The sequence below is a fragment of the Leptosomus discolor genome, chromosome Z (genome assembly GCF_034619465.1).
Source record: "Leptosomus discolor isolate bLepDis1 chromosome Z, bLepDis1.hap2, whole genome shotgun sequence".
NCBI classification, from domain to species: Eukaryota; Metazoa; Chordata; class Aves; order Leptosomiformes; family Leptosomidae; genus Leptosomus; species Leptosomus discolor.
This window is the reverse complement of record NC_141419.1, coordinates 18,713,041-18,854,230: the sequence shown is the minus strand read 5'-3', so window position 1 is coordinate 18,854,230 and position 141,190 is coordinate 18,713,041. Positions and strand designations below refer to the sequence as shown.

General features: G+C 46.4%; 6 protein-coding genes across 8 annotated transcripts in view; 2 read left to right on the top strand and 4 right to left on the bottom strand.

The window, feature by feature from the left end:
• Positions 1–11, bottom strand: part of CORO2A (coronin 2A) — a 19,182-nt gene extending 19,171 nt beyond the window's left edge. The window contains exon 1 of the mRNA XM_009953967.1: positions 1–11. This exon is cut by the window's left edge and continues 190 nt beyond it. Within this exon, the coding sequence (XP_009952269.1) occupies positions 1–11 (11 nt within the window).
• A 46,689-nt stretch (positions 12–46,700) lies between these two features.
• On the bottom strand, positions 46,701–62,905 carry TBC1D2 (TBC1 domain family member 2). Its single transcript, XM_086479294.1, has 13 exons — positions 62,498–62,905; positions 61,704–61,836; positions 60,637–60,778; positions 58,381–58,517; positions 57,565–57,752; positions 56,028–56,414; positions 55,077–55,187; positions 53,258–53,445; positions 51,592–52,062; positions 50,496–50,616; positions 48,367–48,552; positions 47,615–47,736; positions 46,701–46,902 (listed from the first exon to the last, which is right to left on the bottom strand). Exons 1-13 carry the CDS (start codon positions 62,903–62,905, stop codon positions 46,701–46,703), a joined length of 2,796 nt encoding a protein of 931 aa, XP_086335420.1.
• A 4,380-nt stretch (positions 62,906–67,285) lies between these two features.
• On the top strand, positions 67,286–101,835 carry ELP1 (elongator acetyltransferase complex subunit 1). The gene is made up of 36 exons (XM_086480394.1): positions 67,286–67,426; positions 68,641–68,793; positions 70,508–70,589; positions 73,010–73,090; positions 73,434–73,519; positions 74,755–74,854; positions 75,730–75,820; positions 76,303–76,426; positions 77,108–77,198; positions 77,660–77,890; positions 78,158–78,328; positions 78,989–79,088; positions 79,746–79,925; positions 80,694–80,800; positions 81,308–81,411; positions 82,242–82,295; positions 82,397–82,502; positions 83,166–83,281; positions 83,861–83,934; positions 84,571–84,649; positions 84,917–84,996; positions 85,928–86,068; positions 87,179–87,264; positions 87,842–87,990; positions 88,828–88,951; positions 89,411–89,508; positions 93,749–93,950; positions 95,312–95,373; positions 95,879–95,941; positions 96,059–96,119; positions 96,931–97,044; positions 97,725–97,836; positions 98,950–99,077; positions 99,478–99,632; positions 100,664–100,742; positions 101,702–101,835. The coding sequence occupies exons 1-36, from the start codon at positions 67,286–67,288 to the stop codon at positions 101,767–101,769; spliced, it is 3,993 nt and encodes a 1,330-aa protein (XP_086336520.1). The 3' UTR covers positions 101,770–101,835.
• A 4,403-nt stretch (positions 101,836–106,238) lies between these two features.
• APTX (aprataxin) lies at positions 106,239–116,399 on the bottom strand. Its single transcript, XM_009956160.2, has 8 exons — positions 116,377–116,399; positions 115,865–116,001; positions 114,879–114,925; positions 112,186–112,515; positions 110,667–110,726; positions 107,662–107,888; positions 106,742–106,845; positions 106,239–106,450 (listed from the first exon to the last, which is right to left on the bottom strand). Exons 2-8 carry the CDS (start codon positions 115,992–115,994, stop codon positions 106,296–106,298), a joined length of 1,053 nt encoding a protein of 350 aa, XP_009954462.2. The 5' UTR covers positions 115,995–116,001; positions 116,377–116,399; the 3' UTR covers positions 106,239–106,295.
• Positions 116,400–117,587: 1,188 nt separating this feature from the next.
• Positions 117,588–126,044, top strand: DNAJA1 (DnaJ heat shock protein family (Hsp40) member A1). Of its 3 annotated transcripts, XM_086478953.1 has the most exons (8): positions 117,588–117,809; positions 118,018–118,195; positions 119,308–119,412; positions 119,513–119,740; positions 121,190–121,304; positions 123,254–123,369; positions 123,931–124,031; positions 124,752–126,044. In XM_086478953.1, exons 1-8 carry the CDS (start codon positions 117,678–117,680, stop codon positions 124,968–124,970), a joined length of 1,194 nt encoding a protein of 397 aa, XP_086335079.1. In that variant the 5' UTR covers positions 117,588–117,677; the 3' UTR covers positions 124,971–126,044. The 3 variants fall into 3 exon arrangements, with proteins under 3 accessions (XP_086335079.1, XP_086335080.1, XP_086335081.1); XM_086478954.1 differs by lacking the exons at positions 121,190–121,304; positions 123,254–123,369 and having other exon boundaries at positions 119,513–119,745; positions 123,936–124,031; XM_086478955.1 differs by lacking the exons at positions 119,308–119,412; positions 119,513–119,740; positions 121,190–121,304; positions 123,254–123,369.
• A 3,388-nt stretch (positions 126,045–129,432) lies between these two features.
• SMU1 (SMU1 DNA replication regulator and spliceosomal factor) overlaps positions 129,433–141,190 on the bottom strand; it is a 12,464-nt gene continuing 706 nt past the window's right edge. The window contains exons 3-12 of the mRNA XM_086478929.1: positions 141,012–141,164; positions 140,359–140,469; positions 139,363–139,491; positions 137,744–137,863; positions 137,217–137,333; positions 136,876–137,003; positions 134,324–134,450; positions 132,841–133,008; positions 132,397–132,549; positions 129,433–131,724 (exon numbers count right to left, since the gene is read on the bottom strand). Coding sequence (XP_086335055.1) covers positions 131,626–131,724; positions 132,397–132,549; positions 132,841–133,008; positions 134,324–134,450; positions 136,876–137,003; positions 137,217–137,333; positions 137,744–137,863; positions 139,363–139,491; positions 140,359–140,469; positions 141,012–141,164 — 1,305 coding nt within the window. The 3' untranslated portion in view covers positions 129,433–131,625. The remainder of the gene's footprint in view (positions 131,725–132,396; positions 132,550–132,840; positions 133,009–134,323; positions 134,451–136,875; positions 137,004–137,216; positions 137,334–137,743; positions 137,864–139,362; positions 139,492–140,358; positions 140,470–141,011; positions 141,165–141,190) is intronic.

Sequence of the window (141,190 nt, the reverse complement as noted above, 5' to 3'; positions counted from 1 at the left end):
TGCCACGACATCTGCAAGTGGAGAAGCACAACGCCCCATGACATAAGGACCAGACATTCCAGCAAGGCTTGCAGACCCCCACTCCCCTCTCCCCAGCACAGATGCACCCTCCCCATTTGGGCTTCTCACACCAACGCTCGGCCAGTGAGCAGTAGCCGTGTTTTTCTCTGCTCGTCTTCACCCCTTTGGCATGACCTGTCTCTGCACTCACTGCACATCCCTGAGAGGAGAATGCAGGGAAGAAGATAGTTCTCTCCACCACCAGCCACATATGCTGCGCATGCACCACCAGTCCCTATCACTGGGGCAGGGCCACATGTCAGCAAGTTTAAGAGAAGATGAATCCTGGTAGCACAGAGCTCAGGAATCATGAAAGATAAAACATCTCAGATGAGGAAAGCCTGAAAGATGGCAAGTGAACGAGCCAGTCTGGATGCATGCTTTGTTTAGCCCTCAGATGGTTTAGGACCAAAGACAAGTCTAAATTTTGCTTACATGAAGGAAAAAAAAAAGTTGACAGATCATGTCAAACATGACTGAACATGAGCCAACACTGTGTGCCTGCAGCCCAGAAAGCCAACCGTATTGTGGGCTGCATCAAGAGAAGTGTGGCCAGCAGGTCGAAGGGGGTGATTCTGCCCCTCTGCCCTTGTGAGACCCCACCTGGAGTACTGCATCCATGCACCCAGCTCTGGAGCCCCCAACACAAGAAAGACATGGAGCTGTTGGAGACACTCCAGAGGAGGGCTACCAAGATGGTCAGAGGCTTCTTAGGACAGGCTGAGAGAGTTGGGCTTGTTCAGCCTGGAAAAGAGAAGGCTCCAGCAAGACCTTCCAGCGACCTTCCAGTACCTGAAGGGGGCCTACAAGAAGGCTGGGGAGGGACTTTTTACAAGGGCCTGCAGTGACAGGATGAGGGATAATGGTTGGAAGCTGGGAGAGAGCAGGTTTAGACTAGATACAAGGAAAAAGTTCTTCACCCTGAGGGTAGTGAGACACTGGCACAGGTTGCCTAAGGAAGTTGTGGATGCTCCATCCCTGGCAGTGTTCAAGACCAGGCTGGATGGAGCCTTGAGCAACCTGGTCTGGTGGGAGGTGTCCCTGCCATGGCAGGGGGGTTGGAACTAGGTTATCTTTGAGGTCCCTTCCAATTCAAACCATTCTATGATTCTATGATCATAGGAATAGCTACAGTCACCTCTTGGTTTTTTTTTCCCACTGACAACGATATTCTGCATGACTGCACCACAGTCCTTTGACAGACAGCATTTTAAATGGTGTTTAAATGAGACACACAAAGCATGCTAAATACAAGAATCCCTTCCCACAGAGAGCAGTGAAGCTTAACGGAAGTGATGCAACTGATTTCAAATAGGAAACCAGCAGTGTTGGGTAGAAAAGACAATTCAGACTTTTAACTCGTATTTCCACAAGACCTGGACAGTAAAAGGCACAGGGCAGGTATGGTAAGAAGATCCTACTGGCCAAAGGAAAAGAAATGCAGACCAGGCAAGAAGGTTACGGGTAAAAGAGAGCCTCACACAATCAGCTGTGAATATGGGCAAAGACTGGGAGAGGGCTTGGTTTTGCCTCATATCCATCTGTTTAACATGCATTTGGACGCTGGATAAATGGGACTCCAGCTTGATGGGGGAACCCAGCCAAGCAGGTTTTGAGAAAGACTTAGACTGCTCACTCATATGGGTGTTTGAAATCGAGTATGCACTCAATGGCAGGAAGCCAAGTGCATCATCACCTGACAAGCAGGGTTCTAAGCAATTCTAAACCAAAATGTCCTTGTTGCTGGCATGGTCTTGAGTCCTCCTGGGATGACTATTAAATACTAGGAATCTGTATTGTTTGACCCTGGGCAGTTGAACTGGAGCTTTACAAGTATCCATCAACACAAAGATCCACAAAGCTCACATCCCACGTCACACTGGAAGATCTGGGCTGTGAACAGTGCCAGGACACAAGTCCTGTCCTATTCCCTGTCTCCTCCCAATCAACTGGAACAGCTCAGAGCCAACCCCACCATGGACAAATACACATGTCTGAAAAAATCAGGCTGGGCAGAGCGCCACTTGCTTTCACAGTCATTTTTGTTGCTCACTTATACTTTGGCATGTTTTACTTATGTTAACCCTGCATTTGTTCTTATTCTTAGCCGATTAAATTTCTTGTGCAAAAACATTAGGTACAAAGGATCTCTGATACAGTGAAGGCTACCTATCCCAAACGAAAACAAAGAAATGCAAGTTATTTTAAACATTAAAGCAGTGATCCTGGGAAGCTAGTCTTGGAAGAAGGGATGTTCACAGGCAGAAAGAAAGCTGGCTAGCTCCCCAAACAGCCCCAGAGGTGCAGCATACTCAAACACAATCTTCACGCTCATTACAGCTTTAGTGGTCAGGTTTACTCACACTGGGGGAAAAAAAGTCACTGTTTTGTATGGATACAGCAGTTCCTTCTTACAACAGGAACATTATCTTTCCAAAAGAAAATTAATTGCCTGCCTCCAAGGAACTTCCAGCTAAACTGCTCTTGAGGCGGGAGAGAATGTGTGGTCTGGACGTTCAAGGCTCCTCTGCAGAAAGGACTTGCCAGGTACACGGGAGATATTAATTATTAGGATACCATTTCTACAAAGAGCAAGAATGCACACCAAGATACGGACATCCCATGCAGACTACCCATTAACAGAGAATAAGGAATAGAGGAAATAAAAGGAATTAAACACCTAAGTTTGGATGGTGCTAAGGAAAGACAGCTTTCTCCTATTTCAGTTTGTAACGTTCAGCTGCCACAAGAATGCACTTAAAAGCACCTACAATTTGAACAGCAGGGCAAGATATGACTGTGAATATCATAAAATTGGCAAAGACAATCCCAGTGGAACAATGTCTCTCTTGACATGACTGCAGCCACAGCAGAAAGCATAATATTAAAAGAAAAAACTCTTGGATTAAATATGGCAAAAAGCAGCCTGAATAGGTGCAGCATCAGCAGACTGCATCTGGTATAGTGGGAGACATTGATCACAAATAAAGCAGACACATGGACATTGGGAAAAACTCGTTTGGAAGGAGTCTGGAGGATTCTTCTGCACAAGAGGTTGCTCGAGTGGTGACAGGTCTCCATCCCTGGAAATCCTTTCACTACTTGATTAGAGCCATATCTTCCTTGATCTAATGTTCATAATAGTCCTGCTCTGAACAGGAGGCTGAGCTGGAGAAAACCAAGGGCACGGTGTCACCGAACAATACTGAACCTTGACAATCTACAACTGAAAAAGCTCACATCTTCACTAAGTAAAATGAGCCCCTGTGTGTACAGCTTGTCTGCTACAAGCTGTGCAGTAGACAAGATGTGGTTCCTCAGCAAGAGATGATCTTCCAGCTGGCCGTTAATGAGAACAGCATGGCCAGGGCTCTGACAGATGTCAGCTATTAGACAGTGCAAGATATGGCACCTGTAAGAAGATACTTGCAGAGGAAAGATCTCCATCAGAGCTCTCAACACACCAAATGCTGTGTTATGTATAAATGCAGGCCAAATATCGAATGCATAGGTACTAAAAGGACTACAGAAACATATATCCCCCCAGGCAGGTCCCCAGTGCAGTCTGCCTTCACGCAGCTTGCCCAGATCTGCCCTTCCACTGGTGTCAGGACAATGTAAGAACCAGACACAGGCCACTGGGTAGCTCTTTTCCATCAGCAGTCCTGGCCCAGCATCTTTGCTCAGCTCCTGTGCTTGCATGACAGGACAGAAGGGGCCTAGGTCTACAGCTACAAGTCTCTTCCTTGTAAAGCAGCAGGTTTTCAAGCCACTTCTCCACCTCCTCCATCCACGTTCCTGGAAGGAAAGGGTTGGCTTATTCACTCCTCATCTGGTACTTCAACCATCTCCACTCTTCATTCTACTAGACACAATGCCATATTTGTTCCTGAGAGAGACAATCTGAGTGCTATGTCCACTCTCCAGGGCCGAAGGTGGAGCAGGGGGACCAAGGAGAGGAGAAAGCACCGCAATGAAGGCAGAGCTCATGGTCAGACAAGGGGAGGAAACATGGTTTTCATAGCATTTTGCATCCAGGGTTTAGATACCTTGTTCTGGCGCAGCTGGCAAAAAGCTAGACTTGCCTCCTTTCACAGGTGTCGGAGAAGGCAGCTCTGCGAATTCTGTGTAGGAGACAAGGGTCTCCTCAGCTTACAAGTGCAAGAAGATGCCAGTTTCTGACAAATCTCCTGTTCCCAGAAGGAGCTGCAGTGTGGCCCAAAGTGCCATGACACGTCTGCAATACAAAAGTGCCAGATGCCACCTCTAAACACAGCTGCAGTGAGATACACAGAAAGCCAAGCAGCAGCCCAGACAAAGAAGCTGGGAAGAGCTGGGCTGGGCAAAACACTTCTCTACAGGGTTATACTTGAGCAGCTTCCGAGTGCTTGTTTTGGAAGAATAGCATGTTATCTGCTTCACTCCTGTACCAGGCAGAGATAACTGGTCTTTCCTTTTTTATTCTCCACCCCTGCAAGATTGTCAGCTACTCAAAACAGATTCCTTGCAGAATGGTAACAGTTTGCTGGCAGTGAGCAGAGACAGCTGCTTGGGCCACTGACAGCTTTTCCCACCATTCACTGTGCGAGGCAAGCCCACCTTGAATCTTCTCCCATCTTGGGTGAGTCCTGCAGCACAGCAGCCCCTGCCTTCTCCGTAAGGGCCTTTGAGCTCCCAGATGACGCCCACACTCCACTTCATCTAATTTAACATCAAATTAGTCCGCCCAAGCCATGCCACACTGACACATTTCCATGTTCATCTCATCCTTTCCATGCCCTACCCTTGCCTACCCCCCTGACACTAGAAGGCAGGTCCTCTCACTGCTGGGGGCAGCGGGCAGCAGAGGGCTGCAGCATCATCAGAGCTGACTCCATGGGCCACAGGAAGCTACCTGCAAAATCCTCCCTAGATAGGAGGCAGAGGCACCTCCACGAGATCACCCTCTCCCCCATCTTTCTGTGGCAAGCAGGAGAATCTGATGTATGAGTAACTTTTCTCAGTTCTTCCAAAGCTGCTGAGTCTCTGGCTGCACTTTCCACCTACCTCCATCCGTTCAAGGCCCCACCACACTGCAAGACCTTCTCACCAGCTTCTTCCTGGCTCTGGTCACACAGGCTCCCACTTCCAGAGGAAAACGGAGCTGGATGAGGAGATCCTGACAGCAGCAGGGCGACATGTGCTCCCCCTCTGCTCACAGTGCCAGGCAGAGCTCTGGGCATCTGCTACCTTCCAGGGGCCCATCCTAGGGTGGTGGGATCTGCCAGGGGGCTCTGCTCAGTGTTCCCTGCAGGGTCTTTCTTTCCCATTTTTAAACAGTGACTTCTGTCTTCTCTGGTTTTAGGTTTTGCCAGTCACAATTACTTGATTTCCATCCAGGTTTCCTCTCCTTTACTGCCATCCCTACTGCAGAACAGACAGGGACACCAGGCAAAAGGTGACCACTGTCAAAAGATGCAGGGCTGGGCTTAGGAAAGCAAAAGCTCACCTGGAGTTGAATCTGACAAGGGATGTGAAGGGCAACAAGAAAGGTTCCTACAGGTACATAGCAGTAAAAGGACAACTAGGGAAAACATGGGCCTGCTGAGGAATGGGGCAGAAGCCCTCATGACAAAGGACACAGAAAAAGCTGAGGCATTGAATGCCTTTTTTACCTCAGCCTTTACTGCTGTATTGGGTTTGCACAGTAAAGTTTGATGGTGGAGGAACTACAGGGGTGGCTTCTGTGAGAAGCTGCTAGAAGCTGCCCCCATGTCTGACAGAGCAAGCCAATGCCAGCTGGCTCCAAGATGGACCCTCTGCTAGCCAAGGATGAGCCCATCAGCAACAGTGGTAGCACCTCTGGGATAGCATATTTGAGAAGGGGAACAGTTGCTGTGCAAGAGCAATTGCAGCCAGAAAGAGGAGTGAGAATATGTGAGAGAAGCATTTCTGCAGACACCAAGGTCAGTGCAGAAGGAGGGGGAGGAGGTGCACCGGGGGCTGGAGCAGCAATTCCCCTGCGGGCCGTGGCGAAGACCATGGTGAGGCAGGTTGTCCCCCTGCAGCCCATGGAGGTCCACGGTGCAGCAGATATCCACCTGCAGCCTGAGGAGGACCCCATGCCAGAGCAGGTCGATGCCCAAAGGAAGCTGTGACCCCATGGGAAGCCCATGCTGGAGCAGGCTCCTGGCAGGACTTGTGGACCTGTGGAGAGAAAATCCCACACTGGAGCAGATTTACTGGCAGGACTTGTGACCCCGCAAGGTACCCATGCTGGAGCAGTCTGTTCCTGAAAGACTGCACCCCATGGAAGAGACCCACACTGGAGCAGTTCATGAAGAACTGCAGCCTGTGGGAAGGACTCACATTGGAGAAGTTCTTGGAGGACTGTCTCCCATGGGAGGGACCCCACACTGGAGCAGGGAAGAGTGTGAGGAGTCCTTCCCCTGAGAAGGAAGGAGCAGCGGAAAACAAGTGTGATAAACTGACTGCAACCCCCATTCCCTGTCCCCCTGTGCTGCTGGCGGGGGGAGGAGGTAGAGAAATTGGGAATAAAGTTGAGCCAAGGAAAAGGGGAAGGGCGGGGGGGAAGGTGTTTTTTAAGATTTGGGTTTATTTCTCATTATCCTACTCTGATCTGATTAGTTATAAGTTAAATTAATTTTCCCTAAGTCAAGTCTGTGTCGCCCATGACGGTAATTGGTGAGTGATCTCCCTGTCATTATCTTGACCCACAAGCTTTTTATTATATATATTCTCCCCTGCCCAGCTGAGGAGGGGAGTGACAGAGTGGCTTTGGTGAGCACCTGGTGTCCCAGCCAGGATCAACCCACCATAACTGCTAAGATGGTCTTTAAGGTATCTGGGGTCCCTGAGACCTATGGAAAGTCTAAGCCACAGAAGACCTGGATGTAGCTAATCTGAACATTAGCAAGGCTTTTGACACTGTCTCCCATAACAGCCTCATAGACAAAAGGATGAAGTACAAACTAGATAAGGAGACAATGACGTAGACTGTAAATTGGCTGAATTCCTGGGCCTCAGAGCCTCGTGATCAGCAGCACGAAGTCCAGCTGGAGGCCAGTCTCCAGCGGTGTGCCCCAGGACTGGATACTGGGGTCAATGCTGCTTAACATTTTCATTAATGATCTGGATGATGGGGCAGAGTGTACCCTCAGCAAGTCTGCAGATGACACAAAACATGAAGGAGAGGCTGACACACCAGAAGGTTGTATTGCCAACCAGAGGGACCTTGACAGGCTGGAGAAATGGGCCCACAGGAACCTCATGAACTCCAACAAGGGAAAGAGCCAAGTCTTATACCTACGGAGGAAAAACTCCAGGCACCAGTACCTGCTGGTTGCCAACTGTCTGGAAAGCACCTTTGCAGAAAAAAACCTGTGGGTCCAGGTGGACAACAAGCTGACCTCAAGCCGCCAGCAACATGCCCTTGGAGCAAAGAAAGCCAATGGCCTCCTCGACTGCATTAGGGCTGGTGCCAGCAGGTTGAGGGAGGTGATCCTCCCCTTCTGCTTGGTACTGGTTAGACTTACCTGAGTGCTAGGTCCATTTCTGGGCTCCCCAGTACAACAGAGACATGAATATACTGGTTCAGTCAAGGTGCATGAAGATGATGAAGGGACTGGGAGTATCTCTCATGTGAAAAGAGGTTGAGAGAGCTGGGACTGTTCACCTCAAGAAGAGCAGGCTCAGAAGGATCTCATCCATACGTACAAATACCTCAGGAGGGGGAGTAAAGAAGACAGGGCCAGAATCCCCTCAGTGGTGCCCAGCAACAGGACAAGAAGCAATGGGCACAAACTGAAATACAGAAAACTTCATTTAAACACACGGAAACACTTTTTTCCTGTGAGGGTAGTCAAACACTGACACAGGTTGTACAAAGAGTTTGTGGAGTCTCCATCCTTGAAGATACTTAAAACCTGACGAGACATGGTCCTGGGCAAACTTCTGTATTTGACCCTGCTTTGAGCAGGAGGGTTAGACTAGATGATCTCAAGGGATCACTTCCAACCTGAACTATCCTGTGATTCTGTGATTTTGTGATTTTAGGGCCTCTGTATCTCGGCCACGTGTATTTTTACTGCCCTAAAAATGCCACTGGCAACATATCAAGATGCACACTCATATGATGTGGACTTTCAACCAATAAACCTGAAGTTTGTCTTGCAGGCTCAGCTCTCCCATCTGTTCCTCTGACAGGAAGTGATGACAATGCATTTCTTCCCCATTCCATGAAAACTGCTCTTTGGAGGGGCAATAATTTTCAAAACTGTGCAAATAGCAACTGGTATAAGGGATGGGGGGTGAGAAAGTGAGGGAAAATACGTCAACATTTTGTCAACAAGACAGAACTGCTTTTTCATTGCAAAAAAACTTGCACCATCACCTCCAAAAACAAAAAAAAAAGGCATATTTGTGCATTTTATAGAGCCCCAAAATCAAATCATTTGCACAGTCCCTTAACAATATGCTTTCCCTGGATGTTTTCTAGGACTAATGGTGTTTGCTTTCTCCCTGCACTGGAGGGCTGGCCTCAGTGTACAGAGGGTCTCTCCTTGAACAGCCTTGTCTGAGCAGGGTGAGCCAGCATGAGCGGAGCCCAAGGTCCTGAAAATCCTAGGTGTGCAGCACTGGGTAAGGCCTGAAGCCACAGCTCAGCAATCCCCAGCTCACCTCACCTGCTTGTGGGGCAGCAAGGAGCCAGGGTGCTCACAGCAGGGCCGTGCATACCATCCCCGCACACTGGGCAGTGCCCATGGGAGGCATATGCCCATCCTGAGAGGTGGCTGGAGCTAAGGTCCTCTCATACGGTCAAGGAAGCAGAAGATTCCCCCTCACTTGCTGCTCAGGGCTCTGGTTCCACAACCCCAGCACAGAGAGTGATCCTGAACTGACAAAAGGATGAAATGGATTGATGAAGGGACCATCAAGCCCTCTGCCAGCATGGCACAAAGCCCTTTGCATCCTGGAGAAAGAAGGAAGGCAGCATAGTCTTTGCACTCCAAGAATCAGCCTCCTGCCTTCCCTCCCCATCATCCTGACCTAATTCCCAGTATCACCAGCCTCTCTTGGCAGGACTGGGAACAGAGGTGGAGGGAGACACTGCAGATTGTGCCAGTGGTCATATGTTTCTAACCACACAGCTGATGCAAAGAATATGTTTAGCGCTATCCTCTTCTCACCCAGCTCTCAAAGACCAAGTCCTGGGACCTTGTGGTTAACCCTTCCACTTCTTCCAACAAAGAACATTAAGGAGATTTTTTTCTGATGCTGCCAATGGGTCCTGGAGCAGGATACAAAGATCCCTGCAAGCACTCCTCAGATCTCTGCTTACCTGGTTGCAGCAGGCAATCCACAAAAGGTTTTTCAGGCTGGACAGCTTCTGCCCATTGAAATGTGCAACCCTAGCACTGGGAGCACTATCTCATGAAAGAATATGCAGTGCTTTATATGAAATAGAGTAAAATGCATCGATTTGTTTCATAGTTCCTCACTGCTGGCATAAACAGAGGAAGCAGCTCTTCTGCCTCTCTAAGCAGAATAATGCAACTGCAAGAGAGATCGCAAGGGCATATAGATAGTTTTAAATGACTCCCTGAACCCTCTCACAACAGGCATTTCTGGGTGCTTGGCTCTGAGCTGAAAGAAGGACACAACATGGACCATCCCAAGAGACAGATCTGATCATGCAGAGAGCTCAGCTGCAGAGCAGCGGAACCTTCATGCAAGCTGGTCTCAAAATGTAAAAAGATCCTCACATTTTGTCCAAGGTCCAGAATACTGCAGGAGCAGAGAAAGTAAGGTCATGGCTGCAACTTCTACTGCCTGCTAAGAACAGGGGTCTTGCTAGAATCTAAGCCCTCTGACTGTGAATACTCTGTCTGGTCCAGGCCCTCGCAAGCAGTAGGGATTTGGCCCAGTGTAATGGAGCCCTGCGGGTAAGCAGAGAAACCTCTGGAGATGTCTTCAATGCACAGCAGAGAGTGCAAGCTTCACTGAAAAATGGGCCTGCAACTAGCCCTACTGTTTCCCTGTACATACAGGTTAAGTCACAGAGGCAGCAAGCAGAGTCAGCAACAGCTCATGCATGGAAGACCAGAAGGGAATCGACCTAGAATTGATCTGTAAGTCTGCTGCTTGCAAGACCTTTTGTTCTTTTTTTTTTTTAATACAGAGTCATATTGTCCTTGGCTCAGCAGTTGTGTCTGATATTGTAAGATAAAACAGCAAAGCTATAGCAATTCTTAGCCCAGTGCTCAGAACTGGTGGGACTCCTCTTCCTGGCACCTGAAAAGGTGCCCAGAAAACCTCTGGGGTACTTTGATACCCCCAAGCACAGGCTACTCAGCCCTTTCATGCTTACCAGACACGAACGTGGAAATGCTTATGTGACCTCTAAAGAAGACGGAGAACTCCAGTCCACCACTTGTCTTCAGAAAAACGATGCAGCAGTGCTGAAGGGACTTTGCTCCACTTTATCTCTGACTCTTTTATGAGGTTGTTTATGAAAAGTTAGCTTTTCATGACTTATCTGTGAAATCCGACTGCAAAGGTCCTAGCTCCTTGCCAAAGGTGTGAGCTCCTAAAGGGTTTGTGAAGTCTACGGATATTACCAGCATTCAGAAGCAGTCTTGGGAGAGCTATGCTGTGGCATATTTACTACTCTCCGGGAAATGTCAGACAAAACAAACAGGCATATGCATGTCCAGCTGACTGGAGATGTACTTCACCATAGGCCAGCAGGCTTCTGCTTGCCCTATTGCACCATACTTACCCTAGGATTACAGATCTGCCTGCACTGTGCACGAAATTTGTGAATTCTGCATGAATTTCTCTTGCTCCTGGACAAAATAATGACTTGGAAAAAGCTAAATATGTTTGAGGAAACCCAGACCTAGGCTAGCCTAATCCAGACCCAACTGAAACCACCTTCTCTGGTGCACAGTATTTTGTGAAAGAGTCATAGCAGCCAGGTCAGCCCTAAGAGTCTAGAAACTCAAAACATTGGCAGCACTTCATTCTGCTTTTTACGTCTTTGATATCCTTGGCACCGATACTGCCAGATGCTGGAGGGCGTACAGACCAGGAAGTTATTCTCCTTATACCCTGAGGAAGGCCTGAAAGAAGATTGATGGGCACCTTATCTCCTGGAAATACCAGCTCTGGGGTGTGGCTCCACACAGTTAACATCTGACCTCTCTAGCACACACTCCCGGCCTGTTTGTGTTGGGCACTTTCAGTCCCATCCATGAGCCACTTTATCTTGGTCAAAGAGCAGAAAATTAACCCGGGGGGGGGCGCAGAGAATTAAAAACAAACAAAAAACCCAAACAAAATAATAAGGCAGTTGAGCAGAATCAGATCATAACAACTATCTGATGTGGGTCAGAGCACAAATGTATGGAGGTCACATCACAGTTGGAAGCAGAGGGAGTTGGAGTGTCTTTGGCAGCGATGAGATCCCCTCAGCTCACCCAAGGAACCACAGCCAGGTGGTGTGACAGTGTCACTCCAGGAACAGAGCAGTAGCTAGGAACCAGATCTTGCCTCATTCCCCTGTGAGTAGGCATGCACATCTCCAGCAATGGCTAGATGCACATCACCAGCTGTGCTGCACCCATTTGCAGCAGGGAGGAATTTAGACTACATCAAGGTCTACCCAAGGGAGATGGGTTTGTGGTGAATAAGTTTGGGGGCAGAAAATCCCACTTAGCACACCCACATCCTGCACACTGAAGAGTGCGTGCCAGCCTTCTGGTCTTTCCCAGTTCCCAGGGACTAGCAAACTCCAAAGCATGGACCATCTGCCACCCAGCATCTCCTATCATGTCACACACTCAAAATGTAACAGCAGATGCCCACTGTGGGAGGGGAGAGGTGACACCAGAAGATGCGGCAGCCAGGACCTCCATGCATCCCACTGCCAGCTGCCAGGAAGGGCACTTATTTTCTAATTCCCAGATGCACAGAGCAGAACTATTAACTACCAGGCCCCCACCCACAAAATGGATGCCAAGGGCTAAACACGCATGACTCTTTCTGGAGCCAAGAGTGTCCACTGCCATCCATCCCAATTCAGCAACTGGCTTAGTGGCAGTGACAATTTTCCAGTAACTTTATGCAAGAGGAAAGGCTGAGCAATCCTGTCATTTACCAACCTCGACGTTCTATGTTCTTTTCTTCCAGGCATATTCCCTGCTCTGAAAATACAAGCAAGGAATGAGGTAGACTGGCTCTATGCTGAAATACTTAATTGTGGCATGAGCTGTCTATTTCCAGGACAGAAAAGCTACACAAGTGTGAGAGAGAACAACACTGGACTGTGTGATCCTGCCCCATTCCACATGCTTGCACTGGGATTTCAGTTCAGTTCCCATCATCAGCAACACGAACACCAGACAAAAGACTTCAGCTCAGGGCACTGCTCTTAGGAAAGGCACCAGGCAGTTAGAGAAGAACTTAGTGGAGAGTGGTATGGACCAGAGATCAAAGGTGTGTGACCTGCTAAGAAATCCTAAAAGCTCCAGGGTGGAGATGATGGAGGGAAGCCATGACAGTAGGCTTCAAACACGGAAAAAGTTGCTACAAAGAGGATATAAATCATCTCCTTTCAAAGTCTAGGGAAGATAGAGTCAAAACACATGTGTTTTAACCGCATCAGAGAAGTCTCCAATTAGGCAGAAGTAAAACTTTCTAACAGTCACATAAGTGGGAGAGAGAAAGGCATGAATCTCCATCAGTGGCATTTCCCAGGCAGACTCAATAAAAGCCTAGCAATAACAACAAGAGCTACTGCTGACCCTGATTCGGACACCAGACAGACTCACAGAGCTGGAACAGAGAAATCACATAATATTGTATTTCATGTGCAGTAAGCCTGCTGTGTTCAGAATGTGGCAGGGCTACACCCGCTCATATTGGCTGCACTAACCCCCTCAGCAGGGCACCCAGTATCTCCATATAAAGCAATTTTCAGTTGCAATACTTAATGTCAGAATTGCTATTCTTAACCTCCAGGGAGAAACAGCTGAATGAGATATAGCTACTGCAGAATAATCTGTTTCTTCATGGTACCAAGAGCCATGCTGCAAGGCAAGCTGTTTAGCAACGGCCATCATTCCTGCCATTAACCGGTCAGAGTAGCTCTTTTCAAATTTATCACTGTTCAGGGTCACTATTAAAAGTGGTATAATGGTAGATGAAAGCCAAAAGTTAATTTGAGTTAATTTGAGCTGAAAACTTCTCTACTGCCCTCATGAAAACAGGGAGGCCCTATTTCCCTGAGATTAACCTCAACAACTGTATGGGACTTCAAAAAGGATGAGGAGACAGAAAAGAGCATCCCATCCAGATGCAGAGCTGAAGATGATGGTGAGAAAAAAGGGAGGGACCTTCAGAAGCTGAGATCACACAACATCACAGAAAAGGAAGGAAACTGAGGTACAAAAGTGCTTGAAGCAGCACAAAGCGGCATCTGGAGAACTTATAGGAGTTGAACAAGCCCAATGGGTACAAGAAACTTCTCTTGGCTACACCACCTAGAGCTCCTTCAGGGAAGGTGTCTGAGGTCCCTGGCTACAGAAAGTTTTCAAGGTAACCAGACTGGAAACCACCTCCCTGTTTGCAGAGAACTGACTCTCTGCGCCCAGAACTGCCCCCAGGCCATCCCAGTGCCTGGCTCCTGTGGGACCAGGCTCCAGACACAAACTAAGCCCTTCCACCTTCATGCACAGTGCATGAAGGGGCCTGGCAGCACCTAGCATACATCCACCCAAAATGCATCCATTGAGAACCAAGCACTTGGCCCTTTCTGTCCCCACACCAAGACATACTAACATTTGACTGACTCAAGGTTGTAGAGGGAGGAGGCTTGCTGCTGACTCCAGGGATACAAACAAGCACCCTACTCCACCAACTATAAGATCACCTTTATTCAAATCCTTTTTAACAAGTTACATCCAAACTAAGCCTGCGCAAATACAAGATCACTGCCTGACAGCATCACATTAGATGAGGGGTCACTCTGTATTACAATCCTGGAATGGAAGCAGGGCACATAAAGGCTGCATAGATGGCAGAAGCAGCACTCAGTTCAGCCAATTGAGAATGTCTAGCCTGAATATCAGTTTGTAAGCTCTAACAATAAGCTCTCCAGCTCTGCCTGTCTTCAGGTAAGCAAAAGGAGAACAGACTGCCTGTCTCTGCCTCTGATCGCAGGACTATTGCAGTGATCAAAGGACAGCCAGAGCTTCCTGGAGACCAGAATCTGGCACAGCATCTCCTGAAGGGACAGACTTGCATCCTCTCCCCATCCAAACACACAATGAGATGCCTACAGTCCTCAGAAGACCCTATGCCTGGGCTGAGAGCCTCCATTTCATCATGGGCAATGTGGATGGTGCATGCACCTCACCAAACTGTTTTCTGTTTTCTTGTGCTGCTCACCTCTAAGCAGGGTAAAAATACATGCCAATGAATTAATAATAATTATGTTTGCTTCATGCTCCCCCAGTTTCACACAAGAAGCCTCCCAGCTCCTCAAGACCTGTGCTCCATGTGGCCTGTGTTGCACTCCTGTGTGAAAGCTGCCCTGGAATCAGGAGACATGGGCTGAAAACCCAGCCACACCTCTGGAAACCTCACCTCAGTGCACTCCTGGGGAAAGCACATAATATGACAATCTTCCAAAACACTTTTAAGTACTGTTTTCTATTATTCATAGGCAGGTTTCCAAACTCTGCCTATACCCCACCTGCCACTCTGAAAAGCACTTCAGATGTTCAGGTGATCCAGCCTGGCAAGCTGGACTTTCTTCCTCGCCTGTCCTTACTGAGAGGGAATCGAGTGAATTTACAGTTGTGAGGTCCCAATCTCTTGAAAGTTAGCAATAATTTGAAAAGCAGATGAACCAAAGAAAAATTCCTCATTCCTTCTCTTGCATGCAGGGTCAAAAAGAAATAACAAGGGGAGAAATGAAGGAAAGCAAATGCTAAATAAGGGGGATTTTGAAAGTTACAATGAACATTTCAATCTGAAATGCCATGAAAACTTCTAATTGCCCTTTTCATTTTCTCTTTTGGAATGCTAAATTTGCTTTGCCTAGGTAATGCCTTTTCCCTTTCAGCCTCATCATTTTAGGTGATGTTTCTACGGCCAAAAAACCCATAAGGCAGACTTGCTAGTCTGTTGAGACCACTGTTTGCAAGTACCCAAGGAGAGCACAACAAGAGTTTCAAACTTCCAACTCCATGAAAATAAGCAGACTGAAACTGGCACAAGGACACACCACTAAAAGGCTCTGGAGAACACACACATCCTCTTCTCAGTCCTGTATCAGCATTCCATGAACTAAAATCTTCATATGCACTCAGCTCAAAGTAATAAAATCAAACAAAAGCAAGAATCACTGGCCTTCCTGAAGGCCATTTTCTCTGGCCCCTTCTTTCCTACTGTCTTCAACTCAGTTTCATTCATCTTATCCTTCTCCACTCCTGCTAAATCCTTTCTCCTTCCCTCCCCCTCCTTTTCTTCTACATAGCTGATCCTCTCAAAATTTGCTCCCCCCCATCCAAAAATTAATAATATAACTTGCTGCCAAAAGACAAGAAGAGTCATTTGGGGAGACTCAAAAAGCCCTTTCAGCTGTCTTGTCTCTGCCAGTGGCAACTGGATAATGCTCAGAGCCAGATGATGACAGCAAGATGTACATGAAGTAAGCTTTAACACTGCTCTACACTGAACACCAAGCTGTGCATGGGAAATAGAGGAGACATTCCCATTCCCAGTACCGCAAGACTTGTAGAAAGGGAGCAGTTAAATACATGCTTTTAAATAAGGTAATTAATATATCATGAAATACTGCTGGTTTTCTGCCTGAGAGCCAGCTACATCCACTGTAAATTTCATGACATGACTCCACACAGAGCAGACCGTACAAGAGAGCTCCATAAAAAGTACTTCCCCTCTCCTCAGTCTGCTGCCCCCAGGAGAGTTCAAGCAGGAAGGCACCAGCTATCTGCTCCCAAACCAGGCTTGTGCAATCTTCACACAGGCACAAGGTCTCGGTTTCAGTGTCTCCGCTTTAAAGAGACTGTTGGCCCCTCTTCTGATTAGAGAAAGGTGTGCTTCTTGCTCCTTCTTGCTGAATCTCAGCAGAGGAACAGCTGCAGAGTGGGCTGCTCCAAAACTTTCTGCTCTTACCTAGCCAGCACCAGGGCCCAGCTGGGGAGCAGTGCAGTACACACATCAGGTCCGCAAGGTGAATATTTCTTACACGTCCTGCAGAAAATATCTGTCACCTGGATGCCGTACATTAGCAAGACCCATGCACAAGCACCTTCACTGGGAAACAGCTGCCCTTAGCAGCTGACTAACCAAGCAAGCTAGCTGAGTCCCAGGTCCACCCAGCTAGACTGGGACAGTTTTGGCAAAGACAAATACATCACATCATTCTGTTTACTCTGAATAACGCTACTCATGCTTCTCGCACAGGGCAAAGATCTCTCTCCCTGAGACCTGGTACTGCAGGCCACATGCTCCAATACACCCTGCCCCTGTGGTTGAAAGAAGAACATTCTAAGTGACAGGCTTTGAAAAAACAGTGTGCAGAGGAACTCCTCACTTCCAGATGGCTTTAAAACTTTCAACTTCACACTGCTCCACATGCATTTCTCACCTTTTCTTCTTGCCTATAAGCAGAGAAAAGATTGTTGGCTGCAACCCTGATAGGAGCAGAGTGATCACAAAACAAGCAAGCAGCAAGAAAGGTGTCTGCTCGTTGTGCTATTCTGCAGGTGTCACTTTCTAGCTACAAGCAACCGGTGCTGGGTTTCAATTTCCCATCCCATGTGCCCTTGTTTGCCACTAGCTTTCATGGCAATGAAAAGGGCTTAGTTAGAAACAGCAGAGTGGGCAAACATCTCCCTCTTGGTAAATCAAGTATTGTAATAAGATAGTTTTCTGCAAGTAGCACACATTCATCCCAGAAGGGTTTTGAAAGACGGGACAGACTCTCTCATGCTAACACAGACCAGATTCGGGCATGAGCAGTGAGTCCATTGGAACACAGTCTGGTCCAACCATCATTTGTTCTGCCTCAGGCAACCACTATTCGCAGGTGATTTCACGAGAGCAATCAGCTCTTCACACCTCACCCTGTCCCCACTCTCCTCTTTCCCCTTTCATCAGAAGCAGCAGTAAGGAACAGTTTTGTCACAGATGTTAGTGAACAATCCTCTGGCTCAGAGCAAAGCCACCCCCAGCGACACATCAGTATGGCTGCAGCTTTCTCCAGCTGTGCCCTGCAAACCCCCAGGAGGGAGACTCTCTCACTCTCCTAGTGTCCTGCACCACAAGAACCAGCAGAGCAGGGAGTACTTTCAGAGACACCCACCTCCTGCCCTGACAGCGGACTCACCAGCAGCCTGGGGGATGTCTGCAGGGTTATGTTTCTAAGTCTCTTAATGACAGGGTCACTAATGATACGGGTGTACTCCTAAACACCAAGTCCTATGCACCACTAGACAGGTGAAGTAGTCCCTGTTTTGTAGCCTGCAAAGAAACCAGAGGACATCCCTCAAAACACCATGGGAATTACTGTGCTGTCGAACTGTTGCAAGAACAGATGGAGGCTTTGCCAGGATACCCTTTTGCTCCATTAGTTTGGGACCACCATCCTCATCTCATCCTGTGAGCAGCTCTTGCTTCCCCACAATGAAGGTCTCTGTCACAAAGGCAAATGCTCCTCTATCCTGTCCTCTCTTGCTCAGTGACGCCTCATTTATAACAAACTTTTTTCCAAGTGAATATATATCAATAAATCAAAGCCAAACCCTCATACAGTCAGCAAAACCTTGTGTTGAAAGGATCATGCTGTCCTTTCTCATTGTAAGTATTCCTTGTCTTGAGTTGTGAAAGGTTTGGGTAAGGCTGTGTGAAATACAATTCTGTGACTATGGAGGAAATATTGCTAAGAACTGATCATGGAGCTGAACATCTAACAGGTTATCTTGTCCCCAACAAGTGCCAAGAGCAGGCAGTGGTAGTGCATGGGTGATCTTCCTAGGAGGCTGCTCGCTGGTGCACCAGGAAGATGCAGGTGTCGTAACAGATCTCCAGCATTTCATCCCTTTCTTAAAGGAAATGTAAACCTTTTCTTAGGCCCAGAGAAGGCAGAAAGTAGTTCTAAGCACAAATGAGGAAGCTTGTTGCAAAGAAGCGATAGAAGCAGCAGCTAGTTAAGCCCTTGCAGGTGGCATAGAAATATTCAAGAGCACTATACTGGGAGCAAGAAAGGTTAAAGTTGCAGACAAATGAAAACAGAAAGCCAAAACAAAAAGGGGCTCATAAGTTTAGGCAGATGTAATATTAAAAAGTGCAACTAATGGGATGAAGAACAACTTCTAAAAGGCCCAACAGCTAAATTCTTTCTCAAGCACAACTCCAGCAGGATTTTCAAGGTTCACCTTCTCCAAGTTAATAATGGTCCATCCCAAAGCGCAAGAAAACAAGCAAAGGCAGCATGAGACCTGCATGGATGAACCAGCACATCAAAACTCAGCCATACAAAGGACATACACAGGAGCTGGAAGCAGGGCCAAATGTCCTGGGAAGAATATAGAGACGCTGTCCAAAGATGCAGGGCTGGGCTTAGGAAAGCTAAAGCCCACCTGGAGTTGAATCTGGTGAGGGTAACAAGAAAGGTTTCTACCGGTACATAATCTGCAAAAGGACAACTAGGGAAAATGTGGGTTGGCTGAGGAATGGGAATGGGGACTTGGTGAGAAAGGACACGAGAAAGTCTGAGGCATTGAATGCCTTCTTCACCTCAGTCTTTACTGCTAAGACCAGCCTGCAGGTATCCTGGGCCCTGAGACCTGTGGAAAGTCCAAGGCAAGGAAGACTTACTCTTGGTGGAGGAAGATCGGGTTAGGGAACATTTAAATTGACTGGACATGCACAAGGGCCTGATGGGATGCACCCACAGGACCTGAGAAAGCCAGCCCATGTTGTTGCAAGGTCATTCTTGGTTTTCTCTGAAAGGTCATGGCAATCAGGGGATGTCCCTGAGGACTGAAAGAAAGCAAGTGTCACCCTTACCTTCAAAAAGGGCAAGACAGAGGATCTGGGGAACCACAGGCCCTTCAGTCTGAATTTTATCAGGCACTTAAACCTAAGAAGAAGAGTTTTTACTGTGAGGGTGGTCAAACACTGGCACAGGTTGCTGAGGGAGACTGTGGAGTCTCCAACCTTACAAATACTGAAAACTCAACCAGACAATGCCTGGAGCAACCTGCTGTAGGTGAACCTGCTTTGAGCTGGCAGTTGGACTAGCTGATGTCCAGAGGTGCTTCCACCCTCAGCCATGCTATGACCCTGTGAAATCTCTACAGTGATCTCTAGGGAGAGCATCCTGAGCAGATATGGTGAAAGCAGACCAGAACTTCCTGCGTGTGTTCAGCGCAAAGGAGATGGGAGAAGTTCCTGTTACACAACACTGCCTGCCAGGGACTCATCAGACAGGCCATGCTCAGGTGAAGGAAAACGAGCAGCAACTCAACCTCCTGACTTAAAGCAACAAAAATAGCTGGACTACAGTGTACACTCTCTCATTTAAATCCAACCATATGGGAAAGCAAGAAAGCAATTTTGGAAGGTTTTCAGGGGAGGCTGGGGAAAGGAAAATGACATCAAAGAAGTAAAAACCAGAACCAAGTTAGCAGATACACAGATAAAAAGGAGATAGATGAAGAGTCAGCTTTTGTAAACCATTGCCAGGCCTCACAAGCCAAACTGCACTAACAAAAGCAAAAATGTCTGTGACACAATGTCCTCAGTTTCCAACACTAGCATGGTTCCTCACCACAGTGATAAGGCAGCATGAGGTTAGCAAGAAGGTCCTCAAATGGGTAAGTGGTTTGTGAAAAATGGGGAATATGTACTTTTTGAGTGCTGCAGGCTTAAGCTCAAAATAGACCCTCACCACCCTATTTATACACCTACAAGTCTCTCCCAGGAAGGATAAATTCATGGAACAGAGGCTGATCATCACAGGTCTTGGGAGTCCATCTTTTTTCCTATTCTTCTCATTCACTTCTCTACATCCTTCCCTAAGGATCTTTTCCTAAAATTCTCCAGTAATGGACAGATCATTGTCTTCCTGCGAAACTTATCCCAGCAGTCAGCTGCCTTCACAATTACAAAGCTTTTCCCTGCTTTCAAAATTAGATCTCCTTTTGTGCAACCAATGTCCCTTGCTTCTTACCTTATTTAGCCAAATCACAGGAAAAATATTATTCCCTTCTTCCTGAAGCAAGCTCTCCTCCGCAGCTGATACACAGCTTTCCAATCTTTTCCAGTTTCTACCTCATTCTCCTTCTGTCACCCACGTTTTCTCAACAGCTGATGAATTTTTCCTACTCACTTCCACTGCCTTTGGGTGATCTATACTTTTCCAGAGCAGTTGTACCTAAAACTGGCATACATCTCTTTTACTAACATGGACAAACAGATGCTTCCTTTATAATTCACCAGATACTCTCCCGTTCATATTTAGCATTTTCTTGCTACAGTATGTCACTGGGTCATGCTCAGCCTGGAATGCACTGTAGCCCCTGAAAACTTTTATGCAGAACTGCACTGGGACTGATGGTACCGTGTCACCTGAAGACCTGAACTTCTCACTACTGAACTGCATCCTGATTTTCCTATGCCATTTCTTCAGCTCATCAAGGCAATTTCAAACCAGAGCCCTGTCCTCCTGCAGGCTTCCTGCTCCTCCTCATTTCCTGTTTATTATTTTTTCCTTTGTGCTAATTACTAACAAAAATACCAAACAGCATCAGATGACAGGAAGAACCCTGCAAAACTCTTCTCAATAAATCCTCACATTTTGATAATTAACTGTCGCATAAGATTTACATGTACCTTACCATAGACAGGTGTATCTAGTGCATATTCCCTTATCTTAATTGTATAGGACAGCACTGAACGTTTTCCTAAAGTTAAGATAAATGACATCCCCTGCTCCTCCACATCCACTGGGCTCACCACCTTTTGGAAGAGGAAATCAGAGGGTGTTGACATGATTGGTTTTGCCATGTTCATTCTGCCTCTTTCATCTCATTATTTCTCCCACACGTTCTGCTTTTTCTTGTTGTTCTGATATTCTGCTTATGGAGAGGCTCTGTCTAGAGCTCAGGAATCTCCTCCACCCTCTGCCAAGTCCTCAAAAACAACCTGCTAGTTGCTCTGAGTTAATTTTGAACACTTCTTCAGTCCTGCAGCCCACACTGACTGAAGTCCCCACACATCTGCCATGAGCACTGCCTAACCTCACCTGCCGTACTGTAAGCCAAATTACCACTCATCTCTTCTTGCTGTTGCAGAGGAATTTAAGCAGGTTTGGGAAGGGCTCTGCATTTGTCCCTCCAAGAAGCCAGTATGGTTGGAAGCTGTGAGCCCTGCCAGCCAGCACTGCGCTGCTGGGGTGATCATAGGGCATGCCAAGCCTACTAGGTGGCAACTCACTGGCTAAGCAATCAGTACCCCAGTACCCACTAGCGTCCAGGGACTGGAATGCATGTAGGACAGAAAACTGCTTGTTGTTCATAACAGTGTACTCAGTTCTTTGGGATCTACACACTGTTGCTCTCATGGGGCTTCAGAAACAGGTTTTTCCAATACACAAGACAGCTCCAAGTCCAGCTGACCAAGCATTGTCAGCAGGTCACTCACAGAAAGTCTTACCTGCAGCAGGAGAAGAGCTCCCTTCTCACCCGTGACTGGAGATCTGGAGCAACCCTGGAGTCCAAATTCAAAATCTCCTGTCACAGCACACCTTCTCAGGCTGCACAAAATCTTGCTGCTCCTACTGTGGAAAGTCAGGCCCGCAGTGCTGTATATCCTGGCAGCTCTCTGCAGGACAGGCTGTCTCACACTCCCGCAAAACTGCATTGCGTTTTGCTCAGCACACCAACGAACGCCCCTACGCAGACATGCTCATCTACAGACAAGATGAAGAGCATCTCCACCTTTTCCCCCGTGAGAAGTACCCATTTTGGATTAGTTTCTGTATGCCAAGGTGGACCAGCAACACTGGTGTAATTGTATTAATAGAATTAGAGGCTGCGGCTTTTACCGAAAACGTGTTCCCACGTAAAGAGGCCTGGAAAGCCCAGTGGTAGTAACAGGGTAAGAAAAAGTGCCTGTGCAGTACGTGGAAAGCAACAGCCCTACAAATCCAGAGAGCAATCATAGCTCGCACTTTACAGCTCAGCAGATAACACTATCAATCCCATTTTCTTTTCTTCTTCCTTTTATTCCAGCCATAGCTCTTTAATTTCAAAACAGAAATTGTCTTTTCCTGCACAGGAAAGGGGTAGGGATAGCTCCGAGAGAACACTTTCTTCAGAAAATTTATGCATTCCTGCCAATTCGCGTGCTTTTGTAATGTATCATCCACCTCTTAGGTCCAGCATGTCTGACTGTTGCCTTTTGCCAGTCATTTCCCTGCACCCAGCAGCGTAGTCAGAGCACAGCATATGCACACAGCAGCTATGCCATATGGCCCTGCTGGTCTACACTAGGCTTTTCATTTGCCCTAGTAAGTGGATGTACAGCAGCCATGTTACAGGCTGGCATGCTGGCTCTGATCCTCATCCAGGCAACATTTTCACTACTTCTGAGACTCTAGAGGCTCTCAGCCACTACTGAGGCTCTCAGGTTTACATTTTTTTAAAAAAATCAACCCACATGCTTCCATCCTCAGAGTTTCAAAATACGAGATGAGTACGTGCTCAAAAAGGTAACCCAGAAGGCAAACAGAGGAAGGTTAGTGTTTGTAAGACACACACATATGAAAGTGTCCTCTGCCTTTTACAGAGGTTTTATAACGGTTTGTGTTCAGCTACTACTTCAAGACAAAATTGGAGCCCTCAGAACTTCAACACTAGCCATCAGCCTCCTGGGTTGGGTGCCAAATAAGCACAGGCCATTTCGTTTCTGGTCCAGCTTCTCTCGAACCTGCCACATCTAATGGCTTGTGAGCCTCAGCAGTCAAGCAGGACTTCCCTCCAGGCCGTGGACACTCTCCTAGGCACATCTGCACCCCTCAACACACCTCGCCATCCAAATTCCACTTCTGCTATGTAATAACACTATCAAGGAGAAATTATCAGTAATAAATTCCTTTAGATCCAAAGTTGACCAGACAACATGACTATGCAGCAACCCAGAGCTTTAAATACCATCTGTACATGTCATCTCAAACAATACTACAAGCTCAGAGGCTACAGATTTATCGTTACAAGAGTAATAAATGGTACAGATATGGTGGTTTTTACCTCTTGGTTCACAGCTTGGTTCCACCAAACGCAGGGCAAACAGAAGCAGTTGCCTCTTCTACAACTGTAGGCTGAGAAGCAAAATCCTGCCTATAAGGATGTTGCCTTGGAGGTGAGGTTTGTCAGTTCAGAGTCCCCACATGGACAATGCGACCACTGGACCGTGGCCTTAACCATGTCACTTGACAGCCAGTTGCTAAAAGACAGCGAAGGGAGCTACAGAAAGAGACGTGTTCCCAGGCTGGCTTTTTTGCATTCGGCCCACAGACCAGCGCAACTGCAGTCAGCGGCCACAACTGGGAAACAAAAGTCTGCCTTGCTGAGCCCAGCAAGGTCTTCTCCCCACCAGATATGGTGCAAGCAGGAAAATAATTTCCCATTGGGGTTTGCCATCTAATTTAAAGCTATTTCTACAAGAAGCACACACTGCTGGCTGCCAGCAGCTCAGAAGGGGATCTCTGGGGGCTCAGACAGTCCAGGCACAAGCATTCATGCTGCAGTTGTGCCTCTTCCCACAAAAAGAGGGCCCTGTATCTCAGACCATGGCACCCTGAATGCTGTGTGAGGTCCCCCCACTGCAGCCAGCATGCACAAACACAGGAGCTGTCTCCCTGCTGCTGGTGGTGGGCACCCCAGCATCTACGTTCAGCAGCAGGAACCTTCATGGATAAGACTACTGTGTAAGCACTAATAGAGACTCCAACGTGGGGCACTCTTACTACATACACTCAGCTTAGTTTTCAAACAGCATGTTGGCATGAACACCGCACCTCAGACACTTCAGCCCCACCAGGGAAGCAGTTTAAGTTGGCGCCACAAGAGAACTGAGTTACTGGTGAAGTCTCAGAAACAGGACCAGTCTAGCAAGCAGTTTTGTATGAATAATGTATTCAAAAAAGAAAAAAAAAAAAAGCTGGGAATAGTTTGTAAACAAGAAAGGAGGTGGAGAGCCATTAGCTAAGTGATCTCGCATTCCTTTATTTCTTTATCCTCCTTTTTTTTATTGCTTTATCAATCTCAGTATTCAGGAAAAAAAAAGCTTAAGAGCAGTTCAGGCTTTCCAGTGAATCAACAAAACCACACAAAGGACTGTACCACTTCTCACAGCCTCCAGGCTGTGCATTAGCTTTTAGCAAAGGTATCTACCACATGAATAATGCAGCACATCTTCCAGAGCATCTGTACTCCAATCAATCCACAGTAGCAAATAAAAACCTTTCAGCTCGCCTTTCTATCAGGCAGCGGGGCCTTTTTACAGCTGCTCAGAGGCATATCCTTGAAAAAACAACCCTATCTGCTACCAGAGCTGGAAGCCTTTTAAATCGGCCAGCTGGGAACCAGACTTTTAAATCAGCCATCCTGCGATGGGCCTTGATTTTATCAATTGCCTTTCTTTGTCTTTTGTTCCTAAGGGATCCACACCCACCATTACGGGGCTCATATTAAGGAAGCTCAGACTAAGGTTTCAGTCCACTTTTGGAAAGAGACATGTGCCACCCCTCAAAAGCAGCAGATCACAGACTGCAGCCTGCCCAGGTGCCCGCCCACTCCTTCCAGAGAAGGAGAAGGTAGCCCCACCAGCCACACAGCACACACACAGCAGCATCCCTCGCCTGCACTGTAAAGCAGCCTCGAAGTCAAAGAGGGTGGGAGTACAGGCAAAGAGCCTTCACTAAACCAAGCCTCAGTCATAAGCTCAAAAAAAATGTGTAGGACAAAATGACAACAGCAAGCAAGGTCTCAAGGGAGACCATATTCTAGAGATGTGTTATCTTTCATCAGAAAATCCAGCTCTAAATAATACTCAAAAATATCTGCAGTTCTCCAGCATGGCAAAGATACTTAAACATAGTGCCCTGGAAAGCTAGTTGTGAAAAAACACCTCTGCCTGTAGTATAAACATTGCACAAACACAGGGGGTGAAGGGGTCACCCAAGATGGAAATGTGTTGATTTCCTTATCCACAAAACAATGAGGCCCAAACCTTTCTCTGAGCAGGCACAGAAGCCCCTCTTCCCTCTTGTTTTCTACGCATACTGGCCAGGCCGGGACGTGAACTCTCACACATGTCCCTAGGAGGAGGCATGTCAGACCATCCCCCCTGCTAGCTGTAGGTCAAAGCTTATGGAGAGGGTACCAGGTGGACACAGCCCCAGTAGAGGTGAGACAGTGGGTCCTCCACTGGAACAGGCATCATTTGCTTGGACCACAAGCAGAAGGAGGTTCCAGAACTTTTGCCTCCCCCTGAGGAGGCAAATATTGCATAGAGACCTCACCTGTACTGAACAGCAAGACTCCAGCAGCCCACTGCAGCCCTGCACCCTGCAAACATCATCATCTGCTGGTACCACGTCGTCTTAGAGCACCTTTCTAGTTAGGGACCCCAAAGCAGCCCACCAAGGGCCAAGGACGTATCAAATCTCCAGACTTGGCAAAACTCGTGTCATGCAAATTTTGTTCATGTTAGAAGATACAGCAAGTGTTGAGAACCTCAAAGTAATTTTAAGCACATGTGTCCAGGGGCAGGCTAGGGCTGCCAGGAGTGAAACAAGACCACTCTCCACAAAGAAAGTTTGAGACAGCAAAAATCCAGTGGCCATCCCGGATGAGCCTTCTGACTGCATTTGTATTTAGTCAAAGTTGAAACCACAATGCACTCCCCGAGGCAGGTAGCAATGCCCAACGGGGTCCAGCATAAAAAGTCCCTGATGGTAACACCTGCTTATGGTACTGCTGTGTCCCCGCCACGTGGCATTACTCCATTACTCCATCACACTGGCACAGCAGGGAAATGGACAAGGGAGTATACGTGCCTCACAAAAATAGCTCAGCCAGGTTATTTTTAACTGGGTCATCCCAGCACAGCCAGCGGCAACAGCAAGGAGCAGGGAAGAAAGCAAAGAGAAAGACTGCCAGAGACCACAGCCTCAGGCAGCTCCCAATAGGCTCAGACTCTCCTATCACCTGACCTGACGAGGAGCCCCAGACTCTATTTTGGGCAGGATCCCCAGAACATTGTAAAGTGAAGCCACATCATGAAGTACTGGCTGAATTTTCACCTGTTCTTTATTTTACTGCTGGGGTCACTTCCAAGCCTGACACTGAATATGTACTTGAGACTCCTCTGGGACAAGTGGGAGAAGCAAAAAGAAATTACAACAATAAAGCATACAGAATCACAGAAAAAAATTAGGCCAGAAGGCACTTCTGGAGGTCCCGAGTCCTATCTTCAGCCTGCAGCAAAGCTCACTACAAAGGCAGGTCATGTTGCTTGGACTGTCCAGCTGAGTTTGGAAGACCAACAAGGATGGAGATCCCTTACCTCCTTGGGAAACCTGTCTGCCTATAGTCTCATGGAGAAACCCAGGCTGCAATTGGCCTGCAGGGCTTGAGAAGTTACCCAGATGACTCTGGTCAAACTTGCTGCTCTCCAGGACCCTCATGGCCTTCATTGAAGAGCTGCTGTCTTGCCAGTTGGACCTAGCCTGCACCACTGCAAGGAGCTGCTGCAAATCAGGGGCAGAAGTTGACATTTATCTTTACTGAAGTTCATGAGGGGCTGTTCTTCTGCTCACAAGAGGCATAAACAGGCTAGGAGTCTGCAGGTTGCTTAGGAAGCACCCATGGAGGGTCTGTTGCCAGACCTTGGACTTCCTTGCAGCGGCCTGACAAGCTGCTCTTCCCATGAGCAACCGAAGTGATTTACCCTGGAGCAAGGGAACCTGAAGTCCCTGCGGCACCATCACCACACTCTGCTGCCAATGGTGCCTGGAGCTCCAGTTACTGAAGGTTCACACCTCTCGCTCAGGCACAGGGAATGAAACACCACCTCGCTGCACACAAATTCCCCCAGGCTGCAGAAGTTGCTTCATGAATATTTTTAAGCCAACGTCAGCTAGAAATCAAGCTGAAGAGCACATCCCACCCTCCAACAAGCATGAAGAAACTTGTGCTTGGTCAATGCAAAGTCAGTTTGTGTGTCCCAGGGGGGACAGGGGAATCCTCCAGGGATGATCCCACACTCAGTGGCAACACCACTTTCTGGCAGTTCAACCTCCCTTTTCACCCCGTATACCGTATCTGCTTCATGTGGTGCCCCTGCTCTCCAAGCTCAGACAGAAAGAAAGATGACACATTGAGGACACAAATGGCTTCAGTCAACATGGCATTTAAGAAACACACAGTAGTGGGTTGGGGGATTGTGAAAGGCTGGCAAAACCCAAAATTACCCCGAAACTGATTAGACTTATCAGAGCTCCCAGGAAGGGCAGAAGGCAGTATGACTGAAGCAGAGGATGAGGCCACCCCAGCCTCTTTGGAGAGTGAGCCCCTCCTTCCCCTGGTTCACCTCCAGCTTTCCAAGATAGCCTGTGTACTCCGGCAGAAAGATAAAGCTGATTTGCCTGCATTCTCCAGAGACAATACCCTCTTTCACTCTGCTGGTTACCTGGGCAGCAAAGAAAATATTATTGCTTATCAACTTCCTTGTGAGTACTAATGTGCTTCTGAATTCAATGAGAGGGCAAATTCCACCTTACAGAGCTTTCCTACCCTGGCAAGATCCTGCTCTGTTACGACAGAAAAGCAAATACAACAATCCCATTTCAAAGAACAATAAAAACTGGAAACCTCTCCCCCCCCCTCAACCTCCTGCAAAAATTCATTATAGAAAGGAAGTGGTGAAACTTTAGGAGACATTGCCACATTTCTTGTCAGAAAGGCAGCCTTGAAAAACTCATCATCTGACCCTCTGCCAGCTCAGCAGTTTCTCCTGAAACCAGAACACCATGCTTACACTCTCCTATTTCACAGGAAGAAGCTTCCTGCTATTCAAGGCCAAGCCAGCTTCTGAGTTTCAGGAACCAAGGTTCAGCTCCCCATTGAAAATATGCAGCTGGGACTCAGTAGCCTGCCATGTTGGGAGGCTTGGTCCCACTACTCTTTATTGTGAGATCTAAGCACACCTGCAGACACCTAAGCATGCCTGCAGATGGGGTATCTCTGCTAAAGGCTACCACACAGAAGATTTTCCTTGCAGCAAAGCTGAGCATCACTGGTTTTGTGGGCTTGGCCATCTTCAGGGAATCCCAAGACCTTGGTTAGTTACCCACAGCAGCCCAAGTGGCGTCCACTGGGCTAGCCAGAGTTCTTCCCAAACCTCTTCTGCCTAGCTGAGAAGTTGTGGCTGCCACCAGGATGCAGGTATGTTAGGAAATCTGAAGTAGCCTGCAGGACGGCAAGGCAGTGGAAACAGACCAAGTGCAGATGTGTCTCCTGAGTTCTATGAAGGTTTGGAGGCTACACAACTCACTTGAATGTCTGAAGATACATCCCTTACATCTAACATGACCTAATGCAACCACATTCCCCCATGACTGGAGGTTTATGCACTAACCAGCCCACAGTCTAGAATGGTTGCAGGATGCAGGACGTGACAAGATGCTGGCCAGCAAGACCAAGCCTGGCCTTAGAATCTCATCTCCGAAGCTACCTGGGAAAACTGAGAGTCTGACCAACCAGATGAAAATGGAAACTGCTGCAGAGCTGGGGCACTAACCAGGCTCTGACTGTCTGGGCAGGAAAGCACAAGCACAGGTGCAAGCACACAATCTAGGGGACCTTGCCTCTCGTGGTCTCCAGTCCAGCTGCACAGTGAACCTGCCCATAGCTCTAAATCAGGGCAGATACAGAGGCTTCAAAACCCCCAAGGATGAAGGCCTCCACCTGCCCTCCTGGGGATGCAGCTTTCTCACATGTCTGACCTACTTCCCTCCAGCTGCAGCTTGTGTCCTTTTCTCCTTGTTACACTATCTGTCGCTGCCAAGAAGAGTCTGGCTCTGTAACCATCCTTCCAGGAGTTGTATCCCACTGTTAGTAAATCTGTTTGGCAGCAAAAGACACAGTACTTACTACCACGGACTAGAGAAGAACCAGCTGTGGGCTTCCCAGTCATAACCCAGGAGCAAAGGGAAATGGTCCCTGTCCTTCTGGGAGCAATGACAGCAATCTTGTTTGAAAGGTGGTGGGCAGCATCAGAGGTCTTCTCTGAAGCCCATAGTTGCAGACTTCTTCCACCTCACTTGCAACATTGTCTGCATGCAAAAAACATTTAGGGTTCCCAAAGAAAAGAGCAGTGTGGGGAGCTCTTCCACACCCATGCAGCACCTGTGGAATTGCTTTATGATTCCAATTGAGGCTTTTCTCTTTGGCTGACTGATTAAATCAGAATTGACATCCCTCTGTCTCCAAAAAACTCCTAACGCACTTTTGAGCTCTCTAATAGCAGGCCCATTTATCTGATGCATGACAAGCCAGGGAAGTGTGGCAGAGGCAGGTGTTACAAGACACAACAGCCCATGATTTCCTTTGCCGCATCACAAGTTTTAAAATTGATTCACCATTTGGAGAAGAGATAGCAGGTTAAATTTTGCTCTTTTTGGTTCTCAGTCTGGCTTTGACTGATGCTGACTACGTGGGAGGACTACCCATGCTTTCTCTGCCAGGGAAATGAGATTCTGTCCCATTCATTCACCTGCCGGCCTTGGCAAATGCACAGTCTCTGGGAAAACAGTGGCACCACTCTGAATCGAATCCATCAGTGCAAGTGCAGAAGTAGTGCTTGGTTCACACTGGGAGCATGCTTTTGAAGAAAATCTTCTTGCTGCCATTTACTGCACTCCAGTTTGCATTGCAAAGTCATCCTGGAGCAGGCAGGCAGGATTCCCTCCAGATGAAATTAAAATCATTCCAGTATACTCCATCTGTTAATGAGACAAATTAAAACCTCCAAAATGCCTATGGATATGAAGTCCTGGTATCACCTCTCTCAATCCATAGGTCTACTCCTCTTGCATTGTAGATGTGGCTGCAGTTAACAGAGAGGTGAGATCTGTCACTGCACAGTCACTTTTCCATAGACATCCCTCTCTGTTTGACCTTCAGCCTTGCCTATCTTCAGATAGACTATTTTCTTTACCTCCTCTCCTCCAAGTATTTCTCCCTTATACTGGTTTGGGTGTTCCTCCATCTCTGATCATTTCATTCAGCATCACTGCTCTCCTCTGTGACCAGTCTCACTCTTCACACCCCCCATCTGTCAGTGATGACAATCAGCCTCTCCTCCCATATAGTAGTTTATTTCCTACATACTTTGTTCCTGCCAGCCCCTTTGCATGTCTCCTCCAGCATAAGTTTAGATCATCTTCCAGCCTGTCCCTCTGCACCACCCCTCTCTCCAACCCTTCCAGCTGGAAAGCACCCCTGGCAGAACCTCCATGTCGCAGCTGAGCTGCCCACTACAGGCTCACTCTCTACCACTGCTACTTTCCATGCCAGCCTATTTCTCCAGCATAGCTGATATCCACACCGACAAGCTGATCTTTTCTCTGCCTTTGAGTCAGCTCTGGGCATCTGTGCTTCAGGGACTTTTGAAGCCAAAGGCTTATCAGTCTGTTTAGCCAGCTCTAATGGATTTTCCGCCTGCAGATTCATCTAATGGCTTTTCTTGAACCACATCCCCAACATCCTGTGTCAATGAGTTCTACTGTTTATCTGTATCCTGTAGTTCCTGAGCGGTGATAAACAGAGGAACAATCACTCCCTATCTGAACTCTCCATCCCATCATCCGACCATATGTCAAAGGACATATGTCATATCCCTTTTCAGGCATACCTTTTCCAAGCTAAACAGTTGTCCCCCTCTGCTTTCTCTTCTGCACTACCAGGTCCTCAATGAGCTGCAGAAAGCTAGCATCGCATGAGGCAGTCAAGACACAGCTGCACTGTAGATGTATCCAGACAGTATTTGATCTTTTCACAGTGTCAGTGGAAAGAGAAAAAAAAAAAAAAAAGAAAAAAAAAAAAAGGAAAGGTAGCACAGCCCTTGAAGTCTGGCTATGAATTAAAGCAGCATTTGAACTCCTGACATAATGCAGGCCAGGCAGCTTGGGACGCAATTTCCATGCTTTAGGCAGTAAAAAACAAAGACTGTCTGTGAGAAGAAGAGTGAGAAGAAAAGCACTGGGTAGGACACACTGGGCCACACTGCACCTGACTGAATATGCAGCTTTCTCTGGATAGCTTATATGTGTTCATGAAATTACATCTGCATCTAAGGCTTTTCAGTACCAGAGAAAGTCTTCAGGCTCCAGGAAACTTCTGCAGACTGCTCAGAGCCAGAGGAGAGTCAGCACCACGCTCCCAGCTCTTGCTCAGCCAGACATGACAGCAAGTGGGAACAGTCCCACAGTGGGGTCCCCGAGCAGGCTTGAGGGCTGCAGGTGAGGGCCATTGCTGCCCCGTGTGACACCCTGGGCACCCCACAATGCCAGGGAACTCCAGGCACAGGAAGGGCAGCAGACAATGACACAGGCAGATATGGAAGTAAAGAACGAGAAAGGTTTTTAGAAACAGCTCAAAATAAAGATCTTCATTTCCTGGGGAAGACTTGCCTTTCTGCAGGAGTTCAAGACACTTGCAGATTTCCAGAGTTACAGATGAAGACATCGTGCAATCATCTGCCTGTACTGCTGGTGGCCAGTGGCACCAGTGGCAGCAGAACCCTCAACAGTGAAAGGTGCATAAAACCCTTCTAGTGCCACATATAGTGTCTGTGCCATTAACCTTCCAAACACCCACAACTGAGCTTGACTGCAAGACAGGCAGAAACAAGAGTATAAAGACTGCTATACTTTTTTAATATGTAAGACATAAGCTGGTACGAAGCCACAGAAAAGTTCATGTTGCAAGTCATGCTGTCAGGGAAGGAAAAATAGGTAAGACACTGGAAAACTTCTGAAATACACAAAACCGTACCCAAGATAATGACTGTTTCACTGGTTCCTCAAAATTGAAAGGGAAGGTATAGAAATTGCCACATAAGTTCCCTCTTTACATATCAAACGGATCTACTCTCGAAAAAGCTTAAGAAGTCCTGTTCCATCAACAGCCCACAAAAGGCGGGACACCAAAACTGAGCTCTCAATAGTAAGAGATTTCCGAAGCTAATAGCAAGGTAACCTTTATCAAAATGGTTTTTGAAACCACAAGCATGACCACAATATACTCAAGGACATCCTTGATACTTTGCCTCCATCCAGTGGATGGACCCATGAAGCAGATACGTGTGTTGCAGCAGAAAGTTAGTGATTCTCACCACTCATCCGAGTTCAACAGTCAGCATGAGCATTGGGAAAGAAGCATGGGAGATAGGGACCAAGGTAGACTTTCCAGGTGGACTTTAGCTGTGGGTTTCCTTGGTTTAACTCCTTGGAACTTTGGTTCCTAATATAATTACCAGGTTTTCACTTCTACTGTCATCACAGAATCACAGGCAAATTTAGGCTGGAATGGGCCTCTGAGGGTCTGTAGCCCAAACTTCTGGTCAAAGCAGGGTCAGCATTTAAGTCAGGCCAGGTTTCTCAGGGCCTTGTCCACATGAATTCTGAAAATCTCCAAAGGTGGAGGTACTATAGCAAGCAAACCATTCTGCTAAGCCCCTGTCTGACTAGTAACTATGACCTCAGCCAGTCAATACCAGCCACAGAGGCAGGTACCGGTCCTACACAGTGCTCTGCCTCCATGAGGATGCCACCTACCCCTCCCTCTCCAGATCTCCAGCCAGCAGTCAGTGAAGTCCATTTCCACTTACAGTCCATGTCCAAAGCGGCTCAGAGGACTCCTGCCTTCAAATTGTCATCTGTTCAGTGACCATAAAACAAAACTCAGGAGAGAAAGTTAGCTGCTGTGTTGGGGAACAAGATTACCACCTTGGGGCCCTAAGGCAAAGCCCAGCAGAACATGCTGAGAGCCTGGAGAAAGAAGCATATACTTTCCACCTGTGAGACAGGACGCTTTGGGGGTGACAAGCCAGGGAAAGAAGTCTCTGCAGGATGCCAGGTAGCTGCTGTTCAGCTAATGGCAGGCTGAGAGATGTCACCTACTTCCAGAGAACACTCCTGTCTGCACTGAGTGACATTATTTAGAAGATCATCCTGTTCAAGTTTCTAGCAATATATCATCTCGGGAAGCTCTTCCCACGATTCCTCCTCTTTGCTGCTAAAAACACAACTGCCTTACTATTTTGCCAAATTGTAACTTCTGCTTCCAGCTACTGGTTCTCATTCTGGCTCGTCAGCCAGACTGAAGAATCCATTATCCATAAAGGTACAAGCGGCTTCTGATCTTTTCAACTCCACAGAAACCAAGAGTTCACCAAAACACAATCTGGATGCCAAGAAAAATGAAAGTGTCAAGTTTTCTCTTGAGTTTTTACTTATAAAATCTCAGCAAGGGGTTGGGTTTTTCTGCTCCAAGACTTGGTTTGCCTGGCAGGGTGCATCACACCCATAGCTATTGCACAGGACTTAATGTATGGGGGGATAGGAGCCTCAAATAGATGCAGGAGGCCGTAAAGTCAAGCCCTTCAATTCCTATTAAGCCTCTAAATGAGTGCCATGATTTTTAAAACTGTGAGACATTGAACTCCTATTGATTTCTATGGAAGCTGTCAGATGCCAGGCTATCATTAGCAAAATCAGTCGTTTCAATTAAGACTTCAGGCATCAGTTACTGACATCAAGACCTTTGGAAATTCAAAGAGAAACATGAGCCACAGCCACGACCACGGGCAGGAGGGGTCAGAAGAGAGACTCTGATCCTCCCTGACTATAAAGAAGAGAGCCTCTATATGTAGGAGGAGCTAAGTATTATGAGAGCAGGAACTTGGAGCAATGCTATTCTGATTTTGTTTTTGTTCCTCTGTGTGTATATTTTGGTATTCAAATTAAATTAGAGAAAATGGCAGAGAAAAATAATGTGAACTAATTACATTTAAGTAGATGTTAGGAAGACAATCTTTGACTATTTCTATTTGTCTACTGCAATTAAAGAACTGTCTGGGTTCTCTGTGCCTATTACCCTGCAATGTTGTTGCCAGTACAGGCTCCTTTCAGGGGCCAGATAGAATGGAAGAAACCAGAGGATGACAAGGAAGATTGGTCCTTCCTGGCATCGTTCATGTTACCAGACACCATTCCCAATAACATCAATGTAAGGTTCCTTGGAAAGGAGCACCGCAACTGTGCCAGCAGTTCAGGCAAAATGGTAGCTACACTTTTGTAAGGCAGTATGGTTTATATTTTTCGAGACTTGTGTGTTCTTCCTCAGGGCAAACACTGTGAAACACTGGTTTAAATAGCTGTTTGTAAATAACGTCACACGTAACCATGTGGAAGGTGGCTGAGACCTGAACGGCACTGGCAGGGCCAAGCTTTCCGTAGCCTGGAAAGCCAAACTCCACAGATACCCGATGGGAGAAGAGCTGCTACGCCACATCCAGCTTTAGCTTGTTGCCGAATGCAGCACAGATTGCCAGTGTGACAATGACACAGGGTGGCGTTCAGGGGAAGCACCACTTCAAGTGTCCTTTTGGCAGACAGGCAAACATGCTGCATGCAAATACTCCCTGGCTAAACAAGACCCAGGCAAAGCTGGAGTAGGACAGGCAGCTTCAGAAGAGACCCGCTCCTCCCAGTCCTGTGCTGGCTTAGGGAGAGATCTGCTGCATCAGTCCATATCCCAGCCCAGGGAGAGGGCAACGTTCTGGGAAAAAGGCACTTGTCTACCAAACACTACACATGCACCCTGCCTGCGGTTCCCAGAAAACCTGGGATGGGATACAGAGCTTTTTGGTTCTCCCAAGGAGGATTTCAGCCCTCTGCACAGTCATCCTGCGGGTAGAGTTTAAATCATGGTATCTGTAGAGCAAGCACTGCTTAATTTCTGCTGTCGGAAGCAGGCCCAGTACTCGCCTTGGCTCCTGCCTGCACCTTTTTTCTGACTGTCCTGCTCTACTCTGTGTACAAGCTGGAGCCATAAGGTTCACATTCACTTTACTAGTGTAACCTTCACCTGGAGAGCCTTGCTCAGCCATGTTTTCCTGGGAGGAGCTCTCCCCCAGTCTTGTCTCCTCTCCTGTTTAAGCTCAGCTCACAGAGCTGCAGGACGAAGAACAAGATGGAGTTTGGCCTCTCCTGCTTTCCTGGAAGCTATCTAATCAGTTTCCATGGACTTTGTCTCAATCTCAGTGATAAAAATACCACAAATGCTGGGAGTTTCTGCTGCTTTGTCTTCCTTATCTTTTTCCTCAGTAACTTTGTCCCACAGAGGGAGAAAGGCAGTACAGAGTCATCGGTGCAGAAGACCTCGTTTCTACAGGTAGGAATGTCTATGTTTCCTGTCTCAGAGATAAAGAGCACAGCAACTCACCAGACTGGAAAGAAACCCTTGCACAAACCAGAGCCCAGAAGGATGCTCAGAAGAGAGAGGGAGAGAAAGGCCAAACTTTGGGCACTGCTCTGGAAAATGTGAAACAGCGTGGAATAAAGCAGGGAGGAGGTCAACAGGGGAAGAAAGAACAGGACTTTGAACTGCACACTATCATTGGTCCTACCATGGGCAGCGGCATGTCTCCAAGCTTTAGAAAGGGCTTTGCTTGGCTGAGGGTCAGAAAGTCCTATTCTTGAATTTCAAAGTGCTTTGGAAATAGCAAGCATCAGCATTACCCTAACAGAGCCCTGCAGGGTGTATTTTCAAAATGGAGAATTGCTGGCAAGCCTGTAATACCGCAGAGGGGAAATCCCTGGAAATACTAGGCCAGTCTGGCTTCTACTTGCAAGCCAGTATAACCCTGTGAGTGTCAAACCTCCTCAGCCCGTACAGCCTCCTGGATGATCTAAAGGTCTTTCCGGTTTCTCCTGCAGAGAGGCAGAAGGCGCGTCAGCGTAATTGCTATGTGCTGCAGGCTGCTTGCCTCAGTCAGCTCTCTGCAACCAGAGCAGCTTAAAGTGCACTTAGAGGAAGCCAGGTAATGGCTGTGTGTGAAACATCTCACCGCATTATCACTCCGGTGTCTTCTTGCCATGGGAGCAAGAGACCAGACCGTCTGTGGCCCGGTTGTGCACCAAGAGGCAGCCAGACCCAGCTGTTTCAAGGAGCAGCCACTGTCCAGCCTCAGCAGGGATGCATCTACAGGTCCCCTTGGGTCTGAGCAGGAGGTTTACCAGCAAATTCCTCAGCAGCCACCCAGACATCAGCCCACTGGCCAACTGTAATACTGGCTACCATTTCATTGCCAAAAATACTGCTTCTGTTTATAGCTGGCACATGGGAACACTCAGATAAGGTGCTGGGTTGGTTTTTTTTTTTTTTGGTTGAAGTAAACACTTCAAGCAACCTTTCTTGGAGAAGGTTTATTTATGAGAGTGGAGGACAGGATCTGGCCATTAAGCATCAGGATTCTGCTGAGGTCTCCTTGGACCAACCAGGAGCGGATGGTGGGGAACTGATCTGGGACAGTCTCCCTCCACCCTGTTTCTTCACAGAAGGTCTCTGTCATACCCTGTCACAACCCACCCTCCAATAATTTCTGCATCGAATTCCCTGCTGTGGAAATGAGAGCCCACCAGGGTGGGGTGAAGACTGTGCAGCCACTGTGTGTTGAGGAATACAAAAACATCAGAGGCAGCAAACTGACCACAACATATGAGGAGCCTGCAAGGTCTTGCACAATATCTACCTTAGCTTGCCCCTGAGGCAGCTGTCTCTCACTGCCTTCACTTCTGTGTATTTGCCAGAGCCTTCAGTTCTCTCCGTACGTCTCTGTAACACTGAAGCGCCTGTACGCCTGGGCACTTGCAGCTCACAGCACAGGGACCTGCTCTCTACTCAAGCATACATCCCCAAAACATGGTCTGTAGCGGGGGTGGGGGGTGGGGGGTGGGAAGAGAGTGAGAAACCCACCACATCTGGAGATACCCTGACCTCCTATCAGGAAACCCACCTGCTGCACAGACACAGCCAGCAAACAGTCTGATCAATGGGACGGAGATGAGCAACGCTGCTGGCCAGGCTGATGCAGCCGGCACACAAAGGGCAGTGGTCTCCCTCTCCCCCTGGACCTGCAAAACCAGCACACTCATGCAGAGCTGCTTTGCCCTCCAAGGAAGAGAGGTCAGGATGAGCTTGGGGCAGAGCTGGGATGCAGGCAGCAGAATTGTCTGGCTCTTTGTCCAAACATCTCCAGTGACTGGGCCTCACATATCCCAGGTCTATGGAAGCTCTATGGAGATGACAGGGTTTGATTTCTTGCTATGGCCTAATGAATTGAATGGATTTGAAATACATCTCATTGATGGACCTATAGCTTGTCTCCAATAATGCTAATTCACCAAACAACATCAGCACAGATGAAAACACCTCCTTTTCACCTTGTCTCTAAGAAGCAACCAGCTCCCCGCTATCCCCCCCCAAGCTTTGCTGTAGAGTTTCCTGAAATGCTCACACCAAAACATGAACTCCCTGTGTGTCTCCATCAGTCATTCTCTACCTCTGATCAAACTAGGAGAGATCAGAGCTCTCCAGAGAGGGCACAGCCAGTGGGAGAACAAAGGGAACAGCAGGGCTACACAGGCTGCTCCTTTGTTAATCCACTAGGGAGCCTGTGTTAGGAAGCTTAAAAGGCAACTAACACCCAACCTCTGCCCAAGTGTTCGCCGAATCTTCTGCAGAAATCACCTCTCTTGAGCACCCCAGAGGCTAGAAGAGGTTACGCCTGTCCAGGCCAATTCCCTTTATAGGGACTGCAGCAAACACAGTGCCCTCTCAGGAGGTGTAAGTGGATGGGGGGATCAGGAACAACCAGGATGCTGCAGGGCTGTTTTTCCACACTCCAGAACAAGACAAGGAGGGCACCACTCCCTGCAGGGTGAACAATGGATGTTCAGCAAGACACTGCACATAGCTGGCCTCCCCAGGCCACCAGAGACTTCTCTGCAAAGGGCTGTCATCATTACATATGCCTTCGCAACGGCCTGCCTTCACCCCTGACAGAGCTGCGGCATTGAAGCCAGACCCACGGGAAGAAGCAGTCCTCCGAAGCTGTGCTGCCTGAAAGTAAGACCCCTTCAAGGGCTTGCCCTGAAAGGGAACTGGCACCAGGAGACCCCGCTGTCACAGAAGATGGCCCAGATGCCGTTTATGTGGCTGTCATCAAGTTCCGTGACCTGCCCTGACACCAAGCACCCAAAATCGCCACAACTCCAGCACGAAGGGGCCAAATCCAACCACTCACACACAGAGAGCCAAAGAGAAGGCTTCTCTCTGTATCTTAAGCAAAGTCATTCAGGTGCCAAACCGTGCCACCCGTTGCACCGGCAAGCGGGGTTGGCAGGAAGAGGCGCAGCCTTCCGGGGCAGCCGGCGTGATCCTGACTCCCACCTGCCTCAAGTCGCACAGAAGCCCTGTTGCTCCGTGCACCGGCCGCGGAGCGGAGCCCGGCCCGCTCCAGACACCCCCTCAGGGGCCGGCGGGCTCCTGCCGAGGGCCGACTCTCGGTCTGTCACGCTCCGCACAGAAAATCCCCCCTGCAGTTACCCGCAGGAGCAGCCCAAGGGCAAGGCGCCGCTGAGGAGGGAGAATCCTTCCCGGGGAGGGCACGACCAGCACCGGCTGCCCCTACTGCGGCCAGGGGGGAAGCCCCGCTCCCGCTCCCGCCGCACACGGCCGGGGGATGCCCGAGGCCCGCGGCACCGGGCGCCCGCCGCATCCCCTGGCCGTCGGTGCCCCCGCGGCTGCGGGTGGCGGCGGCGGCTCCGCACAAAGCGGGGTGGGGCCGGCGGGGGCTGCGGCACCTCAGGCGCACCGGTAGGGCAGGCGCCCCCCCTCCGCTCCCCGGCGCTGCCAAGCTCCGCAGGCCCCAGGCTGCGCAGGTGTCCCGGCCCCACGACCCTCCCCATCGCCCCCGGCCTCCTACCTTGCCACTGGCGGCGGGGGTCCGGCAGCGCGCAGGGTGTACGCATGGGAGCCGCGCCGTGCCGTGCCGTGCCAGCCCAGCCCAGCTCGGCCCGGCCCGCCCGCGGTCCCCGCCCCGGCCCGCCCCCCGCGCCGCGCCCCGCAGCCGGGGGGTGCCGGCGCGGCTCGGGGCTGGCAGCCGCCCTCCGGTGCGGGAGCCTGAGCTAAGCGAGCGCCGGAGCGCCTTGCCGGTGAGCGTCGGGCCGGCCCGGGCCGGCAGCGCGGCTGTGCCCGACCCCTGGGCGCGATCTGCCGCGGGAAGCGTGGGCTTTGCTCCGCTGCTGTCGTGGGGAGAGTCTCTCCGTAACCACAGCAAACTGCTCAAGCACCTCTCCTCTCCGGGGGCTCGGGGAGCCAGCCCGCCCGGGCTGACGTGCGCGGTTTCCGTCACCATCACCGCTGCAGGTAGGTCCCCCAGGTCTGTGCCTGGAGGTACGTTGTGAAGGCTGGGTACATTCTCCCAGGAGACCATCCTGACGGCATCAGGGCTTTGCCGTCATCTGCGCGGAGGGTACCTGCAGGCCCTGCCTTAGCTCACAGAGCTGCTGAGGACATGGCGGCACGTTCCCGTATCCTCAGTGCGACCACCAGGTACTGGGCACTGCGCCCTGAACAGCACACACACCCCTGCAACATGTATTAGTGTGCCAGCCTTAGCTGCCAGCCTCTGGCTGTCTCAGCACCCCCTGACAGGTGGAAAGACACTGGCCCATGTGCGCCCAAGCTGCAGTGCTTTCACTGATGGTAAATGGCTCTAGAAAGCTTCTCATGCCCGCAGAGCTCACACTCAGACTTTGGGGTTAGCTGGTACCTTGGCAGCGCTACAAGCCCACCTGGTGCCATGGATAAGGAACTTGGCAAGTCGACTGCAATGCCCAAGATTGGGCAAGAAAGGGCAGAGGGGGTCTCCTTGGCCAGGTCACCCACTCAGCTAACAGCACTCTGGTCCTGTCTGAACAGAGCCCAAGACAGCTGGCTCATCTCTATGCTTTAGTCCCACCAGTTTGTAGGTAGCAGTGGCAGCTCTCGGCTGAGCCAGAAGGTATGACAAGGCTATGAGACTGGGTGTCCTCCACAAGTGATATGCTTTAGTTCAGGTGTCTCCGCTTTGATTCTGTGGTGGTTAGACAGGAATCTGCCAGTCCCTCAGGGCAGCTGAAGTCCTTTGGAGAAGGAAAAGCAGGCCCTTGACAAGACTGTCCCACCAAATCCTTCAAAGGAGTTGAGCAGAATTTCAGAAGCAACCAGCAGCCCTCAAGAGAGATCTCCATGCCTTGCTGCCAGGTGCCAGGCTGGGACAAGCCAGGAGACTGAGGCAGCCGAGCTATTGAGAAGCACTGTCCATGGATGGAGAGCAGAAAGCCATCCTGCTGTGGACATGAATTGTGGCTGTTTGTGCAGCAGATGTTTTGGATCTGCCCTGCCTACGGAATTGAGATGACTTTTGGAATGCCTCAGGACCCTTGCAGCATGTGCTGACGTCTTCACCATGGAGAAGTACAAGACAGGTCAGGTGCTCATGCAGATGATCTCCAGTGCTTGCTTTCACACGCGCTGTGCTCCAGCCCTGATTGAGCTGTAGCAGATTGCATGTAGGACCAACAGGGGGACAAAGATGTGTTTGTTTGAGGTTATTGGTGGGAAACATTTCTACTGCTTGCAGCCCTGTCCACTGTAGGCAACTAGCTATGCTAGTCGTGTGCAAGTGTTGTTCCTTAGAGCTGTTTTAGGTGCTGACAAAGCGAATGGTTTTGCTGGCTGTTCCCCTTTGCAGTCTTAAGACTGGGCAGCTGGGACTGGTGTCTGTACTGGAGCGTCCTTGGTGACTGGGATGACCTCTACTGTCTGTCTTCTTTCCTGGGACTTCTCAACTGATCAGCCAACAGCAAGGGCCTGGCTGAGCAACTGCTGCTGACAGCCTCTGTCCACGGAGCTGGCTTGTGGCAAAGAGCACCCCCACACAACGCTTGTCCTGCTGTGTGAAGGACCTCCAGCAGCCTCAAAGAAAACAGTTGTTAGTGCCTTCTGTGGGGATCCAACAGCAGAAGTTGGAGCACAGTGCCCTGTAACTCTCTGCCATCCCACATCCTTACGTGCCAGAAATCAGGCAAGAGGGAGGCTAGTGTCACCTCCAGAAACCTCTTCCCAGCCTGTGCAAATCGATGAGAAGTGAAAAGCTACCACTGCAGACAGCAGAGTTCGTTATGGAGGGGAGCCTGACGGCAGTGCAACCAACCACCACCACTGGCCCACTGCTAGCCAGAAACCACTTGCAGCACTGCAACCTGCTGCAAGCCACTGGGAAGAGCAGAGCCGGCTGCCCTGTGTTGCAGGAGCTACATCGGTGTGGACGCATTCATGGTATCTGTGCAGCTTTGGGTAAAGCACCTCTCACCTAGCTGGGGGAAGCTCCCAGGGAACAGGGTCCTGCCTTGCAAGAAGCAGTTGCAGAAGTGGATGAGACGAGACAGAAGGAAAACAGCTTTCTGCTTGGCGATATGCCTTGCAACCCTAGGAAGGGCACGACCGCTTCGCAGACACAGTACCCTCAAGTAGATTTTGTTGAGGGCTATGTTGTACCGGCGCACAGCCCAGCACATCTACACAGGAGAGGAGGTGCTGCAGCAAGCACTGTACTCTGCTTCATCCCAGTCTGCTGAGGACAAGGGGCCTGACGTGGTAGATTTGGATAGAGCTGCATGGAGGAAGCTGCTAATTAGCTATACGCAATTAGCATCGTATTTAACACGAACTTCCCTAGTTCCCACCTCTCCTGCTATAATTATTTCCAGCCTTGCAAAGTTCAAGATCACTGACTGTGCCACATGTATGGAGGTGGGTGGCACAGAGGGGTAGGGTGGAAGCTGGGCCCACACAACACCCACCAGCTTCAGGGACTGATTTAAAATGCCATTGTGATGGCAGTGTCAAAACTGCAAGTCTTTTCAGAGTTTGTGACATCAGCATTCCTGCTCAATGTGCAAAAGCTTTTATCTCATTAAAAACATTAAGTTATTGGAAGATGAAGCAAAAAATATCAGCTGGTTTTAATTTCCTTTCAGAAATTTTCCTCCCTGCAAAATGTTGCCATAAACAATACTTTTGTACTAACAGAATCACTTTATAAAAGGAAAAATAAATGTATTATTTTCAGCAGGGGGCTGTGATGTTGAGCTGAGTACTATTTTTTCCCAAGGGACCTTGAAATTTAATTTTACTTACCTTGGATGTTGCCTCTAGTCTCAATGCTTCTACCGGCTTGACACCTGAACATGCCAAAGAGGTTCTGTATTATGGAAACTAAGCTTAAAACCAGAGCAGATAGTGATCCACCAGCTGGAATCTCAAAGCCAGACTTTGCACTTGGCAGGAAGCCATCAGAAGAAATGGGGACTTTGTCTCAGTGGTGGTGGACCATGTGCCTAAAGCAAGCATCAGGCTGCAGTGGGACAGAGGGCCCCTCACCCCAAATGTATCTTGCCATGGTTAGTGATATCTCCTCTTCCGCTGACTAACCTGGGGTGCTGTCTTCCTCTCTGGAGAGCTCCTGAGGCTGAGCAGAAAGTGCATAGGGGTATTCTCACAATTTAGTGTCTCAGTGCAGCCCACAGCCCCTCACTGAACTCCAGGAAAGGGTTTAAATTATCTTGGACAGCATTAAATTACGTCAGCTCCACCACTGTGGCCCTGGCGTGGGAAAGTGCTTTGTCTTCTTGCACCCGGCATGTCCCCAGGCCAGACAGAGCTAATGTTCTGGAGAGGAGCTCTTAGCACTGGGAAACGGCTGAAGTCCCAGCTTTGGCTCAGGCCACCAAAGTGAGCTCTTAAATAGGAAGAGAGCCAGCCCCAGGTCTTGTGTCTGTGATAGTGGCAGGAGGTTGCCCAGCCTGCGACCTGGAAGAGAAACTCAGCACTGTGGGATTGCTCCTGCTACAAGGTGTTGTTGCTTCCCGCTCATGGGCAGTGCCTTGTCCCTTAGCTCCCTCCTTCACCCTGAGTGAGAAGCTGAAGCTTGGGATAAACATTAACCCAACACAGAAACAACCTCCCTGGGAATGCCTCTTTCCAGGGCAGCATGCCAGGATTCAAGAGTAGACCAAGTGTCTTTGCTGTGCACTAGCGCTTTTGCATGCAAGGGCTTATCTGCAGCATATAGAGGTGGTTCAGACTAAAGATACTTCCAGCCCAATATCACCTATGGCCAAAAAGGGGTAAAGGAGGGAAGCCTCCCAGCCTCTCCCTGTTTGCAGCTCAGGGACTTACTGAGCCAGCAGTGGCTTTTTGTGTGTTTGGCCTCTCTCCACCAATTTGTCCTCTCAAAACCATACATGCTCTTGGTGGCCTCAAAGTCCTGCAATAAGGCCATCTACACACTAACTGCACGTTCGGGCGGGGAAATTAAAACTATCCTTTTTAGGGTTGGAGCTGGTATACCAAGGTTTAGATTAATGCAGACACAGAAGGCTTAATTTAACAAGTAATATTACACATACAGCAAAGCTCAGCGAAGGCTGATGGGGGTGGAAAGACACCTGTTTTATTGACAAGCACCAGCACAGGCAGAGGGAGCTCCTGGGCTGTGCACCGGGTCAAACTGTTTACCAACTACAACAGCTGGCTGTGGCAGCACAGATTATCCTTGTGCACTTCATGCAGGGGTAACCTCTGTTCAAAACACCTCCAGCACTGACTGATACTCACTGCAGGTCTTGCAGAGGCCCGAGGGACTTGCATGAGGCTAAGCTAACCTCTGGGTCCAGCTGCCACCTTATGACATGAGTTCAGTGCTTTTCAGTAGTCCTGAAGTTTGTAGAGCAGAAGGCGTGTAGGGCCCATGAGGACATGCTACCTTGTCTCCAAGGTGCAGGTCTGCACAGGCCTTGCAGATATTCCTGCATCCACCACGTTTTAGTAAAGGACAACCACAAGTGACTGGTTGGCAGTATGACCAGAGGAAATGGCCGCCAGCAAATACACATGTGAAGCAAAAAAAGAGCTGGTGAAGACACAACAGAAGAGAAACTTCTAACAACGCCGAGATGTCCTTCCCTTCTGATTTCAGTTAAAGATTATTTTCAGAATTTCCTATCAGGGGCAACAGCTTGGTCCTTACATCTTCTTCAGAAAAGTTTATTTTGTAATTGTTCATTATATACCACATAGACCAATGCTTATTTATATTCTGTAGATATACATCAGGCTGTGGTTTGGTCTAATAATGCATGTTTCAAATGCCTTTTTTAAAAAAACATAAGGACAGGATGGAAGAAAAGATTTTTAAGCTGTTTCAAAAGGCTGCAGGAAAAATACAATTGTAAGTATACTTCTAATTTCCATGGTCTTGTTTTAAAAGATAATGCCTTTCAAAGTCCATAACAGTAGCACAAATCTGTATTTGTGTGCACCCATGCACATAACAGTATGAGTAAATTAGATTACCAGTATCACCTGTAAAGAAAAGCCTGCCTTTTGAGTTTCTCTAGCTAGGTGGCACCATTTTTTTGAGATACTGTGGTAAGACTCCAGTAACATGTTCTTCTCATCCCACACTTTCAATGTGTGCAAATGTCAGTGGCATGCAGGGGATCTATCTCACTCTTGCCCGTCTAGCCACTCTTCACAAAACCTCATTTCCACTTTGATTACTTCCGCACTGTGCGGTTGGCCTCCACCGATCTCTCCCAACTCAGACCTTCGTAATTATTTGAAACTGGATGATTTGCCGAGTGGTGCCTAAGGCAGAGCTAAGGCAGACCACATGTCTCAGGTGAACAGAGGATGATGCTGTTTCCACTAGAGTCTGTGATCTTAGCTATGGTCCACCTGGCTGAGAACAGCACAGGATACAAATGCTTCTTTTCCCTTCCTCTGCAAGCACTGACAACTTTATACCACAAGAGGTTTAAAGGAGGCATCATCCACTGAATGGGCTTGTGTTCCAGGTCAGTCTGAAAACATAAGAGGGGTCTGCTGCATCCTGTCAGTGCCAACACTGCGGGCACACCTGGAATAAAGCACTGCTCAGCAGGAAAGCAGGGCAGCAGGATCTGGCATCATGTTAGGGAAAAGAAGTTGTATTTATCTGAAGCACTTCACTCATCCTGGGTCTGTGGAAGACTGAGCTGCACAGGCAGGGCATCCAGCCCAGGGGGTGGCTGAGCCTGGGAGGCAGGGGAGAAGGCTATCAGACCCCGTTCCCAGAGGCAGGCAGGGCACCTCTGTGTGCTAGACCCATGGAGGCCAGCTCCTTGGTTCAAGGGAAATTAATGTTTTTTCTAAAGCATATCAAGCCATCTTCTGTAACCTAGTCCAAGTGGTTTGCAGGTTCACCCCCAGAGTGCCATATTCCATGGGTCAAACACTTTCAGCATGGGAAACTCCTACAGAAAAGACCTCCTCCCTCCCATTATGAATGAGAGTCAAAGACAGGGATATCAACGTAGAAACCCAACACAGGAGGAGCATAACTGTGAGGCAGAGAGATGGTCACACACTCATCCTGGCCAAGTGTGAGGTGATCAGAAGACCCAAGTGTCCCCAGTAGTCAAAGTCTCCATAACACCAGGCCCTGCCTGCAGCCAGGCTGCGATTGGTTTTACACTGAGTGAGAGATCTGCTGTGGAGCAAACTCTCCCTTGGAAGGCACAGTGCTGCCAAGATCAGGTCAACCCATAGATGGCTCTGCTCAGAGCTAAATGAAGAGGAGACATAGCTCCTAGCGCTTCCCAGCCAGGCAGGGAGACACATCTTGTGCTCCCATGGACTTCCACAGGAACCAAATTAAACTGGAGAGGCAACTCTGCTCTCCTACAGCCCATTTCACTTGTCCCAGCCTGAGTTCCATGGGAAGATGTCCCCCGGCTCCTGGGACTTCCTCAGGCCCAACACTCATCTGGAGACAGAGTCATGACACAGTAACTGCAATGTAAACATGCAGCCTTCTGGCAGGCTAGCCACTGAAGGCACCGTGCCTTCGAAGAGCAGGTTTCCTTCCTGGCCAATTCAGAAGTTTTAGGTACCAATGAAGGAGTGCTCTTTGTTCATTATTTCCAATGATTTTACTTGTACATAAAGATCTCTTTCAAGCCTCCATCAGAAAAGGTAGAAAAGCCCTGCCTGGCTGTGTCTTCTGCACTGTGTCAACTTCTGTCATGGTACCACAACTGGTATTTCCAGTGGAACCTTAGCTGTAATCCTGAACCACACAGGACAGGGTGGACTGAATAGGGAGAAATATAGAAGAGGATAAAACTCCTTTGACACCTTACAATACATTACAAAGTCTGGCTTGGTCCCCAAATGGTCCTATACCTACAGCCTTGTTTCCTGGGGCAAATGAACTCCTACTGCAACCACCTTTCCCCCTCTGCTCCATCTCTTACAGGCAGTTGCTACTGAAGACCTTCTACAAGGGGGGAGGGAAGTGATGAGGAACCGTTTTTGTTAAATCTCTTCTTCCTCTTCACTAGCAACTTCCTTCAGGTCCTGAGACCCCTGCTCTGCTCTCTCCTTTACATAGGCTGCCTTGATCTGTTCCAGCTCGCACAGCTCTGCCTCCAGCTCTTCCCTGTGCATTGACCGCCGGTTCCTCAGCAGTTTCATGGGGAAGGGGTTTAAGTCATTGAAGGCAATGTTCATCAGCTTCCTACGATGGAAAAAACAGGTCTGGTGAACTGATTTACTGATTGGTAACAGCTGATAACAGATATGCCACAGGCATCCTGGGGTGGGCCAAGAGTAGGGCCTCGGATTTCAGCTCTCTGAGCTTAAAGTCACCAAGCAGAGTCTTAAAGGAATCACAGGCAATTCCTTCTCACACAAACACCAACCCAAGCAATACTTTAAAAAGCCTTATACCACAACACCTTTTAATGTACTGGTGTGCAGCCACCAGTCAGGAGACAGTGGATCAGATGCCAATTCTGACGGTGCCTGGGGTAGGAATATTCCCGATGTTGAGCTCTTCTGATCACAGAAATCTTCCTCTGATGATTTCATGTTGCCATCAAAGATTGTGAGTGGTGCTGTATTCCCAAATACCCCAACTACAGCTGAGAGAAACACAGCACATGGCAGCACAAGTTCCAGCTCCTGCAAAAATGAGGCTGGCCCAGATTTTGTGGCCTGCTCGGCTGTAGTGGCCTGCTCTGCTGTAGCACACCTTTGCTGAGCCAGAAAGACTTTAAGTAACACCATGAAGTGAAAGTCAAAAAGAGATAAACTGACCCATGTCCTGTGGACCTGTCAATGCGCATGCATCTCTCTTAACAGACTGGTCACAACTCTTTTTAGGCTGACCTAACGTGCAAGCAAGTACAAACCCAGAATGGAAGGTTGTCTACAACCCACAGTCCTACCTGCCATCCATGATCATTCTCGTGAAAAAGCGTAGGTACTGGTAAATCTCCACACTGTCATGAATTCTTAGAATTTCCTCCTCGTTGTACTTAAAAATCGCAAGAGCATAGCGGAAAATCACCTGGGGGGATTGAAACATATTTGAGTTGGAAAAGTCTTAGGCAGTTGGGGGACCATGCCTTCCTGGCGTAAAACATGGGGTGGGCCACACAGCACTCAGTACAGGCTGGATGCTGGGCTCCTCCTGCTCTCAGTAGGCTGTGTTAGGGCAGGCCTCAAGAAGCACAGAGCTAATCCCAACAAAATGACCCTCTGTAAACTAGTTTATAACTCCAGAGCATACCAGGTCCTCCAAAAGGACCCCACAGGGATTTTGCAAGGGTTCTCCAGATGCACAGGGACAATGCAAGACTCATGTTTTCAGATACTAACTCTCTGCCCATCTTCGGCTCCCTGTATCTGTCATACTGTCAGCTGTGTCTAGGTCACAGAGCAGAACACACCATGGCCTGTCAGAGAGCTGTTTCATAGCAGGACTGTTGGCTAAAAAGTGTCAGGGATACTGTGCCTACTGGCAGCAAGTACATAGACAACACAGAAGCTGGGAGGTGTCAAGGCACCCCACCAAACAGGCAGGATAGGACAAGAGGCTCAACCCCACATCTCTTTGACACATGTGTATGTCCATCACCCTGCCATCAGGTCACAGAGGTGATGCAGATAGGAGGAAGGCCTAGACTGAGAGTTGCACCTTAGTTCCTTCGTACAAGAAGGCATCCCACACTCGCAGGAGGATGTCGCTGACCAGGCTGTCCACAAAGGCCACCAGAAACCAATTGAAAGTGATGAGTGAGACATCAATCCGATACTGCTCAAAATGAGCCATGAGGCGAGGCAGCTTCTCTGACAGGAAGTCTTTGAAGACTCTCTGATCTACCTAAATTTGACAAAAAAGAAAACAATGAAATCCTAGTCAAGAGCAGTCCTAGTGTTGGAGGAGAAGAGTGGTGCAACAGGACAGTGGCCCACTGGTGCTACCTTCTAGCCTACCTACATCCAAGGAATAGCAGAGCATCCTTTGTCTCCCAACCCTTTCCAACTACTTGTATGCTGTACCCAGTGCAAGGTGTGGAACTGAAACAGGGCCAAGATACAAGTAGAGATACATAACATTCTTCTCACTCAGAGGATCAGATTCCTTCCCAACCTCAAAGACAAGAGGGAAAACGCTGTTACATCTTCGTGCACCAGTCTTACTGGGATTTTCTGTGATGTCATGAGCATCCAATTGAATCATAGGGATTAAAACCTGCCCCAATCTCAATGACTACACATGGCCCAACAGAATAAACACCTAGAATTCCTCTGACTTTGCAAGCAGGACCTGATCTTCTCACCTAGTTTCTCTTTTCTGGTCTGAGTACTGTCTGTGCTCTGCTTCTGGTTCCACGAGCTGAGACACAGAAATGCAGTTGGTGAGATCTCTCACCCAGGTTTATAAAGGCTTCATCTCAGGGAAGCCGTGATTTCATGAGTGGAAGTGCTAAGGAGCAAGATCACGGCTGGGTCTTCCCCTATGTAGTATGCCATATCATACTACTGCCCCAGCTGTGTCAGCCCACTTAGCTGCGGCACAGTGGTACAAACCAGACGAGGTGATATGCTTAGTCTTTAAAATCTGCAAGAGCTAAACCTTAAGTTTTCCAGCCAACCCAGAGCTTTCACTTTCTCAAGCTAACGTGGATCTTAGCTAGACTTTCAGAGACCAACCATGAGGTCAGGAAGCCTTTCTGAAAAAGGCTCCCTCAGCTGACAGTCTTTTCTCATCAAATGTAGGGGAGCTTCTGTGTCTTCAGTCTGCCATGTTTTCCTGTCAATCACAATGTCAAGTATTGAGCACTGCTTATTAAATCTCATGGTTAACACTACCGGATAGACATTTTGCTATCTGCACAGTGATTTGGCTGCTTCCCTAGCCTGTGGTCTGGTGTCTCAACCAGCACATCACTATCCCAGTAAACATTAGTCAACCAATTGAGTGCCACAATCAGTCACTCTCAGATACTGATGCTTGTAGCCTCATCTGTTATGGGCCCACAGATACAATTCTCTTCTGTCTGAAAGGACTACACACAATAAAGACACTAAGGTCACAGCCAGGTTCACCAGACTGGGCACTGCTGGCTGTGGATGGTGTGGGCACACAATTACAATTCCATTGAATTGTATGGGATTTATCTTGTCTCTGTGTCTGCCTGGGAGGACATAGCATATCTGATACAAGACAACATGTCTGGAAAACCTCGAAATCCAGCAACTTTGAACCAAGAGGGTCAGTTACAGAACATTTCACACCAAACGGCCAGAGGGATTCCTGATCTGCAGGGATCCCCAAAGCCAGAACTAACACTGTATTTGATCACGAACTGAGGCAAATACAGTGAATATAAAAATCTTCTATCTGCACATGATACTCCAAAGATAGGGTGCACTTTCCAAAGAAATATCTGCAGGACTGCAGGACGGTTCCTTCTTCATAGTTAGTTCTACACGTCAGTTTGCCACTTCCCCTCCACTAGGCCCTGCTTAAAATAAGTAACCGTGCAATTAATCGGCACCTTCCTTCTGTCTAACCTGACCTTCAAGTGATTACTAGGAGTGGTGCCTAATTTCCTAGTGCTGAGGGTCAATTTTGCTGTTCCTGTGTGTTACAACTTCATACTCTCAAGTCTACACCACTTCTGCAATGGAATGGATTGCAAGGTGGTTTCACTGTCCTATGAGAAATCAAACACACTGACAAGCTGACTGCTTGCTTTTAAACCTTTACTGTGAATCACTGTATCAGAGTCCAAGCAGATGTGAGGGCATCCAGCTCACCTGTGATGTTATCAGTGTGTCACTGTAGTAGTCTGCCGGCATTAGGTTCTCCACAATATGGACTAGGCACCAGAAAGCACTTTCCTCATCTTCCAGGACCAGGAGGGCAACAGCTGCCAATCTGTGATGGACAAGGCATGGTGAGGCAATGCAACACTGCAGGAAGAGACGTAGGCCAGCACAGGAACTGAAGAATCCAAGATTCCTCTTGGCATGTCTCTAGCTCCATGAGCATCCAAAACATCAAATGTGGCAGGACAGTTCATCAGAAAGGCAAGTGATCTGTTTTGTGGGTTTCTGAAGGAAGCTCACTCAGAGATACTCCATATTACATGACATAGCTCATGTTCCCGTACATTATTCTACAGCTCTTACCTACTTCAGCTCTGACTGTATACCCCCTTCCAGATGGACTGGAAAGACGATATCTAATACCAAGGGCTCTCTACAGTGGAAAATGTCTTTCTGAAGACCATCCAAAGAACAACAGGAATAGCTTACACAGACTTTCCTCATATGAAAAGGTCCAACCAGAAATTCCCTTCTTGCAGCTAGTGCCCAGTGCCTGTTTTACTTGGCGACACACTTCTAAGAAGTCTGGTTTTACCTTTGCTACAGTCTTCTTTGGGAAGTGGAAGCTTTTACATTCCCTGAACCTTCTCGTCTCCAGTCAGAACAACCCCAGTTTCCTCAGCCTTTGCTTATGTCATTTACTCCAACTTCCCATTTCCTCCAACTCTTCTCAGCAAAAAGGGGAATCACCAGGGTGTTCTTCTGCTGAGCACATTAAGACTTAGAAATTCAGCCCCAGCTCCATGCTGTTATTCTGGGACTGCTCACTCTACCTACTGTAGTTGCTCCTTCCTGTTCTGCAACTACGGAGATGCTGAACAAGTGCATCCTGCTGCTTGCTTAATCCCAGCAACAACAGTGGGTGAAAAAAGACCCCAAATGCAAAATTCTGCAGGAAAATACCTAGAGCCAGGACAGAACTCTAGAGAGGCAGGAGCCTGGAGTTGCTTGAATCACAGCTAGAGCATGTGTCTACACCTTCTCAGTGCTATTCCATGAATAAGCAGCATACCTGGCTCCTCACCTGTTCAGTCCCTGGCAGTATCCAATGGCAGGATTGTGCCAGGAGAATGCCAGCAACACCCTTCGGAGCTTGGGGATGAGCTGGGAGGTGGGAGAGGAAAAATGTTTGTTGTTGGTCAGCGTGCGGGGCAGGTCAAGCTCAATCTGCCGGCAGGCAGGGTGCTCAGTGCTCTGGCTCTGCCGTAAGAGCCGCTGGTAGTGGTCAGGCAGGTGGCTGCAGTGCCGGCTGACAATCCACCTCCAGACTCGTTGCCGATGCTCCACTGGAATGCCACTTCGGATCAGGCTCTTTAGCTCTGCAGAGGGGCTCAGCTCTCCCACGCTGTTCCACCTATCACGGAGGGGCTTCTCCACTACTTCCTGGCTCCGCAGGTTGTTGGACTTTATCTCCAGGGCCTGGATTTTGGCCAGAAGTTTCCAGTCCTCAACTTCATATTCAGGTACAGTCATAAACCCATATTCATCATACTCACTGGAGGGACACAAGGCAGAGGTTAGTTCAAAGAACAGTGCTGAGTGCTGGCACCTGCATCAAGGGCCACTCACTGCTTGGGGCATGCCAGCTACAGCCTGCTGCCAGGTTCTTGTCACTCATGCCAGAGCACAGGTAGTCCTTCACTTCTCTGGCAGCTGCATGTGAGAGCCTGCCATGCTCACTGTCTCAGAGCCCTGATGACACATAAGAGCCTGCAGCAACGGCATACACATATGAACTCAAGTGCAACTTTCTTCTGAGCTACAGCTCAACCTCATCAGATCGCTCTCACCCCACCTGCTCCCTTGCCCCTAACGGAGTATCTAGCTCAACCTGTGTACTTTCTCCCTACCATGTCCTAATGGAGAGACAGTTCTATAGGAAGGGACTGTAAAGGCTTTGGGGCATCAGACCAAAGAACACAGTCCTTCTGAAGTCTCCCTGTACACAATGCAAATCTCCTACCGGTCAGAAAACAGCAGGAACACTGATAGTACAACTTGTTGAAGGTTTGTGCACCATCAGTCCACAGGCTGGGATATTTGTAAGATATCATTATATTCTTGACAGAGAGACCAAGCTTGGCCTTGGGGTCTCATCTCCAAAGCTACCTGGAGAACCTGCAATTCTGACCAACCAGATGAAAGGGAAACTGCTACAGAACTGGGACACTAACTGGGCAGGAAACCACAAACACAACTGCAAGGACCCCAGCAGCGCTGGTGGCAAGGCTCTATGGAGGTCTCCAGTACAGCACTCACTTCACTGCAGGATTGTTCCCAGCACTAGAACAGGGAAACAGTGGCTTGTATGGCTGGGACTAGAAAATACCAAAGGATGGAGACTGCCCACCTCCCAGGTGGCCTCCTTTCCTACAGAAGGAGTTTATCCTCATGTCCAATGTTTACCTCCCAGGCACACCATGGCTGTTGGACTTGCCATACTGTCTGCCACTGCCAAGAAAAGTTTAGGTGCACCATCTGCAACTTCTCCTTCCTACCGTGATAAGCTGTTATCAGATAGTTGTGGTCTCCACACCACCAAACTAAACCAGCCTCCTCAACCTCCATTCCTAGGTCATGGCTCCAAGTCCCTGCTATAGAAATCTCCCCAGAGCTTTCTTGCCTGCACATTCCCTTCCACAGCCAGACTCCTACAAGCGTGTGAATATCACCATGCTCTTGCCTCTTACCTTACAGGGTTCAGGTTGAAACCTTCTTCTGCTTCTTCCTTGACGTCCCACTGGAGGGCTTCCTGGATGAGGTTCCTCACCAACTCAGCATGGGAGCTGGGCAGGCCAGGCACAGCCTCCTGCAGCTTCCGCAAGACTGTCAGGTACTTGCTCTCCATCTGGCAGTTTCGTGCTTGCAGGCAGGCACACTGAAGGGGAAACAAGAGGGAATGAGCTGGCTCATTGATGGGTCTTTCTGCATTGCCACTGCTCTCTACTGGCCTAGTCTGCACATAAAGTGAAAGCTCCTGAACAGCAAAGCCCCAGAAAACACATCCAGCAGTTTCCTACAGTCAGTGGAATTACAGGCATGAATTAATCACCGTGGTCTTTGAACAAACACAAGCTGCAGTAGCTAGCATGCAACAGAAGTTGCTCATTGAATGGGAGACCTACTACAGCATCACTTACTTTAGGTATTGCATTGCATCTGTGGATGGCCATATCCCAGCCAGCTCAGGACACAACCAAAGAGCTACCACTGCAGCTGAGTTCTCTGCAGGCTTTCTCCCTGCTCCTCAGACAAGTTATCTACCCACATTGAGCTGTATCCTGACAAAAACACACTGCCCCCGGGACTGAGCTATGACCATACCATTTTCAAGTTACACGGTAGCAGCACAGACAAGGAGACCACATGCTCCTCAGCAACCCCAGTCCCATGGCACTAGTACACAACATTTTTCAAGCACAGGAAGCCCATCTGAGTTCAAACAGCAGTCCCTGCCGCCACCATACTCCTGGGCACACCAAGCAGAAAAAAAGAATGAGGACTGTTGTCCCCACTCCACAAGTAGGGAACTGAGGTCACACAGGTGACAAGACTCACCCAGTGTCTCAAAGGAAGCTCAATCAAGACTTCTGCTCAGTGGGAAGCAGCAGTTGAAAACAAAAACAAAACAGAAACCATAGAGAGAATTAGGCTGTATATAGAGGGGACAGGAAGGAGCGTGGGATACTGTCATACCACCACTTTAATCAGCATTTTGCCTCACATTGAGCATGTTGGTCTGATTACTTCCTTTCAGAAGGTTATGGCAGTTTTGGGATCAGAGAAGGGCAGTGAAGTTAGAAGGTAGGTAGGGTTTCAAAGGTCTAGAAAGCAAACAGATGTAAGAATGACAATAACACTTCAGAAGGAGCTTTTTGCCCTGTTCCAGAATCGAAGACTGTGGAGACACACCTTAAAACCCAGGGAAGTAAAACCCAGAGAAAACCAACAGAACAAATGCCAGCACATGCCACCAGCCTGGGGAACTGGTTCAGAACCAAAAGGTCGGACTGGACAAGTCTGAGAGCAACCAGGTTATGCATAGTCACAAGGCTAGAAATAAAAAAGCTTAAGAAAGCGTAAGAACTCTGAGCTAGCTGCAGGACCTGAGAGTGCTGCCACCTGGCAGTGCCAAACCTGGTAAAGAAATCAAGACTAGATGGAGCCAGGGTTCGGTCAGTCTGCCAGCTCTCAGGAAAATTTTCTCATTCCCTACATGTAAGGTTGCTTTTCTATTTGTATCCAAAAGCATAGCTGACATGCAGTAATCTGGTTAAGTTTCAGATCCTTAAGACTCAGCTTTGCAGGTATTTCACTTTATTGAAGAACAAAAATGATCATGTCTAACTTGGGAACAACATAAAGCAGAAAAAACGTCAAACTAAAAAAAAACACATTGGGAAGAAAGCTTATTCGTGGTGTGTTTTGGATCAAAATCCATCCCAGTGCCAACTTTGGAAAGAAATTAGTAATAAGTCTTACCAAGGAAAAAAAGTCACTTTGTCTTACCTTCATCAGAAGAGCTTTTTCATTCTCAGTAACACTTGTCCAGAGTCGAGTAACCTGGTGGATCTCAGAGTTGAGAAATTGGTTCTGGGTTTTGTATGCATCAATATCATCCTGCCACAAAGCAAAACAGTTATACAAGGAGAGTTCTTGAGGGGCTTGGAATCCTCTCCCAGTTCAGGGACCTCTGGTGTGGATTGTGTTAAGGACAAGAAAATATCTCAGCAATTTTGTGTTCTGGGGAGAAGACAGGACTCCCCAGGACAACTACTGCCTACAAAGGAAATCAAGGCACAACATTAAATAGAAGTGTTATGCATAGACAAGACACTTGAAAATGTTAAGTGCACTGCATGTACCTGCTTAGAAAACACAGAGACATCCAGGTGATATAAAGAAAGAGAAGCACCTAAATAAGATGAAGAATATATGTGGTTTGTTCTTTTTTTTTTTTTAAATTGACACAAACCTCAGCCCCACGGCTGGCAGCAAAAACAATCACTCTCCCACAATGCAGTAAGTGCTCTTTTGGCAATTCTCCACCGCACGCTAACTGGTCATTATAACTGTATATAGTGACATACAACAGGCTGGATTTGAAAGAACCAGGATATATTGGGAAACTGTTTGCAAGAGGAAAACACAGAGAAACAAAGCTAGTGAAGGCAGCAAGTGAGACTGCAGCTGTGAAACAAAAGAGTGAAGAAAGAGACAGGCACTGAATGGTGACACAAAGTCAAACAAAACAGGCTCTGAGCTGGAGCTGAAACTAAACCAGATGCTTTGGAGTGCCCTATTGGTATCAGGTGAGCCCGTTCCAGCCTGCCTCTGGTTTGGAGACAGACAGAACAACTAGCAGAAGTATATTCTGCGCTTCCAACAAGGAACACCCTTCCACCGAACCTGTGGGCACAGAAGTGGGAGCCCCCAAATTATCTGTGCCATCTCACACACCTTCAGGTGCTCAATCTCCTCCTGCTGCTTATACAGTGTCTCTGCAGTGATAGTGTTGGCTTCTTGCATGGGGTCAGAGAGCTCTCGGGCCATCTGCTCAGTCAAGGCCATGATGACTTCCTGTTTGGCGTGGTTTTTCTCCATCAGAAGTTGCACGTGCTCCTTGAGTTCCTGGATGTGGCTGTCTCTCAGAGTGAGTATCTGCTCCAGTTCCTTCTTTTCTTGCTCAAGAGCTTCCAGTCGACTGGTGAGATCTGCAATTTGTCTGACTTTGTGGCGCACCAGCTCCAGCCTGTCCTTATCTTCTGCTGCAGTGAGATACATGCTAGATACTCGCTTCTCCTGCTGGGCTGCCTCCAGAGCTTTGTGGAGAAGTTTAACCAGCTCCTGGAAAGGGAATACAAAGCCATCATATCAGAATGCTGCCCAGGGCAATGGCAGCATGGACAGTAGAGACTCAACCGGTAATGAGTGAATAGTCAAAGGTCCTCAGGATCTTGAAACTGACTTTTTTCAGAAGCAAAACTGAATGCAGCAATCTTGAAATCACAGTGCATTCCCAGCAGAGAAGCTCTGCTCTCAGAGCTGGACCTGAAAGGTCTCTGCAGCAGGCCACAGATGACTTGACTTTAGGTGGATTGCTAACAGACAAGCTGATGCTTACACTGTCTGAATTCTGGCTTTCCTACAGTCATTGTTCTTGGGAGGCCCAGCAGAGACCAGAGAAGCTGAAGATCTGGTCAGCAGTGCAGTAAAATACAAGGGAGGGAAATAATGCAGTCTGCATCTACCTGTGCTGCCAGAAGGAAACTGCTGCATCCATCTTAACGTTCCCTCTGCCAGAGTCCTCCCTCAGTCCAGCCCACATGAAGGCACAAAAGCTTGCCCCAGCAACATGCCGCTGATTCAGTATCTGCCATCTCAGCCACTTAAGGAAGAAAATCAAGGATGCAACTGATTGCGCACCGTGGTACCTGGCTCTCCTGCCTCTTCTGCTGGAAGACCTACCAGCATCATCAGTGAAAAGCCTGGCATTGCTCCATCCTTGTGAAGAAGAACAGTACCATTCAGAGAGACAGCCCTTGCAGTGACCCATGTGCTGACTTCTACAGTCAAATCACCTCTTAATGGTGGATTACTGTTCAAAAAGAATGACCTGCTGTTAACAGCATCACTCAACCTGGCAGTTCCTGCCAGTGTCATGGTACATATTCAAGACTGTACTTTGTACATTCACTGCACAACACAGACGCACAAGCAAGGCATCTGCAGAGCGCACTTGGATTTGCTTTACCTCCCTTTTCCAGCCCATCTGCTAGCTGCACTTCCTAGCAATGGCTGAAGGACTGAGGGACAGCCCATTCTCCCTTGCACTGGGCACAATCAGGCATATACAAAGGGTAACACCAGGAGCTTAAACTGGTCCCCAGTGAGTGCCTGCTGAGCATTTCTCAGCCTAACACAAGGTGTAAGGGAGTCCCTGTGACCAGTCTCAGGGCCCTGCCCTCAGAAGCAGCAAATTCTTCACCACACTCACCTTCTGTGACTTGACTTCCTCTGTGAGTGTCAGGATCTGCTGCTGTAGGACATTCACTTTATCCATTGGGCTCCTCTCCCTGGACAGTTCTTCAGGCAAGCCTGGGAAGGTACTGTTCATCCACCTTGCTTTCCTAACCCAGTTCAGCCGGGGCTCCATCCTCTCCTCCTCTGTGGTCCCCTCCTTAACTGTAGGGAAATAGGGTTAATTTATATAGAATTGGGTTGCTACTATGGACTCCAGAGTCTTGCTATCCGGGGACTCACAACAGCTCAACAGAGAAGACTAACACACAGCACAAGGCAAATTGACCTGCTGGGATCCACAGGGTTGAAGCACAGGCAGCAGGGATCAGTCACAGGTACCTCCAGAATAAACAAAGCCATGATATTTTATGGTACCTGTTAACCCACCTTGCACCCCGCTCATCTATCTTGCACACAGCAAACGCAAGTCACCATGGTGGATAACTTCCCAAGCATGCAGTGTTGCTCCTGAGCTTAGCCTGTGGCCATGCAGCAATTTAACTTCTACCTCAAAGAAATACCAGTATGGGCTGGCACCACGGATGGTATTTTTGCCACTGCACATGGTTCCAGAGGTAGAAGAATGACAGATGCAGCCTGAAGCAAAGCCAAAAGAGTCAGTCTTGTGCCCAACAACACAGGAAGGGACCTGAGACAATGTGATGGAGTTTTTATGTCCCATGATGACTTGCCACCCTCTCCCTCCCTCTCCCTCCCTCTCCTGCTAAGTGTGACTCCCTGCCAGAAGCCATCATAATCGTAGCAGCTCACACAGATCAGTAACAAGCACCTGCACACCCTGCCTCCACTTTCGCCTCTTGCTCCTCATCTGGGTTCTCAGGATGCTCCTGGAATTCACTGAAGCTAAAGACATTCCCATTGTTCCCCCAGAGCTGCTTGGAGCCACAGATATTGTAGACAGTGTTTCTGAAACAAGAAGAGATCAAGACAGCCTAGTGAACAGGAGAGGTCATGATCACTGCAGTCGGTGCATATTCAAACTATTCAATGCCTTACCTCTCCTCACATCCCATCCCCCCTCCCAAAACCTATTTCCTTCATGTGCTGAGAAAATTAACTATTCACAGCACGGGTGGATCTGAGAGGAGAAAGGTTGTAACTGGTGCAAATCAGGAAGGTGCCACAAAATCAGCACCAGCACAGCAATGCAAATCAGCTGGAGATCTTTCCCCATGTGCTTGAGCCCTGTGCACCAAGAAATGCATCAGGCTGGACAGAGGGATCAAAAGTAACAGTAGACCAACCACATCCCTCCCTTCCTCCCTTCCCTCTCTCCCTCCCACTCCTCCTCCTCCTTCCTTCCCTCCCTCCGTCCCTTTCCTTAGCTCACTGCGGAAATCCCCAGGTGCCAAGAAAAGCTCAACTATCTACAGCACAGCCAAAACTGCCACAATGATCATATCTGAAGCAGCCACAGGTCCTGTGCTGTGAACCACATTTAATAACCTTGCCACAACAAACTTAATAGACTTAGATGCAACGAAGAGATTCAGGAACAAAACTGCAGTCAGACCCAGAACCAGCTGCTATCAGATATTGCCAGAAGCACTAAGGGGTGACTTTACAGCACCACGCAGAACCACAAATGTGCAAGTATTTTCTGTAAAATCTATACAGCAAAGTGAGACAGTTGCCTGTCTTTATACAGGTCTTTTCCCTTCTCATCCTGTGTTGTCCATCAGCTAAAACAAAACAAGCCCCTTGTTTTGAGATCTACAAAACACTCAGTGTCAGTTACTTCCTAACTGTAAGTGAAGTTGGCATTTAGATACTGTTCTTTTGCCTTGTTACTGTAAGAATCCACAGCAGAAGAGCAGACATTTTTGTCTTCAGGGAACATATTGGCACATAAGATCAGCAGACCTTCATTCCCTGTAGACTGCAATTGGCATGCATCCAATGCAACTTTCCTACTTTACCTCATGCTGCACTTGTTTTTCCTCTGACACAACAGCAGCTCAGCGATCTGATGAACTTAGCTGTAATCAAACATGCTACACTCATGAAGACCCAGCCTGATAATGATAAAGCCTGAAGAAACGTTCACAGAACCAGGGAAGCAACACAATTTGAAGCTGAACAGAGGCAATTGTTACTCAAGCTAGCAAAAGCAAGGCTGTGTAGTGGGAAGGAGATATGATCATATTATTTTTAATCAAAGTGAGGAGGAGAGAATGCATAGCCTGCAAAATAGTACAGCTGACTGATCCTCTTTGGTCCCATGGGGGATCTTTCTTCCTATCAGCATCAGATTATAGCCACAGTAGTAGCAGTAAAAAAATACAGCCAACCCCCCCATCAGAAACATTCAGCTGGTGCCAGGCTGCCTCCCACACCTGTGGCCACTTACACATTTTTGGTTATATGTAAATAAGTGCCTAGGACACACTTAAAGAGATATTCATGGGGGTTGTCTTTGTGCAGCTGTAACTGCCCAACGCTTGTAACTTGTAGCCCTGATGAAGCTACACACTGCAACTACAGATAAAAGCATCACTGTAGGCAGTGGGAATATTCACATAGTTGAAACTCAGCAAGGAGTAGCAAGCTGTGCAGTGTCCCGCCATATTACAGGCTCAAGCACCTTTTGCTTGGAGTTCCTGTTTTAGAGAGTGTACTACATTCAAGGTCCTCTGAAACCACTGAAAGGTGCTAATGGGCTTCTATCACTAGCCTACAGAGTACAGCTCAACCTGCCTGTGTACCCTTCCAAGAGCAACGTGCATATACATTGCAGCAGGCATGCAAACCACTACCTACACTGCAGAAAGCTTAACCAAGCCCTAGGTCTGCCACTAGGATCTTTGCTAAAAGAGCTAGATGATGTGAAGTGCATTGGAACAGTGTGATGTGAAAGACCCTCTGGCAGGAAGTTTACTTCCGCCTGGAATATCCTTCAAAAAGCTGTTTCATGGTTCTTCCACCTATGCAAGAGTCCCATTTCACACAACATGTGACAGGAAAGGAAGGCACGAAGTGGTAGACCAACATGTCAACCACATTGCAGCTCTCCTCATGCACTTACTGTATCTCTGTCCAAGGGTGCTTAAGGGAGATGTTCTGCAACGCAGTAGATGTTTGGGGTGCAGGCAAAGATGCTGCCTTTAAACCCACTGCTTCTGTTGGTGTTTTCACCGGAGGCAGAAAGTCTTCATTGTCAACGATATCTGTGTAAAAACAAAACAGGACACAGAAGCAAGTGAGCAAGACAGAATTCCATTGGACTTTGGCTCCCTCGTGTAACTTGAGAACCACAACATTTTACTACAGGCATACATTCCATGTTCAACTGATCAAGTGGAATAAGGACAGTAAAGCAGGTTTCCTTAGTTTTAGGTTGAATTACAGAAGGCTCCATGTACAAACAGAGTCATCTATTCAAGGACAATCAAGTGACTTCAGCCATTTGTATATGAGAATAACTAATTCTAAACAATCAAACTTCAACAGCCTAAAGCAATACGGAAGGTAGCTGTTGCTCTTCTCTTCTCCCATCTCAAACAGCGTTTGACAGTTTTAATGTGCACATAACACTCCACAAACACAGTTTGTAACCAAAATATTGTCTGCTGTAGCAAAACGCCAAGGTACCCAGAATCTTTTAGAGCAGACACTTACTAGGGAGGGGGTTATTTTTTTCAAAAAAAAACCGTGCATCTAGTCATAACTAAGCAGGTGGACACCCTGCTTGTGGTCTCCCCCAATCCACTGGCCTGTGTACTCCCACCGCTAGGAATGCACATCTTCATCCCACCACCGCTGAAGAAAAATTTGCTTGCTGTAAATTTCATAGGCCTCACAAGAGGAAGGGGATACACCAAATGTGCACACTTCACATGTGTGAGAAAAATCAAGAGGGAATTCATGATCACGAAATACCTGAGCATGTCCAACCACATACTGTGGATTAGGAGACACTCCATTCACATTCATCCATAATAAGGCCAGAAGTTCCACACATCGACCAAGCATTGATAGTTGGCACTTGCATTTAAAAACCTGGCCAAAATTTCTGCCCACTTACAGATGAGCAGCACCATTCATCACTGGGGTGCTGAAAGCAAAAGAAAGGCTGACATATGTGACACCTACTTGTTCTGCAAGCCAGAGGTTCATTCACAAGCTGGGAGCTGCCCACAGGAAATCTGCTCTGAGCGTTGTAAAATTCCCAACGTCTCATTTGTAGCTGCTGCAGCCAATACATCATTGCCTGTTTGCTGATTGCCTAACATAACACAAAACAGGAAGGAGACGGGAGTAATCTCATCAGCATGAGACACATCCTGAAGGGATGACCATCACTTCAATGTGCAAGTCAGCAGAAACAAAGGCCAGCTGTGTCAAGCCTATGCTATATCCCCTGGTCCCAACACCACTTTGGAAGGCCAGTAAATCTTCAGCATAGCCTTAGGAACAGAACCTCAGTGGACCACTGACCTAATTTTAATCGGTTTTTGGTTTACTGTGCTCCAAGGCTAAGCAGAAATGTCACGATTATTTTAGCCTGGAATCACCCACAGAACTTCTTAATAGCCATTTTCACAGAGATAAAATCTAGAAAAGGTTCCTGCTGGAGCAACCATTTTAGGCAGCAGAGCTCATTTCTGTTCAGCAAATTACATGTGGACTGCAGGACTCCTCAATGATTTTAATTCAGCACCTAGTTCGGCTTTTATTCCTATTCTGCTAAACAACAGCCATCCATCTCACAGCTAATGGAGTCCCAGGCTTGCCAAAACAATGCAAGTAATTTAGGTCCAAATGGTAACAGTCCAGGTTGGGAGGGCTAAAGTGAAACTCAAGCTAAGAGGAATCTTAGCAGAGATGTGTCTGTCCTGATTGGGAATGTTTTGTAACAGCCCCCACAAGAAGATGCTTTCCCTTACCTTCAAAGTAAAAACTCTGGTTGGTGTTCTGATCTCAAAAACCCCTTCCCCATTTTCCACCTTGCAGTCAAAGCTGGCGCTGGAGAGATCGATAGACCCCAAAGGGTTAATGTCCTGTGCAGTTCTGTAGTATAGCAAATGACATTTGTTTTCATCATAAAAGAACCAGCGAGACTTCCAGGTCTTGATTGGCCCCTTGATGCCCAGCTTATTTAAATAGCCACAGAGTTTTTTTCTGGATATCTCTCTGCTGGGTTTCAGCTGTACATTTTCCAGTTCTCCAGAATAGGAAAGCATGTCTTTCTCTTTCGCTGAGGCTCCACTGCTGCTGCTATTGTCTGTATTTGACTCCACTGCGTCGCCTGGAGCGGCAAGGGGACAAGCTACACTTTCTGATCCTTTTTTCATCTCTTTCAGGAAATACACTCAGAATCAAGATTGAAACAGAAAATTCTCAAGGTAAGTAACAGCAGATCCCAACTAGATCATCGTTACAGAACCTGCAGCAAATGAAAAAGGAGGAATAAGCTCAGGTCTGGCATACGACAAAAGACTTTCCCTAGCTTTCAAACTGCTCAGCCAAGGTCTCCAACTTCTACTTTTGGTCATTGCTCCCTGCCTTCCTCAGCTCAGATGACCTCTACATATGTGTCTTCTCTCTTTTCCCTTCATAAATTAGCCTGGACTAGCAGCCAGAAAGCGGCACCACAATCTCTTGAGTGAAAAATAAGTACAGTCTGTGGGCATACCACATCAATAGCAACAATCAAGGCATTTGAAGCCACAGACAACAATGTTAAGTAACAATTGCAGAAAACATGGTGAGATAACGAGCTCGGGGGGGGGCGCACATACTTGGGTCAAGGGATTTCAGGTAAGCGTATTCTGGCATTTCCACTGAATGTTCAGCTAATATTCTAAACTATGGTGTCTGGAGAAAAATCCAGCATTATGCAGCATCCTTACAATTCTTTCATGTCAGTTGAGGATTGCTGTGAAAAACCCTGCATGCCATGTGTTATGTCTCCACCCAGTAGGCCTTATATGATGGATTATGCACCAGAGAAAGTAATTCTGTGATCCTTGCAAAAGAGACTTGGTTGCTCAGTGGCCAAAGTAACCTGCTGAGCTCCCAAGAGGAACGCAATGTGCAAGAGAGAAATAGAAAAACAAGGCTGGAGGGGATCTGTGGAAATCTCTAGTCCAACTTCAAAGCTGTAGCTTTGAATTCAGGTAAATTTTGATCATATGCAAGGATGGTAATTCTGACACGTTTCTGGGCATTTTTTCAAGTGCTTAACCATATGGCAGATGTGATCTTTTGCTCAGAGCTCTAGACACCCATGGCCCTTGTACAAAGAACGCTAACAACACTCCAGAAAAATACCTATAAATAATTTCTTGCATTTTTTTCTTAAGTAAAAATTTACTTAATGGTTTAAAGATCAGTAAGTGAAAAGACTACCAGAGACTTTGTTTCAGATGTTAATGTATCTGAAGCAAATACATAAGCAAATAAATTGTTGCAGCGTTAAGTTAGTGGGAATCCAACTGCAGACACAAAACTACTGAACACAAGAGTCAGCTGCATGCCAACAGGTGAATGGAGATTAATACCATGGAGCACACAGAGATGCTGCCCAAGCTCACACTCTTAGGAACAACTTACGACTGAAAGAAGGCTTACCCATCCTTGTGCTGACTAAGCCCCATCGCATTTATTGCTGCCCCATCCTGTTCCCACATGAGCTTCTTAGACAACTATAGATAATGTTCACTCTTTCTGGAAAGCTACTGAACTTTAGTTCACTCACCCATGGATCCTGCTGCTGAATGCATTCACAAATACCAGGAAGAAGCACCCTTCATGAAGGTGCTGCCCCAGCTAAGCTTCTGAAACACCCAAAAGCTTCACTTCCGAGCTAATTTTGTCCAGCACAAAGGAACCACCATCAGGAGGAAGAAGCAGTCTCAACTATCCCTAAGAGACCCTGGGGCTTTTATGGCAGTACCAGCATAAGGACCTCCTGTAACATCTGAATACTCCATCACACCTCTACCTCTTGCCAGCATGATGGTCCATGGGTCCACACTGTGAACAGGATCAAGTAAGAGTTTTGAGTTCAAGCACCAAATTATAAGGAGTCATGTCAGATCCGCATTGCAAAGCACTCTAGAGGAGAAGATCTCACCTCCTTAAGAGAAGCGGAGAGATGGCCCTGGAAGTCACGGTCTGCTGGTGTAGAGCCACTGCTGCAGGCACCACCAAGCAGGTAACCACAGCCTCCACAAATCCGACAGCAACACAAGAGGGGCTTCTGCCTCAAGTTTCCTTCGGTCCAGTCACTGCCTGGGAACGGCCTGAAAGAGATATTTAGCTGAAAGCAGCTCTGACACTCACTCATAGGTGAAAACTGAAAATCAGGGCTGAACCCTGCACCGACCCTTCTGGAGCTGTCGGTGTAAACACAAGGGAGCACCTCCCGCCCCTCCCCGTACCTCCCCCAGCGCCCCAGAAGCGCCTCCCAGCTCAGCTGCACCGCGCTGGGGCACAAGCGAAGGCTGCTGGTGCCTGGCACAGGGCTGCGCTGCCCGGCGCCGCGGGGACGGGAGCCTGGCACCGCTGGTACCGCCCGGCCCGGGGGCGGGGGGGCCTCAGCGCCGGGCTGGGGGCGGCGGAGGACGACATCCGGGCCGCTGGTCGGAGGATGCCGACGGTGGGGTGGTGCGGACGACCTCCAGGGTACCTGCTCGGCCCGGACGGGCTGCACCGGCCCCGCCGCCGCCCCGCGCTTCCTGCCGGGCCGGTCTGGCGGCGGGGCGGGGCGGGGCGGGGCGGGGCGGGGCGGGGCGGGGCGGGGCGGGGCGGGGCGGGGCGGGGCGGGGCGGGGCTGGGGAGGGCGGCAAGGACGGAGGAGGGGAGCGAGAGAGGTGCGAGGTGGTGAAAAAACACATTTCAGCCGGGAAGAAAATGATTCACCAGGGTGATGTGGCACATAGCAAGCAAGCTCAGAGGGGGCTCAAGGGCTGGAGGGGACCAGGAGGTCCCACCTGCTAGGAGGGATGCGCCTCGAGCCTGCAAAACCACTCACTAGCCCCCACAGCGTGAGAGCCACGGCCATGCAGTCAGCTGCGGCAAATCGGATAGGGCAGGCAAATTTCACAGGGTAAAAGCGGTGGTACTTGGTGCCACAAGAGACTGGAGGCTGGTAGGATTAAGCTGGGCTAAAGGGTCTAGAGTGACCCCTGAAAAAGCCTCCCAAAGAGGCACTGAAGGGAATAGGGGTGTCAGAGACTGCCCTAACCCAGCGGCACAGGGTGACAGGGCTCACAGCACAGCCAGGCTCACATGCTCTCTAGCAGCTGCCTCTCCTCCTGCCTGTGCTGCCAGGCCCTGCTGGGCTTGGCAGATGCTGGGCCAGCCTGGGATGGCATTTCTTACACCCTATCCCCAGGATAAAGATTCTGAATGGCATCGACTTTCTCTGTGATAGCTGAGCCTTGGCGACCTGATTCATTTCTGTCTGTCTCCACAAACCCCTGAGTTTAGCCAACTTACTGAGTTTTATCACCAACTGTAGCCAAGTTTAGTACCTGAGCAGCAAGAAACAAAACATGTGTGGTGGGCCATTCTCCCACTGGCCTAAGCTCCCAAACTGTAGTGCACATAAAGCTGATTACAGCATGCAAACTCTATACATTTCCATAGCCGAAACCGATTTGACCCAAATTCAGCTTGCATAATGGTTAGTAATTAGAGTGATGGAGTCTAGCTCCACTAAGCAAAAGCAGAAAGTGTGAAGGCTATACCCACAGTTGCATGAAGCCCTTCCCCTCTCTGAAGCCTGAGTTCCCTTCTCCCCCTCTGCTCCAGCTGGAGGGAGAAGACCTAGTGTGACAAGAAGCATTGTATCAGGGTAGCACTGGCCTGATTATGTGTAGGTTGCCCTGGAAGCGCCTTGAAAGTCTCATCTGGAGTTCCTCAACTGGTTAGTACCAGTATAACTACAAAATAACCATCCTGCTTCCACTGTTACCTTATACCCTGTCACTGGCACAGGCATACACAATCACTCAGGGAACTGAGCTGGTGAAAAGTCAAAGCACTGGTTTTGTTGTCTAAACTGCAACCCCATGCAGCTCGCAGACCCAGCACGGGCTGCACGACTCACAAAGGGGAAGGTGGTTGTGGGTCCAGCAGCAAAGGCAGCACAGCAGAAGCACGCGGGTGCGTGCCGTGCACCGCCACAGACCTGCCTGCTCTGCGAGGGTCCCAGTCTGACACAGGTTCAAAGTACCAGCCTTTCGCCCCACATAGCCACCTGTGCCACGGCAGGCCAGGAGAGATGTTCGGGGAGGGGCTCATCTAGAGACCTGACAGGAGCAGCAGGTGACAGTACGCGACCTGCACCGAACACAGGCGACACCGCCAGCTCGGCCTGGCGCGGGCGGCACTGCCGGGCGCAGCGCTCTCCGGTGGCAGTCCCTCCCCCGCACGCACCAGGAGGGCTCTGACGGCTCCAGGAGCCCTTCAGAAGGGTTTGACGCGCGGCCGCGGCGCAGAGCGGCAGGTGGCAGCGGCCGGGCCCGGCGCTCCCCTCTCCCGCTGCTCTGCGAGGAGAATCATGGCCGAACCCCGCCCACACACGCTGCCTGCGCCTGCGCCGCCCCGGCCCGCGCCTGCGCTCTCCGCGGCCCGCACATGCGCTGTCGCCTCCGCCCGCCCGCGCGCCGCAGAGAAGATGGCGGCGCCGTGAGCGGTGTGGCAGTGCCCGGCATCCCTGCGCTATGAGGAACCTGCGGCTGCTGCGGACCGGCGGGCGCCGCTCTGCCGCCGCCCCGGGCAGCCCGCAGTGCTTCTGCCTCAGCGCCGAGCTCGGCACGGTCCTCGTGGGCTCCCAGCACGGCCTTCTGGAGCTGGGGGACTCGGTGAGCGCCGCCGCCGGGCGCACCGGGAGCCTCTCCCTCCTGTCGCTCTCAGGCTCGGGCCGGGGCTATGGCTTCGGGGGAGGGTGTCGGTGCCTGTCGGCTCTGGTGCATCGCTGTAGGCGTGTTGTTACGGACGGGTGGTGATTGTTGACACGGGTCGTTCCTGTCGGGTTTAGTCTTAAGCATGATCCAGCGAACAGTTACGTCGGAGACACAACTCCCAAAACAGAAGCAAACAGGCAAAGAGATAGTGGAGAGTACACAAGGAGGCTTTTGAAACTGTGCTCTAGAGCAAAAAAGACCCAAACGTACTGCTAAAGAAAAAAAGATGTTGTTGAGCCATGAGTTGCTGTTAGAGCTGGATTGCAGTATGTTCTCTGGAAACACACTATGCAACTCTCAGACATCTAATTCCTTCAGTGTATTCGGTTCTGAAGTTAGCAGGTGGAAGAACTTTTGGAGTTTCATGAGATCTCACTTCTAAAGAAGGGTATTTTATGAAAATCTTCATTGTGATCTGTTTGTGAAGGCTATCAACGAAAAATCTAAAAAGAATTTTAAAAAAAAGAACAACTCTGAAGCCTATCTGAAGTTGCTAAATATGCCGGCTTTCTTTGCTGTTTTGGAGGGGGCATTATCTCAGGTCTTTACCACTGTGTTTTTTTCCCTAATGACTAGATATGTAAAACATTCATGCAACTAAGCTAGAGAGAGCTATTTTGGCTAAAACTCTCTTGTTTTTTTGTAGCTGAATGCACATCCAAATAGTTTTCCTTTGAATTTTTTTTTTTATGCTGTGTCTGTAAGTCTGAATGACCCCTTAAAAGTATTGGGACACTTTAAGCAGCTACCCATTCGTCTCGTAATGTTGACACTATGTGGAGAAGTATGAAAAGGGGGTTGAAAGATGATTAGCAAGGTAATTTGGAAGCTGTAGTATTGCCATTTATTATTTGCTCTGTTATCAGAGTTTTCTCGTTGTCTGTCCAGCACTTTTAACATAAGAGAACTTCAGAGTTTTCTATGGATAGGTGAGGATAAGTACTTGCACATTGACCGTTTCCTGGTGCAATTCACATACTCGCTTCTGCTGTGTAATGCTTTGTGTAATTGCATTAGGATGAAATATACCCATGGATGTTATTCTGTCATTGCTGCAAAAATGCCAGTGAGGTGATGTGTGGTTAATAAATGATTGGCCTCTCTGTGTCAAGGTGACAAGAGAAGTTTCCTTGACTGCGGAGGGTTTCATGCCCGAGGATGGAAGTGGCTGCATCGTGGGTGTTGAAGATCTTCCAGAGCAGGAGTGCGTGTGTGTTGCTACAGCGGCTGGAGACATCCTACTGTGCAATTTCAGCACGAAGCAGGTAACATGGCAGGAAAGAGACAACAATGATGAGGGATTTCAAAGGAAAGTATGACACTGTTTTAATTTCTTCAAGGGGCTGTTGTATGTTATTAGATAGTGAGCTGTGGTTAGTCTCCCTTTTCTGGGAACTGTGAGCAGGATTAAGGACAGAATATACACTCTGTAAAAGAAAAGGAGTTGAAATGGTGGGTTGCCTGTCCACGGCCCTCGTCCTCTGTGTTTGCTCAGGGGGTTGTTGGCACATACCCAACAGGATCCACTGGACAGTCTTACAGAAATAGGACATTGCTGAAACTAGGTGCAGAATAAAGTGCCCGTTCGTAACTCACAGTGTAGATACCTTTTTATTATTGTCAGTCATTACAGAACATCATGCTGACATGACTTAACTGAAGAGAGGAGAAAATGTTATGTGGTGTGATTTGAAAAACATTTGGAATAAAAAAAGCCCTAGAAAACACTGAAGGGAAGTCAAAATATCTTAGCTGAGAAAATATGTTGGGAACTGAGATACTTGCTTTCTGTTCCTTCCTCGTTGTCAGATTTGTACAGTCTTCAGCAAGACACTTAAACGTCCCAGCAGCACCCTCTGAAATCTGCGTCATCTCCCATAATACCAGCCCAACAGTGCAGGTGGACATGAGATGACAGTGGTCTGTCTAGGTTAGCTGGGTTAGATTGTGGTTATTTGCAGGTCACTTCTTTTGTTTCTTCTTTGGGTTTGATTTGCAGATACCACTTAAATATACTATCAACTGTGTCTGAAAAACATGTCCCATATTGCAACTTAAAACATGTCATAAGAGAACAGAGATTAGCAAAAGATGTGTTACGTGAGACTTTTCTTGCACTGGTACATGGGCCAGAGTTGAGGTTTAACGTCAGATCCTTTATTTCAAGGCTTTTTGGCTTAATTTCTCAATTTTAAAGTTGTGTTATTCTTGGTGCCCAGACTGCACCAAAAAGAAGTCTTGAAGGGTACTTTGCTTGTTCTGAAACCTTTTGCATGGGGGTGATAGATACTTTATCCACTGGTACCCAGTCCCGCTTTGTTTACCTGAAGAGAATGTGACACCTAAGCTTAAATCCTTGAATGGCATCATCTTGTTGTTTATCACAAGTGTTATGTTCCGCGCCTTTTGCAAATCAGGATAACAGAAGTTCTCTGCCCACCATTATTTTGTTATATACTCATGATGGCCCAGTAAAACTGGCCCCGTTTTTCATAAATTTTGGAGTTAGTGCAGCTACATACAATTGTCAAGTTGAGCATGCACAAGCTGATCAGAGTTCTAATGGATATACTGTCCTTTAACTGCATGTTGGAACTCTGCAGGTGAGTACCATTGTGTCTGTGGTTTCTGACTTCAGTGTGTTTACCAGTGTAACCACAGACCTCATCAGGCAGTGTTAGAAGTAACACTATGCGTGCTGACATAAGATTGAAAGTTGCAGAATAAAGCTCTTATTAAAACTGTGTATGGTGGAAAATGCCTATATGTAGATTATCTGGACTCTTATACATAAATGCTCTGGAACCATCTTTGGTTAGAAATGTTTCTTTTGTTTCATTCAGCACAAAGGGTAAATTGAGACTTGTGACTTTTCTGAGTAAAAGAGGATTTCCCTGCCTTAGTGGGTGCTTGCTTTTGTGATGGGATGTTGTTGTACTGGTGTTCCTGCACTTCTGTGATCTTATTTTGGTCTTGCAGGTGGAATGTGTTGGAAGTGTGGACAGTGGTCTGAGTACCATGAGCTGGAGTCCTGACCAAGAGCTTGTTTTGCTTGCAACAGGTATCAACAACAGCCTATAAGCTTTCTGCCTTTAGGAGTGAAACTCTTTTGGGCCAAAAGTTTAAAATAGAAGCAAAATACAAAGTTATGAAATTGGGACTAAGATTTAGAAAAAAACCACCTGCTCCTATATATGAGATTTCACTTTGTGATGCCTGAGGTGCTTTGGTGATCCAAGCAGAAGCTGTTGAGGCCCAAAAAGCTGAGTTTTATAGGACAGTAATTAATCTTTCAGATCTTTCAAGGAAATATATTTGATCTTGCCTCCTAAGCGTGAAGGCTCCTGCTTTATATCCCCATTTGATTTCTTAGTAACAAAAAGTACTTCTTGTCCTGTGGTAGGAAATAGATGTCACAGACTCAACTTATCTACAGATGTGTCTCACCTAGAAAATAAAGTTAGCCTCAAGGAAAAGAGAAGCAGAGAATGCTTGAGCTTGAAAGGGAACTCTGGAGATCACCTGTTCCTTCCCCATTGCTCAAAGCAGGTTCCCTGGAGCAAGTTGCTGGGATCTGTGCCCAGTCGGGTTTTGACTGTCTCCAAGGACGAAGACCCCACAACCTCTGTGGGCACCCTCTTCATGTCTGTGACCACCCTCACAGTAAAAAAAGTTGTTTTCTTATGTTTTAATGGAATTTGCAGTATTTTAGTTTGTACTCATTGCCTTTTGTTCTGTCACTCCGCACCACAAACAGTCTGGTTCTATCCGCATCTGGAATATTGTGTCCAGTTCTGGCCCCCTCAGTTCAAGAAGGACAGGGAGCTGCTTGAGAGAGCCCAGCGCAGAGCCACAAAGGTGATGAAGGGGGTGGAACATCTCCCTTATGATGAAAGGCTGAGGGAGCTGGGTCTCTTTAGCTTGGGGAAGAGGAGACTGAGGGGTGACCTCATTAATGTTTATAAATAGGTAAAGGGCGAGTGTCAGGAGGATGGAGCCGGGCTCTTCTTGGTGATGGCCAATGGCAGGACAAGGGGCAATGAGTGCAAGCTGGAGCACAGGAGGTTCCACATTAACATAAGGAAAAACTTTTTCCTTGTGAGAGTGACAGAGCCCTGGAACAGGCTGCCCAGAGAGGTTGTGGAGTCTCCTTCTTTGGAGACATTCAAAACCCGCCTGGATGCGTTCCTGTGTGATCTACTGTAGGTGGTCCTGCTTTGGCAGGGGGGTTTGGACTAGGTGATCTTGCGAGGTCTTTCTAACCCCTAACATTCTGTGATTCTTTACTGTACCCCACCTCCCACATGAGATATTTATACAAACTGATGAGATTCACCCTGAACCTTCTCTCCAGAACAGTCTGACTTCTCTCAGCCTCCTCTCATGTGCTAGATTCTCCAAGCCCTTGATCATCTCTGTGATCCTTCGCTGAACTCATTCCAGCGTGTCCTTGTCTGCCTTGTACTGGGGAGCCAAAAAAGAAAGCCAGCGTGTGTCTCACTAGCACTGAGTGCAAACATCCCTCAAACGGCTAGCGACACTCCTAATGCAGCCCAGGGTGCTGTTGGCCACCTATGCAACAGGGACATGCTGCTGACTCATGTTTAACTTAGTGTCTCCCAGGAAACAGAGGAGCTGCTCGCCAGGTGCTTGGCTCTCAGTCTGTCCTAATCCCTGAGATTATTATTATTTCCAGGTGCAGGACATGGCTTTTTCCCTTATTGAGACATTCTTGGCAGCCTGTCTTGCCTACATGACAAGGTCATTGTGGACAGCAGCACAACCTTCTAGTGTACCTGCTACTCCTTCCAGTTTTCTGTCATCTACAAACTTGCTGTGGGTCCCATCCTCAAAATCATTAACGAAGATGTTGAACATTGGCCCTCGTGTCCAGGGGCATCCCACTCGTGACTGACCTCAAGCTGGACTTTTTACCGATGATAGCAAGCTTTTGAGCTTGTCAGTTCAGCTGGTTTTCAGTCCATTGTCTTTTTATCTATCTCATCCATTCTGAGTTTGTCTATGATGATGTTGTGGGAGACGATGTCAAAAGCATACTAGAATCAAGATAAATGACATCCACTGATCTCACCATATCATCTCATTGTAGAAGGCTATCAGGATGGTCAGGCGTGATTTCCCCTTCATAAATGCGTGCCAGCTGCTCCCAGTCACCTTCTTGTCCTTCATAGAGAAAGTGTTTAAGGGTACCAGGTACATATTTTGAAGATGGAAAGAACTTTTTAAGGTTAGGCCAGGAAGCATGTGTTTGAAGAGACTTGGAAAGTGTTCTTCTGTTCCAGTTTGAGGTTCTTCTGTTCCTGCTTTGAAGGATGTTTTCTCTTTAGTATCATACTATCATTAGAAATATTTCTTTAATATGAAGTCCATGACGAAACAGTAGGACAACATAGGAGAGCATTGAGTTTTTATTTGCTGGAGATAACATTACCAATACTGTATTTAATCTCCACCCTGCAGGTCAGCAAACACTCATCATGATGACAAGGGATTTTGAACCGATTACTGAGAAGCAAATGCACCAAGATGAGTTTGGGGAAGGTGAGAGGTGCACTAAAATGAAGTTGTTCAAACTAATGTCATTGGTGTGTTCTAAGCATGTAGAAAGTAAAGAAATGGGCTGAGCCCTCAGTGGGCCCCAGGAGACATTTTGGACTGTAATGCTGCTGGGCAGCTGAAGAGGAATGCCGGTATTTTACTTGTCAGCATAAATTCAAGTAAATTCCCTACACTGGAAGACTTTCTGGGCTATGTAAATTTCCTGCAGGTTTTTAGAATTAAACTTGGATGGAAGGTTTGGGTGGCTTGGAGCTGTGGTTGTGTTTACTGCACTGTGCAGAGTATTGTGGTAAGTCTTCCACTACAATGATTGTTCCTTTTTCAGGAAAGTTTGTTGCTCTTGGCTGGGGTAAAAAGGAGACGCAGTTCCATGGATCAGAGGGAAAACAGGCAGCACATCGCAAACAGACGGTATTATACTAGTTATCTTATATTAGGCCCATGTTGGGTCGTGCTCTGGGAAAACGTGTAAAGAGAGTTTTTGGTATTCCTGCGGTGCCAGTTTGCCACCACCTTTCTGGTAGTTGTCTTTGTAGGCTTCTTCTGTTTGTTTCTGTTGTTATCCAAAATCCAGTATTTTTGTCCTCCTAATTCAAGACAGCAGCTGGGAGTACTTAGGGCTGTTCATACAGAGCTCAAAGCAAGATTTGCAAGCACTAGTGCTTGCAGAGGTAAAGCCACCCTTAAAGCAACATGACAAGATTTTGCTGAATGTGTGCTATATACTGAAATGTCCATATGACCAAGAGAAATAGCATGTGGTTTGACTGAGAGGAGCAGAAATAACAGAAGTATGAGCTTCCAGAAGGCAAGAGTAGAAGGATTTGGGCTACTGACCAGCACCGGTCATTTGAGGCAGCTCCATGTGCCTGCACATTTTAGCTCTTTGCTCCTTTATCTGACACTTCCTTGTTTGTGTCTTGTTTTCTCTACTTTTTATTTGGTAAAAAGTCAAGTACCTAAAAACACTTCACTGCCGGATTTTTTTTCTTGTGCTTTAGTTTCAAAATTAAAACTTCCCTGCTGAAACCTGGCAGGCTAGAGTGCAGAGATATGAAATGTGACCTGTTCTAGCTGTACTGTTATGGACAGACAGAACAATGCTTGGCTGCATCCGGGAAAATGCCTAGTTTGACAAGTTAAACAGTTGAATAGCTGCCTCTTTATGTGTATTCTGTTGAGATGATTTTGTTTTCCTGTGTTGTTCTGTGAAAAACCTGTTCGCGTTGGAGAGCACTACTTCTCATCCCAGCTCCTCTCTGCCATACAGGCTGCCTGAATAGCATGCCTTTCTCGGCCTTCTCCTTCCAAGGGGTGGTGACAAACCCTGACTCACTCTTGTGTCCAGCTTATGCACAGCTGGTATATAAGCAGAGACCCTGGTGGAGGGGAAGGATGACGTGTGATCATATGAGTAGGCATCAGTCATCCACATTTGCAGAAGGAGCAGACTGAATTTACATTTTTAATTCTAGTATTTCCTAAAATAACATTCTGAGTAATTAATTTTTAACTTTGCAGCCTTAAGATTTTTTTTTAGTGGATTAATTTCATGCCAAGGCTCTTGAAAGAGCTGGTCTACCAATGCAGTCTGTTTAGACAAAGACAACACTTGCCTTCCCAAACTTTGATGCAACTTTCTTCAGGAAGTGTTACCTACGTCAGCCTGGGATGACGGCAGGCCTCGGGTGACGTGGAGAGGAGATGGGCAGTTTGTTGCAGTGAGTGCTGTCTGTCCGGAGACAGGTATGGTACCAAACTTCTTTGAGATACCAACATGTGTAAGAGGCTTCTTAGGCAGAAACTAGGCGAGGCAATAACTGGCTGATGTTCACTGGCCACTTAAAGCAAGGGTGAGTTGAGCTAGTTAATTGCTCTTTTTTTCTGTTTTGGTGTTCTCAGACGCATTTTTTAGACACAATCTTTTGAACACTTTCTTTGCAGTTTCATTTTCAGACCAGTTAGAAGCCAGGGAAGGTTACTGCTGAGTAGTTAGTATCTGAACTGCCTCTTTCACCAGTGTTAAATCACCACTCAAGCTCTAAGCAATCTCCGGTGGGCTCTCGGTACCAAATGGATTAATCTGGTGGGTTTGCCATACCCACTGTCTCTCATACACAGTTTTGTTATAAATGTCGGTAATACTTTTCCCTAGATTTTGCCCTAAAGCCAAAGAGGTGATGAGCACATGCATTTCTTGTAAGATTGCAATTAGTGTCTTCCATGATAAATATGACTGAGCAGTTTAAATGTATCGGTCAACATATCGAACTACACCAGACTGCACTGCTGTTCCACTAGTTTGGGTTTTTACCTTCAGTACTTCAGATTAGGGAGGATTTTACCTTGACAGGGAAAATTTAACACTTCTGTGGTGAAAGTTGGAGAGGGAAATGGCTATGACTGAGCTACATCAAACTGAAATTCCTACTCAATTCGAGTCACTCAGATACTATGGGAGAACTACCTGGGACAGAATAAGTTCTTACCCCTTAAGGGTAAGAGAAAACTCCTTTTTATTCATATGCATCAAAATTTGCTGTCCTACCCTCATAAAATTGGAAAAAATCTCTTCCCAGTGCTTTCTTGTACCTTTATCTCATTGCTGTCTCAACTTGTAGGTGCTCGGAAGGTCCGAGTATGGAACAGAGAGCTTGTGCTGCAGTCAACAAGTGAGCCTATCTCAGGATTAGAACAAGCACTGTCCTGGAAGTGAGTAGCAAAGCAGTTGCCATGCTAGCAGCAGTCTTGCTTTTTATTCCCTGGTCACAGTCTTTGATCAGTATCAGTTTCATTTCTCCTGTGTTTGTTTATTTTCCCCAAAACTTCAAGAAAGCTTCCTTCTGATCCAGCATGCCTTTTAAACCCTGAAAAGCGTAGCACTTGCATTACATGTGGGTAGGAGGGATAGATTCTCTGCACAGTCTCAATGGCAAGCATTTTTGGACTCAGCTGTATAAATAGGAATATTACAGGTCCCTTTACCAGTGCAGACATTTACTTGCCCGCCTGAGGATGTCATGAGCTCTGGAGAATGTCTGTGCTGGACCTATTGATTTTGAACAGTGCTGAGGAAAACATATCCTCTGCTACCCTTTTTTTCATGTCTCTGGATAAAATACGAGATGATTGGTGTTTAAAATGGCAGCTAGTGATTACGTGAGCAACCACTTTTCATTTGGATGTTTTTTAAGGCCCTCTGGAAATGTGATAGCATCCACACAAGAAAAACCCAACAGACATGATGTTGTTTTCTTGGAGAAGAATGGACTTCTTCATGGAGAGTTCACCCTCCCATTTCAGAAAGGGCAGTTCAAAGTAAGTGCTGTGTCTGGGCTTCTTTGATTAGAATGTAATGGAGAGGAGGACTAGATCTTTTCCAGATTGTAGGAGGAATTTTTTAACTTAACACTTAGTGCTGGTCCCAATGGAAAAAGTGACCTGAAAAGAGAATAACAAAGAAGCCTGTGGAGAAGGTGCAATGCCCTCTGCAGGCCCGTAGTACAGTGACACGTACAGGGGGATTGTAGCCTTGGGGTGCTTCTGGCCGCTGTATACTTTCTACCAGGCAAATGCTTCAAAAATGCTGTTCAGGATGTCAGCTGTTGCAAGAGTGAGGTGACATACATTATTGCAAATAAGAGAAGTGAGAAGCTACTGCTAGGGTGTTTCTTCAGCTTCTGCCTTTGAATGTTGAGAGGTCTTTTGGCAGATGCTTCGTCAGTGCCAGGGAAAGCGAAGAGAACACTGCTGTCATGTTTGTGGTTGTATTGCCTCTTCAGCAGTGTGGAACCACTGTGACAGGTTCTGCTTCAGGATGCCTTGCTTGGACTGTCAGGAGCTTTGCAGTACACGGGGGCTATGTTAGTATATTAACCCATGCACCTTGCATTGTTGAAAATAAGGAGCAACTCATGATCCTTCCAACAAACCAGTTGGAAACATACTCACCCTGTGCAGAAGCAACAATATCAGTAAGAGCTGTGTTTGTTTCTGCAGGTTAATGAACTGCTTTGGAATGCAGATTCTACTATCCTGGCTGTATGGCTGGAAGACCTGAAGGTGGAAAACTCCAACCCAAACAGTTACGGTGAGAGCACTGTGTGAGGCTCTGGCTCTTATGCTTGCCTGCAAATGTGATTAGCAGTGCATATTCATCTGCAGGTTAGGAGACACTGGGGAGGCTTACCTGCAGCTTTGAGACCGCTGTGCAGGTTGGGAAGAACTGGTAGTTCAGTCTGAGCTCAAAGCGTTTTCCAGGCTGTAGTAACTGGAAGTGGTATTAATGGAATGCTAAAGGTGTGAGCCCTTCATAAAACATGGGTGCCTTCTCACAAGGGGAGCTCAAAAGAAGCCTAGGATTGACTCTTTTGCACAAAGTCTGTTGTTAGGTTTTCATTTGCTGGCTGTTGTATGACACAGCCCATGGACTGAAGACCAGAACTATGATTTTCATTGCACTTAACCCACCCCTAGAAGAGCAGTGGTGGTGGGGAGGGTTTGGAATGGATCTCAAGTAGTGGTCTGTGGTAACCATTTGTTTTTCTATAGTTCAGCTCTGGACCACAGGGAACTATCACTGGTACCTGAAGCAAAGTCTGCATTTTGGTAGCTTGGAGGAAAATCAGTTGGTGTCACTGCTGTGGGACCGAGAGAACCCGTATAGACTGCATGTACTCTGCCAGGGTTGGCATTACCTCTCCTATGACTGGCATTGGACCACAGACCATGGGATGGGGGAGAATAGCCAGCATGTGGCAAATGTGGCTGTCATAGATGGAGGTAAGCAGTGGGACTGCTTTGCAGCTCTAGGGTCAGAAGAGGTGGCATAGCCTTTTGGATGCAGGCTGGATGGGATTATGGTAATTCTTCTGTTAGCTGCTGTTTCTACAAAGCTGTTAGTTGGGGGACAGTGTAATTGATGGAAACTTCAGAGGTGATTCAGTTTTCTTGTAACATTGTTCCTACTTTTGGTAAAGAACCTGAGAAGAGCCTCACTAACATTTGGGCTCGGTTACAGCTTGTTTTTTTTTCTCTTTTCTTCCACAGATAAAGTGCTTGTCACAGCATTCCAGCATGCTGTGGTGCCTCCACCCATGTGTACATATGAGCTCCAGCTCCAACAAGCCGTTAATCAGGTTGCATTTCACACAGATCCCAAATATAGTGGAGACATGGCTCTCCTGGATGCTGATAACAAGATCTCTGTGTACAGATATGGTGAGAGAATGTTGCAGTGTCTTCTTGAAGGAGACCTCTGTCCGTGAGAACAGTACCCTGGCGGACTAGTAGGGTGATGGTCGCTCAAGGTTTTTAGTAGTCCAGAGTGAGATATAGCTGGTTCAACTGTGGGTGCAAGCTCAGTTCTCTCATCTCCAGTAGTCTGGGTAGCAGAGGAGCATTTTGGTCGTGTATTGGCTTTGTGAGAAGGCAGTGTTCAGCACCTGGATATATGTTTAAGCTTGTAATATCCCCCTGCCTAGCTTTGGCTTGAGAAGAGTGCAGCAAGTGGTATCTTGTGTAATCTGTTCTGATGGCAAGTTGCTGATTGGCACTGGAAATGGCTGTGAATAGCTACCTAGGATCTATCTGAGGCACCCAGCACTTCCCAAAGCAGTCTTATATACAGTGTAATATTCAGCGTGCTATGAGGCAAGACAGTGTTGCTGCTGTCTCTTGAGTTTTGTACAGTGACATTACAAGGTAGCTACATGCCTCAGGTCAGTGTTAATGAGGATTAGGTGTTGGCTGTACATGTAAGGATGGTATTTTCTGAACTTAATAATAGTTTCCTGTAGCATCTACTTCTTGGTAAGAATGAAGATGGAAGGGGCTCTGTTGGCAGGATCTCTAAACTCTTCTTTGTTCTGTGTTTGCTAGGACGGAGCACAATGAATGACCCCACTGTCAGATTTGGAGCCGTGGGTGGAAATGGGTTTAAAACAGCTGTGGAAACACCATACCTGGATAAAACCTACAGGTAATATATAACTAGTATAGCTGTAGTGAGGAGAAGAAGGTAGTGTGTGGCTGTTTTAGTGGTCACAGCTCTACTTGTCTCAAGATTTTGAAGAGGCTGTCAGGTAACGTGGTTTCATTGTGTTGATGCTGTGGCTGCAACTAGTGCTAAGGATTGGGCAACACGGCGGGCAGTTTGTCCTGAGAGATCCCCTTGACTGAGGTTTTGATCTAGTGGGAGCAGTGACAGCACTGAGATAGCTTTTCCTATGCCTGGTGCTCTTAGCCTTGTGGTGCTGCACTTTGTCCTCAAGCCCAGGATAGTGGCACACAGAGCTGCTTGCATGGCAGGGACAATGACAAGGTAAAAAAATCCCCACCCTGCTCTACATTTGTTTCTATACACGGTTGGCACAGGAGCACTGCCCCATGCCAACTGGCATTTCCCCCACTGCTTAGGGAAAACAAATGGGGCTCCCTGGTTCTCATCCTTCATCTCCAGCCCAGCCTGTGTCAGGATTCATGCTTTGTGTGACTGTGTGTTTGTGCACTGGAGCCCTCCTAGCCATGGTGTGTCTGAAAAGCCAGGCTGTGCCTAGGAAGACCTTCATATCTCCAGTGAGGTGGCCTGCTGGAATTAGGATCTATTTGCTTCCCAGTCTCTCTTGTTTTGTGACAGGGTTGATGTGGGCAGCGGCAACAATGAAGTGATGAATCCTCTGGGGCTCCGATTTCTCACCTGGCTGCCAGATGACAGCTTCCTGGTGGTTGGTCAGGGTCAGCATGCTGCTCAGTCTGTCCTTCACCACCTGACTGCAGTGCCTCATGTGGCTGGGGCTGAAGAGCGCCTGAAATTACGGTACTAGAGATCTGTCAGTTGTGGGTGAAATCAGAGAGTGCCTCTGGACAGGGCCTAGAAGGAATTAAGTCTCTCAGTAGACAAGCAGCCTGGAGGCTGTGGGTTGGGGAATTTAGCTCTTTTCCTGCAGGAGAACCAAACAGCTCATGAAGCTGCCTACGGGTCAGCACTTGCCTGTAGTCCTAATCCCTACACCCAGCCTGACCCAGAGGGTGGACGCTAGCATGCCTGTGTCAGTACAGGATAGCTCTGTTCCTTTGAACTCCAGGCCCTTGGCAGGACTGAATTCCTCCATTCTACCCTTTGCCTACCATTATCAAGGTCCAGAAGAGGAATGGTAGCCTTATTACTCGTGTCCTCTTCGTCTTCACCTGCTGGACTTTGTGGGGTCAGTTGAATTAAAACCAGATCACAAAAGGAAGCCATCTGGGGTACAGAAATCTGCTTCCCAAAGGGATCCTGAGAGTTGCTTTGTGCAGCACTCACGCAGCTAAGACAGGCTTATTTGCATATGAGCTGTAGATTAGAACAAAAGAAGTGTGGGCTCTGCAGAGTGCTGTAAGTATGCAGACAGTGACTAGCACAGTTCGCAAATGCCTGTTGGCTGGAGTTGCTGTGGTGCCAATGTCAGCTGACGTAGGTGTGAAAAGACTGCAGAAGATCCTCACATCAACAAGGTATCTGTCCTTGCTAGAGATGTGCATTGTTCCATCTGGCCACAAAAAATGCAGGAGGCTGATGTTCTGTGTCTTCTCTGTCTTGCTGCAGATTGTCTGTGCCTGTAGATGGAGAAGTGATCAGCCTGTGCTGCAGCCCAGTGACCAAAACTGTAGCTCTGCAGCTGGCTGATAGACAGATCCTGAAATACCTTTGGGGTAAGCTGGGCCCTGTTAAAGTACCTGCTCTGAGGTATAGTTATTACAGATTTATCAAAAGATTTAATGAGATTATTTGACTTTCAGGGACATGGGTGACTCTTCTTGGTAGTTGGTCCTGCCTTTCATGCTCCATCTGCTCCCAGAAATGGGCCAAAATTAGAGATTTGTGTCAGAAAGCCGCTGATGTTGTTGAGAACACTAGTTCAAACTTTATGATTTGAAAATAAGGTGACTGGTTTAGTGATTTCAGAAGTACTGACTGATTGCCACGTCCTTGTCACTTCTCTCTTGTTCAACAGTGGAATAAAAGTGCAGCATGCTGAGCTCATAGAAATTACCACCTTCTTGCCTGCTGTGTCCTGGATTTTTGTGTCAGCATTCCTCCTCTCTGTCATATACTGTAGCTTGTTGCCAGCTCTAGTTTTTTTAAGATGCATGTCATGTGGTTGTAATGTCTGACTCTTTGATTGGCTGGAAAACAGTTTGATCTTCTTTGCTCTTTAGAAGCTTCTACTCCGGTCCTTGAGCCCTGGCAGACTAGCAGTGGCTCTGCTGTTCGGTTCCCCTACCCTTGTGTGCAGACTTCTATCACAAGGATCAGTGGTGAAGTAAGTAAGACTGTGAGCAGATTAAAATCCCTACTCAGTTGTTCGCTGTGTCAAATGTGCAACATGATCCTCTGCACGGGATCCAGTGATACTTCTTAATGGTGTTCTCCATAAGGCCCTATGCAGAGATGAAAGCAGATCTTACCTTGTCTTCTACAGCATTTCTGATGGCTTGCAGTTAATACCCAGTCTTCCCATTCTATGAATGCAATGAATAATGTCATTGAAAAGTGAGAAATTTCAGATTTAAGATTTCCAGCAGTCACTGCCTTGCTCTTTTTGAAAACAGTGTTTTGCTCTGCTTTATTTGAACTTAACCTATTAGCAAATATGGCTGCATTGAGTTACTGCAGATCTCCTGCTGCTGATGTTTCCTACAGGTGATGTTTTTTTGATAGTTACAGCAGCTTAGGGAATGACCAGCTATTTTGCTGATGGTTTCAGGGTTTCTTTCCTTCAGTGTGTATCCAAGTGAATGTTGTGTGGAGTTGCTTTGCTCTGCTCTGTGCTAGTGCTTTTTCCCTGATATTTTGGACCAAATACTGCTGAATAAAAAGCTAAATTACCTGGCATGGTTTCTGCTTCTAGTTTGTTACTGTGCAGTTTCTGTTACAGGGTAGAGCAAGCTGGATTTCCAGACAGAAGTGCTTAAAGGCACTTAAGCCCTCCTGGTATAGAGGTTGCATGACTTTCTGTCCAGCTTCTCTAAGTATAACATGAGGTACTCAGTACCTAATTGTAAGGTACTTCAATCCAGTGCTAGTTAGTGTTGTGAAACACTGGATGTTGTGATACTGATAGCTTATACTTGTCATCCTTTTTATTTGCAGGAGGTGATCTTGGGCCTTACAGATCGATGCCGGTTTTTTGTTAATGATACTGAGGTAACAGAGTTTTTCCCCTTCATTGCATCCCATTTTCCTCTGCCAAAGGCAGCTTTCCTGTTCCACTCTATACAGCAATAAATTTCATCATTTTTGTACAGGTGGCTTCCAACATCACCTCATTTGCAACATACAATGAGTTTTTGTTGGCGACAACCAATTCCCACACCTGTCAGTGCTTCTGCTTGAAGAACATATCCGTGAAAGGTAAATGCCAGCTCTGTCTGCCTGCTGCTGGCAGCTCATGGCCATTGTTCTGGAACCACAAGATGTCCTCATTTTTTACATCTGAACCTGCTGTATTTGGGTCACTCAGACCAACTGCTTAAGAAACAGAGGGAGAGAACTGCTTTCAAAAATCTGTCAGAGAGCAAGGAGCACAGGGAGCTGACTTTGTATATCACATTCCTCTCGTAGGGAGCAGAATTTGTCCCTTCACTGTTTCCAACAGCTTAGTCCTGCATTCTCTCCCTCCCCTCTAAGTCCAAAAAAGAGAGAGGGCTGTGTGATATTTGAGAGTGTGTGGTAGAGAAGGGAATCCCTGTAGGGTTTCTGGTGGCATCTGCCTATGAGAGGTATGAGGACCCTAGGAAAGGCAGGATGACAACTTACTGGTCCTTTACATCTTTCAGTGCTCCTCTCATCTGGTCTTTGAGCTTCACGACCCTGCTGTGTAGAGGACATATCTAGTTTGTGTACAGCAGTGCTTAGCACTGAGGTCCTCTTCCTGTGTGGAGCCGTTGAAGATCGCTGGTGGACTGTTGACTCAGTTGGTCCAGTACAACATTGCAGGGCCACATAGGAAAGCCTGACTGGGGCTCTGTGCTGTGGTGTGCCATGTGTGCTGATAAATAAATATGCTGTCTTCAGCCCTTCAGGCTGGCCTGAGCAGTGCTGCTGCACCCAACAGTGAGACCCTGCGCAAAGTGGAGAGAGGTTCACGTATCATCACTGTTGTGCCCCAGGACATGAAGGTTGTGCTGCAGGTCAGTGCTCTGCCCATGTCTGCTGATGTCTGCTGTCAGAGGGTGTAGGGGGGCCGTCTCGGTGGGCAGGTGGCCAACCTGCAAATAATGTGTGCGGTGCTACAAAGCTGCTGCCCTGTACTGCTGTGGTAAATCTCCTGGCTGGATGCAGAGTGATTTTAAGCATGCCTGTGGGGGTTGGGTTCAACGCTTGCTGTGTTTGCTAGCAGCCCTCCATTAGTCTTGGCACTAAGTTTGTCTGAAGTGCTGAGCTTACTCTTCAGAGCCACCAGAGGTTCATGGAATGGGGAAGGATGTCATTGAAAGGCATCTCTGGAATTGTGTAGCCCAATGTCTTCCTCAGAGCAGGGCTAACCTGAATGCTTCATCAGCTTGCTCTGGGTCTTGTCTGGTTGAGTGGAGTACAGCCTCCTGAGGGAGGAATGTTTCTAGCTGAGAGAATTTTCAAGTGTTTTTCCATAGTCATTGAAATTGCATGTCCTTTGAAGTGAACAAGCAGAAAATTGGCCAGTCCTCGCTTTGCCTTCAATGTAGGCAGAGAAACTACAAAGAAATAATTGTGTGGATCTTGTGTTATAGATGCCGAGAGGAAATCTGGAGACTGTTCACCACCGAGCTCTGGTTCTTGCCCAGATTCGGAAGTGGCTAGACAGGTAAATGGCACTGGAGTATTCTGGACTTCCCTCCCCGAGTCTGAGCTGCTGCAGGCTGGCTGGACTGGCTTTGTTGTGTTGGGGAAGGGAGGGAGGCTAAACTCAAAGGAATTGACTTTGTTAGTGGGAATAAAACTGTTTCTGGGGCTAGCAGCTAGAAGTCTAGCTTTCAGCAGTCCCACGTGCCTCTCACTTCACTGCTGAAGGGCTTATGTGCATGCTGAAACTGTATTGGAGGGAGAAATCTTCATCTGCTCCATTCTCTGGACATCTCAATCACTTCATGACAAAGCTTGCTGGTTTTCATGTTTTATTAGTTTAATTGATTTACACTCAAGTTTTCTGAAACAGAAATTGGTCCATTAGATTAAAATGTAGTTCTCTGTTTTAAGAGAGGAAGAAAATAATGCAAGGCCTGTGTTGCTTCCTCAACCTGGTGTACTGGTCTGTCCCTGTGCAGAGGCTGGTGCTGAGCAGGATTGACTTGCACATTTTTTCTGAAGGCAATCTACACAGCTTATTGCCTAGGCTATTCCCTTCCCAAGGGGTCTCTGCTTACCGCTAGTCAGTTGCCTTTATTTGCAGATATTGCACCTATCCACTATGTAAACTATCCCACTTGACTCATTCCTCCAGGCTTATGTTCCGGGAAGCTTTTCTGTGTATGAGGAAGCTGCGAATCAACCTCAATCTTCTCTATGACCACAATCCCAAGGCAAGTATGCCCAGTTTTGTTGTGTTGTTTTCCACATCCATCTAGCCTGGAATCCATGGACATTGAACAGTGGGCTCAAAAGAGTAGGTGGTGCTGTCAGTTCTGTTTTCAGAAGAGGTGGTTGCTCTGCACTGCTGCATCCTCATGCAGACAAGATTGCATTTAGCATTTCCCCCATCTTGTTCAGTCAGAGAAGGTCTTTGAATTTGTACTTGTACTTAATGTACTTGTTGTGAATAACGGTAGTAATAGTCCTGTTCATTTCAGGTATTTCTGGAAAACGCAGAAACCTTTATCAGGCAAATAGATTCTGTGAACTATATCAACTTGTTTCTCACAGAACTGAAGTAAGTATAATTCTGCAAATTGAAGCACGCATGTAATCAGTGGTGGTACATGATTTTATCAAAATACCATCAGCTTTTCAGTGTGATTGCAAGGAGTCAGTCAGAAGTCTGATATGTTGGGTCATAAAGACTCAAGTAAGCTGAATAGTTTCAGGGGCAGTCAGTGTGTCTTGTTGGGACAGCTTGCAGGCAGCCATTACATTTTTCCGGCAAGGGATTAGTACATCATCTGGCTGCCTTGACTTGTCTTCTGGTTTGCTGTACAGTGGTAGATGTGAACAGAGAAAGTTCATATACAGGGGTAGATGTGAACAGAGAAAGCTCGTATAAAGGAGCAAGACAGCACTGTTTGTCTGAAGCCTGAGGCCAAGATACTTGCTTAAGTTCTCAAATCGGGTACCCTGACTTGTTTCTTAAAGCTTGAGTGACAAGAGACTCTAGGGCATTGGAAGCTTCAGGACTTCTCAAGGTTGCCGAAGTAAATAATTGTTTAGGAGCTGGAGCTATGACTTAGCTGTTCTGTTTTATTTTCAGTTTTGACCTGACCTTAAATATTTGTCTAGAAATAAAAGCAAATGACGTAATTTTCATAAGTGTTCTGTGCTCAGCATCTCCATAGCGGGTTTAGTAGAAGACAGTTGTATCTTGAAAATCTTGCCTTCTGATTTTTTTTTTTTTATTTTTTTTTTTTTTTGTGCAACCAAAGTAGTCATTCAACCAGTTTTTTTCAAAGCTTCTGTTGGCTGAGAGTCAATTGGGATAGATGAGAGATGTTGGAGAGCTTTCTGGTAGTGTGGAAGGTTGTGTCAGTACTGAATGACGTAGGAGCTATTTTGTTGAGTAGTATTAATTTGTGATGTTAATGTTCTTGTCTTTGTGCTGGGCTGTATGGTGGACTGTGCTGGTATTCAATGTATCTGTTTTTATTTAGAGAAGAAGATTTCACGGAGAGTATGTACCCGTCTCTGAATGGTAGCAGTCCTGCTCAACTACACCAGCATGCTGATCAGAAAAAAGTGAACCTCATATGTGATGTGATGAGAGTTGCCATGGAACACATTGACCCTCAAAAGTGAGCATTTTCTTATTGTAGGTGAAGGAACCATTAGAGAGATTTCTAGTAAGTCATTTGCAGAAAGTGAAGAATCCTTAACATCAGTTATTTTGCTTCAGGTCCTCTGAGGTGAGCCTATGCTGCACAAAACTTATGTAGCCATACCTTCCGCCTGCTGAGTATGCTGTCCTGAAAGCCACAGCATCTAATAATTCCACAGATGGCAAACCAACACTTTACTACAAGAATTAAAATAATAGATGCAGGATGCTTATAAGGTTTTAAGAAATACTCTCAATTTAGGAACAGTCTATGTGGCATAGGGGACAGAAAGACATGAACAAGATTGTCATCTCAGGGAGATGCTGGCTTTTTGGAGCAGCTGGCCTTTCAGAAAGATCTCAGCTGTTCATTTGAGACTGAATTGCTTCTGTAAATCTTCAACTGCATGTTGCTGAATAGTTACCTTTTTGGTAACGATCCTCTTTGCATGAATTGACACCAGACAAGGACATAGCATGGGAAAAGAGGATAATAACAGTGGTTAGTGAAGGAGTGTTAAACCATTGGCCGCTTATATGTGAAACAGTGGATAGAGGAGCAACAGATGGTGGATTGCTGCTGAACCCTGAAAAGTTAGACACTTTTCAGCAAATGGTTTCAGAAAACAAAGCATCCCCTTAGCTGGGAAAGCTGTTTTGAAATAGTACATGTGGAATGTATAAAAGTGGAAATAACTTCATAGAAAGCTTTCTTTTTGTAAAAAAAAAAAAAAAAAAGCCCATTTTAGTGCCAAATTTTATTTGGAAAACTGTGTTCAGCTTTATGAGCTTTCAGAGAGACATGTTCGCTGCTTCGTTATGCTAGCATGGTAAGGAAGCTTATTCCACTCGAAACACACCTCCAGTCTTGTGACATATGTGGGGAGACATGCTGTAGAAAAGCCTTTCTGGTATATTCTGTTCTCTTCCCATTTTTCCTGCCTTCCTTTAAAAAGTTTGAAATACCTGAGTGGTTTGAGTTCTTTTACTAAAATGTTAACCAGAACTTCCACAAACTGTACTAAAATAGGAATAAGCAATGTTTCTGCCTTCTCGCTTTCTCATTGACTGCTTCTGTTTTCTTTAGATACTGCCTATCAATACTGACAGCACACGTAAAGAAAAGTCCTCCAGAAATGGAAATTGCTCTCCAGAAGGTTCATGATCTTCGAGGTCTTGTATCAGGAACTCAAAAGTTTTTAAAATGGGTGGTTTGCAGGAGCTTTCACTGTTAGCATGGTTCACCCTGAAAATTACTTTAAGGTGTTCATGGAGTCAGGCAGAAAACAGAAATGTGCTTGAAACTAGCTGTGTGTTAATGGAACAGCAGCATATCAGCTAAGGTACGCTGCTGTATGTGCCCTCGGCTTATCCTTTTATCTAGGTATGTTAGCAGATAGCCCAGAGTTAGAACTGTTCTGTCTTTCCAATCAGAATTCTGGTTCTCCCAGAATGGAATAGGAGGTTCCCGTTCTGGGTCCTGGTATCTCCAACTGGCAAACTTTGCTTTTATTCTGTGCTGATGCTTCTGATTTGTCACTGTTGCATGCTTAACACGTTACTATGCTTGGGCTGGTTTTTGAAGTTGCCCAGGGAAAACAAAGTAACCCCTCTTGCAAGACAGAAGGAGCTGTTATTTTGATCGTTGCTGTCTGGTGTCAAGGATGTGGTTGATAATGCATCCCTCCCTCACAGCAGGGTTCTGCTGCTGGTGGTGTAACTGATTGTATGCTTCTTTCTCTTGTTACAGAAAGCATTACTCCAGGTGTCAAAGCTGTGAGTGCAGAAGAAGCACTGAAGTACCTGCTTTTCCTTGTGGATGTCAATGAATTGTATGATTATTCCTTGGGGACATATGACTTTGATTTAGTCGTCATGGTGGCAGAGAAGTCTCAAAAGGTCTTGGCTTATAGTTCCAGCCAAGGAACTATTTTTCTGCTTTCCCAAAGGTTCTTTGTAGTCTGCCGATCAGCCCACATGTTTTGATAGTCATGGCTCTACCCAGGCAGGGTTCCAGTTGCTCAGAAGTCCTGTGTGTGCTTGGGGTGATGCTGGAAAGGTGGCGTGTTTCTGCATCCCTTAGTACTTCTTGAGTGCAGCTTTGTAGACTTGCTTGTGCTGAAGGAGAAATAGGGCTCTTCTAGAGCAGGACAGCAAAATAGATCTGGGAAAGGGAGGGGCTGTGGTCTGAAGTGTTGTCACTGCATTCCTTATGTTGCCAGTTCTGTACTCTTGATTCTTGCTTATTTGGTGATGGCCGCAATAATAGTGTATATCTTCCAGCAGGTTTAATTTGAAATATCTGAATGGAAATGCCCATCAGGATCTTCAGAGCTTCCTAATGTTACAGCAGAGCCTGTAACAGGTTTTATGACCTGACAGGTTTTATGACCTTTGGTGTGGGGGAAATTGATCAGCTTTACAGCTGCAAATTTATACATGATAATAGCTAATAGAAAACAATATTTGATATGATACATAGCCTTGAGTTTGAAATGTCGTCAGCCTTTAGACACTGCTGAAGTTCATGTGGGAGCCTGGTAATTTAAGTTAGTAATTCCTGGCAAGAGTAAATATACAGAATGGATACTTTAAGATGGCTTACATTTTTTAAAAAAAAAAAGGTTTTTTAGTGTATTATCATACAGTTTCAAATATGGGACTATCTGTTGGTGAAGCTGGGGGCAAATGAGAATCTTACCAGATTAGCTCAACTGCAGTGTTTATTCTTTGCAGGACCCAAAAGAATACTTGCCCTTCTTAAATACCCTCCAGAAAATGGAAAGCAATTATCAGCGGTATACAATAGACAGACACTTGAAGAGATACACAAAAGCTCTTGGACACCTCAGCAAATGTGGTAGGTGTCCTGCACATGCAGCATCTCTTAGGAGAAATTCTGCAGTGAAACATTTCCATTTTGGAGATGCTTTGGGGGGAAATAGCTGAAGAAGGAGGATTGCACAAGGTCACCTTCCCTCCTGGTAGTGCATTGTTAACTTAGTTCTGCTACAGTTTTTTGTGGTGTAGCTTGGCACAGGGAGAAAGGGGTAAGCATGTTTACTGCTTTGTGATCATAAAGCGTAAGTCTTGTTTTGCTCCTTTAAGTGACTAGTCCCCAGTTAATATTGCTGGCAAAAGTGGAGCAAACCTTAAGGAAGTGAACACCTTGATTTTACATTAGTAGAATAGGTGCTTTTGTGCTTTTCCACACAAGCACCTCTAGTTGCTTCTTAATGCAGTGAACCCAGGCTGGCTGGGAGCTATGACAGCCGTGTGCTTCTCTTTTATTGATACAAAAAAAAAATAATTTTTGCAGGTCCTGAACACTTCTCTGAATTTCTGAACTTGGTGAAGGATCAGAATCAGTATCGTGAAGCCTTGAAGCTGTACCCCTCTACCACTCAGGAGTATAAGGTGTGTAAGCATGTGACGCTGCAGCATGCAAGCTTTTTATTCTCTCACACATGTGTTTGCATGTCCTCGGCACCTTGAGTGAGGGCAGGAATGAGGCAGTAGCTGCTTGTGTTCAGGTTCTGCAGGCAATTGCTATTCCAGTGATTGCTATTCTGGTGTTGTCTCAGACACTCCTCTGAGATTATAGCTGGACTCTCAGTACTGACCCTGCGAGGTCTGGTTGTTGAAGGAGTAGCTGTTCTTTCTTTGATCCTGTGACCAGGAGAGCACCTGGGAGTCTGGTTTCTGCTGCACTGTCTTGTGTGCTGGACAACTTCTGTTATCACAGAAAGACTTTTCTTCCTGTCTTGACCTTTGTGATACCAGCTTTCTGTTTGGCACTTGCAGGTTGTGTGGGGACACTTGTTTTCCTTAAACTATTCTGAAGAGTGCTAGAGAGCGTGGGGCACTTGTAGGTGTGCTGTTTTCTAGCGTGTAGTGTCCCTTTTTGATTTCAGTATTACTGAAGAACTTTAGTTTGCCCAAGCCTGAGTAAAATGTAAATTAGCACATTTAATATAATTTAATTTAGATATTCGCAGAATCACAGAATAGTAGGAGTTGGAAGGGACCTCTGGAGATCATCTAGTCAAAGTCCCCCTCCAAAACAGGTTCACCTAGAGCAGGTCACACAGGAACACATCCAGGCAGGTTTTGAATATCTCCAGGGAAGGAGACTCCACAACCTCCCTGGGCAGCCTGTTCCAGGGCTCTGTCACCCTCAAAGCAAAGAAGTTTTTCCTCATGTTCAAGCAGAATTTCCTGTGCTCCAGCTTGTGCCCGTTGCCCCTTGTCCTGTCGCTGAGCAGCACTGAAAAGAGCCTGGCCCCATCCTCTTGACACCTGCCCTTTAGATATTTATAAGTGTTGATAAGATCTCCTCTCAGTCTTCTGCAGGCTAAAGAGCCCCAGGTCTCTCAGCCTTTCTTCATATGAGAGATGCTCCAGCCCCTTTGAAAGGTCATGGAGGACAGGTGAGGTGCCCGCGGGCTGGAGGATAGCCAATGTCACTCCAATCTTCAAGAAGGGCAAGAAGGGGGACCCGGGAAACTACCGGCCAGTCAACCTCACCTCCGTTCCTGGGAAGGTGGTGGAACAGCTCATTCTGGTTGTTATCTCCAAGCACATGGAGGAAAAGATTATCAGGAGTGGTCAGCATGGATTCACTAAGGGGAAATCATGGTTGACCAACCTGATAGCCCTCTGTGATAAAATGACTGGCTGGGTGGATGAGGGGAGGGCAGTGGATGTGGTCTACCTTGACCTTAGCAAGGCCTTTGACACTGTCTCCCATCACATCCTCTTAGGTAGGTTTAGGAAGTGTGGGTTAGATGATTGGACAGTGAGGTGGGTTGAGAACTGGCTGAAGGACAGAGCTCAGAGGGTTGTGATCAGTGGTGCTGAGTCCAGCTGGAGGCCTGTGACTAGTGGTGTTCCCCAGGGGTCAGTATTAGGGGCTGTCTTATTCAGTATATTCATCAATGACCTAGATGAAGGGACAAAGTGTATCCTCAGCAAATTTGCTGACACTACGAAGCTGGGAGGAGTGGCAGATACAGCAGCAGGCTGTGCTGCCATTCAGTGAGATCTGGACAGGCTGGAGAGCTGGGTGGAGAGGAACCTGATGAGGTTAAATAAGGGCAAGTGTAGGGTCCTGCACCTGGGGAGGAATAACCTCATGCACCAGTACAGGTTGGGGGCCTGCTTGAGAGTAGCTCTGCAGAGAGGCACCTGGGAGTTCCCGTTCGCCAGCTCCCTCACACTAATGGGTGCATCCCATCAGGGCCCATGGATTTATGGGTGTCTGGTTTACCTAAAAGATCCTTAACCCAATCCTTGACCAAGGGGCAGTCTTCCTTTCTTCTGACTTCTTCCCCTACTGCCAGAGGCAGAGATTCCTGAGGGACAGCTTTAGTAGTAAAAACTGTGGCAAAGGCGGCGTTCAGCAACTCCACCTTCTCCATATCCTCCATCATCAGGGTACCCGCCTCATTCAGCAATGGGTCCACAGTTTCCCTGGTCTTTCTTTGACTACCAATGTATTTGAAGAAGCCCTTCTTGTTGGTTTTGACATCTTTGGCTAGATGGGGCCTTAGCTTTCCTCATTGCATCCCTGCATTCTCTGACAGTGTTTCTATATTCCTCCCAAGTGACTAACCCCTTTTTCCACCTGTTGTAAATTTCTTTCTTCCCTTTGAGTTTTTCCAGAAGCTCCTTGCTCATCCAAGCAGGCCTCCAGCCTCTTTTGCTCAACTTCTTCCTCATAAGACTGCACCAATCTTGAGTTTTGAGCAAGTGCTGATTGAATAGCAACCAGCTCTCTTCAGCCTTTCTGCCTTCTAGAACCCTAGCCCATGGGACTCCTCCAAGTTTGAGGAGGCTGAAGTTAGCTCCAGAGTTGCAGCCCTACTTATTGCCCTGTTTCTTCCACATAGGACCCTGAACTCCACCATCTTATGGTCACTACAGCTAAGGGTGCCCCCCACCTTCACACCTCTGACCAGTCCTTCTTTGTTTCTTTTGCAGTACGAGGTCCAGCAGCGCCCCTCTCCTTGTTGGTTCCGCCACCACCTATGTCAAAAAGTTATTGTCAGTGCTCTGTAGGAACCTCTTGGACTGTGGGTGCTTGGCTGCATTGCTTTTCCAGCAAATATCGGGGTAGTTGAAGTCCTCCATGAGAACCAGGGCCTGTGACTGTGAGGCTACTTTCAGCTGGTCGTAGAAGGCCTAATTGACTTCCTCCTCCTCGTCAGGTGGCCTGTAATAAACACCCACAATAGTGTCACCCATATTAACTAGCCCCTTAAGTCTCACCTATAAGCTCTTGACTTGTTCCTCCTCCTCCCCTAGGCAAAGCTCGATACATTCCAGATCCTTTTTCACAGAGGGCAACTCCCCCACCTCTCCTGGTTGGCCTGTCTTTGCTGAAGAGCACATAGCCATCCATGACAGTATTCCAGTTACGTGAGCTATCCCACCATGTCTCCGTTATTGCTATGAGATCGTAGCCTTGCAGCTGTGCACAGATCTCCAGCTCTTCCTGTTTGTTCCCCATGCTGTGTGCATTGGTGTACAGGCATTTTAGGGAGGTAATTGAGCACGCAAGTTTCCCTGGAGGGATGGAGAACAATCTACCATAGCTATACATGCCCTTGAGGCAGTTGGCCTTCTGGTTTTCTTCTGGAGAGGCAGCTAAGGGACACTTGTTGCTGCTCCAATTGGCCTGGTCTGTTCCCCAGTAGAATGCAATGGCATGGGTATTGCCACCCTGGACCCCACCCTGGGACACATTCTGTTTAAAGCCCTCCTTACCAAGTTGGCCAGCCTTTTACCGAAGATACCCGTGCCTCTGCCAGACAGCTGAATTCTATCCCTCCCTAATAGGTTACTGTGGAAGGATGCCCCATTGTCATAAAAAACAAAACCCACACAACAGCACCAGCCACGTAACCAAGAGGTGATATGCAATATCTGTTGATTTGTGGCTACCTCTTTTCCCCTAACTGGTAAAATGCAGGAAAGGATAACTTGAGCACCTGAATTTTTCACTGTTGACCGTAATATTGTAAATACACAACACATGAGCCTTTGTAAAAGAAGTAGATGAAGAATTAAGAGAGGAAATAGAGAAACTCAGTCTGTCTGCAACACAGTGAAAGCAGAAAGGATTCTTTTATCATGAGGGAGGTCTGTTCCTGACTGGTTTATTGGGAGTCTTTCTTTATTCCTTCTGTATTCTTCCAGTCAAATCCACCCACCCCTTCTTGCTGGAGATGGCGAGCTTTGAATAGCATAGTGCAGCTCAGGATATTGAGTCACAGCAGCGTTTGCCTATAGAGTTGCAGGGTTTGCATCCTCCTTCATGCCAGTGTTTGATTCCTGGAGTAAGTTGGTTCAGGGAGACGTTCTAACAAAGCTGCTTATGTGAGTAGGGAAGAAGGGGCTGATTTCCTGTAGTATGTAGTTTACCCAGCCTTCAGCTTGGAGGGTTAGGTACCTCCCTGTGTCTCTTGCTTTAGCTATGTGAAATGTCTCCTTGTCTTGATACAAAGTTCAAAATGGGGTAGGAACATTGTGCCTGGAGCTTTCTTGCGGGAGAGGGAAATAGGCTTTTGTTGATGGGCACTTAATTTTTATTAATGTACAACTGCTACTGATTTTATAGCTGATTTCTTACTTCTCTTTTATCCCTTTCTTGCAGGATATCAGTGATGTGTATGGGGAGTACTTGATTCAGAAGCAGCTGTATGAACAGGCTGCATTGATATTTGCTCGTGCTGGCATCTTTGCAAAAGCACTTGTTGCTTTTCAGAACAGTGGCAGCTGGCAGCAAGCCCTGTGCATGGCGTCACGGCTTGGTTACACAAAGGATCAGCTGTCCAGCCTGGCACGGAGCATGGCAGGTAGGCTGTGAGGAGATGGAAGAGCAAAACTTGGTTCATTTTGATTTTTCTTAAAATTTAGTAAAAACCTGTCTTCAGCATTGTTTTTCTTAAAGGGAGCACAAAGATGCCCAAGGCTATGTGTGATTGCAGGTCACCTTTGTTTCTCAAAGGAACCAAAACATATAGGAGCTGAGCTGATAGGCACCCAGGAGTTGTCAAGCTAGCTGTGGCCTTGGCTGCCCCGTGCTGACTGCTTCTTGCACTTTTTCCTTGCAACCAGTTGCTGAACTGCTATTCCATATTGCCTCCTTGGTTAACCTCAGAGAATGGAGATTCTTTGAAGTAACTGACATGACTGAGGCCTGTAGACATCATTTAAATAAATACTGTGCCTAGTCACAGACCTGAAAGGCTATTGGATAATTCAGAGCTTTGTCTTCATGTTTTCTCTTCAAAGCCTGCTAGCAGCTAGGACCATTGGTACATGCAAAGCTGTGTGCCATCCTGCTGCAGGAGAAAAAGGTAGCTGGTCTCAGAATTTGTGCTTACTAGGACATAAGAGACTGCATGCATGAGATGTGTTGTGGACCTGGCATATATTTCAGCAAGACAAATGGAGCATCATCCTGACTTCTGCCTTACTCAGAGGCAAAGTTTACAAAGGGCCCACTTACACTGTGGGAATATGGCTCCTGGGAATGTAGTCTTCAAGAGCTGGATATCAATATTCTCTTTTCCTGTCACTTCATGTATTTGGATCCTTCGTGTCCTGCCTTTAATACTTTTTCTGGTGCCCCTCTTAAATCACAACTGTAATTTAGCAAAATGAGCAGACACAAACCATCTTGGATGAGATTGCTTTCCTTGGGTAACTTCTTTCTCCCCCCCACCCCCCCAGTGTTGTGTATCACTTGCTCTCTTACATAGCATACTTACAAGTCAAAGCTGGTTCTGACTTTTAGGGAACTAGAAGCCTTGAATCCCACAAGCTTGATGATCTCTCTCCATACTGCAGACAGCAAAGTGCTCCTTGCAGGTAGGAGGGCTGTGGTACATTGAAGGTTTCAAGAGATTTCTTTTTTGTGTCCTGGCCCCCTCCACTTAAGAGACTCTTCACTATTTTTGCCTCAGACTGTGGGGAAAATATTCACCAGCTGGCCTTGAGGGATGTGCACCAGCAATTTCACAAGCAACTGGCTGATGATGTTGCAAGTTAATGAATTATTGGCATCAGGCAGCCCTTCTTTTTACTGGGAAGTTTGAGTAAATGTGTGAGCAGGTAGAAGGTGCCTCAGTGAGTGGGATTTTCCTCTACTTTGTAGCTTTGTGGCACAAAATCCAGCTGCTTCTGGAAAGCTGAACTGCACCTTTTCTTGTAGGAAAACTAGGTGAACAAAGAAAGCATGCAGAGGCAGCCATACTCCTGGAGCAGTACACTCAGGTAATCTAATGACCCTCCTGTCTGTGCCGCCAGTAATATCCTCTGTCAGAGAAATAGACCATCTGTTTTTCTCTGTTCTCCTGGGCCACATGTGACGCCAGGCACGCTGACAGCAGAACAGTCTGTGCCATGGGCTCTGTTGGGGAGGTAGAGCAGGTCCAGGTGATGCAGTGAGCAGCGTGGGCATGAATGTGTCCCCGAGTTTTTTCCATTCATGAAGCTGTGTCTGCTTTGTTGTGAAAAGCTTTTGTCTCGGAGAGCTGAAGCATGAGTGCTGTAGTAAGGAAGTAAGTAAGACAGAGTTCAAAAGGGATTTCTCCTCAGCATGGGAAAAGTTAACATAGTTTGTGGGGTTTTATATGTCAGCACTTCAAAGTACCGGCACCACAGTGTTTTTCATGTCCTGACTGTGATACTGCTGCATAGAAATGTGCATCTGAATAGATGCTACCTGAACATGTATTACTAGCATCAGTAGCACTACATGGTTGCTCCTTCCTTCTAGGGCTACGAAGAGGCTGTTCTTCTGCTCTTAGAAGGGGCTCTCTGGGAAGAGGCTTTAAGACTGGTAAGACATTTCAGAGTACCAGAACCAGAGTGGAAATACTTCTTTAGAGTGTAAGAACAGAGGGATGGGATTTGGGTTAGATACTTAATAATACCTTGTTTCCTTTCCCTGATCCAGATTCACAAGTATGGTAGACTGGATATCTTGGAGACCAACTTCAAACCTGCTCTTCTAGAAGGTGAATCTGTGCAAGAACCTGAGACTTCTTTGTGCTATAGAGGCTGAAAAAGGTCTTTACTGGGTCTGTGGGAAGTCACAGCACTCTACTGCTGGAAGCTGTGTGGAAGGATGCTTTGGTTCTGCCTAACTGATGCTGCCCAGTCAGCTGCATTTGGCTCTACTCAATGCAGCTTGAAGCTCTGCAGTGTCATGGGCTTTTTTTAGCTTAGTCAAGCTGCTTTTGAGCTTTTCCAGACCCCACAGTCATAAACTGCAAAAGGGTCTGTGTCTGCATGTCCATGAACAAGCAGTACAGTCCTTGTTCCAGAGCACATGTGGCAGCAGAGATGGACTAAGAAATGGCTGGCTGTCCTATAAGCTTTTATGAGTAGTTTTTTTTAAAAATTGGATTTGACAGCTGTATTTTCCTTTCCATCCAGGAAGGATGGTTTTTTGCTATTGGTTGTTTTTCATTTTCATGCCATGGGCAGCAGGCTTTATGGGTTGAGGGATTTTTTTCTTCAATTCTAACCTAATTAACATGAAGAGATTTGGCCATAGAGCCTTCCGCTCTTCCTATATCAGAAACAGAGGCTTGTTCTAGAAAATGCTTGTTTGGCATATTAATTTACTCTGCATCCGGGTGCACCTTGTTTGGTGGCCTCCGGTATTATACGCTTTGAATTTCATTCCACTTGAGTCTCTTTGTGTGCTTTGCACCTGGCTTCTGAGCTTGCTGAAGGATGGTGCTCTTTCAGACTTCTTATGCGAAAAATGCTTTTTTAGTTCTTTTGCACAAATGTTCGTGTTCTGTTTTTCTTACTGAGCAGCTCAGAAAAGTCAGCTGATCTTCCTAGAATCTCAGAAAACAGCATTTCTTCGCCATAAGACTCGCCTGCAAGTGGTCCGAGAGCTGAAGGAGAAGGCTTGTGAGAGCCTGCAGGGTTGGTATTGAAATGCATATGACTTTCTCCTGTATAACTGATTATCCTTTTCTTTGTGGTTTCCGTTTGCCCTGGTGGAGCTGTGCTGTCTTCTAGCTCCGATGGTATCTACAACAGTAGAACAGCATTCTTCTCACCCCCTCCTCACACCATACTTGGACTGTGATTGTGTGTGTGACCTTGCTCATTCTGTAAACACGGCTTTATTTTCAGTGCTGTCTGTGTCACAGCTTTCGTGGGATCAAAATGCACCTGAAAGCTCTTCAAAATGGCACAGCATTGTCTCCACAGGGGTAGCTTGGCTGGGTCAGACAGTGCTCGGCATGTCCTTTGTGAGTACTTGCTAGGCGTATTCACCCGCCAGCCCTCACAAGCGCAGGGAAGTTTTCTGAAAGCAGAATGCTTTGTCCTGGTCCAGATCTCCTGCACTGAGATTGTCATCCCTCTGATTGTGCTGTTTAATATCACAATCCCCACCAGGGCAGAGGAGCACTGTTCTTCTCAGAATTGCTCTTTCTTCTTGTGTACTGGCTGAGTGGGCTTGAGAGCCGTAAGACTCCGAAATGCCAACAGGTAGAATGAGTCTGCCCAAACTGTTTCTCCAACAAGGTACGTAGATTACCCAGAGAGAAAGCGTGGAATAACTGACTTTTTTTCCATATTGTTAACATGTTTTGCAGATTATGAAATGCCAAATTGCCCAGAACTGGATCTTTTCTCTGAAACCAGCAGTGTTGTGACAGCCAGCGACATGAACAGCAAATATTCACACAGCAATTCAAGAATATCAGCGTAGGTGTCTGCCTCCAAATTAAGTAGTGGCTGCCCAGGCATCAGCATTTGGGAGGGCAGCTTTGCATGCTTGTCCTCACAGCTGTTCCTGCCTTGAAGCTGCCTTACTTACAGGCATTTCCTGGTTATTTTAACTCTTAATGGGAGGGAGAGAGCAGAAAATGCCAGCAGCTACTAGTGTAAAAGGAACTGAGTGCCCAGCAGAGGAGCTGTGAACCCAGACTCTGGGCAGGAGCTAGCTCTGGGGGGGTCGGGAAGCAATAGCTGGCTGTAGGCAGCTTGACAGAATGTGGGCAGAGCTCCTCGAACATTAACAGCTTGTGCGCATGGCTTGTGTCCTTTGTCCTAGGTTTTGCACTCCATGGGTGGGGTTTGCTACTACATCTCATATGTCTTCCCACAGTGGGCATCTGTTGCTTTTGACTGCTTTTAAGAATGTGAGCAGCAGTGTGGGGTGGGGTGGGGTGTATTAGAAGCCAGTGTAGTCTGTGGGGCTGCGTCTGAATTTGCTAGCTGAAAAGTGGGAAAATACAGGTGTGGGAAAAGTATGGACATTTTAGGTCACTTTCTGTGGCCCAGATGAAAAGACGAAGAGAGTGCAAACTTAGTATGTCAGAGTGTGCTGATTATTTGGGGACATGATGCAACTAGTACTGGCCTATGTTTGGAAGTTGTTTTCCTGTGATAATGGGCAGGAGCTGAGCTGTATTGGTGCACGGCTTGTGGACGTAGCAGAAATTAAAATGTGCACAGACAAGCACAGTCCTTGGCACCAAATTGTTTTAAGTGGATCTCAGCTTTGCCTGTTTGCCAAACGCTTTACCATACCGTGTGCTTAAAGCAATACTTCAGCCTTGCTGGAACATAGAGCAATCGTTTTTGTAGTAGAGAAACAGCCCAACTACTGACTTGTGTTTCAAGCCACGAAGGATATTGGTTGAGTAGCGTTGGAAGCATTGACACAAAGATACATAAGCTTATATTCAGTCCTCTCACTGGAGAGAGTAAGGACTTGAGTAACAAGTTTCATGCACACTGTTAATGTTCCTTCAGACTTACCCTGTTACAGCTAATCCTGTTGTGCACACTGTAATTAAACGTCCTCCTTTTCAGGCGGTCCTCAAAGAACCGGCGCAAGGCTGAGCGCAAGAGATACAGCTTGAAGGAAGGGAGTCCTTTTGAAGATATGGCCCTTCTGGAAGTCCTGGGAGAAAATGTTCGTGCTGTTGAGACTGTGAAGGGTAGGACACTTGACCTTAATCCACTCCGCAGCTTGTGAGGATGGCTGAGGCAGTGTGCTCCCTCTTGTTCTTAATGGGTATGCTGGGGAGAGAAGCTGCCTTGTCCATAAGACCATCTGTGTTGGACCTTGATTTAGTTCATCTGCCTCTATGCCTGGAAGAACATGTAATAGTGTGAGCTCTCCACACTTGAAGTTTGGGAGCAAAGAAGTGAGGCCTTGTCAGTGCCATGATAGATTTGTCTCACATTTGTACTTGGGCGCTGTAGGGGCTGGATAGGGACAGAACCAGTTCTGATTTACTACTCCCTTTCCTGTGCCTTGAAACCAGAGAAATACAGCTGTTTGTTTATCATACTTGTGTTAATTGCTGTTGCTTGTGCTTCTGTTCCCTCCTGCAGGAGACATACACATTCTTCTGAAGCAGCTTGTGCTGTTTGGTTATGATGAGCAAGCTGGGACACTGCAGCAAGTCCTGGAAGAGGTTTTGCAGTTGATGGAAACTTCAGTCGCAGAAATCTGGACTCCGGACCTGCAGCAGAGCTCTGTCAGCCCGGTCTGTGCTTACCCACAATACCCGTCACACCTGCTATACAATACAAAGTATTTAGCAGTATTTTGCATTCTTCAGCAAAGAGTCTGGAATCCTTCCCTGGCTTTCCAGAGCTGCTTTTTTTTTCATGTAGAGGTCAAATGGATATTCTGTGCAGTACCTGCCAAGTCAGTACACTCTAGATGTGTGCAACAGGTCTAGCCTGCTGTATACCTTGCATTGAATGCCATGTCGGACATGATGAGGTCTCATAAGGCTTGTGTTACCTTGTCCTAGTGGTGACTTCTTTTCATAAGCTCTGTCTTCAGCAATTTGTAGAACATAGGAATACTGCTTTCTTTTTCAGGCCTGATAGTTGAAGTGTTAGCATAGCTTTTATCTACTGGGAGAGTGGTTATCCAGCCTGGTGGTGTGAAGTGAAAAGCTACCAGACTGGTCAGTTTAGTCTGAACCAGTATATCATAAGGAATATATTTCAAAAAGAAGGGTTATGTCAGGCTTGTAAGCTTCAGCTTAATGCAAAATAAGGAAATCTTGAGGGCTGCACTTAGTTCCCTTCCAAAGTAAAATCTTTATTTCTAATAAGTAGTTTCTGAGCATTGATGGTGAACACAAGATATTCCTCAGTATCTTCTCCCTAACTACTGATCAGCAAAACTCTTAAGGACAGATTAAAACTGTTCTATGTGACAGGGAGTTGAGGCTCTCAAATTAACTTTAAATACTGCTGGCAGTGTAATGAAAGTAGTCTTGCCAAGTCATAACACTTAGAGTGCTGTGACGAAGTCAGTGCTGGGGTAAGGGTTCTGTGTCCTGAGAGGCTGTCCAAAGGCAGCTCTCTCTGCCTGTGTGTTAACTTTTCTGAGACATTACTGGGCTTTGATTGTGTATTTCTGGTTACTTTGTACTGTGAGGTCTCCTGCAGGCAGCTGCTTCTGCTTTTGGAAACTAACAGCAGAGTTTTCTTTATAGGTATCCCTGCTCTTAGCTTTGCTCGGTGCAGGTTGGAACATGGGTATTGCTTCTTCATACAGGTCCTGGGACCCAATTCAACTGCAAACAGCATTATGGCTGCCTATCAGCAGAAGAGGATGGTGACTCCTGTTGTACAAGGTTAGTTGAGGCTCTGACTTCAGGGTGTGTGTGAAATGTCAGTGAGGTCAATGGGTTTTGAGCCTTTCCAAGCATCGCTACCTGCCAACAGTTGTAGCATTTATTCAGTTACACAAGTTTGTTGCTTTTCTTTATGGTGTACCCTCCCACCTTGCGGCAAGTGAGCAGCCTTCTTAATAAGGTTGGTTTTGCTCTGAAGTCCTGTGCTAAAACTACTGTCTGAATTGTGCTCCTAGCTTCCTGTGTGTGTAGTGTCTGTCTGTTGTGAGGGAATTGGAAGTCTGATTTCTCGGGGAATGTGTTAGGTAATTCTGCTTGTAACTTGTCTGCTGAATTTTTCTGTCTGGCTTTGTCAGCCAGACGAGATCAGGCTAGTCTGTCATCATGCTTTGCCATCTTGGAAGTCCTTGCAGCTAATACAAACTTAGGGCTGAGAGACCTAGCAAGGGCTGGTCCCATCTCCCCTCTGTCTTCCCTCCTCCCCACTAGTCCTACAGTCTCTTCCACTATAGTCCTTGAATTACCTGGAGAAATCCTCTAATAAACCTGTAGATGTGACCTGCCTATTGCCACTTGCCAGGGCTGGCTCCAGAGAAAACCTTATGCCTCTTATTCACACTTAAGAGAGACAGCTGGCTGTTGTGTATGATGTCCCACTTGTTGGTGAATGAACAGAGTTCTGCTTTCTGCCGCTGATCGTTGCCTCCTTGTTCTGAACGATAACACTTAATGGAGAGGGGACTTGACTTGCCCCAGAGATTTAGCTCTATTAGCAGTTCTGCTGGGGGCACTCTTCTGTGCAGGCTGGTGGTCAGTCACTAAAGGGAAATGCTGTGTGTCAGGGACTTCTCAGTGTCCTTTGATGTAAAGAAAAGTAAACTAAGTAGTTGACAGCTCCCAAAGAAGAAACCATATTGCTGTTACCCTCTGTTCTGACACTTGGCCTCTTTGTCTTTCAGATCCAGAATTACTTCTTCCACCAAAACTCAGCAAAAATCTGCAGTGGAAACTGCATCTTCTCCAATAACTAAAAGCCAAGGAATCCCAGTGGACTCTGAACTGTAACTTTTCATATAATTTCATTACATCTTTACAGAAACCATTGTTGTCCTGGCATTTCCTGTTACACTGTTCTTAGGGCTATGCAAGTGAAGGGTCCCTCCACCTGATGCAATTGTAACCTGTGTGGCATCATGCTAATAGAGACAGTCCCACTGCAGAGGTGGTTTGTGAGGCTGAGGAGTAACAGGGCGTGCAGCTCTGAATGCTGCTGGTTTAAGCCAACATGACCTGCCACTGTTCCCTCCCTTCTGGTTGAAGCAACCCCACCAGTGTTGGATGGGCTGTTTTCTCTGCCATCACTCCCTCCCAGGGATGGTACCTGCCATGATGACAGGTCACATTTTAAGCTGTTCAGCCTGGTTTAGAGATTTCACTAGTAGTAAGTCTGTACCAATAGAAAATTGTTGTAGTTGCTAAACAGGTGAGTTGTGTTTTCTCTGTTGAAGCTGGATATTGGCAATACCAGATTTTCATCAGAATCACTTTGCTACCTCAGAGTAAACTGTGCAGCACCTGAACAGCCACAACTGTCCTGAAAGTGTGCCCATTTGCACCAGGGAGATCTTGGGTAGAGGAAAATATGAATAAAAGCAGGGGGAGGGGTGTGGTGGGAGTGTCAGTGTCACACATTGCTGGGTAATACTACCCTAATCATCTGAGTTTGAAGAAGATCAGCTAATGCTGCTGTATGGCACTGACAGATCAGCAGCTGTGCCCTGATTATGCTGTGCGCTATGGCAGGACTCTTTCAGCTGGAAACTGATCTAACCTCATACCTGACAGTTAGGTTTTACCCCAGAATACTTCTGCGATCTGACTCGAGAAGTACCAGCAGCAGTCCTGGGAGGAGAGGCAGGGCACAAGCTCTGCAGGTGAGACTGGAAACCCTTTCAGCGGTGGTAGTCCCCCTCTCCCTCAGTTAATTTTGGCCTGGCAGCTGCTGTGTTCAATGCCAGCCATGTCAGCTAGGTGCTGTGGAAAAATGCCAGCCCGAACAAGGCACTTGCTCTGTATGGAAGTGGGCTGTGGTCTTACTGCGCAGCATTAGCCTGTGTCTAGTGCTGCAAATCATTGGGTTTGGGATGTAAGAACTCCATCGTATGGGGATAGCCTGGTGGGCTTGCACACACTTGTGCTGTACTGGCTTGGGGCTGTTGGAGTGGTAAAACAATCCTTTGTCAGTGTTGCGTGAGGCATTGGAGTGGTCTTACTTCTGGCTGTTCTGAGTTATGTGGCCTGTTCTGGGTGGTGTGGGGATGGCTTAAGACTGTTGTCAAGTGCTGTGACTACACTGGAAAAATTCTTCAAGAGTAAAGCCTTGCAAAATACGCGAAAGACTGCACAGGGTAGGAGTGCTTTACTGGATCTGGGTTTTTGAAATGGTAGCAGAACATAGTCCAAGATTAAAATACAGAAGCCATCTTTCAGATCCAGAGAAAGGGGTGATGGGGGAGTCTGTGATCCTCTCCAGGGTATGGACGGGCTCTGGCCCTGGAAATGCAACAGGACACTGACACCACAGCCTAATCTATTGTCTAGAAAGACATTCCCTCTTTAAAGAACCCAAGAAAAGGTAAAACTGCTGCTGCCTTACTGAGGATTCATGCTTGCCTAAACACAGCAGTTCCTTTAACATATGTATAGGGCTTTTTCTGCTTTTTCATCATGGTGGTGGTCAAAGCTGAAGACCCTCTGGTCTTAAGACATGTTTTCCTCTTCTGCTGTCAAGGCAAAATCACTTTAAATCTGCCTTGCAGGTGGAAGACCAGTCTTGTAAGTCATTCATATGGTAATTCATCACTGAACTCCATTGTCTTCCCCTACCCCTCTTCCTCCCGAGTGAACTTTGACTAAGGAGCAGTAGAGCTGGAAGCAGCACCTAGTGTGTGAGCCTCCGGGGGGGAGGGGGGGGGGGAGGGGGGGCGGGGAATGATGGGATGCGATGGGGATGGGATGTCCTGCCTCCTGGTTCCTACTGCAGTTGCCGAACCTTAGCTTCTCTCCAGCAGCAGCCAGGAGTCTGCTTTCCCTAGGATGCTATTTTGGTTTCTTAGTGAGGCATGTCACCTTGAAATGTATTCTGCCTTAGCCGCTCTCTTTGCAGACACTTTGAAATTGCTCTTCTGACTTCCGTGGAGGTTCGTACAAACAGATGTGGTTGTCAGGAACTGAAGTACGCCATTAACGCAGAAATATGGAATTAGCTTATGAAATGTCCCAATTTCTGAGTGAAAGTGGCTGTCTGTATGGAAGCCTGACTCTCTTGTTAGAGTACAGTTTTGTCACCTGTCTGCAGTCTAGCTTCATTGAATACAAAATACCCCCCAAAAAAAGTATTTCAGGCACACAATATCACAGAAACAATACAGCTCCAGCAGAAATCTCTTTGATACAGCAAGGGGTGGAAGGGAGGTGCTCTTGAATTGATTCAAGTACCCTTTGTCAACCCTGGTCTTTTTAAGGCACCAAGCATCTTCTTCAGAAGCACTTCCTAAAAATGCAGAAAGGAGCACATTCTTCATATTCACTCCGGTAAACCCAGAGCTCCTGGACAGAGTGGAGTGAGACTAGAGTAGACTGCCTCTGGGGGGACGAGGCTATGAAGAGGTTGTCACTGGGGCACATCCTGGCCAGTTCCGTCTGGAAGCAGTTGGCAAAGCCCTTCATCATAGTGCCGCCCCCACACAGCAGGATATTCCCTGCATTTTTTCACTGATGTCAGCATCACACTTTGAAACAGACAAGTGTCAGCTGCAGAAGCCCTGGCTGACTGCATTTCTCCAGCATTTGCAACTGCTCTTGGTCCAAAGCAGTTCCTGTTGCTAAGCATTAGCAGTACTTCACCTCTGGGGCCAAGTGAAGCCCAGGTCTGGCTGTGTTAAGAGTGAATCCCTAGACTGGCTGTGTTTTTGTCATTGTTTCCTTCTTTTTTTTTTTTCTTTTTCTTTTTTTTTTTTCTTTTAAGTTTTGCTGCAGTTGTTGTGACCCAAGTGCAGGACCTGGCACTTGGCCTTGTTAAGCTTCATACAATTGGTCTCGGCCCATTGATCCAGCCTCTCCAGATGATTCTGCAGAACCTTCCTGCCCTCGAGCAGATCGGCACTCCCACCCAATTTAGCGTTATCTGCAAACTTACCGAGGGAAAAGCTCTGTGTTCTCTTTTGGTGAAAGCCATTTCGCCCAGAGGGCATCTTAATGAGTCAAAGCTGGGCTTAGAATGAAATTGAACCCTACAAATCCATTCTGGACCCAGAAACAGATTTTTATTACTACTGCTCTGATGCCGATCTGGGAGTTCACTTCTCGACAACAACAAAACGATAAAGAGTCACTAACATCCTGACGTGGAGAAACAGGGCAGCATTAAACCACACAATTTCTGTACCAACCTCAACATATGCAGCCAAGCAACTGCAAACCTTGATAGTTTATTGCTCTGGGGAGAAGTAAAACTGGTCATTGCATACTATACATGTATTTTTTTATATAAATGATTAAAGACATCCTTGTACATGAAAGACATGGGCTGCCCCTCTTAGAGCCTGAGCAGTGACTACCCCCCCTGGCACCCTGGTGAGGGGCAATGTCTGCTCCACAGCTAAGGGGAAGTGCAGCAGCACTGAAACCTTCAAGCCGTGCTGCGGCACAGCAAGGTGGGGGCGCTGTAGCTGATGCTCTTTCCCATACACTCTCAGTACATTCCTTTGACAGTTTGCTGTCAGCCACACCAGCCTCTGCAACATTATCGCTTAAGAGAAACTTCAGTGATAGGCAGAAGACATCAAGAGAAAGACCTCTACATCACTGTTTCCTTTTTATCAGTAGAAAGCTAGATCTGGGCTCAACAGCTCAGCTTCTGAATTAAAATAAATCCTTTCATCCAAACAAAACGCTTCTTCCAGATTTCAGCTGACATACAGATTAATCAAAACCATAGAACAGTTTCGGTTGGAAGAAACCTTCAAGATCATCGAGTCCAACCTTTGTCCCAGCTCTACCAACACCATTAAACCATGTCCCTAAGTACAACATCTACCCATCTCTTAAACACCTCCAGGGATGGTGACTCCACCACCTCCCTGGGCAGGCTGTTCCAATGCCTGACAACCCTTTCAGTAAAGAAATTCTTCCTAATATCCAGCCTGAACTGCCCCTGGTGCAGCTTAAGGCCATTTCCGCTTATTCTATTGCTTTTTACTGGGGAGAACAGACCGACCCCCGCCTCACTACAACTTCCTTTCAGGTAGCTGAAGTGTGGCAGGACCACAACAAAGCTGCAAACACACCTTCAATTTCACAAGTCACTTTATTTTATGTTGTGCAGTTTTTTTGTCTAAGCCATAACAGTGTACTACATGCTGCTGTTTCCAGGCTATTTTTCCCACAATACTGTCACTCCATTAACAAAAAACATACATGTCCACTAACATTTTGAGGTCCTTGTTTTAGCCTGAAATCTGCACACAGGTTGCAGGTTGAGTTTTTGCAAAGTCATTTTGGCCAATGTTTCCTGAGATGTTCCTTTAACTGTGGGATAGTGGACAGCTGTTGTTTGCAACAATGGCATCTGAGGGGCAATTTGAGAAGTTCAGAGGCATGATCTTTCACTATCACCTTTCCTTTGCTTCTTACCATCTCTATCACATCTGAAAAGAAAAAAGAGAACACAGGTATTTGGACCATGTAACATCACAAATCACGTACGTGGCACTGCAGAATCTCCGTGTAATGCTTCGCATGCACAGCATGTCATCGCTGCATTCTAATTTAAACCAGTCACAAAATTCAGTTGACTTTTACTTAGTGTTATTCCTTAATATCTGAAATTCCATAAAACCTTTCACTTATCACAATACAATTTATTCAGGAAAAAAAGCCCGAAGCCAGAACCCATAAGCAGGATTACATGTTATGAGAAATACCTTTTCTAATATTACCTTGAGAGTTTAAGAAGTAGTCTGTAGTAAAAGAGTTCCAGTGCTTTTTGGTTTTCAGGGCTGGAGAATCAAAATCCTGGCTGATTACATGCAAATGTAGCTGACTGAAACAAATACAGTATGTAGGTAAGACAGAAGAAGAATGTTAATGCTCCAAGTTCTTTTGCAGTAGTACCAGCTAACCTGATTCCGCAGTCAGACTGCCAGCCTTATGGGTCAGCCTTACCATGTTTGACCCATAGTCCTGTGACAGAAGAAACGCAGTCCATTCTAGAAGCACTGTCTCAAGCGTTTCACTTGAACAGGCAAGGCCACTAGTCTGCGTACTCCATTGGCCCCTAACTACAGTCTATATTCCTGCTAGCTTCCAAAAAGGCAGAGATAGTGGTTTTATTAAATCAAAGGTTTAAACTTTGCAGAGTACCTGAATGGGACTTGATCAGCAACTCAAAGCTGCATCCAAGAAGTGAAGAACCACTTAGGAACACTGACTGCAATACCCACGCTGTGAGATCTGGACTTGGCTACACACGAGACTCAAATCCTTGCTCAGTATCAGGCCGGACTTGATAGGCTTAAGAGTCACTCTCTGATGCCAGCTCGGTGCCCTGGGAGCGGGGACGCTCTAGCACTTGGCCACTGGCAGCACGGCCTCTGTCGCGGGGACTGAGCCCAGGCGGACTGCAGGCCCTCTGCTAGGGCAGCCCGACAGGCGTTCCCCACCGGCCCCGCAGTGCCTGGGTAGCCCACCGGCAGGTACACAGCAGTGTGTGCACAGCTGCGCCCAAGGGACTTGGTCACCAAGCTCTTCAGGAGGATTAGTTGTTATTCAGCAATGCCAGATCGACTTACAGACTTAACCCCAAATCTGTGTAACTGGAAGAACAGGGTCTCCACCTGATGACTCATGCAGATCTTACCTCATACTGGGGATAGCATGGTAACCCAGTCTGAACTCCAGACTTGCTCTGTCAGGGCACTGTTCGATCATTTTCTGCCCAACTGCATGCATATGTTCCAGGAGTTCAAGATGGTCCCGCGTGACTGACTTCAGGCTTGAAATGGGGTCCCATGGTAAGATAAGCCAGTGGTAACGTGCTTTGGGATATTTATCCTTGATGACTACAGCCTTTTCATCTTTGTAAACCTTGCAAAACAAACAATTATATTTACTGATCGAAAGTTAAATATCTTACTCCTATAAGCACTATATTCAGCGGATTTTGAGGTGTTATCCATCTGCACGTCCCATTGTGGTTGCAGAAGTCCCTAAGCATACGTACGTGCTGCTAGTGCAACCGGGACTGCCAGGAAAACAGCCAGGAAAGATTACTAGATAGGGAGAAATATCAAGCAGCAGAGCATCCCACTTCAAGGAGGACTTTTGCTGGAACTAAGCTTGTCCAGGATATGCACCCTCTTCCATACCATGCACCAGGCAGCTATGGAGAGATGTTCCAGTATCCCTCTTTATACACTTTAAGGAAAAAGCTTTCTATTCTTACACAGCAATAAGTTAACCATTGCTACAGGTGGATATGAACTCTGCTGAAAATCATCTAAACCCAGATACCCGCAATGTCTAGGAAACTCTACTTCCATCAGGCTACATTCAAGCTTTGCAGTCACTGAAACAAAAAATCACAGCACTGTGCTCAATATAGAGCACGTCGGAATGCACTGGACTGCTTCTTCCTTCGCAGATTTCTACAGTGAAACATGAGTCTCAGAGGTGCTACAAACAGTGTGCTCAGCGCTGCAGACCTCTGCCAGCATTACAAAGACAAAACCATTGAAGTCTGAGCTATTTCAGTTCACGCTGCCCAAGGTGCTACTTTGTAAGGTCACTCACGAAAAGGAAAGATTCCTGCATACCATGCCCTTCCTCCCATCCTCTCTTTGTTTTGCCTCCTGCAACAATTTGATGCAGCTGATGAAGAGAAATAGCAGCAAAGCATGTGGACAACAGGGGGGACAACCTGCCCCTGGCAATAAAAATCTGTCAGGTTCTGAAGCAGAAACCGTGTGCTGTGTCTCTGATCTCTTAGCAGTGTGTCTATTGGTGAGTCATGGATGATGTCTTTGTCATCTTTGCTAATTATTCTCACGTGTTTATATACAGAGCTGATCAGTCTTGCTCTACAGGAAGGAAGATTAAAATTTTATCAGCACACAAATCATAGGACTAATTCTTTCAGCAGCAAGACTAGTTGATGCCGTCGTGTTTTTATATACACACATTAGCATCTGCATATGCAGCCAGTGGGAATGGGATCATGATCAAGTGTTTTCAGAAGAAATAAACATTGCCATTTATTTAATATTTGATTAAAAAGCAAAGACAGGAGTTCCATTGTTTATTTAGTTCAGAACCATAACTAATAAAGCCAACCTAAGTCACAGTTATTCGTGTTCTACTATTCAAAGAATGGTTTTAAAACAAGCTTATCTTTTGGGTCCAGAAAGCACTGTCTTGCTAAGTGCTATATCAAATTGCACTTAAGGATGAAGGTTAGGCTTCATGTTTAAAAAGTAAGCAAGTATTTCAATTTCTTTGTCATTCCCCATAGAAAGACTCATTTGAAACTGACAACATTTTCAGAAGAATAGGCAACCATTTCTCCTACAGCTCTACACAGTTCAAAACTTTAGACTTGAATTAAAAAAACCCAAAACAACCAAAAACCAGGGACCATGGACCTTCTGATCAGCTATCAAGGAAACTGTTTTCAGCCTGAGGGTGACCATCACCTGAAGGGGCCTAGTGAGGCGGTGGGATCTTTGCCCTTGGAGATCATCTCAATTCAAATGGACAAAGGCTGGGGCAATCACTCTAAGTGGCCAGACTGAGTGACCTCCAAAGGTCTTTTTCAACTGAAATTATTCAGTGCTTTCAAGAACCAAGTTTCATGGGTGTCTGCAATATCCACCCTCCTGAACACTTCTCTTGCTGAGAATTACAAAGGGAAAAACACATCTCTAATGTTAAGATGGCCGTGCAGCAGTCAGCCAGCCAAAACCCAGGCTAAGTGGACCGAAGCTTCAGGTGTTACTCTGCCAGACAGTGGAATATTGAGGGACAGAATTCTCCCTGTTTTGGAGCTGAGCTAAGAAGCTTGGTTTTGAGGAGGAGTTCTCTATATAATTTGCCACAACTTAAAAATAAAGTAGGTTGTACACATGGATAGGGAAAATTCTCTCAGGGCTCTCTCAGACTGTAATAACAAGAAAGTGCATATACACTGCAGCCACAAAAGATATTGGTCAGATTTCTGTGTCTTGAGCCTGACCTCCCCAAAAGCAGGCAGCGGACAACAAAAAAACGGCTCAAGGAAAACCATTATGCAGCCACAGGAAAGCAGAGAGAAGGAGGTGCATCTGCAGAAGGCTAAAAGAAGCCACCCAGGAAATTCTTGTTGGCACAAAGAAACCAGGTGGAGGAGGAGCCAGGGGTCACATCCTGTCAGGTGGCACAGAGGTGTTGCACTTAAAAGCGCTTGCTGCAAACCAGGAAACTGCACCATGCCTGGAAACAAGGCAGTGCTGACTGCTGGAAAACAGGAACCTCCACTACTTGTTTAGCTTCAAACCACACCCCCATTTTGGCTGGTTTTCCTGAGGAAACAAAGCAACTGCACTGCTACTGCACTGCTCACTTCCTCTCCCAACTACCTATTTGAAATCTGTTGGCCAAATTTGACAGTGTAGAGAGCTCAAAGATAATTAAGATAATGACATTCCCCAAATCAGTATAGTAGAGACTCCCTAATTAATGCTCCTGCAGAGAGGGAGGCATAATTCCGCTCTTATGCGGTATGCCATTGGTTAATCAGATCATTAAAGTAAACTGCAGGAGAAAGAAAGAAAGCTCATTTCACTTTGTTAGACAGGAACTACCGTAAAGTACCAAGTGCACAGCTCTCACCTGCATTTTTGGATCTTGCATGGAGCTCTTTAGACCCTGACTCCAGTGTCCTAAATGTTCCTATAAAATAATTTACAAGATAATTAAGAACACAATTACAGATTTTAAAGCATTCAGTTAAGTACTTTCATTAGTATACAACAGTAAAGTAACAGCTTAATGACATCAATGGCAACACACCTGCTCCAGCTGACCCCACAAAGCTACTTTTGAAAACTTTTAACAGGATACTGTTAAGATTCAAAGCTAAGTCTTTGAAATATTAGAAATTTAACAACAGGGAGCTCTAGATCCGTTTGGATTTAAAAATTTGCTTTCACATGTTATGGCACAGTCACTGATTACTATTCATGATGGATTATTTGACTAAAACACCCTCTGCTTCATGGGTCACAAGGGCCAAAGGAAGTGCAAGGCTCCATTAACTATCGCATGCTGCTCTGCACAGAGCAAGGAAATAGCTGCGGCGTGTGGCCCTACGCTTAGGTGTATTTATTTTTTGACACTGTGCAAGGAGTGGCTTGCAGAAAACAAGGCCGGCCCAGGAAGATCAAGCCAACACTAGCAGGTATCTCTTAACTTGGTTACTGAACACCTAATAGAAGGTGCCTTGAGTGCACTTTTTTCAAAACAGGCAATGTTTTATCTGTTCAGATCACTTTACAGGCATTATCAATGATGACCTTCATCATATTCTTATAGAGGAAGACGTTAAAACATTATCATTGTGTTGACAGAGGAGTGCGAATAATCTTGTCTCCCTGCTCATACCACCACAAATCTGGCCCTAATATACTCCAGCCTGAGTTCACAAATGAAATAAGTGGTCAACCCACCACAACCTGGGACTGAAATTTTGTCCTGAGGGGTTTCATTTCTGCGCCTTCTCCTCCAGCAACTCCACTATTGTAGTTCCAGATGCACTAAGCTGTCTTTTATTTTGTCCATGTCAGCAGGGCTAAAAGCTCCTTTTCAAAAGATTTTGGCTGGTAACATTAATTAATGTAAACATGGTTCTACCGTAAGGAATGACCAAAGCAGAAGCAGGGGTAAAAAAAAGAGCAATTGAAAAAAAAAAAAAAAAAAAGACAGTCAAGTTGTTCCATTCTCTGTAAGCTTTTAGATAACCACTTCTCTATTTCTAACGCAGCAGATCTCATCTCAAGAGCCAGCACAGTATCCTTGTGTGACTCCAGCCAAACTGAGCTCACGTGGGCTGTCCTAGCAGAAACTGCAGCAGAAACCAGAGACTGAAAACCTCACTCACTATAAGCAAGCCCCTTCACACCCACCCACCCCTCAGCTCAGAATGGGTCCCAGGTAACTTTCTCAGGACCTGGGTGTCGTCAGGAGCAGAGTCTTTGCCTCAGCGCACGTGAGCTCACAAGCTCTGAACACTCTTGAGGATCTGTGTTGACCTGAGATGCTTCCCCATCAGTAGTACCCACAAAAGTAAAAGCCCTGATGGAGGAGACAAGCCCAGGAGAAACACCACAAGTACTAATACCGACACACTTGCCTTTTTGACCGAAGTTCCTTCACATGGAGATAGGCCAGTATTGCTTAGCTTGGGATTTGCAGTACTGCCTTGTGCATCCACCACCTCCATCTTCATTGTTTTTCTGGGCACAAGCTCTACATCATCATTCTCGCTGGAGACCTCACACGGCATCTTGTCGGTTTGTGTTTTCTCTTCCGCTTCTCTAGCGGTTTTCCCTGACTCTTCAGCAAATCGCACCGTGTAGGGGTAAAGTTTATTCACAATATGCAGAACTTGGCCTGGCTTCATTTTCACCTCTTCATCCTTGCCAATATTCACGAGATCAACACTACTTGGGTTGACTCCTATCTTTGGTAGAGAGAAAAGGGAAAAAAAAAAAATAGCAAATGATGTTGCAACTAGAATTGCCAACTACCACTCCACTGTCCTGAAATATCACTATGCTGGAAAGAAAGCAAATGCATTTTGTATTCACTGCATGCCCTCCCCACACCAACCCACTCTAGAGAAGTCCAACGCTGGAGACACCTGTCTATGGCCCAGTCTTGCAATCACAGCTGTCAGCACACAACCCTCAGGGGCATGGTGTCACAGGGACCCGACAGTTCTGTAGCAGCTGACTACAGAGTCACAGCAAGAACTATGCCACACTTTTCTCAAAAAAATTAACAACCTATTAAAGAACTGTTAAAATAATAACAGCCTTAGTAACAATTATTTCTGAAGAGTTAAGAGTTTTAACAAATTATTTCAGTCCAATCATCCCCAGAAAGTTTCTTGTTTTCAAATTATTTTACTTTCTCTTTCTTCTCATTGAAACTGCATTTCATTTTCTGTTTCTACCAAATGCTGTCCCATCAACGCATTTGCCTTCAAACACAGAAGCACACTCTTTTGGCTCATTTCAAGAGAGGAAGGAGTTCAGGCCCATAGCCACTGAGTTCACCAAGCACAGCCCACCGCTAACACTTGCAACACACTCTCTCCTGCGTAGGCAAAAGGAAAAGAAACATCAGGAAAAAAAGCCTCTCTGAGGCCCCAGAAGAATCCACTACACAGGGATCAGCTCCTTGCTCCTGTCTTTTTTTTTTTTTTCTTTCCCAAGCCAAATGTGATAACCCCTCTCCAGCCCACAGAAGACTGTGTTCAAACACGGTGACACTACCTGCCTGTTCCTTCAAGAGAGGCTAAACCTCTCTGTCCACCTCAGCTTGTGCAAAGTATAAACCAGTAGTTTAATGCTTTCCCTTTAATTTTGCATCTCACACTTTTACAAAACCAACTCTTGTTATTTATTCTAGCAGCAAGGTCAAATTTTTACCTGCCTCTCATTGCATCAGTTTACAGTTCTATGCAACTCTAAAATAATTTTCCCCTCAGAACAGTGTTTTAAAGACTGAGAAGTTACCTGAAGTTTAGCTGATAACTGAAAAGCAATACATTTTTCTCTGTCTCAAGCATAACTGATAACTCAAAGTGGCACGGGCAGCCTACAGTGACTGCTTGATAGAAGGATTTTGCCTGATCATGACAGTGACCCTAGGGAAATTAGGAGTCTCTGACTTCAGCAAAACACTTGCGGTTAATGTTTATGCGTGAAACAAGCTTTAGGAAACCAGCTCTTCCCTGGGACTGACAAATTCTGTCACAGAATGTTTCTTTAGCTTTGTCACTGCAATACCTGCCTCTCACGGTGCTGTGCCTCTCATCACTCGCTATTCACTGCAATGAAGCAGTGATTCCAGCCAGGATCTCCAGTCCACAGTTCCGCAGTGTCACTCAAGACAATTAACACTTCACATCCCCTGGGCCAATACGCTCTAACAACTCATCACTGGAACCTCGTGCTGCACACAAATCACCTGGAAAGCAACTGTAGAGCGGACAACAAGAACACACTAGCACCCACCACCAGAAAGTACTCCCAGCCCTGAGATTTCATCAACACCGTATTCAAATTGTGGCTAAGGCTGACTTCTGTGGAAAACTGTCCGAGAGATCTTCGCCAGATTCACCAGATGCTGGTGGGGTCCCTGTGCTTACTCAGCTCTTCTGGAGGCGTTCTGACAGAAGGTGTTACTCCTCAGCAGGCAGAACACATTGATGTGTTGTCCACCCATGCTGATGCTGCAGGCACACATACATGCCCTGGGACCTGAAGCCAGAGAATTTTCCCTTCATCTTATCTCAGGGATACTGGTCCTCGTAAGTATGAGAGAGTAAGCCTACATCCATCCAGTTAGTAACACAAAAATGCCTGCAGTGCTGTCTCACATCCCATCCCTTCCCAGAGGTGCCCACACCTTTGGCTCTATCAGCCATCAAAACAAAAACCTTCCACAACTTCCCTGTCCCACTAACAAAAGAACCAATTTAACCTTAAACGAAGGGCTGCCTCAGCTTTAGAAGTTTAAGGCTCAGGAGGCAGATCAGCAAAACCTCCCGAACATAGTGCCTGGAAGAACAGGTTGAGGATTCACAGCAGTATTCCCTGATGCTGCAAGTTTGTCTGTCTGAGACTGCAGCCGATTGGGAAGGAAAAACACAGATCCCTTCTGAGGGCCACTCGCTGTGCTCTCCTTGGTCACAAAACAGCTTCAGGCCCTTCAGACCCAGTGATCAGAACCATCATCTGCAGCATTTGTGGAGTTTGAGTACAACAACCATCCCAGTAAGTACCAGAAATATTGTACACCCATTTAAAAACATACCTGCTTAACTGTGACATACCCCTTGTTACAGTCTGCTTTTAACTGAACTGGAAAGAAAGAACAAAGTGTCACAAAACAGTGTAAATAAAAAGGCCAGAACTCTGCTGAACTACCCCTTGCAGGAGACACCCCTGCATTTTAAGATCTGCTACCTTCTGAAGCCAATCTCTGTGAATGAATGCGAAGAATACTTTGCCTTGTCCTCTGTTTCCAGGACTACAGGTAAAATGGAACCAACCCATACACTGGGCCATACCTGAGTACTTCACATCAGGGATCAGGAAAATTATTTCAGAACAAATGTGAAATCTGTGGAAGTCTTCTACACATGCTTGCTATTCTCACCAGCCCTCTGTGACAACAGAGCAAGGAGCAGGACTGTGTCCAGAGGGAAGAAAGATAAGGCAGGGAGGGAGTGAAAGGGAGTATTTTATAGATTGCAGGTATTTTTACATATTCTCCCAGTGCATCTAAAAAATAACAAGTCATATTAAAAATCAGTTGCTGGAAGACTAGAGAGATGAAGTGCCACTCACAAAGTAAGAATGCAGGCAGTGGAACATCACTGCAGGCCTGGGGACTCACGTTAAGGTTCAATGCCTTAGTTTACAAAGGTGAACTTCCTGTTATCAAGTGTCTCCTCTGATTTTTTTAGACTCTGAGATCTCTGTAAGTGCTTATAAAAAAAGCTTGATGATTTCAAGAATGAGGCAACACTGTGGGCCATGCAGAGAAAGCCAGTGACTGCAGAAGCTAGCCTAAGGAAAGCCTGCTTAGATTTCAAGTAAAGACTGTGATTTCCCATGTAGACCCTGCTCAAAGCAGGCTTATGAATGAGGCCAAAACATTGGTCCATTATCTTCACTGTAAATTAGCTCAACAGAAAAACTGTTTATTGATAAACATGAGTGCTTACTTGTATCTCGCACTCTTCATGAGTTTGGCTGCTGCTACATGTAGAAAGCGGGATTTGAGCTAAACCTTACCTTGCTGCCGTGAACACTTCCTATCCGTTATCCCAGTCTCTGGGCCACGCCCAATTACCACTGCTTCCAAGTGCGGCAGTTTCATTCGCTGACTGCATTTCTCTTTCCCCACGAGCCAGCACACACGCATCACTGTGCTACAGAGCAAAATAAACAGTATGTTACTAGCACGCAGTTTCCCAGTGGGTCACCTTCCTGGGGAATGGGTCCAGGAATTCTCCTCCTAGCCCATTCATTAGCTGAGTCAATTCTGCTAACTGGGTTCGTGTTTCTGAAGTTCAAGGCAAAACACAGCATTAACATCATCATAATCTAAGAGCAAGTTGCTGTTGAAGGGGCAATCCTATTTTCGTTCCTTCTACATCACCATACATTTTCACATCCACAGATCGTATGTAGGAAAAAATCAACTGGAGCAAGAGCTCCATCTGACAGAAAAGCCTACCCACAAAAAAAAAAAAAAGTGATCTGCTTCCCACTGAATCAAGAGTTGATCTGAGAGACTAACTTACCCACCAAAACAAAGAAAGCGGCAGAAGACAGAGAGGGCAACAGATGAGGGTAGATTCATCCAGCAACAGTCTGCAGACGGACCATGCCATGAAACCTGACCCTCAAGTTTACACCAATTTGACCCTGGGCAGCAAGGATCCCGCATCCTCGCTCCTGCGGGGTGCTTGGCGCGAAGTGTCCCCCCTCCCAACTCTGCGGCGAGCTTATCCCGGTGGAAAGCAAACCTCCGCCCCCAGCGCAACACCGGCACTGTCACACGCTCAACAACGAGCGGCTAGGCCCACCGGTCGGGACGGGCCCCCTCCACCGCTCACTACACAGCCCGCCTCAGGGCGCCGCCGTTCCCCTCGGTGCCCTCCCACCCGGGCGGGGACCTGACACACGGCAATGACCGCCACCACCGTGCAGCCGACGCAGACGGCCCGTGGGCGGCCGGGAGCGCCCCAGCCCCGTCAGAGCCCCGCCTGTCACCGCCACACCAGGGCGGCTACCGACCCTTGGCGGCGCCGGCCCGGAGGGGAGCCAGGCCCCGTCCCCATAGCAACGCCGGGCCCCACCCTTCCCGCGCGCGCGCCGGCCGCGCGCGCCGGCCGCCCGCGCCGCAGCCGGCCCAGCCAATCGGCTGCTGCAACGCAGCATCCAGCGTGACCCAAGGCAGACGCGGCGCGCGGCCTGGCGCAGGCGTCCTAAACCCGCGCGCTCCGGGGCGGAAGCCCGGGTTCGGCGCAGGCGCGGCGGCGAGCTAGGCCGCCAGCAGGCCTGCGCGGTAAGCCCGCCCCGGCGGCGCCAGACCCGTGGGGGACGGGGTGCCGCTGTGTACCCGCCTGCAGTTCAACGCCTCCCCGCAAGGAACGGCCCCGTGCCGGTAGCGCTGGGCGCGGGAGGTGCCGGGGGTAGGGCCTGCCCGGTGCACACACAGGCGGGACAGCAGCGGCTGCAAACCGACACGCGCGGGGCAGGGCGGGAGATACACCCCACCCCCACCCCCGCTCCTCCACCTTCGAGCATGCGCAGTTCTGTGCGCTGCCGGTGCACGCCGGGAGTGGCGGCGCGGGCGAGCTCGGCCGTCGAAGGGCGGCTGTGATTGGCCAGCCGCATTCCGCCTCCCACTCCTATTGGCTGCCAGCCCTCCAAAGCCCGGCAGCCGGCGGGGTGGGACTTCCGGAGCGGGGCGGTGCCGGCTCAAAAGCGCCCGGATGCGGGACCGGCTCGGAACTTTCCAGAAAAGTCGGGATCGGCGCCGGGCGAGTAACCGCCGCGGGGTGCGGTACCGCCCGCAGCTCAGGGGCCGCCCTCCGCCATGGTGAAGGAAACTACCTACTACGATGTGCTGGGCGTGAAGCCCAACGCCTCGGCCGAGGAGCTGAAGAAGGCCTACCGAAAGCTAGCGCTCAAGTACCACCCTGACAAGAACCCCAATGAGGGCGAGAAGGTGGGCAGCGGGACGGGACCGGGTTGCGGGGCCGGGGGTGTTGACATGGAGGGCGAGGGGAGCGGCCGGGCGGGGGAGAGGGGTGTTGTGCCGACAAGGGGGGCTCCAGGAGGGGGGGCGGGGGCCGCCGGGAGGGCGGGGGGCTGCGAGGGTGCCGTTCGGGGTTTCAGGGCCCGTGTGTCTGAGGCACGATGTATGTCTCTCGCAGTTTAAGCAGATTTCCCAAGCTTATGAAGTACTGTCAGACCCAAAGAAGAGGGACCTGTATGACAAAGGAGGCGAGCAGGCCATCAAAGAGGGTGGCTCTGGTGGTGGCTTCGGGTCACCCATGGACATATTCGATATGTTCTTTGGCGGCGGTGGGAGGATGCAGAGAGAGAGACGAGGTACCGTGCTGTCTTCCGACACTTTCCCAGACTTTACAGCATGATCGCTGTGGTAGACAGGATCAAAGTCTCTGAAGAGAATGCCGTAGATTTGTAAAACTTTAAATAGCGTTAAAATGAAGTTACAGGCTTGATCTCAAAATCGGAGATCTTTTTCCTAGTCCTTAACATCTGAAATGCACAGGGGAGGGCATTTGCTTCATACGGTGGTATTTGGTCTCTTGTGCATTGTCTCATGTTAATAGCTAACCAGATTTCATGTTTGAAGAGCGGAGCGTAACCCCAGCTGCTACTTGGCTGAATAGGAAGCAGAATGGTATCATACCTTAAAATGATTTTTTAACTAAGTTACCATAAATGTGGTGTCCAAATGTGAACTTGGTCTTTAACTGCAAGTAACAATATCTAAATATTCTGTGAAACCTTTTTCATCTCCTGTGCTGTTCAGTGGAATTGAGTTGAAGCTGCAGTAAAATGCTGCTCAGAAATTAAGGTCCAGATTAATCACACTCTCAAAGACTTTAGTGTTAGTTATAACTGATTAAGAGTGGTGCTGCCCCCATCACTTCTTATTGTAGACCTGCTGACATAGGGAAGAAAAAAGGGGTTGTATCAAAATGTTAGTGTTGCATCAAAAGTATTCCTAGTAAGCCAGAACTTGATATGCTTCAAAAATTAAGCCTGCGGTAGCTAAAGTTCTAGTTAATTCCTGAGCATAAAAATTTTATTACTCAATTTAGTTTCCAGAAAGTGCCCTGGTGAGAGGAAGAAAGTACTTTGCTGACTCTGGACAGTGTGTCCCATGTCCTTGCAGGAGACACATTCAGTCAGTTTGTTAAAGCTGAAGTTCTGTGTTATGAACCTTAAATGTCTAAGGTTCCACATATTTTGTTTCTGTTATTGTTTGTGCTTTCACAGAGGAGTCTGTGACTTGTTCTAACAGAGAGGTGTTACTGACAAAGAATTGTTGCCTAATTTGGCATCAGATAGGAAGGGGCTGTGGACCAATACCAGCAAGACAAGATAAAGCGTATAGCTTTAAATATGGGAAGTTTAGTGTTAATTGGAGACCAAGCTTTCGAACTTGAGTAAATAACCTTTTTCTTTTACAGGCAAAAATGTGGTCCATCAGTTGTCAGTAAGTTTGGAAGATATGTACAATGGTGCAACGAGGAAACTTGCACTGCAGAAGAATGTTATCTGTGACAAATGTGAAGGTAACTGTGAAACTGAGACTAAACACAAGCTGCTTCTAAAGCTTTCGAGGCTTTTTCTGGCAGTGCATAACCATCGGTGTCCAATTTTTATGCTTCTCAGGTCGTGGTGGTAAGAAAGGTGCAGTAGAATGCTGTCCTAATTGCAGAGGAACAGGCATGCAGATCAGAATTCACCAGATCGGGCCAGGAATGGTGCAACAAATCCAGTCCGTGTGTATGGAGTGTCAGGGGCACGGGGAGCGTATCAGCCCCAAGGACCGGTGTAAGAGCTGCACCGGCAGAAAAATTGTTAGAGAGAAGAAGATACTAGAAGTTCACATTGACAAAGGTGAGGTGTCTTACTGAGATGAGGTGTTGAACTCGGGTGTACTGACTGACTTTGCAGCACTAAAGCAGAAGCTTTAGCAAATGCATGGTGTTGATCTGGTGAGTAACACCGCGGAATACATATACAGTAACATTGCCTGTTGCTGCCTTTAAAATGTAGGAGATCTTTTTTTAAGGAAGGTTGATTGCTTGTGTGTTTGCATCTAATACCTGTGCACTTAACTAAGAATGAATTCTGAAACCTGCAGTACGGTAAGTGGTGAATTATTTTTGAGCAACCTTGTAAGCGTGAGCATTGATCGGGTAGCTGGACAGATTAAAGTAAAACTCAGCAGTTGTTGGCTCAGCTTACCTAATGAGTATTCGCTGTCTGTAGGGAAACGCTGCAGACTCCGATCACTTCTACTGTGCTTCAGTGTGAAGGGGAACCAGGTCTGCTATAGTAACAGGGTGCAGAGACAGTGCTAAGCCTCTCGTGCTTAGAGCTCTGTGTGCTACGCAACCCTGACAGCGCTGCTCAGTGCAGGTACTTTTTGCCTGGCAAGATGCAACTGCGCACAAGGATTTGTCACAGTGATGGGAGAACGTGACAGTGTTGAGTGACAAATGGATCTCTGTTGAGGAGGCTGCTCAAAGGCTGGTGGGAGAAATCTCTGGAGTAGTGCAGCTTGTAAGACAGAGCAAGCTGACAAGCACATGGCTTCTACAGACTTGCACCTGATTGTCACCTGCAACTGTTGCATGTGTAAGCATACTTTATGCAATGCCTGGATTTGTTTTTAACAGGGAAAATCTTGCAGTAACATTATATGTGAGGGCTAGTAGGGATATATTACTGACATTTTAAACAGGGAAATCCCTAAGAAGTGTTCATTTTCCTTCCTTACAGAAGGGCAGACTGTGAGCTAGCGTGAGGCCACTAGAATTTGTGGTAGATAGACTTCTGTGTGGGTGAAACAGCTTTCTTACATGACGGTTGCCGTCCTAGGGAGAGTGCTTCTTACACTCGGCAGGCACTGAGATCATGTTTCATAAGTAGCTCTGCCAGATATATTTATAAAACTGAAGAAGCCAATTGGTGACTTGCTCTCAAAATGTATTTTGTACCGTGTTTCCATTTTCTCTTTAGTACTTGTGCATATAATGAAAGCTGTTTTGATAACGTTTCCCTTGAAGACTTTATGTTGGCAGGCGGCTGTTTTGCACTGAAATTAAGTTTAATGAGCTTGAGTCATAGTTCAGGTTGGCACCACTAAAATCTGTTGGACATGTGAGTGGATTAAAAAAAAAAAGTGCTTCAAGGGAAGGTCCTGATGTTCTAATTTAAAGATCTGGACATGTCCTGGTACCAGCTTGTGCCTATACAAATATTTCTTATTGCCACTTTTCACTGTTTTTCACTGCTTTTTCACATCAAAGATGAGAAATGTTTGTTTGTTTTCTGCAATAGGAATGAAGGATGGTCAGAAAATAACATTCCATGGTGAAGGGGACCAAGAGCCAGGACTAGAGCCAGGTGACATTATTATTGTCTTGGATCAAAAAGACCACTCTGTGTTTACAAGGTAAGAACTTTGCAAGTCCTTTATGTTAACTCCTGAGATGCTTGTCTACGTGCTTCCATGGATACCACTCACCTTTTATCTACGGGAAATCTCAGTAGATAGGATCATGTGGCTCGAACATACTTATGGGTTTGTTTAGGTGGCCGCGGGAGGACTGAGGTGTGCAGGAATTTTGGTACAACTAGTCACGGCCATTTGTCTCCTAGTAGCATGAGGTATTTGTAAATGAGCTTTGGCAGTAGAAGGGGATGGAAGGCAAACAAAACAGTTACTATTATTAATACTTAAAATACTGAGATTGTGTTTAATAATTGTGAATATTTGTGATTATTTCCTTGCTTTTTCTAGGATAGCATTCCATCACTTCCCTCAGAAAATTACCATTTAGTGTAGGCAACTGTTTATTGCCCACTTGGCTTCAAAGCACAGAAAGCTTCCAGTGTGTTCACTTTTGCTCGGAGATCTTATTTATGACAAACTTAACTGAGTATAGCATGCACCGTTCTGACCAACGGTGGTTTCCCACACTTCATTTCCTGCCGAAGTGCACTGGGCAGGGTCATCCGTCCCATCTGTGCTTTCTTGTGAAAGCAAAAGTGACTCAAGTAGCATTGACCACGTCTCACAAAAGTATTTTGTGTTCCCGTGCAGTACTGCTTGGTGTTGCAAGCCTCCTTGTCTCATGTTACTGTTTGTGAAATGAGTCTGTCCAGTACATTTTGCTGTGATGAAAAGCAACGCTGCTTATCTTGCAGCTTTGTGTCTCACTGCTTCAGAGCAGTAACGAGGGAGTCAGTGGATTTAGAGAAAGCATTTGTCTCGACAGCAACCACTGACATTGTATTTGTGTAGAGGAACAGTGAGTTAGAGGTTCTTGGGAAACCTGCAGCTGGTCTGCCTGACTGTCCTGTACAGTGCTGAGCTCTGGAAGTTGGTGCCAGAACTCTGTGCCAAAGAACACTGAGCTCACAGGTTAAGAATCAGTTCTGTTTGCTTTGGATAAGCTTACTCAGCTGATTTTTCTTAACTTCCAGTGAAACCAGATACTGAATCGGCTATGCCAAAGGGACAGTCTGGGCCAGACTGTTTGCATGGTTATCTGGGACTTGAAGTCACAACTCTGCTGGCTTATTTTTGTCCATCTTTCTGTGCACTGTCTTCAGTTTTAGTGTCCTTAGATAACCCTTGATGTTACTGGTCTTGTGGGGTTATGCTGAGGTCCTGCTGCTCTGGGACCAGGGGAATGTTCCCCCCTCCCGCCAAGAGTCTAAAATTAAATTTTTGGGCAAGTCTTCTTCCAGAGACCTTTAAAACAGGGTGGGTGAAATGACAAAGTTCTTCGAGTAGGCTGGAGGATTTCATAGCCCTTCAACATGCAGACATTGATAGCCCTGCCATGCTGAAGTCAGAATAGACAATTAAAACAACGACATTAACTCTTCCAGATATTTCTTGGTGCTTTCTAGAAGGTGCTTTCATCATAACCCAGGGTGGCCATCACCTGTTCAAATTCACTAGTACCAGATCTTCAGAAAGCAAGTGTAACAGAATAACGTGGAGCTAGCTGATGCAGTTGAGGATGTATTAATTGACATAAAGGAAGGGATTAATTGTCCCAGCTGCAGTGTTTAGGAGGCTGAGAGAGAACTTACTCCTAGAATTGGGAGGGAGTGAAGTGAAACTGGATGCAAGTGAGCCATACTGTATTTATTTCTTTTCAATAAATGCTTCTACACTTTGAATGATCAGTAGCAGCTCTCAGTGGGAGTATCGTTCCTGTAATTGCTGGCTTGAGGTGCTGCATCAATATTCAGTGTTCTTTATTCAGTTGCCTGAACTTCTATTAAAATCATGGCCTTATTGTCCTTGCCAAGTTAAATACTGAAGTTTGGTATGATCTTTTTAATGCTTGTCCCACTCTTGACTGTTTTTGATTGGTTCTGTCTTAGACGAGATGAAGACCTTCTTATGTCTATGGATATTCAACTGGTTGAAGCATTATGTGGCTTTCGAAAGCCAATCACAACGCTGGATAATCGAACTATTATTATCACCTCCCATCCTGGTAAGTGTTGGTTTGCTTTCTGCTAGAAGTCCAAGCATGCAGTGAATGTAAGCTGGAAATTTAAAGGAACAGAAGCATCCCATCTTGATGTACAAGGGATGTGTGCTCGTATCAAGCTTTTTTTTTTCCTAGTCTTTGCAAGTACGAATCTTTAAACAAAAAATGGTTTTTATATAGCAGTCAGCAGTAACTTTCTCCTTGCGCAATATAGTAACAGACCTTACCTCATGGACATACTTGTATCCCGAGGATACCTCATGAGAACTGGAGGCTGTGGGTCTCTGAAAACCACTTTTTCAGCCTTGGAACTGATGGATCCCTTAATAAATTTGTAAGTATGCTTCCTGTGGGAAGCATAACAAGGTTACAAGAATGTAACGTAGATGTCAACCTGCTTTTCTACTCACAAGTTACCAGGCAGTAAGTCCCTATTAGACTACTATGTGTCTAACTGCAGTGTAGAAGTTACATAAATATTGAAGGGAGTTAAAAACTAAACCCTTCCTTCCTTTTTTGGGTCTCCTTTTTTTTTTTTTTTTTTTTTTTTTTTTTCCTTCCCAGGCCAGGTTGTCAAGCATGGGGCTATTAAGTGTGTGTTGAATGAAGGTATGCCAATTTATCGTAGACCATATGAAAAAGGACGTCTGATCATAGAATTCAGGGTAAGTGAATGGCACTACCACGGCACAGTTCAGCACTGAATGTCCATCCAAAACTTAACCTCTAAGCGCCACCTCAGTCAAGAAGTTATACCAATTATCAGATATCCTGGCTTGGTATTTGGTTTTGACAATGGTGAGAGGTCAAACAGAATTACAGTTCAGAAGAAAGAGAAAACTTTGGAACAGTCTGTGCTGAAAGCACATTAAGTACCAGAATTTCTTCGGATACCTTCTGAATTTCCATTTGCTTGGCATGTTCTTTAGTTTCTATCATCCCATAGGAAGGATGGATTAGTAACTTCCCCTGTGCTGGAGCAAAGGAGTAGGCTGGAAAATGCTGATTCCTTCTCTGGAGAGAAGTTAATGCTGGGAGCTGGGGAACAGGCTTTGTCTGCTATGGTTTTAGAAGAGATGCAACTATATCGCTAGTGTTGATATATCCTGTACTTTGCTTCTAGGGTGATTCCAGAGGGCAGCCTCAGGCAAAGTAATGTCGGATAAGATGTGATTGGTTAAGTTGCCAGAGTTAGACACTAACTTTTTGCAAACATTAAAAAATAATCTTATGTTGTGTTTTGGATTTTGGCGCTTTTTTTAAAGCAGTGGGTTTAAGTCATCTGTGATGATAAAAGCTGACTTGGGCAGATATTTGACGTGTAGTGGGATGGAAAAAGGCCAGTTTAGGCAGACTTGAGTAACACCAGTTCTTGGTGATTTCAGGTGAACTTTCCAGAGAGTGGCTTCCTCTCCTCAGATAAGCTGTCTTTACTTGAAAAACTGCTACCTACAAGGCAGGAAATAGAAGAAACTGAGGAAATGGAACAAGTGGATTTAGTGGACTTTGATCCATCTCAAAAAAGAAAACACCACTATAATGGAGAAGTCTATGAAGATGATGAGCATCACCCTAGAGGCGGTGTTCAATGTCAGACGTCATAAACGGGCCAGGGGATAACTTGTGATGCTTGTTTTTTATGCATTAGTGGATGAGTGAAGGACTACAAGCAGTTCACCCTCACTTCCTGCTATTTGTTGTTCTATCCAGCCATAGTTGTTTCTAAAAGCATAAAGAAATAAAAGTAAATAATTAAACTGACTTTGCAATTTGTATAAAGCTCCAGGATGCAAGCTCAAATGAAGTTGATTGCACTTCACCCCTGCCTCTTGGTCAAGAAAACTCCCTCACCTGCTTGTCTTTTATTCCGAGCCTTGTAATTCCTGTGTGTGTGCAATTGCCCAGGCTTAAACTAAGATTCTGTGGTGTTCTTTTTAGGAATTCTAGATCTTAGACTCTGTTAATAAAGTATGCACAAGTACTTATAATTCATGGTAAGGTATAGTTAAGTTTTGTACCAATTAGGATGACATTTTACTGTTTTGGGCTTGTACTGGTGTTTGTTAAATAGGGACTGGCTCTAATGCAACCATGTAGTAGGTGAAGCTGACAAGGATGTGGTCAATCTTCACAGGCCCGTTAAAAGTCATGTGGTCCCCAAGCTCTCTTGAAGCTACTGCACTTAAGGTCAAATAGTCCCTTCCTTTGCCAGCTTTGGTCCTGACCCTGGAGCTGGCTGCAGAGCTTGCTTTGGTTCCTCGCTGGCTGCTGTTTGTCTGCTGCCCCGCACAACACTGCGTGTAGAGCCAGGGGTTGCTTGGCTGCTGCAGGAGCTTCCTTTGCTACCACGCATGAGTAAAAGCCTCCAGGCTTTATCAGCACACACGTGGTTTGGAATCTGTCAGCCTGCTGGCTTTTGAAGCTTGACTTCCACCTTGGTTACTGAGATATCACACCCCTCAGCGGTGTGCCATGGAAAGCAGTGCCAGCCCTGTTGGTGGGCATGTGTGAACCTGCATAAGAGAGAAACTTGCTGTCAGTGAATACAACCAACTGATGCATATAGGATGTTCTGAGATTAATGTATTGTGTGCATTATTTTAAGCTGACTCTTGAAAATTCTGTATGAATGTTCTAATTATTGTAGATGAAGCATTTCCAATATAATTACAAAATGGTTCATTGCCTCTTTTCTTAGACCAGATGTTGGTTTAAAGACACCACCCTCTTCTTTTTAGACAGCTATTCACAGAAAAATCTTAGCAAAAGAGCTTCTTTCAGAAAATATGCTGAGAAGACAGGTCCAGATTTAACCTCTAGTGTGGTAGTTTAGTCTTGTTCTACCATCTGGCTTGGGACAGCGCTTACGCTTTTCCTACTGCTTTGAAGCAAAAGTGTCATGAAGAGAACTCTTTTTCTTCCTGGAAATAGCTGGTACATGACAGTACACATGTTGGAAGCCTAATATCTGGAAACTGTTCGTCTTAGAAAACATCTCTAGCTCTTACAAGTGTTACAGGTTTCATTTTATAAAGACAGACAGCTGGTACCATGGTTTTTGTACCTCAAAGGTAGTTCCTGTTCAGGTACCTACAGAATAGCAATCCCCTGCAAGTTTCACTTACAGTTTCTCTTTTCCTTTCTTTTTGTCTCAGCAGGGATAAAATCCTGTAGGTAAAGTATCTTTCCAAATGATACTTGAATGAGCTCATCAGTGAGCTGTACAAATGTGACCAGCAGGAACCTTTGCTCTATCAGTAGGTCACTTTGTCTGAGTTGAGGGGAGGAACAGAAGGTAATCGTGCCTCTGGGGAGGGCTGAGGCTCCTGCACAACTGACTTAAGCCTAGACAGCACTAAAATAATGCTACTTGTTCTCAGTTCAGTAAGCACCCTTGTTTCTTTTTTTCCTTAACCGCTGGATCAAAACAGCAAGGGCAAACCAAGCTCAGTACAGTGCCTTGAGGATGACAACAGGACTGTCTTGCTTCAGATGACTTACATAAAAAAGACATTCCATAGCCATTTTTTCCCAGGGACGCTTGAGTTTTACTTTCACCAGAGCCATAATTGCATGAACACAGTTGAGGTAATGTGTCTGGTTTTGTTTGTCCTTGACTTCCTCTCAGGACCATGGTGGACAGTTCTGCTTTATGCTTGATGACACCACAGCTAGTCTAGAGGAAGGACCAGGTCTAGCTTCCAGGAAGGTGGCTGACCAGAAGCCTCCAGAAGCCTTGCAGAGCAGCCCAGGGAAAGACACTACCGCTAGTGCAGGGAAGGCAGCAGAAACACCACCAGTTTAGCATTCTGCCTTGAAATGAGCTAGTGAGTGACATAAAAGCTATGTCCCAGGGAAGACAGCAGCAGTAGAGTTAGCCTTCAGCGAAAAGCACTAGCGAATGAAGGCACGAGCTAGCAGGGAGGAGGACCCAGCAATTAGACCTTCAAACAGGATATGGAGTGCAACGTATGGCCTCTTCCAAGCTCCTTAGTTCTGCTGTGATATTCTGGGTACCATACAAGTACAGCAAGCAGCAAAACGTGCTCTGTGCCACTGAAAATATGACCCTTTTTTTTCTGACTTGTTGCTCTACAGTTTCCCATTTTTGGGAATGAAGTAAATGGACAGCTGTAGAAACTGAGGATACAGTAGCACAAAAAATAGCTGCTTCCATAACTACCAGCATAGTAATCCAACCTATCGTAACCCGAGTTGATGTATGAAATTATTTCCAGTTTCAACACCACCAAATTTGTATCATCCAGCTTATAGTCTATTACAGTGATTCTTTCCCCTGTGCGCCAGGCACGTAGGACTTGTTTTCTTGCGCAGAAATCTGGCAGCTCCGCCATTCTCCAGGTTTCCTGTGAAACTCAGAACACCCACTGCAGGCTCAAATTTAAGCGCCTGCTCTCATTTTTGCTTCTGCCTGTAAGACTTCAGGGCCTTAACTGTCCTCTCCTGCCTGTGCTTCCTCTGCCTGCTACCCAGCAGCAGAGCAAGAAGTTTTCTCAGCGCAGGGGAGTAAACTCAGTGATCCCAAATCTGTTTTGAACTTGCACTGTGATGCAAGGTCAAACAAGCAAGCAGCTTGTCCTATGATTTATTAGCACTTTCATCTGGGAAGACATGTTCCTGCTTCCATTTGTGATTGATGGGTGCTCAGATCATTAGTAAGGCACACTAAGAGCAGCAAGATTTAAGCCATCGTTTTCCAAAACCACAAATAAAGAAATACCAGGTTCCATGTTTTCTTAGGAATCTTACAAAGCTTCTAATTTGGGAAGACGGTGAAGGCTTAACTCGCTGGCAGCAGCACATGCCTGCTCCTAGGCAAGCAAAAGCCATTTCTTGCCCAACAAAGCAGAGGCAGTATCAGAATTTGCTACTACACAGGGAGCAGTTCTATAGGCTAAGGGACACAAAGGAACTGAAGAGGGCTTCATTACCCCATTTCATAATGCAAGCAGCACCTGTTATAGGCAAAATTGTCATGCTTCCTTAGCTTCAGCAGCATCCAGGTCCTTGTGTCTTGCTCCATGGGGAGCCAAAGAATTCCTACTCTGCCCCTGAAATAGTGTTTAGCTGCGTTTCTCCTCAGGGTTCACCTAAAGTCCATGTTTTCCCCCCGTGATGTTCAGATTGAAGTTTGCTCAGCCTGACATGTCACCGTGATTCAGAAGGTCATAGGGTTTATTTACAGCTATCCAGGGAACACACTGGAGCCCACATCAACAGGAACTGGAGATGGAGTAACCATGCTTAAGGACTCCCAAACCCCATGCTGACATTAGGCAGAAAGTGAAGAAAAGCTGTACTTGAAGAGCACTTATACCTGGCTCTGAGCATGACCTTTCTTATCACTCTGCAATACATTTTCTTTCTCCACTTGTCTCAGGCTGACCACAGCTGTTACCAAGCTGCTCTGATTCAGAGGCAGACCTTCTCACCCAAGCTCATGCTGCAAAATCCTCAGCAATGGGCAGAATCATAGATTCACAGGGGATGGCAGGCAGCCATGGCGATTGTCTAGCCTCTCAAACTTCATGCGAATTTGGCTGCTTTAAGACACTTCCAAAGGATCTCTTCCTTTTGAGATCAAGTCTTCAGTTTTCAGCTGGTCTCTCCAAAGCTTACTAAGACTCAAGAGAGGGTTTGATTTTTCTTTGCAGAGGGCAAGCTGGTAGTGGTATCAGAGCAGGACTACACCCCCTATCTACAGGCTCACATGTTACTTGGACCAAGTATTACTCTAATAACATTAAAAAAAAAGTTGCATTCACCACTTGCATAACTGCAGGAACCTAAGCTCGCTTATTTTTTGCTGAGATGGCAGCAGCTTTTCCACATACATTCTTCAAGCACATACAGACAGGCAGCTGATCCCACCCAAGCAAGGCTGAAATTCATCGATCCCCAGTTCAGAAACAGGAGGATGAACTGACTTGTGAGACTTACACTACATGGCACTCCCTCCCGCAAAGCATTTTGCACTCCTCTATGTATGATGGAATTCACTAGCTCCAAGTGAAACAATTCAAGAATTAACACAAGGCCCAGGGGTGTACAATGCCCTCTTTAATATCAGTTAAAGCACTAGATGTTGCCTTGTTCAAACCTTACATACAGGTAAGTGACATACAACCTGGCTGATTCTCCAGAGAAAATGTCTTCCTAGATTACATTAAAAAAAATTATCATTTACATTTTTTTTAAAAAATTACATTTTACATTTAAAAAAAAATTAACATTTTCAAGATTATCATTGTACTTTTCTGCCAACTGCCAGCTATTTCACAAATTGCAGCTGCAGCCCAGGAGGTAACTTTTACCGTTGCCCTTCCATAAGTATTAGTACATTTTTCCTTTTTGTCTTGAGTACGTGATGCAATAAACTCTGAAATGCCAGATTTTCTCACATTTTTAAGCTATAGTATGTATTTCAATCTTCAAACATTCAGGATTCTGACAGATTTATTTGCTTTTCTTTTAAAGAACAGTAAGATACAGTTTACATTGAGGATTAGCAGTTCTGTGTAATCTGAAGGGAAAATGAAACACAAGTTAGATAATATTAAAAATATTTTGTCAAGATCTTCTCCTGTATCAAAAGTACTAATTGCCAATGGCGCTTGTCAGATGTTTCTGACACACTTGTGTCTTTTCAGGCATGAAATAGAATCACTTTTTGCTACCTAAAAAATAACTATTGCCATGTCTAAGGAAGTAGAACAATTTAGGGATTAAAACATTAGAGCTAAACATAGAACTAAAAACTATGGTTGTAATGAATAAGCAAAGCTATGTGAGTTCAGCTAAAATTTCTCTGCATTTCCTTGGACCAATATGAACACAGACCAATCAAGTGCACCCATCAGTGCTGAAGGATGTTGGCCAGCAGCTGACAACCAATACTTGCATTACAGTCAAGTCCTCCAGCTGAAAAACATTGTGAGGTTATTTAAATTGGAACTAATTTAAGCCAAAAAGAACTTACTACTGTTTGAAAGATTACGGTGGCAGGAAAGCATTCTACAAGAGATGAGGACAGGAAACAGTGCAGTGGATTCAAATCTACATGTGTTTGACCTCACTTTTTGATGCATCCTAGAAAAACTATGGTCAGACTTTAGAAGATTCTGGTGTACATTCACAACAGTGCACTAGTCAGGATCTCAAATGATCATCATCTGCTCCAAACTGAAGAGCCTGAAAGCTTTTTATCATCATGTGGGACCCAAGTATCTCCTTAACTAGGTCCATAGGTATATGAAATTTTTTAAAAAAAATCTTACAAATAATTATTTAAGACTTAAATATGCCATGCCCTTTTGGGAAAATAGGAAGCTAGATTGAGTAAACTGGAAAAAAACAAAAAACAGCTGCAGCATGTGCAGCATCACAGCACTAGGAACTCTGCCTACGTCATCCAGCTTTTGCATGTTTTAAAATATTGATCCCCTGAGGCCTGCTTCAGTTAAAGCTGGTCTGAAGACATCATGCACTTAGGAAGAGGGCCTAGGTAATAATTCCTTTTAGCCTGGAAGTAAAGTAAAACAAAGGAAAACCAACCAAACCAACCAAACAAACAACCCCCCCAAAAAATACAATCTAAAAAACCCAACTATATTTCACTGCCACATTAGGCAGGTTTCTAGCAGGAAGTGCTGGGAGATGGGGAAGAATAGTTTCGTTCTGAGGAAGCTGTAACACTACTTAATACATGTAATTGGAAAAAGTACGCTGAAAATTGAACACAGCAAAACCCACTGGACCAGAAAAGCCTCTGCCTCCAAGCTCAAGACAGAGAGTAGCCTCATCTGCATTCCAGGATAACTGTGCCTTTGTTTCAGCAGAGGGGAAGAGACAGCTTTCCCATTCCACATAATTCACTCAAAAAACCCCATTTTACTGTATTCTAGGAAGTCAGCAACCACTTGTAAGGTGTATAGTTCCTAGCTCCTTCAATTTCTATAAACACTGTAGGAAGAGTACAGACTTCAGGAGACAGAAAAAACACTCTCACCGAAGTTGCTTCAGCTACTCTGGTAAAAATAAAAGTATTTGAAATAAACTGATGCTACATCTAAGCATCAATCTACCTAATTTTAGGCAGAATTAAAAATTTCATTCTCTGGAAACCTGAACTGAAAATTGAGCAACTATCACACTCCGTGCATTTAGACCTTGTTAAAAGCACAAACATCGATGACCTGCAACTAACAGGCAGACTTCATAGCTCACTGTAAAATCAAGCTATGGCTTCCAGAGCTTGAGGAGGCCATCTTCACTGTAAGTGGCAATCAGATTCTGGTGGGGGTGATGAGCAATGCCAATGACATCTTTTTCATGAACCTGGAGAATAAGCAGAAAGATGCATCAGGAGATTCTTCCTTTAGCAGATTCAAGCCAAATATTCTCTTCAAACAAGAACTAGAGGAAAGCTGGACTGAGGTTTAACATGCTTTGTGTATACAGCAAAAGCAAGGGAACATACACACCACCCCCCACCACCCCCCCCTTAATATTAAGTTCCAGTTCAGAAATTTTTGCAACATAGCATTTACTTTTTGTTGGGCAAGTGAAGGTTCAGTGAAGGTTTACATCCACTGAAGTCTGCAACATCTCAGTGTTTGCCACTAAATTTAGACATTCAAGCTGGTATTCCTCTTTAGTTTAATCCAAGGCAAATTTAGGGCCGACAGCTTTAAATCCGACAGCTTGGTCAGATTCTCCATCAGCTGGAGCCCAGGTCAAGACATGCTCTAGTTCAAGTAAGTTTGAACCAACTCACTCTTGGCTTGGTGGGTAAACGTTTTCATAAATTTTAAAATCAAAATGGTTCTTAAAAAAAACCTGAAGACATTCTACAGCCAAGTGTTCTGAAATGCCTTTGTTACCAATCATGGCTGCTAGCAGTGAAGGAGTCCTTGGTACAAGACTTCTCCTTATGGACTTCATAAATAAGGAACATTTAGATCATCCTTGTGTTCAGAATGGTGCAAAAGCTCAAAGCTAAGAACTTACAGTCAAAGTTCTCTCCAGCTTGCCAGTCACTGTGCTAAAGCAGTAGAGCACAAAATCTTCACCAACGCAGTAGATCCATTCACCACGAGGTGAAAGCGCACAGCAGACAAAGTCACCACCTTCTCTCTTACCAGAGCTAAAACTTCTTACAATCTGTAAAGACACCCCCCCAAAAATATCTGGCAGGATTAAATTGCAGCACATCATAACTATCTTCAGCAAAAGCATTTAGGCAGTACTAGGTCTGTTCAGAACACAGGATCTCTCCATAGCTGCAACAGCTTTCTGCAAGTCAAGCTGTTCTATAACGTGGGTACAGAACAGTTTGTCATGAAAGCAAAGTGGAGAAATCAGGTTTAACCCGAGGCTAGGTTATTAACTCTGGTTTTGGCACTCTTAAAACAACTGAGAGAGACTTGAAAGGACACCAGTAAGATCACATACCTGTCCTTGCATATTCATAATGACGACTGTATTTGATCTGTTGCAAACAACAAAGTGTTCTGGGTTTTTAGGCAGCAGAATGACACTGTTCACAGTAATGTCTGTCCCAGCAGTGCTGCCAAGAGATTTGAAGGTGTTTGAGCACTCTGTCGTCTTCACATTCCAAACCTAGTAAGAAAAATAAATGTAAAACCAATTAGCTTTAAAAAATTAAGCAAAAAAAGAGCTGATTCAGGACACAGAATTCAGATTTTTAAGGCTCCTGAAGGGAAGTATGAATTTCAAAAATTGTTGTTTAAAGCAGATTTCAAGCAAACAAACAAACAAAAACTATCACATCTATTTTGAAGTGTGGACACCGTGAACAATTTCACTACAACTGCACTGAAAGTGAATTTCCATTATCCAAATCTCGCCTGGCTCCCTTTCATTAAGCACATTTCCTCAAGGGTGAGTCCAGACGCACTTTCTGGTTTTAGCTGGCATCTATGAATATATGTGCAGCCTCTGCACATGCAACTGGCCTTACACAAGACAGACACGAAAATCGCTGAAAAAGCAAAGCCTCACTGATATCAGTGGGAGAGATGTCCCAGCATAGAGCTGCTTCAGGCTCAACACCCAGCTGCTCTAGATGTTTAGAAATGGAAATGGAATTGCTTGTTTAATATTTAAAATAAATGTAACTCACCATCTGCGGAATATTTTTCCTGTTTACAGACTAACACAATTAAAACGAAAGATACCACCTTCTTGTGCCATGCCCATGGTTGGGGCAGTCTAGCAAAGCGTGCAAGTTTGAACGCCCCATTTCATATGAGCAAAATCTATCACACTCTCCTAGGCCGCATCTATAAACCAGCTCTGTTATGAAATCCCCCACGCACTACATCAGTGCCCTACTTAATATTGCTGTTTCTATATTCATTTGTTTATTTATTATTAGTCAGTAGGGCCCTGTACACAACAATGCTTTACTCTTCTTAACTACTACACACTGAGTAGTTCCACTGTCTGCTGAGACTAGAAGCCAACCCTGTCACTTCTACAATCAGTTCCACTACGCTACATCACCTAGCTTACATGGCAAGGGACTCCTAAGCACCAAGAAATAAACTGGTGTGCAACACAGTAAGCAAGAAAATGCCATTATTTCACACAAGGGAATCCCCACATTCTAGGACAAGAGGTGTCACAGTCAATTCTGTTTCTAGAATAAAGCAGAAACAGGCAGGTAACTACTGCACTTACGTCCTCCTTTCATAAACACAGCAGAAACAGGCTCTGCAGCAATTTGCAAGCACGCTATGAAACTTGATCAGTTCTCATCTACATCAATCTACAGCAAAGATCACAAGCAGAAAGACTTTTTATTGCAGACAACTCCAAGTCCTTCTCCAATGACTGCAGCAGTCATAACAAATCAACTTTAACACATTCAGACTCTTGGCATGTTGATTACAAAGAGTAAATACTATCTTACCTTCACTGTGCCATCAGAGGATGCACTGATAATATAGTGGCCGTCCTGGGTAAAAGTAGCTTCATTGACAAAGGAAGAATGACCACGGAATTCCTTTAAAGTTTTCCCAGATTTTAAACCATGAATCCTGTCACAGAACAGAGGTCACAGCTGAGTCAGCAACTGAGGTAGTCTGAACCACCCTCTGGCTTCACCGTATTTTAAATCTGAGATACCTTTGACAGGCAACAATAAAAAGTGCCTAAAATCCACTAGCCTTAAGTCTTTATCACAAACTCCTTTGACCAAAGTCATTATGTGTTCTCATGAAAAGCTATGGGCAACACCATCAACCTTCAGCCTCAAGGACCTGTACATAATATATACTGTACATACTAGAAGATGGGACTGTGAAAGGGGAAACTATGAAGCTAACAAAACAAAAGTTACAAAATTAAGTTTGTAAGTCTCTAGTCCAAGAGACTCCTCAAGTGAGGTAAGCTTGCTCAGGGCCTTCACCAAGGCCTTGTCCAATTGAGTTAAGAGAAATTCTTTCCTTACATCCAACCAGAACTTTTCTCTTTTGCAAGCTGTTGCCATTGCCTCTTACCATGCAACTCTAGGAAGGGTATGCTCAGTTATCTAAAACAAAATTATATTGCTAATCTCTATCAGCCTTCAACTGTAGTACCTTGTGGCCACAGAAATACAGTTTTCAAGCAGAAGTCTGAAGCTTAAGAATGAAATTCCTTATTCCATTTGAAGCTTGCTGTCCTTGACTCAACATACAACCTTACACAATTTTAATTAAAACACTTAGGCTATAGTTCATAAATATCAGGATTTAAACAGATTAATCTCTTTCATAAAGATATATTGTAACGCCTGATCACTGTGCAGTTGCCTCCAGACCCATACATTTCTTCATTTTCATCTATAGCAGTACCATTGGTACCATTCGGTTTTACAGTACAGTCAAGAGCCTAAAGCTCTTAAACGTATTACATAATCCCATTAAATTAAACATAAAATGTATAGTCATCAAGCAACCTGATTTGCAATGGAAGTCCCATATCCTGCAACTCAATTTTGAAAAAGATAGATGAGGAAGTTGGAAACCCTGACAAACCGGACAGACAGACAGAGAGAAACTTCACATCGTTGAGAACAGATTGCTGCAGAACCACCTCAGGCATCAGAACCAACTGGGTGCTGACCAGCTGCAGAGGATTTCTGCAGCAAAGGACCTGGCAGGCCTTCGGGAGAACAAAGTGAGAGCCAGCAGGGTGCTGTGGCACTGAGGAAACTCAGCCACATACCAGATGCACTAGCAGAGACACAGTCTGCAGATCAAAGTTCCCCCCTATCTGGCAGAGGTGTAGCCACCTTTGGAGAACTGTGTCCAGTTCTGGACCCTCACCAAGGGGCCAGAGGGCTGGACCACGTCATGCACAAGGAGAGGCTCAGAGCGCTGGGTATGTTCAGCCCAGAGAAGTGAAAGTTCAGGAGCATCTAATTGACACAACTGCAAAGAAGAAAAGGAACTGTGTACTAGGCAAAACTGATCTAAGCTGCTTTCAACTGCAGCAAAGTGTCGGCATAGCAACAGCAGAGCTTTGTTGCAAGCCAAATCCACCCAGCAGCGAGCAAATTCCACACAGTAACAAGACACCAAGTAGGTGCAGGATCAGAGTTACTGCTCTTAGACAAGTGTTAAGCAATACATTCCAGATGCTAAGAGCTGCAGGAACAACGGTTTGATGAGGTTGCTGCCCATCTGGTAACTTAGATTAGAACAGAGTTTGAATATTTTTGTGACTATTTGCTAGTATTAAAAGTTACAATTAACTTTCATTCCTGCTTTTACCCACCCTGCAATGATCCTTGGAGGAAAAAAAAAAAAAAAGAAAAACAATATCTAAGTCCCTCTAAACACCTGAAAAATTCTATTTGGTTAACATTGCTATCTAACAAGTTTTTACTGAATAAATGGAGTCAGATCCTTTCCGAGGTGCACACCTAAAGGCCAAGAGGCAAAGGTCACAAGTTACAAAAAAAAAAAAAAAAAATCAAAAGAAAACTTCTTTCCTTATGTCCAAACAAGATTTTCTCTGAGAGGCTGTCCTACAGCCCTAGGATATAGGATCCTACAGAGGTCGAAAGAAGCAGTGGGGTCTCCACCCAAGGAAACTGAGAACTCAGTTGGACAAGGCCCTAAGCAAGCCGTCCTAACAGAAAGGTTGACTGTGCTTTGAGAAGCGTATTGGACTAGAAACCCCTAGAGGTATCTTCTAAATTAAACTATGGCTAGGAAGAAAACACACAAAGTGAGTGTAAATGACAATAGAGCAGAATTACTTGGCCCAGAGCAAGCTAAGCAAGGTGAAAGGTCAAAATTTCATACTGTTCCTCTCCAACCCTCAGCAGTCACGCTCTCCTATTAGTATTAAAACTCAATGCAAAAGGATCAAATCCCAGGTCAAATGAATCTCTATTCAAAAGTTTAAATGCTTAATATGAAAATTCTGTTTTCTTTGCTCCTGCACTGTAGCTCACACATTCTGTTTATTTACCTGATTGTCTGATCAAAAGAAGCACTAAGAATTTGGCTGCTGTCTTTAGAGAAACTGAGGCACGTAACACCTTTACTGTGTGCTCGTTCAAATCTTCTCAGACACTGACCACTCTGGATTTTCCACACCTGGAGAGGAAGCAGCAAACCAAACAGCGGTGGTTACTTATGTTGAGATCACAGCAGCTTAAACATCAGTGCCAATATGTATCCATCTCTGAGCACACCCCTGCCCCTCCCCCCCATCATTTGTTTTTATCTGGAGTTGCAACATCACTGCCATTGCAAGCAAACCTTTCCAGTCACCAGCTCTACCAACATACTCTACAAAAGGATTTGTACCTTTATCTTTCCGTCTTGTGCCCCAGTTGCTAGCATTTCTGTATCTCTACTGAAGCACATGCACAGCACTGCATCATCCATCATCATAAAATTATCTTGCGCCTGGTACTTCAGATCCTAAATGAAAGCAGAAGATCCACCAGTCAAAACAGCAAATTCAATGCAATATATTTTAAGGCAAAGTGCAAAAGCACTAGCAGTTTTAAATTCAGTTATATTTTACAGTTTATCATCAAGCAGACCGCACAGCCTTATAATAACAGGGAAGTGCTATTGACACCGTTTTAGAGGCAACAATGATGATTCAGAAAGGTAAAACACAATATTATTGCAGAGGGAAGTCTATGGCAAACCAGACAATTAAACCCATGTAAAGATTCCAGTCCAATATCTGAATCACCGAAGCAGACATCCTTTCCAGATTCACACTCCTCAAGAAATGAAAATGAGCATAAAGTTTAATCTCAAAAAATAAAACCAGGTGCTCCAGCCAATGAACCACCTGTTTGAAATAAGGCACAATTTACCTTCCTGATCTTTCCAGTAGTGAAGTTCCACACTTCAATGAAACCATCAACAGAGCCAGTAACCAGATACTGCCCATCTGGGGAAAACCGAGCACACTCCACATGCGACTTCTGTCCAAACTGTTTTACAGGAGAAGATAAAATAAGCCTAATAAGCAATTTAAAGGTAGCAACTCATTAAAACAAAACTGTAGTGTCATTGTGGTGGCAAAACCACAGTATTTTCTAGACGTATGCAGCCACAAATTTAATGTTAAGGTACAAAAAAATCTGTCAATACCTAAATACTAGCACTTCAAAACCAAGCAAAAAATCCTCCTTTTGATCTGGTAAAGTCTGTGAAACTTACATCATAGAATCATAGGATGGTTTGGGTCAGAAGGGACCTCAAAGACCATCTAGTTCCAACCCACCTGCCACGGCAGGGACATCTCCCACCAGACCAGGTTGCTCAAAGCCCCATCCAACCTGGCCTTGAACACTGTCAGGGAGGGGGCAGCCACAGCTTCTCTGGGCAGCCTGTTCCAGTGTCAAACACTCAGTGCTTACAGCAGCAGCTGGGTTGGCTGTTGTCTTATTTTTGGTTGTGGTTTTGGTTTTTTTGTGGGGTTGTTTGGGGTTGTTTTTTTTTCAGTAAATTGTGTATGTTAACACCTTTCAGTACCTGACATGTACCTCTAGCAGACTTCAGAAATTTCTGAAGTGGTGCAAGTTGCTTAACTTGGAATAGTGCTTCTCCAAGTGAAATTTGCACAGGCATGTTTGGTATTTTTTACATACAATTTTTAAATTTTCAGATTTTAAATTTTTAAATACAAGTGACCACGACAAGTCAGTGTAGAAAAATATTTTCACTAATGAATATAAAAATCCAAGATCAGTACTGGTAAACAAAACAAGTTCTAATAAAGCATTTTTACCAAGCTGCTGCTGAACACAACAAATTGATTTCACAAGTTTCAACTCATCACTTCTGCAAAATGTTATCTTCCATTCGTTGTCAGAACTGTGAAGAACTGCCTAGTAAAGTAAGGCTTCTCACTGTACAGAATCACTTGGTAAAGTCAAAAAGCCTTTACAGGAAGAAACTGCCTATTCTACATTGCGAGTGCTGCAGGACAATTATGTCATTACAGCACAGTTTTCTTTCTCTCTTGAAATCTATATGATAAAATCCTCAAAAACTGATTGTATTAGTAGACCTGGTATGTAGTAGTTCGTGACCAAAACTTCAGTGGTTCACAGAAGCTAATACACACATATAGAAGTTTAATACACAAGTATTTTCTTGCACAAATAAAGAAGTGTACTAGGCAAACCACTTCTGAAAACTGAATGATTCTGAACTGTGAAGTCAAAAAACCAATTAACACATTTCTCATATTCACAAATACCATGGGCACTCAATTTTGTTAAGGGACCTGATCTCAGACTCTCATGAAAAGCCTCCTGATGAGATAAAGCACAGCCCGGGGTGGGGGGTGGCAGGGAAAAGAGAGTGGGAAATGACATACAGAAAAAGAGAACAGAAGAATTCAGAAGGTTTACGTTTATCTCTCAACATAAAGCACAGGAAGGATCAAGCAGCAATAACACACAAAAAGCAAACACATCATCACCTTAATATGTCTGCTCAGCTGTGTGGGGAACTTTTCTTCTTCTACATCTTTCACAGCTGCTTTGCCTCTGAACAAGTCAATCGTCATACCAGGAGGAAGCAGGCCCTGATGCTGCTGCCACTTCAGTGCCTTTTGAGGAGTTGAAAGCCATACCATTAGGTATTAGTTAACACACATCTTCCTCAGCTTGCTTTAATTAACACAATACAGCAATCGTTTCTTGTACCCTTACAAAAGGTATGCCTGTACGGTTTGAGACCAATACCCTGCAAACAATTACTTGAAACAGGACTTAGCAGATTATGCTTCCTAACTCATGACCAAACGTTATCCCCAAATGTTTTTTGCAAGTGAGAATGACAGGCCCACCCTTCCCGTTCTACCTTCAGTACACAGCGCGTACATAGTGTGAGTTCAACCTTCTGTTAATTACCCTGCCGTCTATTTGCCTAGAACTGCATACATTAAAACTAAAAATGACACATAAGCTTTCTTGGAAGGCATAAACGAACTTCATTCAAAAGAATCTTCAGCAGTAAGCTGCCTTCAGTGACTGGACACACCTGTTATGCCGAGAGAATTTATTCAGCTTACTCACAAGCTTAAAAACTAAGATGTAAGCCATAAAACAGCAAAATACATGAAATATTGTCTGCATAGAGTATCAGTGAATACATTCTGAGAATCAAAAAAAAAAGTAGTTCCAAGTACAATAATGGAAACAGTGTGTGTTAGCATGTGCTTTGAAAATAATCTTCTCTATGTCCTGAGTTTTTATTCTATGGGAAGAAATCTACCACTGGAGCGATGACTTTTCCTACAACCGCTAAACCCTTGCCAGATGGAAAAAATATCAATTTTAACTATACCACATGTAAGTGTGTAACATTTAAGCTTTTCTTTTATAGTTGGAGAATCAACTACATCATAGTTAGTTTTATGTGACAAAGAACTACAGAAACTGACATAGCTACTAAAATGTTTTTCAAAAATTACCTGCCCCAACAACGCCATAAGACGAGACGGAGGTACCACGCTGACTTCTCCAGCTAAAGCTTGTGCAATAGCAGCTCTCCGCTTCTCTTTGCTACTTCCATCTGGGTACGCCTAGAGAGAAGTTATTTTAATGAACTGATTCTTCTGTTTTCCATAGAAACATTCATTGCTCTGAACTGAAACCCATTCCAGATTAATCTTCCATTAGGCCTTTAAGACAGCCCTTCTCTTTAACACCAACCCTTGAAACATCTGGGATATGCTTTCACTAAAAATGTCAAACTGACATAACCAGTCAGAAATAACGCCTTGTTATTGTTGCCTTTATACAACAATTTTATGCACAAAATGTACACTTTCTTCTGCACATATAAGACAGAAAAAGCAGGGCACAGATGTCATCCTGCGGCAGGATACATGTGTAAACCTCCTAACTCCTACCTGCAGTATACTTCAAAACCACTGCTCTGCTGCCTCGTGATCAAGTGTTATATATCATTTCCCAAACACTTCATAAAACATCTAAAATCATAAAGCTGGAAAGGTGTATGTTCTCACTCCCACAACGGAAAAGTAACTGTAAGCCACCAGCAATTTGGTCCAATGCGAGGAGTCATGCAAGGCATCATCACGCGGTCTCCAGGAAGGCATACCTCACGGGGATCAAAGTAAGACCTGGCCAGAAGGTTTTCAAGGTGGATGTACCGCTCTGGCTGAGTTTGTTTTAGCATGATCATGGGATCCGTTTGCCTCAGGAGAGACCTGGCAGCACCCAGCTCCCGAAGCTCAATCAACTCCAGCACAACCTGCATCAAGAGACAAACATCCGCAT

Coding starts and splice junctions, on each gene's coding strand:
- APTX (XM_009956160.2), bottom strand. CDS start 115,994: ATGCGTGTGTGCTGGCTCGTGGGGAAAGAGAAATGCAGTCAGCGAATG. Junction 107,889..110,666: donor TGCAAGATCCAAAAATGCAG/GTGAGAGCTGTG, acceptor TTGTTTTGCAAG/GTTTACAAAGATGAAAAGGC. Junction 106,451..106,741: donor CTACTTCTTAAACTCTCAAG/GTAATATTAGAA, acceptor TTTTCTTTTCAG/ATGTGATAGAGATGGTAAGA.
- ELP1 (XM_086480394.1), top strand. CDS start 67,286: ATGAGGAACCTGCGGCTGCTGCGGACCGGCGGGCGCCGCTCTGCCGCC. Junction 73,091..73,433: donor CCAAGATGAGTTTGGGGAAG/GTGAGAGGTGCA, acceptor TTCCTTTTTCAG/GAAAGTTTGTTGCTCTTGGC. Junction 77,891..78,157: donor TGTGGCTGTCATAGATGGAG/GTAAGCAGTGGG, acceptor TTTCTTCCACAG/ATAAAGTGCTTGTCACAGCA.
- TBC1D2 (XM_086479294.1), bottom strand. CDS start 62,905: ATGAAAAAAGGATCAGAAAGTGTAGCTTGTCCCCTTGCCGCTCCAGGC. Junction 61,837..62,497: donor CCAGAGTTTTTACTTTGAAG/GTAAGGGAAAGC, acceptor GTGTTATGTTAG/GCAATCAGCAAACAGGCAAT. Junction 48,553..50,495: donor ACACACTGATAACATCACAG/GTGAGCTGGATG, acceptor TGTCAAATTTAG/GTAGATCAGAGAGTCTTCAA.
- DNAJA1 (XM_086478953.1), top strand. CDS start 117,678: ATGGTGAAGGAAACTACCTACTACGATGTGCTGGGCGTGAAGCCCAAC. Junction 119,741..121,189: donor AGAAGTTCACATTGACAAAG/GTGAGGTGTCTT, acceptor TTTCTGCAATAG/GAATGAAGGATGGTCAGAAA. Junction 121,305..123,253: donor GACCACTCTGTGTTTACAAG/GTAAGAACTTTG, acceptor GTTCTGTCTTAG/ACGAGATGAAGACCTTCTTA.